Below are 111,730 nucleotides of genomic sequence, written 5' to 3' on the forward strand. Positions count from 1 at the left end.
CGAGGCATGCTGGGAGTTGCTAGTTTGGCACAACAGCTGAAGGCACCCTGGTAGAAAAACACTGAGTTAAGTAAAAGGACGCAGGGTGAAAAAAAAATTTAAAAACCCTTCTGCTCACCTACTCCCGGTCCCTGCAGATGCCGTTCCCCTCCATGCGCTCCGGTGTCTCCTCTCTTCACTATTCAGCTTGTAGGACCTTTCCCTTTTCAGCCAATCACTGGCTGCAGCAGTGTCACGTGTCAAGCCAGTGATTGGCTGATGGGGAAAGGTCTTTTTTGGCTGCAAACACACTAGGTTTCCCAGATCCAGTGGGAGGTTTGAAAACCGCCCGGGAAACCCAGTGTATTGCTGCAGTACAAAATGTGACGGGGGAAAGTGACAGGGGGGAGAATGTGACATGGGGGGGGGGGGGGGGGGGGGGGGAGAATGTGACATGGGGGGGGGGGGGGAGAATGTGACATGGGGGGGGGGAGAATGTGACAAGGGGGGGGGAAAGGGAGAATGTTACAAGTCGGGGGAATGGGACAAGGAGGGGAGAATGGGGCAGGGGGAGGGGAAGATTGTGACAGGGGGATATGTGATAGGGGGGGGAATGTGACATCGGGGGAAAATGTGACAAGGGGGGGAGAATGTGACAAGGGGGGGAATGTGACAAGGGGGGGGAGAATATGACAAGGGGGGGAGAATGTGACAAGGGGGGAGAATGTGACAAGGGGGGGGAGAATGTGACAAGGGGGGGGGAGAATGTGACAGGGGGGGAGAATGTGACAAGGCGGGGAGAATGTGACAGGGGGGGGGGAATGTGACAGGGGGGGAGAATGTGACAAGGGGGGGGAGAATGTGACAGGGGGGGGGGGGAATGTGACAGGGGGGGAGAATGTGACAAGGGGGGGGAGAATGTGACAAGGGGGGGAGAATGTGACAAGGGGGGGGAGAATGTGACAGGGGGGGGGGAATGTGACAGGGGGGGAGAATGTGACAAGGGGGGGAGAATGTGACAAGGGGGGGGGAGAATGTGACAAGGGGGGGGAGAATGTGACAGGGGGGGAGAATGTGACAAGGCGGGGAGAATGTGACAGGGGGGGGGAGAATGTGACAGGGGGGGAGAATGTGACAAGGGGGGGGAGAATGTGACAAGGGGGGAGGAATGTGATGGGGGGGGAGAATGTGACGGGGGGGGGAGAATGTGACAAGGGGGGGAGAATGTGTCGGGGATATGTGACAAGGGGGGGGGGAATGTGATGGGAGGAGAATGTGACAAGGGGGATATGTGGCAGGGTGGGAGGAATGTGACATGGAAGGAAGATTGTGACAGGGGGGATGTGATAGGGGGGGAGAATGTGACATCGGGGGAAAATGTGACAAGGGGGGGGAATGTGACAGGGGGGGAATGTGACAGGGGGGGGAGAATGTGACGGGGGGAGAATGTGACAGGGGGGAGGAGAATGTGACAAGGGGGGGAATGTGACATGGGGGGGTGGAATGTGATGGGGAAAATGTGACAAGGGGGGATATGTGGCAGGGTGGGGGGAATGTGACATGGAAGGAAGATTGTAACGGGGGGATGTGATGGGGGGGGGAGAATATGACATTGGGGGAAAATGTCACTGTATGGCACTATTATTTCGGTACCGTATGGCACTATTATTTGGCACTGTATGGCACTATTATGTGGCACCGTACGGCACTATTATTTCGGTACCGTATGGCACTATTATTTTGGCACTGTATGGCACTATTATTTTGGTACCGTATGGCACTATTATTTCGGTACCGTATGGCACTATTATTTGGCACCGTACGACACTATTATTTTGGCACTGTATGGCACTATTATTTTGGTACCGTATGGCACTATTATTTGGCACTGTATGGCACTATTATTTTGGCACTGTATGGCACTATTATTTTGGCACTGTATGGCACTATTTTGGCACTGTATGGCACTATTATTTTGGCACTGTATGGCACTATTATTTCGGTACCGTATGGCACTATTATTTGGCACTGTATGGCACTATTATTTGGCACCGTAAGGCACTATTATTTTGGCACTGTATGGCACTATTATTTTGGTACCGTATGGCACTATTATTTCGGTACCGTATGGCACTATTATTTGGCACCGTACGGCACTATTATTTTGGCACTGTATGGCACTATTATTTTGGTACCGTATGGCACTATTATTTTGGCACTGTGTGGCACTATTATTTTGGCACTGTATGGCACTATTATTTTGGCACTGTATGGCACTATTATTTGGCACTGTATGTTGGTACTACTCTGCCGTTTGGTTTAGATGCTGCCAGTATTGAAAGCATGTGTTTTTTTTCTGCAAACAAATGTTAGAAATATGAACTTATACATAGAGGGAGCTGAAAATTATACAAAATTCTTTTTCTTTTTTTTATATGCCCAGCACGGGGAAGGTGCCAGGCGTACCCCTTTAAGTTTTTTTGTTTTTTTTCACATCAACTAGTGCCAGAGAGTTATACAGATTTGCAAATCACTTCTATATAAAAATCTTAATCCTTCCAGTACTTATCAGCTGCTGTATACTACAGAGGAAGTTGTGTAGTTCTTTTCCGTCTGACCACAGTGCTCTCTGCTGACACCTATGTCCATGCCAGGAACTGTCCAGAGCAGGAGAGGTTTGCTATGGGGATTTGCTTCTACTCTGGACAGTTCCTGATATGGACAGAGGTGTCAGCAGAGAGCACTGTGGTCAGACTGGAAAGAACTACACAACTTCCTCTGAAGCATACAGCAGCTGATAAATACTGGAAAGAATTAGGATTTTTTTATAGAAGCAATTTAAAAATCTGTTTAACTTTCTGGAACCAGTTGATTTTGAAAAAAAATAAAGAAATAAAAAAATAGTTTTCCACCGGAGTACCCCTTTAAGTCGGCAGGTCCATCTTTCATTGGGCTTCCCATCCCGGGGACTGCCCGCATGAATTGATGTTTCCCATTCCTGGTCTCAAACTGTGGCCCTCTAGATACAGCCGTTGGCTTTCCGGGCATGCTGGGAGTTGAAGTTTTGCAACATCTGGAGGGCCACAGTTTGAGACCACTGGTCTACAACAAAGAAGCTGTAGATTACAGAAAGTTGCCGCTGCCTATGTATCCGTATACGATGCTGATCGATTCGAGTGTCTCATAGAGATACATAGGCGGAAGTGGCTTCTAGTCTACAGCAGAGAAAATGTTGATTAGGACCAGGTCACATGGGCATTCACCGGCACGGGAACGTCATCAAAACCGGCAAACAATGCGCCATTTTGAAAGATGGACCTGATATATATATAAAAAAAATGATTTATATATATATATATATATATATACATATATATATATATATATATATATATATATATATATATATATCAACTGGCTCCAGAAAGTTAAACAGATCTGTAAATTACTTCTATTAAAAAAAACTTAATCCTTCTAATAATTATCAGCTGCTGAAGTTGAGTTGTTGTTTTCTGTCTGACAACAGTGCTCTCTGCTGACATCTCTGCTTGTCTCGGGAACTGCACAGAGTAGAATAGGTTTGCTATGGGGATCTGCTTCTACTCTGGACAGTTCCTGAGACACGTGTCCTCAGAGAGCACTTAGACAGATAAACAACTCAAATTCAGCAGCTCATAAGTACTGAAAGGATTAAGATTTTTTTTTTATAGAAGTCCTTTACAAATCTGTTTAACTTTCTGGAGCCAGTTGATATATAAATAAAAAAATAAATAAAAAATCCTGGATAACCCCTTTAAGATATCTCTTCACAGTTTATTTTCCAACTGGTGTGTTTTTGGCCTTTTTTTATGCGCCTCAAAAAATAAATAAATAAAAAAGGCTCCAAAAACTACAGAAAAAAAAACAGACCAGAAGTAATTGGGTCCCTTTTTTTGCTTGTGCTCCATTTTTTTAGCAGGTTTTTTTTTTGTGTTTTTTGAGCTGAAAACTGCTCCAAATACTGTATTTAAACATAACTACGTGTTTGAAGAAAAGATTGGCTCCGAATCCATGCGGAGTTCCATGTGGAGATGTTGTATAGACGCTGCGGCTTTGTTGCATTTTTTTTTCCCAAATGGATTCTATTTATTTTTAACTCTTTTGCTGTTTTGGAGTTTGCAGCAAAATCGGCAACTTATGTTTTTTTAACATATTAATTAGAAAGAAAAAAAAATACATTTTACATTTTGCACAGTTAAAGGGGTATTCCAGGCAAAAACTTTTTTTTATATATCAACTGGCTCCGGAAAGTTAAACAGATTTGTAAATTACTTCTATTAAAAAAATCTTAATCCTTCCAATAGTTATTAGCTTCTGAAGTTTTCTGTCTAATTGCTCAATGATGATGTCACGTCCTGGGAGCTGTGCATGATGGGAAAATATCCCTTGCATGATGGGAGAATATCCCCATAGGAGCTGGACAGCTCCCGGGACGTGAGTCATCAGAAAGCAGTTAGACAGAAAACAGCAACTCAACTTCAGAAGCTAATAACTATTGGAAGAATTAAGATTTTTTAATAGAAGTAATTTACAAATCTGTTTAACTTTCCGGAGCCAGTTGATATATAAAAAAAAAGCTTTTGCCTGGAATACCCCTTTAAAATCTGGCCGAATTGCGGCTTCGGATTTAGCTGACGAAATTCAGTGAATTTTCAATTACATAGTTAGGATGTATGTATCTTTTTCTTTTAGATAGGGCAATAGATTAATGCTACTATCTCCTGTATTATAGGTGAGGGGATAAAAGATCGCTAACCACATATAGCCAGCACCATGTATAGCAAGGAAAGCAGTAGCTGATTAAATAAATTAGTAGCCTTATTCCATCTAAAGGCTACAGGGATAGATAGCACCATATGTAGATATTTAAAGGGGTACTCCGATGGAACACTTTTTTTTTTTTTTTTTTAAATCAACTGGTGCCAGAAAGTTAAACAGATTTGTAAATTACTTCTATTAAAAAAATCTTAATCCTTCCAGTATTTATTAGCTGCTGAATACTACAGAGGAAATTATTTACTTTTTGGAACACAGTGCTCTCTGCTGACATCACGAGCACAGTGCTCTCTGCTGACATCTCTGTCCATTTTAGGAACTGTCCAGAGCAGCATATATTTGCTATGGGGATTTTCTCCTACTCTGGACAGTTCTTAAATGGACAGAGATGTCCGCAGAGAGCACTGTACTCGTGATGTCAGCAGAGAGCACTGTACTTGTGATGTCAGCAGAGAGCACTGTGGTCATGATGTCAGCAGAGAGCTCTGTGTTCCAAAAAAGAAAATAATTTCCTTTGTAGTATTCAGCAGCTAATAAGTACTGGAAGGAATAAGATTTTTTAATAGAAGTAATTTACAAATCTGTTTAACTTTCTGGCACCAGTTGATAAAAAAAAAAAAAAAAGTTTTCCATCGGAGTATTGTTTAGTATTAAAAAAAAATATTATTTTCTTCCAAAATAACAAAACAGCGCCAAATATGCCTACAGGTTGCACATGGTATTGCAGTAAATCACAGTGGTGTAACTGCAATCCCAGACTCAACCCTGATTGACTGGGGCGGACTTGTTTCTTAAAGGAAAGAGCCATGTTTTTGTAATCTAGAACAATCCCATTAAAGGGGTATTCCAGGAAAAAAACTTTTTTTTATATATCAACTGGCACCAGAAAGTTAAACAGATTTGTAAATTACTTCAATTAAAAAATCTTAATCCTTTCAGTACTTATGAGCTTCTGAAGTTAAGGTTGTTCTTTTCTGTCTAAGTGCTCTCTGATGACACCTGTCTCGGGAAACACCCAGTTTAGAAGAGGTTTGCTATGGGGATTTGCTTCTAAACTGGGCGGTTCCCGAGACACGTGTCATCAGAGAGCACTTAGACAGAAAAGAACAACCTTAACTTCAGAAGCTCATAAGTACTGAAAGGATTAAGATTTTTTAATAGAAGTAATTTACAAATCTGTTTAACTTTATGGAGCCAGTTGATTATATATATATATATATATAAAAAAAAAAAAAAAGTTTTTTTCCTGGAATACCCCTTTAAAGGTGCGTTCACACGCTATTTATTCTTTCGGGTTTTCCGCTGCGTATTTGAAAGTGGGCGGGCTCTTCTCGGCTGTCCGTAGCAGATTTTCCGCGGCGGAATTTATGCTGCGGAAATTCCGCCGCAGTCCCTACTGACTTCAATGGGGCTTACGGCGTAAATTCCTCCGTGGAAAATCTGTTGCGGACAACCGAGAAGAGCCTGCACCCTTTCAAATACGCAGCGGAAAACCTGCAAAAACAAATAGCGTGTGAACGCACCCTAAATAAATGATCACCCCAAACCCCTCTTCATAGGGGGGGTGGGGGGGTCAGGCAGTGATGTTATGCAGTATGGGGGAGATTTATCAAAACCTGTCCTGAGGAAAAGTTGCCCAGTTGCCCATAGCAACCAAGGCCTCTGCAAAATGAAACAAGCGATCTGATTGGTTGCTATGGGCAACTGGGCAACTTTTCCTTTGCACAGGTTTTGATAAATCTCCCCCCATGTTATCCAGTGACAGGGCAGCAGCTGGCGTGTTGTGCGTCTCATTCTATACATTTTCGGTTACTTTAATCCTCTCATAATATGGATCCATTATTGTTTCCGGTTGTCAGGTGACGTCTGTCAGTTCAGGTCATCCGACCCCTGGCAAAGCCGGAACTTGTAACTTGCATCGTAATACGGATGCAAAAAAAAATGCACCAGGATTATCTAAGTGTCAAACTTGCTTTATATTAAGATAAACAAAAAAAATCAGGTCATTTTACAAAAATGTTCTATATATTTATTTATATATTTATTTCTTTTTTCTTTATCGGCCTCCCGTTGGAGCCGCAGTTATAGTAGAGCGAAGCAACGAGTTCTCTCCCATAGGAAATTGTATATTGTACAGAATTGGGATTAGAGGCGTTTTATCATGTGTAATTGTCATCTCCTTGTGGGAGGGAGAGAGAGAGAGAGGTCTCATTATGGTCTCACCCTACCCCACCCCCATTGGGAAGAACCCAATTAAAGGAAAATGCTAAATATCCAAGTTATATATAGCGTCTGTGATTTCCGCCTTAATTCAGATGATCGTCTGAGTTCTGCTTCCCCAATGATAATACTGGGGAGGCTGCGTCCGGCCACACATTTGGGAGGGTGAAGTAATACCTGGCCAGGCTGAGTTCTCCAGATGACGACTGTCTCTATTAAAGGGGTATTCCGGGCAAAAATATAACCCCCCGCGATCTCCCTGTGGGTGCTGAGTCTCCAGTTTCGGAAACCTCCAGGTTTCCGGGACTGGGGACGTGACGTCACGCCACGCCCCCTCCATTCATGTCTATGGGAGGGGGCGTGATGGCCATCACGCCCCCTCCCATAGACATGAATGGAGGGGGCGTGGCGTGACGCCACGTCCCCAGTCCCGGAAACCCAGGAAGTTTCCGAAACGAGAGACGTAGTCCCCGCATAGAATGCGGGTGCTGCAGGGAGATCGCCGGGGGGTCTCAGCAGCGGCCCCCCTCCCCGCGATCAGACACCTTATCCCCTATCTTTTGGATAGGGGATAAAATATTTTTGCCCGGAATACCCCTTTAAATCTATTTGCCCAAAGTCTATATTTACACGGCGGTTTCAGGCAGAAAAAATCCCCATGGAAATTCCTTTGGAGCATAGAACCATTGTTTTCAATGCGATTCTGCTGCACCGCGCACACGGCAGCGGAAATTCCCATTCCAGTCACCACAGAAAGAATTGACATGGCGTTGGTTGCTATGGAATCCGCTCGGAAATTCCTTGCCATCCTTTTGCCCGCTGTCTGTGGAATGTCTTTCCGAGCTTACATTCCGGCGTGTAAAGATACCCATAGACTGGGTTCATATATGTCCATCATCCGGCATTGGTGAACCCTGCCTATATCTCGACGCAACTGATGCCGCAACCGATGACAACATGCATCAGTTGTGTAGTATCCGGCGTCCATTGTTTCTGCATTCCCCCTGTCCGGTGCCATCCATCGCATCCAATCATCCGGCAGTCCAAATCGAGACGTTGGATGAATGTGAACATTCCCATTCAAATTAATGGGATCAGTTATAGCATCAGTTCCCCCATCCACCCCCACGCGCCCCCACCCCCACCCCCACTGGTGCTTTTTAACAAAGGCAAAGACACCAGTGATGTTCAGGGATTCAGGGCTGGTAGATCCTGTCGGGGTGGATTAAAGGGGTACTCCGGTGGAAAACAATTCTTTTCAAATCAACTGGTGCCAGAAAGTTAAACAGATTTGTAAATGACTTCTATTACATTTTTTTAATCCTTCTGGTACTTATCAGCTGCTGTATGATCCACAGGAAGTTGTGTAGTTCTTTCCAGTCTGACCACAGTGCTCTCTGCTGACACCTCTGTCCGTATCAGGAACTGTCCAGAACAGGAGAGGTTTACTATGGGGATTTGCTCCTGCTCTAGACAGTTCCTGACATGGACAGAGGTGTCAGCAGAGAGCACGTGGTCAGACTGGAGAGAACTACACAACTTCCCCTGGAGCATACAGCAGCTGATAAGTACTGGAAGGGTTAAGATTTTTTAATAGAAGTAATTTACAAATCTGTTTAACTTTCTGGAACCAGTTTATTTAAAGAAATGTTTATTTCCACTGGAGTACCCCTTTAATGTGAACCCCAATTTGGGAGGTTTGGCCATGTTGAGAGTCCAAAAGCTGTAGGAGCAATGAACTTGGCAGCGTGTACTTGAGAAGCAGTTTCTGCAATCTTTTAGCTGGGAGAGGTCATTTCTTAAAGGGAATGTGTGTTTGGAATATGTCCTATTCTTTAAATCGAGCTCCTATTTTAGACATCATTTCTTTAAGAATTTGTATTAATTTATGTTATATACTTTTGTTTTTCAAATTTTACATTTTATGTATAGTATAGAAAATCCACTAGGCCTAAAACTATGCTGTTCTGTCTGTGATAAGGAAGAGGCTGTGAAAGATGACACAAGTATATAGAGAAGGCAGTAGCGGCTCAGCCTCCCCTTCCCTTATAGCAGTGTTTCCCAACCAGTGTGCCTCCAGCTGTTGCAAAACTACACCTCTCAGCATACAGGTACAGTGCATAATACTGACCTGAGTCAACCTTCCAGTCATTCTGCTCTCTTTTAGTCACACTACTGGGAGGGCATAGTTGTAAATATTAATAAATTAAGTGGCACTTTGTCAGAGCCGTCAGCTTGTAGGAACTGTAGAAAAATATAATAATAGAATTCCATTAATTCTTTAAAATAGGTGTTATTGTCAGATATACAGGGTGGGCCATTTCTATGGATACACCTTAATAAAATAGAAATGGTTAGTGATATTACCTTCCTGTTTGTGGCACATTAGTATATGTGAGGGGGGAAACTTTTCAAGATGGGTGGTGACCATGGTGGCCATTTTTAAGTCGGCCATTTTGAATTCAACTTCTGTTTTTTCAATAGGAAGAGGGTCATGTGACACATCAAACTTATTGGGAATTTCACATGAAAAACAATGATGGGGTTTTGGTTTTAATGTAACTTTATTCTTTCATGAGTTATTTACAAGTTTCTGACCACTTATAAAATGTGTTCAATGTGCTGCCCATTGTGTTGGATTGTCAATGCAACCCTCTTCTCTATATACTGCTATAAACTACTATATACACCGCAGGAGAAATGTTAGCACAGGCTTCCAGTATCTGTATACACTGCTATATACTACTATATACACCGCAGGAGAAATGCTAGCACAGGCTTCCGGTATCCGTATACACTGCTATATACTACTATATACACCGCAGTAGAAATGCTAGCACAGGCTTCCAGTATCTGTATACACTGCTATATACTACTATATACACCGCAGGAGAAATGCTAGCACAGGCTTCCAGTATCCGTATACACTGCTATATACTACTATATACACCGCAGGAGAAATGCTAGCACAGGCTTTCAGTATCCGTATACACTGCTATATACTACTATATACACCACAGGAGAAATGCTAGCACAGGCTTCCAGTATCCGTATACACTGCTATATACTACTATATACACCGCAGGAGAAATGCTGGCACAGGCTTCCAGTATCCGTATACACTGCTATATACTACTATATACACCGCAGGAGAAATGCTAGCACAGGCTTCCAGTATCCGTATACACTGCTATATACTACTATATACACCGCAGGAGAAATGCTGGCACAGGCTTCCAGTATCCATATACACTGCTATATACTACTATATACACCGCAGGAGAAATGCTAGCTCAGGCTTCCAGTATCCGTATACACTGCTATATACTACTATATACACCGCAGGAGAAATGCTAGCACAGGCTTCCAGTATCCGTATACACTGCTATATACTACTATATACACCGCAGGAGAAATGCTAGCACAGGCTTCCAGTATCCGTATACACTGCTATATACTACTATATACACCGCAGGAGAAATGCTGGCACAGGCTTCCAGTATCCGTATACACTGCTATATACTACTATATACACCGCAGGAGAAATGGTAGCACAGGCTTCCAGTATCCGTATACACTGCTATATACTACTATATACACCGCAGTAGAAATGCTAGCACAGGCTTCCAGTATCCGTATATACTGCTATATACTACTATATACACCGCAGGAGAAATGCTAGCACAGGCTTCCAGTATCCGTATACACTGCTATATACTACTATATACACCGCAGGAGAAATGCTAGCACAGGCTTCCGGTATCCGTATACACTGCTATATACTACTATATACACCGCAGTAGAAATGCTAGCACAGGCTTCCAGTATCTGTATACACTGCTATATACTACTATATACACCGCAGGAGAAATGCTAGCACAGGCTTCCAGTATCCGTATACACTGCTATATACTACTATATACACCGCAGGAGAAATGCTAGCACAGGCTTTCAGTATCCGTATACACTGCTATATACTACTATATACACCGCAGGAGAAATGCTAGCACAGGCTTCCAGTATCCGTATACACTGCTATATACTACTATATACACCGCAGGAGAAATGCTGGCACAGGCTTCCAGTATCCGTATACACTGCTATATACTACTATATACACCGCAGGAGAAATGCTAGCACAGGCTTCCAGTATCCGTATACACTGCTATATACTACTATATACACCGCAGGAGAAATGCTGGCACAGGCTTCCAGTATCCATATACACTGCTATATACTACTATATACACCGCAGGAGAAATGCTAGCTCAGGCTTCCAGTATCCGTATACACTGCTATATACTACTATATACACCGCAGGAGAAATGCTAGCACAGGCTTCCAGTATCCGTATACACTGCTATATACTACTATATACACCGCAGGAGAAATGCTAGCACAGGCTTCCAGTATCCGTATACACTGCTATATACTACTATATACACCGCAGGAGAAATGCTGGCACAGGCTTCCAGTATCCGTATACACTGCTATATACTACTATATACACCGCAGGAGAAATGGTAGCACAGGCTTCCAGTATCCGTATACACTGCTATATACTACTATATACACCGCAGTAGAAATGCTAGCACAGGCTTCCAGTATCCGTATATACTGCTATATACTACTATATACACCGCAGGAGAAATGCTAGCACAGGCTTCCAGTATCCGTATACACTGCTATATACTACTATATACACCGCAGGAGAAATGCTAGCACAGGCTTCCAGTATCCGTATACACTGCTATATACTACTATATAAACCGCAGGAGAAATGCTAGCACAGGCTTCCAGTATCCGTATACACTGCTATATACTACTATATACACCGCAGGAGAAATGCTAGCACAGGCTTCCAGTATCCGTATACACTGCTATATACTACTATATACACCGCAGGAGAAATGCTAACACAGGCCTCCAGTATACGTATACACTGCTATATACTACTATATACACCGCAGGAGAAATGCTAGCACAGGCTTCCAGGATCCGTAGTTTCAGGTTCTGCACATCTCGTATCTTCACAGCATAGACAATTGCCTTCAGATGACCCCAAAGATAAAAGTCTAAGGGGGTCAGATCGGGAGACCTTGGGGGCCATTCAACTGGCCCACGACGACCAATCCACTGTCCAGGAAACTGTTCATCTAGGAATGCTCGGACCTGGCACGTTCCCTGAGTTTTTCCAGCAAGATGGTGACCACCACATTATGGGTGTCAGGTCCGAGTATTCCTAGATGAACAGTTTCCTGGAAAGTGGATTGGTCGTCGTATTTGTAGTTTTGCAACAGCTGGAGGCACCCTGGTTGGGAAACCTGCCTTAGATTACAGCCACACAAGCCTTCACACAGTCCTTTAGAGCATGTGTCCCCATGACAACACTGGCAGCTCCATGTTTTCTCATGGGAGCATTGGGTCGCATAGCATCCAATTATTCTTTTATTTAAATTTTTTATTTCATTTATTTTTTTTGCTTACCTAGGCAAGAGTGTTGGAAGCTAGATACAGGTTGCTATGAGGCTCACCGTCCCTATGAAAACATACAGGTTAAAAAAGCACAGAGAAGGAATGGTTGTCATAGGGACTAAACTCTTACAGGAGCTTTCTTAATTCAGTCACCAAAAATATGAAAAATTTACTTTTTTTTAGGTAACTTATTCAATAAGTTTTTATTTATTTATTTATTTACTTTTTTCATTAGGGTGCCCTGACATTTATGGGGTTGTCTGGGGTATAACACTATGGGGAAGATTTTATCCAGACCTGTACAAAAGAAAAGTTGCCCATAGCAACCGAGACGTGAAGTCATAGCCACGCCCCCTCCATTCATGTTTATGGGAGGAGCGTGACGTCTCGGGAGCAGCGCCCAGCACAGAATGCCAGGGGCTACAAGGAGATCGCGGGGTCCCAGCAATGGGACCCCCGCGATCAGACATCATATCCCCTATCCTTTTGGATAGTGGATAAGATGTCCATGGCCAGAATACCCCTTTAAAGGGGTACTCCGGTGGAAAACTTTTTTTTTTTTTAATCAACTGGTGCTAGAAAGTTAAACAGTTTTGTAAATTAAAAAATCTTAAGCCTGTCAGTACTTATTAGCTGCTGAATACTACAGAGTAAATAATTTTCTTTTTGGAACACAGTGCTCTCTGCTGACATCTCTATCCATTTTAGGAACTGTCCAGAGCAGCGTATGTTTTCTATGGGGATTTTCTCCTATTCTGGACAGTGATGTCAGCAGAGAGCTCTGTGTTCAAAAGAAAATCATTTCCTCTGTAGTATTCAGCAGCTTATATGTACTGGAAGGATTAAGATTTTTTAATAGAAGTAATTTACAAATCTGTTTAACTTTCTGGCACCAGTTGATTTAAAAAAAAAAAAAAGTTTTCCACCGGACTACCCCTTTAAGGCTTGGTTCACATTTGCGTCGGGGCTCCAATTTTTTTTCATTCATTTGGAAAGATTTAACCAGACAAAAAAAAACGCTGCAAGCTGTATTAATTAATTTAATTAATTATTATAATTTTTTTTTCCGGTCAAATCCTGCTAGATAAACAGAATCCTAATGGAGCCCAGCATGCTGGGAGTTGTAGTTTTGCAAGGTGTTTCTCAACCTGTGGGTCTTTGGAGACCACTGGGTTAAAGAACCTAAGGCCATGTTCAGACAGTAGAATTTCCACAATTATGCACAATTTCTATTCCGCAAAGGTTGCTAAATGAAATTGGGGAATTCTGCCGGAATTTCCGCAGAATTCTGTGTTCTGAAATCACAGAATTCCGCTATAATTCAAAGCCCCATTGACTTCAATGGGATTCCGCCAAATTAAAGACTGGTCTTTACATTTTCCAGAATATACATTGTGTGAATGGGACAGCAGAATCCTATTAAAGTCTATGGGCAGTAAATTTTGGCTGAATTCTCGCCGGAATTTTCTGGTGGAATTTTCCGCACGGATATTCCGTCGTGTGAACATCACCGAAGAGTGCACACCACTGAGGAAAATCGCCAACGGAAAACCCGCAGCGGCTCAAATCCTCAGCGGGAAATACACTCGCACCCCACCCGTGGGAACATAATCTAAGGTTACACTTACACGGGAAGGTTACCTATGAGTTTTCACAGGCGGAATTTCTGCAGCAGAAAATCCACAGCAGACCCCATTAAGGTCAACTTAAAGGGGTACTCCGGTGAAAACCTTTTTTCTTTTAAATCAACTGGTGGCAGAAAGTTAAACATATTTGTAAATTACTTCTATTAAAAAATCTTAATCCTTCCAGTACTTATTAGCTGCTGAATACTACAGAGGAAATTCTTTTCTTTTTTTGGAATGCTCTCTGATTACATCACGACCACAGTTCTCTCTGCTGACGTTATTATAATAATAATGCTTTATTTATTGTTGTCTTTAGTGGGATTTGAACCCAAGTCCCCAGCACTGCAAGGCAGTAGAGCTAACCACTGAGCCACCATGCTGCCCTTAGCATACATCTGCTATGCATGGTTGCTAAAATGGACAGAGATGTCAGCAGAGAGAACTGTGTTCGTGATGTTCCAAAAAGAAAAGAATTTCCTCTGTAGCATTCAGCAGCTAATAAGTACTGGAAGGATTAAGATTTTTTAATAGAAGTAATTTACAAATATGTTTAACTTTCTGCCACCAGTTGATTTAAAAGAAAAAAGGTTTTCACCGGAGTACCCCTTTAATTGGCCGCGGTAAACGCGCACTTTACCTTTACCCATATGAACATGCCCTAATCAAGACTGTAGGGCATCTCCTAGTTGGGTTTACGGGACACGATCGCCCCCAAAAATTCCCATTCTAAAGAACATTAAAACTTCAACACAAGAGAAAATTTAAAAGCTTCCAGTTTGATCAGTTCATCAATAATCAACAAGGTTATTGTTCAGACTTGATGGGTTTTTCTATCCGTTTAGTTAGCAATTATTGTTGTGGACACTCAGAATTACTCGGCACAGAACACATGGCTTTCTGTATACTGCATTAACCCTTGTCACTATTTATTCACTTACCTTAGGGCAGCGTTTCCCAACCAGTGTGCCTCCAGATGTTGCAAAACTACAACTCCCAGCATGCCCGGACAGCCAAAGGCTGTCCGGGCATGCTGGGAGTTGTAGTTTTCCAACAGCTGGAGGCACACTGGTTGGGAAACACTGCCTTAGGGAGTCATTTTGTTGCAGAATTTTTTATTAAGATCTGATTGCATGCTGTCCGGGCATGCTGGGAGTTGTAGTTTTGCAACAGCTGGAGGCACACTGGTTGGGAAACGCTGCCTTAGGGAGTCATTTTGTTGCAGTATTTTTTATTAAGATCTGATTGCATGCTGTCCGGGCATGCTGGGAGTTGTAGTTTTGCAACAGCTGGAGGCACACTGGTTGGGAAACACTGCCTTAGGGAGTCATTTTGTTGCAGTATTTTTTTTATTATTAAAATCCGATTGCACATCCCTTTAATAGAATATAGAGAAATTACAGATGGGGTCTCCTTCCTCCTCTGGAAAAGAGATCCTGACACATATTGAACCATCATGTATCATGTTTAGTGACAACCCCTCTGGCTACATTGTATGGTTTCCCTCCATGCACATTGAGAATTCTGCCAACGTCTGTCCGGGCATGCTGGGAGTTGTAGTTTTGCAACAGCTGGAGGCACACTGGTTGGGAAACACTGCCTTAGGGAGTCATTTTGTTGCAGTATTTTTTTTATTATTAAAATCCGATTGCACATCCCTTTAATAGTATATAGAGAAATTACAGATGGGGTCTCCTTCCTCCTCTGGAAGAGAGATCCTGACACATATTGAACCATCATGTATCATGTTTAGTGACAACCCCTCTGGCTACATTGTATGGTTTCCCTCCATGCACATTGAGAATTCTGCCAACGGCTGTCCGGGCATGCTGGGAGTTGTATTTTTGCAACAGCTGGAGGCACACTGGTTGGGAAACACTGCCTTAGGGAGTCATTTTGTTGCAGTATATTTTTTATTATTAAAATCTTATTGCACATCCCTTTAATAGTTTATAGAGAAATTACAGATGGGGTCTCCTTCCTCCTCTGGAAGAGAGATCCTGACACATATTGAACCATCATGTATCATGTTTAGTGACAACTCCTCTCGCTACATTGACTGGTTTCCCTCCATGCACATTGAGAATTCTGCCAACGTATGTCCGGGCATGCTGGGACTTGTAGTTTTGCAACAGCTGGAGGCACACTGGTTGGGAAACACTGCCTTAGGGAGTCATTTTGTTGCAGTATTTTTTTTATTATTAAAATCTGATTGCCTATCCCTTTAATAGTATATAGAGAAATTACAGATGGGGTCTCCTTCCTCCTCTGGAAGAGAGATCCTGATTACATATTGAACCATTATGTATCATTATTAGTTACAACTCCTCTCGCTACATTGTATCGTTCCCCTCCATGCACATTGAGAATTCTGCCGGTTGGGGCATTGAACCGCTGTGCAGACAGGCACACCCCTGACAGCTGAGCTGAGATACAGAATTGTCTTTTTTCAGCTCCCACAATGCACCGCCACCCGAGTGCACTACACCGTGGGAAACGTAGTTCCTTTCACCATCCGACTACTGCACGCTGCCCGCTGCAAGAACTACACTTCCCACAATGCTCCGTCACAGAGCATGCTCCATACAGACCCCGAACCACCAAGGGTTTGCAGTGAGATCTGGCAACCTGAGAGGTAACAAGAAACCCCCCCCCCAACAGAATTGTGAATGCAGCTCTGGATGGAGAAGACTCCAATGTAACTCGAGACAGGTAAAGGTGGTCCTTGTTGTTGTCTGCAAGACCGATAGGGCTGTCGTGGAGAGGTGTTGCTCTAAAGCTGCAGGTGCAGCATCCTTGGTGGGGTGGGGTGGGGTGGGGTGGGGTGGGGTGGGGGGGTCTTGCTATTCTGTATAGTGAGGACACATCCATCCTTAAAGTGACATGCACGCCTTCTGTGTGCTGCGTGATGTCAGCCAATAACCGGGGGGAGCTGCGGGTGATGTCAGCGCTCGGCACAGCAGAATATTTTTTCTATTTATTTTTTTATTTTTTTTTCCCGTTTTAGGTTTTGCAGAATAAAATAGCTCCAGATTTTTATTTATTTATATATTTATTTTATTTATTTACGTTTTACAATTCATAACACTCCTTCTACTTACGTTGCCGTGGCTGCAACTTCCCACAGTTCGCAATGTTCTGCATTCTTTTGCACACATATATATATATATATATATATATATATATATATATATATATGTGTGTATATATTTATATACATCATATAGAACACAACCGTTTTTTTGTGGCAAATTACAAAAAAAATCCAGTGTTTAAAAAAAAAAAAAAAAAAAAAATTCTTTTAAAAATTATTTTCCATTGTTTGTTAAAAAATATTTGTATTAATATTATTCAATAATATTTATTATTTAAATTTGAAATAGATAAAGAAAATGTCTAATTAAACAACCCCCCCCCCCTCCCCCATACTGTTCTTTGCAGTTTTTATTTATTTGCAGTATGTTTAGAGTAATGTTTCCTAACCAGGGTGCCTCCAGCTGTTGCAAAACTACGATTCCCAGCATGCCCGCACAGCCGTTGGCTGTGCGGGCATGTTGGGAATTGTAGTTTTGCAACAGCTGGAGGCACCCTGGTTAGGAAACACTACCCTTTTGCTGTCTGGGCATGCTGGGAGTGGTAGTTTTGCAACAGCTGGAAGCACCTTGGTTAGGAAACACTACCCTTTGGCTGTCCGGGCATGCTGGGAGTTGTAGTTTTGCAACAGCTGGAGGCACCCTGGTTAGGAATGACTACCCTTTGGCTGTCCGGGAATGCTGGGAGTTGTAGTTTTGCAGCAGCTGGAGGCACCCTGGTTAGGAATGACTACCCTTTGGCTGTCCGGGAATGCTGGGAGTTGTAGTTTTGCAGCAGCTGGAGGCACCCTGGTTAGGAAACACTACCCTTTGGCTGTCCAGGCATGCTGGGAGTTGTAGGTTCGCAACATCTGGAGGCACCCTGGTTAGGAAACATTACCCTTTGGCTGCCCGGGCATGCTAGGAGTTGTAGTTTTGCAACAGCTGGAGGCCCCCTGGTTAGGAAACACTACCCTTTGGCTGCCTGGGCATGCTAGGAGTTGTAGTTTTGCAACAGCTGGAGGCACCCTGGTTAGGAAACACTACCCTTTGGCTGTCCGGGCATGCTGGGAGTTATAGTTTTGCAACAGCTCGAAGCACACTGGTTGGGAAACTCTGGTTTAGACCTATGTTAAAAAAAATGTGATCCATTAAACTTTTTTGTTTAAATTCTTCTAGTGTATATATATTTATATTATTGTTTAATATATTAATATTTATTTAAAAAAAAAAATCATGCCCCCACCCCCCCTCATACTGCTCTTTGCACAGATTTTATTTATTACTATTTACTGTATGTTTAGACCATTTTTTTCCCAACCAGGGCGCCTCCAACTGTTGCAAAACTACAACTCCCAGCAAGCCCAGACACACTGGAAGTTGTAGTTCTACAACAGCTCGAGGCGCCCTGGTTAGGAAACAGAGTCCATTATCATTCCGGTACAGGCTCGTAAAACAGCGGTTGGAAAGGGAATTTTATGGCATTTTATTTATTTATTTTAGGTGAGCACTTTTCCTTTTTTAGCAGATGCTTTAATTTTTTTTTATTTATTATTATTTTTTTTTCTTACTTATTTTTACTGCTGCGTAAAATACACCGTCCCCTCTCTTGGCATTTTCACATGTTCACACTTTTTTTTTTTTTTTTCCTTTTCTATATATAATTATTTATTTATTTTTTTACATCTTCTGCTACTGAATTGCTAATGAAGATCTGAATTTAGCTGGAGACGTATTTGAGTGGTTCTGCTCTGTTACTGGCTGGGCGGCCGCTGACATCACATTATGGGCAGCTGTTGGCTGTGTGCTTACTCCGAGCCTCCTGTATTTTGCCTTAACAGACTGTTTGCCAGGTGCATGAAACATCGTCTAAGTGCAGGGTTGCAATAATCGCTCTCTCCAAGAGCAATTCAGAGTAATTGTGTAGATGCTATGGAAAGCACATCTTCTGTAATTTGTTGCAATGAAGCTAGAAGCCGGGATGGTGCAGGTATGTGACGACTTGCAGAGTAAGACCTTGACTTGCCAGCTACCGTGCTTTATATTTTGCATTTTATTCTACTTTATTTCTTGCGTTTTTTTTTTTTTTTTTTTTTTTTCTATATTGTACTTTTTTTGTGTTACTAATACAATCTTTTCTTTTCACCGGTATTTACAAAAAAGAAAAAACAAACAATTTTTAATTTTTTGGCAAATTTTTAGAAATTGAAGTGATGTTGCTTCTATGTTTTTTTATTTTATTTGTGTGGTTTTAAAAAAAAAATATTTTTCTGGATGGTTTTAAAGGATTTGATCGTCAGAGTTGTCATGTTTTTTGGAATGTAACAGATTATTGATGTACATTGTTTCTTTTAAGGGAATATAATGAAATGTTTAAAAAATGTTGTATCTTTTTTATATACGGTTCGTGTGTCCATCTATCTAATATTTATCTATCTTTCCATCTATTTCATATCTTTTTATTTATTTCATATCTATAACTTACATACCCTATCTATCTCATGTATCATCCATCTATCTATCTATCTCTCATATCTATCTATCTCATATCTCTCTCTCATATCTATCATTCATCTATCTATCTATCTATCTATCTCTCATATATCTATCTATCTATCATCTATCTATCTATCTCATATCTCTCTCTCATATCTATCATTCATCTATCTATCTATCTCTCATATATCTATCTATCTATCATCTATCTATCTATCCATCTCATATCTATCTATCTATCTATCTATCTATCTCTCATATCTATCTATCTATCTCTCTCATATCCATCATTCATCTATCTCTCTCATATCTCTCTCATATCTATCATTCATCTATCTATCTCTCATATATCTATCTCCTATCTATCATCTATCTATCTATCCATCTCATATCTATCTATCTATCTCTCTCATATCCATCATTCATCTATCTCTCTCTCATATCTATCTATCTATCATCTGTCTGTCTATCTTATATGTTTATATACATTTCTTTTCCTGCATTTTGTGATACTGTATGTATGTATCCAAAAAATGTTTTGGTGTGCTTTAAAACATCTTAAAGTAGTATTTAAACAAATTGTATATTTTTATTTATCAAAAATAACTAACATGTGTATTAGAAAATGAACATGTAACCAGAGGATTCCTCTACATTTGCCTTATACTGGAGTATTTAGTGAACTGCAGTGTATCAGAGAATATGGGGCATGTAAGGAATAGGTCACCACTTGGGTCCCGTCCGGCTCTTCAGTAGTATCCAAACTCTCACCAAGTCCAAATCCCTCCAATGTGTTACTAACCAGCTGTTACGCTGTCTGTGCGCCAACAATCTATCTTAGTTGCAAATAGGTTTTGCATTTTTATTTGTAATTATTGTTTTTGGAAGTTTTTTTTTATAATCAAAATCAAGTTTTGGATGAAATGTGTTTTAAAATATTCTTACTTGGCCAAAAAAGCACCATTTATAGCCATGCGTTACTCTATGCAAGACCTAAACATTGGTCAGGACGGTAACACTCCTAGAGGGAGGAAAAAATTCAGTTCCCAAAGATGGGGGGTCCAGCAGCACCTCATTATCATGTAATGTTCTCTTATGCTGTGTTGTCAGAGCTGTGAATAGGTTGCATGCTCAGTGTTGTGAACCTAAAGCCCCCCTGCCATGCGTAGCCCCTTTGATGGACCATACAGCAGATTATTGCACTTTCCTTCCCCCTCCGTGCTGCAGGTTTTTTCCCACCCCTCCAGAGATCACCTTGGCTTGTAACCAGGTGACTGCGATTGATTTAGTTTTAATAGGATAAAACGACACGGCTGGCCCTGTTGATGTGCTGTGAATCTCTCATCGTCTTTCCTTCTGGTTTTCCTCCCTTTTTTTTTTTTTTTTTTGAAGTTTAACATTCTGCATAATATTTAAGGAGGCGCTTAATACCGTGTCCTTCTAGGCAGAACGTTCCCACTGGTGATAATAAGCAGATGATGATGCAGGCTGCAATATATGTCGAGGTATCTCAGGTCTGCAAAGCCAGAATCGTGTTAACAGATGCTTAAAATTTTAAATTTTTTTTATTTAATTTAAAAAAAAATTAGATTTTTTTTTAAAGCAAAAATTTTTCTACCGTTCTAAAGTTTATTTTTTTTGTTCATTTTTTCTGTATTTATTTTATTTTATTTTTATTTATATATTTATTTTATACATGTTTTCTAGTTTAACATCCCGGTGTTTAGAATGATTAAATCTGTGCAAATGGCCAAATCCCAGCCTTGTTTTCCCATTAGGCTTCCAAATCTCTTGGCAGAATTTCTTGGCAGTGAAGTATTTTATGTCATAAATACATTGCATTATCTATGGTTACAGAGAAAAAGTATACCGAATAAGATTACTGTCCGGAACCTTGGATATTTTGGGGCAACTTTTTGTTAAAAAAAAATAAAAAATAAAAAAATTGTTCTACCTATGTGTTTTGTACATCTCTCTAGATATATCTGTGTGTTTTTTTCTTTTTTAGGTTGGTGCGAGAGATGCTGCACTTGACCTCCAGCCACATCGCCCAGCCCAGGACCTTCCACTGGTGACAGGGACATGGGACGGCTTCTATCACCTTCCAGATGGTTCATTACAACTGACATCCTGCTTAGTCTCGGTGGGAAGGAGTCTGAAAATATTTCTCTTTGTTACTCTGGGACATCACATACTCGTAGCAGTAGGATTTATCAGGTACATTTCCTACCCCCCTCCCCTGCAAACCTACAAACAAAATCCCAAAAAACTAAATGTGTGACCTTAAAACCCTCCCATACCCCCAAATCTTGGTTCTAAATGGGTATACATTTTTGTTTCATTGCATGTATGTTTTTATAGTGTGTGATGCCGCAGACTCTTTAAGTGGTGGGACTGAAAGTCTCCGCATGTCCATACAGCCAGAGGGTGATTGGGCATGCTGAGAGTTTCAAATCTGCACCAGATTGTTGGAAATCGCTTTGGAAATATCTATGGCTCCAGCTATCGGAACTTGACCATAATTGCCATAGCTATGTTTCTAAAGCTGCAGAATAATGGTATAAATGCCCTGCTGGAGTCTTGACCTTCTCGTCTGTCTATGGATCATTCTTGATGCGATTTGGAGAAGGGAGAAGTGGCCGGTAATTGCCCACCTCTCGAGGAGGTCACCCAAAAGGGCTTGCTAATTGGAGAGCAGATTTGATAAGAGCACGGACGAAGACAATGGGGTCTGATCTGTAATGAATCGCAACGGAATCTTCCAATATTGTCTTCCAATTTTTTAATCTTTCTTTATCTAATAGGGTCTTGGGTTACTCGGAGACAATTGTCCTCCATAGTTTTATCAGGATCGTATCATTCCATTCTGCTTTTGTAATTTTTTTGCAATGTTTATAAATCAAAAGCAAATCAGGAAAAATTCAAAAATAAACAAAATAGCCCCCTACAGTTGTAGTCCATTAACAGCTACATAGACGACGTCTTTAATCTCTCATCTCTCATCGGTAAGCCACCCCTGTCTATATTTGTTTGCGTTACACCCTAACATTGTCTTTTTTTATATAGCAAATACATAGTCCGTAGCGCCGTACGTTGAACAAATTACTTCCCTCTACTGAAAATTAGAGTTTGACTTCACAAGCCGGGGGTTATAGTGATGTTTGTGAGGCGACCCGGCACATGGGAACCTCTCCAAACTCCAAAGGATCCCGGCTTGTTGCAGCATCATGTCAACGTTTCGGTCTGTGCCGGGGTCAGATTATTTAGCATAATACTAAAAGCAGATGATGATAAATCTGCCCGTGCCTTTGTCTGGCATATTTCTGCGATAATATATTTATATGTATGCTGGGAATCTGCTCTTTTGTTCTTGCTACCTGTACAGCACTTTTTTTTTTTTTTTTTTTTGAAGCTGCAGCTAATGCTTCTCCTCTCTTGTTCCCATGGTAACAGGAACCGGTCTATTGTTAAAGTCTATGTTTAGAATCCTGGCTGACACTTCATGAAAACAATTAAAGCCAACCCCCTATTTTACTGAATTATAGCCCCTGAAAAATAAGGGGCTGGGGGTGGTGGGGGCACTTATTTGCATTTAATTTGGTGTCATTTCAGAAGTATTGGCACCCTGGGCTGATTTTCAGCATGCAAACAAGCAAATGACTGCAGTGAATGCAATGGAATATTCTATTGTCCTATAATAGGAAATGAATGAATGAATGAGCAGCTATAGAATCTTTTTACCATGTGGCTTAGAATAGTGGCCATGCACTTAACACCAAAAATATAAAATGAAAAAAATTCAGGGTTGCAAAGAAGTGTGTATTGTTGAAATTTAAATTTAGATAATATATATATATATATATATATATATATATATATATATAGAGCAAACATTACAAAAATGTCAGTTACATTTTTTTTCTTTTAACTTTCTCATTAAAGATTTTAAAAGTCCTTAAAGTTTTTTAATATAGACTTCTGGCGGTCCGTAGACTATAACATTTGTAATAGCATGCATTAGGATTGCAGGTAGTCGTGCTTCAAGACTTCAAGGGTTAAATAGGAATACTTCAGTCTGTGGACCACCTTGGATTGACTATATCGGGAATTAGATTAAGAATTTTAGGATTCCCTCATAGTTCATCGCTGAGTATTTATAGGTTAGGTGTGTGTGTGTGTGGGGGGAGGGGGGGGTGTTATGTTAATTGTGATGGAATGTGACACCTCAAGGGTTAAATAAGAATAGCAAAGTCCATAAAGAGCACTGGTTAAGATGCTGTTGCAGTATACAATGGGTGTACAATAAGAATATATAAGAATCGTTTTAACCCCTGATGTGCTGACCATGATTGTATTGACAACAGATAAGATAGAATTTGTGGCTGATTTCAATACACAATCTCACAAGAAGGCCAAACTTTCTAGCAATAACCAAGCAACCTATTATACTTTTTAAATATGTATGGACCTGTATATACTCTACTTTGTAAATACTAATGTAGCAGAGCCAAGTGTGTCCTTTGGTGCGATACAACTGGTAAAACCAAATCACATCTGTGCTGTAACCTAGGTCTATGCTACATCTGTACATAGGAAACAATTCCAAACTAGACTTGGATAATATGTTTAATTTTATTAATTTTTTTGTTCCCAGTTTTAAAAATCCCACTCTTTTTTGTTTTTGTTTTGTGCAATGTCTTCAGGTTTTGTATATCCTTTAAAGTTTTAAAGTGACCTTTTCCAATGAGGATGTCTGGTATTGTTGCTGTAAAAGACGACCCCGATGCAATGAAGGGATCCGAGATAGACCTGAGCCACTCCAGCTCCATCGAAAACCTTCTCCAATCCGCAGGGCACGAGAAAGGACCGACAGAAAAGGATGAGGGTTGTTGTGATAACAAGCAGGACCCTACGGTAAGACCATGTCACCACGGCCGAGGGTTAACCTTTCAATTATCAGTGTTCATCCCATATAGTGCTGCATTCTTTAAAACATGTAGCCCCTGATGTGTTACTGGTGTTTTTTTTATTTTTTTATTTTTTTCCCGCAAGTCCTGTATGAGCTTGTGTATTAACCTGTTTATAGTGCTAAATAGTTATAACAAAAGAGGAAAATCCTAAAAGATGGTGAAAAAATATGAGGTATGAGGTAAAGTGCTGCAGAATCTGTTGGTGCTGTATAAATAATAATATCTTTTATTATTGTTCTTATTATCATAAACCTAAAAAGCTGATATTTGTATATAAAAAAGGAGTTCCTTACGCTATACTACTTCAATTTATGGATTTTTTTTTAAGGCCATGGGTTAAGATGATAAATGCAAATTATGTAAAAGTGTGATTTTATTTGTAACGGTAAATGTACATTTTCCTCCCCAAAAATTTCTGCGCATACATTTTTTTTCCTATTATTTTTATAGATTTTGTAAAAATTTTTTTTTTTTTTTTTTTGTTTGTATGCTCGACCTTAACCTTTAACAATCTAGAAAGTTCCAATTTCCTTATGTAATTTATATTAACCCCCTCACTGGCGGAGCAGCTTCTCAGTGAGGGGGCGCTGGGATTCTGTTTCCATAACTAATGCGGTGTGTAGAAAGTCATTACTAATTTCATGGCAAGGCCTCATTGTTCACTTAATGCTGGATTTGCTTATTTATTTATTTTTTTACGTTATAACATAAATGTACTCCCTCCAGTGGCTTGTTGAAAAAAATAATTTTTAAAAAATGTGTGTGTATATATATATATATATATACATACTTTTTTGTGTGTGTGATTTAATATATATAAATAGTATAAAAAAATATATTATATTATATTTAATTTTTAATTTTATTATTTTTCAGCTAACTATTTTTAAAGCTAATTTTTATAAAGCCTCAGTTACGAGTAAAATCTGATTCTGTGGTTAAGAACGGATATAATGATATAAAACTAACATTTCCATCAGACTCAGATCCACATAAAAGAATCAAACACCAATACGACAATCTTAACTATTCTACCAGAGGTCCACAACTTTTTTGTGCTTTGTGAGCCTCATTCAACTTCATTGGTATGGTTGGGCCAAAATTATCTATATAAAATGTAGAGAAATAAGACCTAATTAATTTGCAAGCGTTCTTCTGAGCCTCGTTCAACTTGGTTTGGTATTGTTGGGCCAAGTTGAACTCCTTAATGCAGATCTATATGAAAAGCTGAGAAATTAGAAGTCATTCACCGATCGGAATTTGACACTAGTATTATAAAATCCAAATATAATAAGTGTGCAATGGTGTTTTTTGATGCTGATAACTCGGGACTCCTATGGCAAGTCTATGGTAAAGTCGTTGGCCATACGTGGCTCCTGAGCCACTGGTTGTTGGAGACTTTTGGCCTAAGGGTCTGTGGCGTCTCATGATGCTGGTTGATGTACTTGTAGGGTAGATCACACAGCCCCCCTTTTTGCCCTATAGCAGTGCCCTCCAAACTGCGGCCCTCCAGATTTTGAAAAACTACAACTCCTAGCATGCCCGGACAGCCAACGGCTTTCCGGGCATGCTAGGAGTTGTAGTTTTGCAACCTCTACAAGGCGGCAATTTGGAGACCACTCCCCTATAGAGACATCCTACTAGCACCCCCTTATCTCGTAATGGATTTCTGGCATTTTGTAGGTCACTCTGTACAGTGCAGTACCATCTATGACCTTGTTTTATATGTTCTGTGAATACAAACCAGGCATAACCAATCAATCCTGAGTATAAGAGCAAATCATATTGTTTCTTCTGCTTCTGTGCTTTGGAATATCTGCATTTCAAGGCCAAATCTTCAAAGAAAATATATTCGTAAATCAGAAAATTAGATGTCGGGACTCTATTGGCGTAATCCCGGAGAACCCCTTTAATCACATTCGATTCAATTACTGTTCTTCCAATTGACTGTGGATACAGAGAAGAGTGAGACGGGGGAGAAGAAGAAAAAGAAACTCTTGCTGTTTTCAATTTAGCTAGAGATGTTCCCAAGCTATATGCCATGAACGGTGACAGTGACACACTCAAACCTTCACTCCGCCGCCTCAATTTTCTGCGTAATTACAAAAACGTTCAACTGCACTGCAGTGCCGCGTTTGATTGACACCGAACCGTTTCCACTTCATTACTCCGCGAGAATCCGTAGACCCCAAAGCAGTTTTTCCAAGCTTGCAAGTGTGTTAGGGTGTTTCCTTTAGAGGAGCATGTAATTAAAAGATTTAATATATAGTGACCTAGCGTTGTAGGCTTCTTTAAGAAACAAACTAAAAACAGGGAATAATTACAGAAATGGCAACCTTTATGGCAATTTTTTAAATGATCATCTTTAACATAAATAATGCACCCCCCCACCACCACCACCACCACCAAAAAACTAATAAAATTCAAAAATTCAAAATAAAAACCATTCATTTGTCCAGTGCCATGTCATGTTTGATACAGTAATAAGGAAAATGCAAGTTCAACATCAGTTTTGGGCTATAGGGTGGGGGGTGCAATTGCAAGCTACCTTGAAGCCATCACAAAATGTACATCTAGGTTATTTGCCCTGGACACGTAGTCACTTGCCGCTTTTGCCCCCATAAAAAAAACATTCATGTTTATTATGGGACACCTACAAGTCAAGTGACAAACTCTTTGACCCCTAACGTAAAGGACTTCTACTGCTTAGAAAAACCCTTTTTGGATACTTTTTTTTAAAATTTTTTTAGGTAATTCAGGATCATCCTCTTTTAGTTAGATCGGGTACAATGACCATGTCTCACTGTGGAGGTCTCAGCATGTCCATTCGTTACATGGTCAGCCTTTTGATTTTAATGTGACTTGTGTAATTCTTCATCTCCCCTGTGGTGGCATTGCAGGGAAATTGAACGCTCACTGAGCATCGGGGGTTCCGGCAGTCTGGCTCTTATTACGCTCATTGGGATGGGCTGAAGGAAGTGATCTTGCCTGGTCCGTGTTTGTAAATTCTAGATGGGGGTGGATACACAGGCCTGCAATTGTTTGGAGCCCCTTAGGGCTTCTTTAGTATCTGCATCTTAATTATAATGCCATTTCATGAATGTTCTAGATGCTAGTGTACATGACTGTTTGTATCTTTCAAGCACTTGATAATGTAAATGTAAAACAAGTCAAGTGCCAAAAACATTCCCTATAAAGGTTATAAACACTTGAGCTGTTCTCTTCTATTGAGCTCTTTCAAATTCTGTCTAAAGCGAAGTTCACACTGCTGTTGTGCTCCAGCCCATTCTGGGTCCGTTAGGCTGTTTTTTGGGTTTTTATTTTGTTTTGTTTTTGTGCTTAGCCGACCCAGACCAGGTCAGAGCACAACTTACACCACCGGGTCCCGATAGATCCTATTGATTTGAATTGGGTCCATCTGGTATCCAGAATTTTACCGAAACTGGTTGGACAAAAAAGGACATTCACTATTATTTTTTTTTTCAAGCCGTTACGATGGACAAGCCTATGGAGCTCCATTTACCGGAGCACAACGGAAGTGTGATCAAGCTCTCGGTTGTCAAGTTTTCAATAACAATAGGAAATTATGGCCTTTACAGTTTCTTACAGAAGTTGTCACTATTTTTCCCCTTAGTCCCCATTCACATCTATCCAGCTATCTGACAAAGTTTCCCTCCAGCGCAGTAGAAATGTTTCGTAGGGAAAACTGATGATAAAACTGATCCCGGTCATTTAAATTGGACTGGTTGGATTTATCTGGCTACTTAATCATGATGCCGGATAGCTAGACATGCCAGGCAGGGGAACATGTCTTCCTCCGTCCAGCCTACACAAATTACACTGTGTCAGACTCATATACAACTAATGAACTTTGCTATCACCTTGTGGCATCAGTTGTCGCATTAGTTGTGGTCGGTTTCCTGAGCCGGATATTTGTGAACTCGGCTTTAGACATCTGAAAGGATAAATTGTCCTAAATAAGTGCTAATACCTTCCTTGACTCTTTAGGTGAAATCAGATTTAGGAGTAAGTGACAACCTCTGTGTTAGCTATACTAGCTGCATTTACTGTTGTGGCTATTGAGAAGCTGCGCAGAAGAGGAGGGGTGGGGGCTGGGAATAAATCAGAGTTTTAGTTTTCTTTTTGTTTTCTTATTTTTAGAACCTTACTGTCATTATAAAGAACTTTTGATAGGTCAACCAGAAATGTAAAAAGTTGCTGATCGCATCGGGTCTCACGCCTGAGACCCGCTGCAATCTTGAGTTATTGGCCAGGTAAGCGGTGGCATTGCCCAGAAATCTGTCCATTTCTCTGCATAGGAGTCTAATAATATCAGACATAACATAATCAGAGGGAGATTGTGTATATAAAGTAGAGTTCCATGGGAGCTGTGTTTTTTTTTTATTTATTTTTTTTTTTATTTTTTTTGGGAACTTCTGGATTACTATCCCATTGAATGACACAAAAGTTAGCTTGTATGGATCAAAACTGAGATCGCATTCCAATGCGTGTTAAATGGGAATTAATAGTAACCTAAACTTTAAAGGGGCTATCCAGGAATAGAAAAATAGAGCTAATTTCTTTCAGTAACAGCTGTACGTCTGTCCACAGGTTGTGTTTCGGGTATTACAACTTGGCTCCATTCACTTCAACGGAACTGAGCTGCAGAACCACACTCAACCTGGAGACAGACAGGGAGTGGTTTTTGAAAGAGATTAGCTTTGTTTTTCTGTTCCTGGATAACCCCTTTAAGCTTTCATTGAAAACCGTCCTATACTCCATTGAGGAGGTGGTTGGTTTTCAATATAGTTTTGCACTATAAAACCTTACATAAAAGAATTGAAAACAACCATATAGGAAATATATAAACTCAACGTGTGTGTGTATGTGTGTATGTTCCAGCATCACGTCCAAACGGCTAAAGATATTAACATGAAACTTGGCCACATGTTACTTATATGTCAACAACAAACATAGGATAGGTGATTTAACCCTTACTCACCCACATTTGCTAGGGTTTGGATTTTTGTTTAAAGTCCCATACAAATCTTTGGGAAATATATGTTACTGCATAACTTCCAAACAGCTGGAGATATTTCGATAAGACTTGGTCACATGTTACTTATATGTCCACTTAAAATATAGGATAGTTAATTTAACCCTTAACTACCCCCATTTGTGAGATTCAGGGTTTTTGTTTTAAGTCCCATGCAAATCAATGGGAAATGTATGTTCCCACATAACTTCCATACGGCTGGAGATATTTCAATACCTGGTACACGTATTACGGGACGGGATATGAGGACGGGATGGGAGGACTGGATGGGAAGTCGGGATATGACAACAATATATGATGACGGGATTTGAAGTCAAAAGCTTCCTCTGTGGCTTTTCCTCCACAACAAGGATTGGGAAGGAAAAACTGGTCAACGCCGGGTACTCGGCTATAGTATAAAAACACCAAGTAGTTAAAATGATCAAATCCACAAACCTGAATGCAGTGTCACATACAGGTTACATAATTCTGAACCAGGATCCAGGTGCCGGAGATATGGTTGGCTGGAACCCTGGTGTAGAATTTCCTAAAGCTTTGTAGTTTTTGGCTTTGCCGGATTCGTATATGATATCCCCAGAAAATGGAATCCTGGAAATGTTCCCTTCTTACTTTTTTGAGATTCTTGTAAAAATGGAAATTCTAAAAAAAAAAAAATATATAAAAATGTAAGCTTTCAGTCCTCAGTGTACCCCTAGGTGTAAAGATTGAGGGGTATACTGAGGACTGATAAAACTAAAAAATGTTCTAGAATTTCCATTTTATACTGGTGAGGTGCAAGATTTTTCTGTTAACCTCATACACTCTATTGTGAGCTCCATAATATCCAAAATTTCAGAATCTTATAAAAATGGTTGTGTGACTACAGTCTTATACAATGATACCACTGGTGCCAAGTGTCTACAGCTTGGGAGGGACACTAAGAGCTACCAAACCACTGGTTGTAAAACATCAATAACCAAACATTTTTAAATACGCTAGAGATTTGAGTCTGGTCTATATACATGACCAGTTACATTATTCATGTGCATTAGTCACTTGTCTTTCAGTCCAAGCTATTTTTTCAGAACTCCTGACAAATGTCTATGGGAGATGTTGAATCTTCAATCAACATCTGATGTCGGTGACGGAGGGTCGGATAAAACAAATTGGTTAGATTTTATCTCTTCGTCTTGGTTTCCTTAGTGTCAGAGGGCACCACCTATTATCAACTTCATATAATAAACCAATATATATATTCAGAACGTACATGCTAAAGCTGGAATTGTTCATTTTAACTGTTCGCCCAAGGATCAAACATGGCCCTTATAAAGGTTCTCCTTTGATGTCTTGACCAAAACGGAAGTAATACCTACAACCTACCTAGATACCCAGGACCCTTTAGTATACATGGCATGTTGTTTATTATTGTCTTTGGACATTATGAGATCTTTTGTCTATTCTGTACCACATAGGATATTGAGCGTAACTAAGAATTACTAGAATAAAAGAAAAAAAAATTATTAATTTTTTGGTTGACATTCTTAAAATGTTATCTTATTCTCATGTGTTTTTTTTTTTTTTTTTTTTTTTAGAGCAAATTGCTTAAAAAAAAAAAAAAAAAGTATAGTAGTATAAAAATAATAGTATTTTAAGAGCAAATTGGAGTCTAAAGAAATCACATAAATCAAACAGAACAGGTTACTACTGCAAGAATCTTGCGCTGTACAGCCTCGAGGAACGTGTCTGAAGACATCTCTTTCTTTGACATTTCATTTCTCACTGTAATATGGGAAAGGCTATACGGTATTTTTTCCTCAACACTGGCTTCGAAATTGAGACATCATGCTTCTGGAATTAGTTTAAGTTGGAGAGCGCACATCCGATGATCAGGGAGATTTATCGCACTAACCTCCCAATCTGGATGTATCACAGTTATGAAGAGACAAATCGAATAAATGCAATAAGTAAGAATAGAATTTATTTTTTTATAATAAGGCGCCAACTCGAGCCTGAAGTGGCTGTGTCATTATAATGTATTTTTGTAGTTACATATAGCTCGACGAAAACTAAAAATAAGCTTTAGTATAGGTCGTTGGGTTAGATCTCAAGGCTCTGGAGGGGAACAGAGTCAATATCTGAGATCAGTATTTTCTTAGAATCCATCAGTTTAATTTTATTTTTCATTATATTTGGATTTTATTCTATTATTTTTTTAATCTGTAGAGTTTATTTTTTATAGTAACTTGATTATTCACATAGCGTTTAAGACTTAAGACACAAATCAAGCATTTTCAATTTTTTCATTTGGTTGGAATATTTAAATATGCTAATTTAAACGAATAAATTTAATTGCTAAAAAAAATGTGTGTGTGTGTGTGTGTGTGTGTGTGTATATATATATATATATATATATATATGTATATGTGTTTTTTATTGCAAAAGAAAATTGGCATTGTAATTATTATTCATCAAAAACCTGCTTAATAATAAAACCATCAAAACATGTTATTAAGCTTTTGGCTTATTGCTTATTGCTATTGAAAAGTGCAAATAAATAGATTGGCTTCTTCTCTGCACATCCTGACTTATTAAAAAAGAAGTGTGGGGGTGGGGGGTGTAAGAACATTTTCTCATACTTAGCGGATGAACCGAGATGAAATAAGTGACACAGTCTTATCAATTTTCCAAGTAGAATACATCAAGAATTGTTTTTGTATTTTTAGTTGCCTTTTTTATTTGTCTATTATTTATTTTGTTGAAATTTTTTGCCTTGAAAGGAAACCTTGGAAAGGTTAATTTAGCCCGGCCTCGTAATTATGATTGATGATCTTGGCTTTTTCCTTGTCATGAATCCCAGTGGTATCTTCCTTGTTGTGTAGGGGAGGGAGTTGGGGAATTTTTTTTTCATTTTGTTGCTCAATAACTGGGCCCAGTTAAACACATCAATCTAACTGTAGTTGTGCGTCTCCTCTATGTGTTGTTGTGTTGTTACCTGCTTACTAATATTTGTTTTCTATCTTGTAGTTGTCCTTTTGTTAATTAGATCTGTTATTCTTGTACCTACTCTTTTTTAGCGCTCGGTTCAGCCTCTGGGGCAAACAGGAAAAAGGTCTAAGGTATAGTAGCGGGCTTGTTTCTAGCATGTTCCATGGCTCTTTTGCCTTATTTCTTGTGTGCGTTCTTGGCATTAATGCACATTTTGTTTCTGCCTTTATTTTGGCTGCTTTGTTTTTTGTAATTTTTATACCTATTTTTTTATTTTTTATTTATGTAATGTGTGATGTTTTTGTTTGCTCTTTTGAAAATGTATGCAGAAAATTCTTTATGAGCTCACTGAATGCAAAAATACGATAAAATAAAAGAAAATAGTTTTACTACTTTTCTTATGTAGTCATTTTGTAAATCACTTTCACTTTAGTCAAGTTCAAAGTTAAAGCTAGTGCGGAGTCTGGCTGTGTGTGAAGAGTCGCCTCCTCCTTCCACAGCTGATACCCCCTTGGACTTTCAGGTAATGGATATGTTTTCATGGATCTGAATTATTTATATATATATTTTATTACACACACATATATATATATATATATATATATATATATATATATATATATATATTTTTTTTTTTTTATCCCATTCCACCATAGTAATGTTTCCACCAACCTACCACAGGGCCGAGGCTTGTAAATCTATTATGTGTTGTCAGGCATTTAGGAATCCTGATGTATTTTGCAATATTGCAGCATGACTTTTAAGTTAATATGAGGGTGACCTTGCAGGTTGACCTACTGAAATGACTGTGTTGGTTATGAGCAATACATGACTGCTGTGGGAGAGAGGCGGAATATGACACGAAATGAGAAACCTTTTGGGTAGTCGCGCAATATATGCAGTATACAGTATTTTATTTACGTACCAAGAACGTAATGACTTTAGATCAGCCCTTATTTTAAGCCATATATTCAGATTTCGTAGACTATTATTTTGTAATTACAGAATTGTTCAAATTGGCAAACAAACTAGAAAAGGATCTGGAAATCCCCCCACCCCACCCCTTCATAATCTAAATTAAAATATTGCCTATCTAAGGGTTAATTTGTAAAATAAAATCTAGACTATTTTGGATTAGATTCATGCACATGAAATCAAAGTGACAACCTCCAAGAACAACATTACAGGTCTTCAATGGGTTGTTGCTCTGCTTTTTTTGGACTGTTAAAGGGGTATTCCAGGAAAAAACTTTTTTATATATCAACTAGCTTCAGCAATTTAAACAGATTTGTAAATTACTTATATTAAAAAAATCTTAATCCTTTCAGTAATTATGAGCTGCTTAAGTTGAGTTGTTCTTTTCTGTCTAAGTGCTCTCTGATGACACCTGTCTCGGGAACTTTCCAGAGTAGAAGCAAATCCCCATAGAAACCTCTTCTACTCTGTGCAGTTCCCGAGACAAGCAGAGGTGTCAGCAGAGAGCACTGTTGCCAGACAGAAAAGAACAACTCCACTTCAGCAGCTGATAATTATTGGATGGATTAAGATTTTTTAATAGTAATTTGCAAATCTGTTAAACATTTTTTTTTCCTGGAATACCCCTTTTAAGTACCAAATTTTCCTTTTCTCTTGAAAGTTTAGAATATCTGTTTAAAGGGGAACTCTGGTGGAAAACCATTATTATTATTATTATTATTATTATTATTAATAATAATAATAATAATAATAATAATAATAATAATAATAATATAATAATAATAATATTTTTATTTTATTTTTTAAATCAACTGTTACCAGAAAGTTAAAGGAGTACTCCGGTGAAAATATTTTTTCTTTTAAATCAACTGGTGCCAGAAAGTTAAACATATTTGTAAATTACTTCTATTAAAAAATCTTAATCCTTCCAGTACTAATCAGCTGCTGAATGCTACAGAGGAAATTCCTTTCTTTTTGGAACACTGATGACATCACGAGCACAGTGCTCTCTGCTGACATCTCTGTCCATTTTAGCAACCGTGCATAGCAGATGTATGCTAAGGGCAGCATGGTGGCTCAGTGGTTAGCACTGCTTCCTTGCAGTGCTGGGGAGTTGGGTTTAAATCCCACTAAGGACAACAATAAATAATGTGTTATTATTATTATTATTATTATTATAACGTCAGCAGAGAGAACTGTGGTCGTGATGTCATCAGAGAGCATTCCAAAAAGAAAAGAATTTCCTCTGTAGTATTCAGCAGCTAATAAGTACAGGAAGGATTAAGATTTTTTAATGGAAGTAATTTACAAATATGTTTAACTTTCTGCCACTAGTTGATTTAAAAGAAAAAAGGTTTTCACCGGAGTATCCCTTGAAACAGATTTATAAATACTTTTCAGCATCTGTATGCTACAGAGGAAATTATTTTTTCTTTTTGAATTTCTTTTTTGTCTTGTCCACAGTGCTCTCTGCTGACACCTGATGCCTGTATCAGGAACTCTCCAGAGCAGGAGAAAATCCCCATGGCAAACCTATGCTGCTCTGGACAGTTCCTGACACAGACAGAGGTGGCAGCAGAGAGCACTGTGGACAAGACAAAAAAAGAAATTCAAAAAGAAAATAATTTCCTCTGTAGCACACAGCTGCTGATAAGTACTGCAAGGATAAAGATTTTTTTAATAGAAGTCATTTACAAATCTGTTTAACTTTCTGGCACCAGTTGATTTAAAAAAAAAAAAAAAAAAATGTGTACCCCTTTAAGAAATAAGATGTCATTATTTTCTCCTGCTCTGGCAGAATTTCCAAGCGGAATCCGGAAGTAAAATTAAGTCCTATTGTTTTCAACTGGATTCTTCTGCACCGTGCACACGGTGGAGACATCTGCCGCTAAAATTCCGATTTAGGCCTCTGCAGATAGAATTGACATGTCAATTCTTTCTGCGGAATCTGCTCGGAAATGCATTGCTGTCTATGGAGACTGCACATAGCCGTGCGGTCCTAGTGCCGATATGTTCTGCTGGTGCCCCGTGTCTGCGGAATATCCACCCCTGTCTGTACAGGAAAATTTAGGACAATCTTTATGGGCAACATTATAGGTTTTGGGTGGTTGTCGCTTGGCTTTTGTAGCAACACATTTCTCTAGTCGAGAACTAATCCATCAGAATCGGTATTTTGATTGTCCTAGAGCAATATTTCCCAACCAGGGTGCCTCCAGCTGTTGCAAAACTACAACTCTCAGCATGCCCGGACAGCCGTTGGCTGTCCGGGCATGCAGGGAGTTGTAGCTTTGCAACAGCTGGAGGCACCCTGGTTGGGAAACGCTGTCCTAGCGACTGATATGGTTAAGATGACTCAAGCTTAACTCAAGGATTTCTGTATGTTTACATAAAGCCTTAATATCGGAGTTTAATTATTCACGTTCCGGTCTTGACCCGTATTTTACTTAACCGCGGCTTTCGAGACAAAATCACAGCAATGTGTCAATAAACAGGAGCGGTTGTTGTAAACATATGATCTATAATGACTCCGAAATTATATTTCTACATTTTTATTTTTATTTTTTTATTTCATGGAAATTAATATTTTTTTTCTAGTGTTCAGAACATATGTTGGTCGTATTACGTTGGGGCTTTTTGTGTTTGCAGCAAACAATAGGCTTTTTGTGGTACTAAGATTTAAACTTCTGCTTCCCCTGACTATCCCCCTGTGTATTGCCCAGGCTTTTAGGTAGGATGTGCTTTTAATATGTCATGTAGGTTTTACGGGCTGGTTAATGGATGTCTGCTTTGGATTGAATAGAGGCTGAACTGCAATTACTCAAAGTTTTCCGAGTGTTATCTTGACTTTTTTATTGTCGAACGCCAGTGACGTGATCTGCTTGGCTGAAGGTGGCTTCTTGTCGTAGATGTTCTTTTCGTTGCTTTAAAAATAAAAAATAAAATAAAATATTCGTCTGAGAGCTTTGCGAATCGGTGTGGTTGGGGAAATGAAGACTAAGAAGACCATAGGGCTTAGATAGACGTGTAGGGAATCGAGAGGCTTTACTAATACGGTGTTTGTTGGTGGATCCCAATGTTTTTGCCAAAATATTTGAAGAAAGCCCAACTTTCTCCAGGCAAGGGTTAGATAAATTTGATAAGATTTCGATTTTTAAACCATGTGGTCTTCTAAATTCTTAAGATATAAGAATCTTCTTTTTTTTTTTTTTTTTTTTTTTTAATCGAAAGAGGGTTCAGAACTTCAATACTACCCATTTATTTTCTTAATTTTTGTGCCTTATAAAATAATCATCGGAGAACAGCTTTTTGGAACCGGTCTATTTGGCCAGATCATATATTCTTTTTTTTGGGGGGGGGGAGAGTCAAGAATATGGTTCTTGGCTTTCTTGTACATTTGACCACAATATGGTAGGAGCTAGAGTGTGCCTTGGGGCATCTAGAGTACCTTAGGTGGCTGACCTTAAAATATTTAAGACTGTAGAAAAACATTGAGTTGCTAAAGCTGTAAGCCTTGAAACAAGTAGCCGCCATGTTGGCCAGATCATATATGCTTTTTTTTTTTGGGAGAGTCAAGAACGTGGTTTTTGGCTTTCTTGTACGTTTTGACCACAATATGGTAGTAGCTAGATGGTGCTTGGGGGCATCTAGAGTTCCTTGGCTGGCTGCCCTTACACAATATTTTGGACTGTAGAAATACATCGGGGGAAGATTTATCAAAAACCTGTGTGTAAAGGAAGAGTGGTGCAGTTGCCATGGCAACCAATCAGATTGCTTATTTCATTTTTCACAGGTCTCTTTAAAAATGAAAGAAGCTATCTGATTTGTTGCCATGGGCAACTGCACCACTTTTCCTCTGCACAGTTTTTTGATAAATCTTCCCCCATTGAGTTGCTTAAGTTGTAAACCTTTAAACAAAAAGTTGCCATGTTGGCTAGAATCCATATATGCTTTCTTTTGGGAGAGTTAAGGACCTGGTTCTTGGCTATTTTGTACGTTTGACCACAATATAGTAGGAACTGGATGGTGCCTGACTGCATGTATAGTTTCTTAGCTGGCTGACCTTAGAATATTTAGGACTGTCGGAATACATAAGATACCAAGGTTGTAAGCCTTGAAACAAGTAGCCGCCATGTTGGCACTATTTATAAGGCAACTGTAGCCCTCTATTGTCCAGATACATACAACCATATAGCTACTTTTTTATTGACTTACACTAAATAATGTGACTTCAGTGCATGGTAGCCTGTCCCTCTTCCATGTTCTAGAAAGTTTTTTTTATTTTTATTGACTTATCTGGAATATGACTCTTGTGATGACTAATGCAGTAGATAGTATGTTATCCAAAAAAAAAAAAAAATTCCCATTGGGGCTTCTCTACATTCTGGCAAGGTTTTGTGTTCTAAATACATCTCTTGATCTCTGCAGAAGTGATGGTAAAACCATCTTGGTGGAGACTCTCTCATCCACTTAAATTGATATCATGATTCATTTTGTACCAATGTAGAGTTCTATTTATTTTAAGGAGCCCATCCCAAACCTCCAGGAGACAATATCGATCCAGCTTGCACCTTCCCCTGGAAAAGAGGATAAACCTTCCAAAGATGAAGCTGAAAAGGAAAAAGGAAATGAAAAGTCCACGCGCAAAATGCTTTCTAGAGGTTTGTGGACGACTTTTTTTTTTCTTTTCTGCAGTTGGTTGCTCCCTAGTAGTAGAAGAGACTTAGTTCTTCTTAGTTGTAATTTCTTCCCTTTTTTTAGTAGCAAAAAGGACCTTTGTTTGGTTAATAAAACTGATCTTTAAGGGGTGGAATCTTATTGGATCCCCCATGGTAGCCCTTCTGAAGGCCTTTGATACCCAAATTGCAGCTTTGTAGCATATCCTAAATTATAGGGCTGACAGTGCAATTACTGTGCAAACTTATTAACCGTGAAGACTGTCACTTTATAAATAGTGCCGTCATTTGCATAAAACTCACAGAAGAAATTGCTCAAGAGACAGGTCTGCATGCACAGTGGGAACTCCCAAGCTAAAGATAGAAGCCATTATAATGGTAGGCTTGTGTCACCATGAAGTATTCTTTGAAATCCCTTGTAAATGGTTCTTACACTTTTTTATGGGTAATATTCTAAGTGCAGCAGACTGTGCCAGCTTAACGGTAGTGCCAATTGAAACTTTTGACATCTCCCTTATAGGAATTGAGTTATCACTAACAAGAAAAATATTTCAATAAAAAATAAATAAAAACCAATGTAGTTTTTCAGCCTAGAAAGTTGTCATGACTGCGAAAAAACTCGAATAAGTTTGGATTGTAGTTCCAGCCAGACAATGGAGAAAGTGATGAGTGCATCTAGGTGGTCAATCCTTGTGGGAGGAGAGCCTCCAAATGGTCAGTCCTTGTGAGAGTTAAGCCTTTAGTTATTCAGTGCCTCTAGATGGTCTGTCCTTGTGGGAAGGGAGCATCTAGATGGTCAGTGCTTGCGGTGGAAGCCTATAGATGGTCAGTGCTTGTGGTGGGAGCCCTTAGGTGGTCAGTGCTTGTGGTGGGAGCCCTTAGATGGTTAGTGCTTGTGGTGGGAGCCCCTTAGATGGTCAGTGCTTGTGGTGGGAGCCCCTTAGATGGTCAGTGCTTGTGGTGGGAGCCCTTAGATGGTCAGTGCTTGTGGTGGGAGCCCTTAGATGGTCAGTGCTTGTGGTGGGAGCCCTTAGATGGTCAGTGCTTGTGGTGGGAGCCCTTTTAGATGGTCAGTGCTTGTGGTGGGAGCCCTTAGATGGTTAGTGCTTGTGGTGGGAGCCCTTAGATGGTCAGTGCTTGTGGTGGGAGCCCTTTTAGATGGTCAGTGCTTGTGGTGGGAGCCCTTTTAGATGGTCAGTGCTTGTGGTGGGAGCCCTTTCTAGATGGTCAGTGCTTGTGGTGGGAGCCCTTTAGATGGATAATGCTTGTGGTGGGAGCCCTTTAGATGATCAGTGCTTGTGGTGGGAGCCCTTTTAGATGGTCAGTTCTTGTGGTGGGAGCCCTTTTTAGATGGTCAGTGCATATGGTGGGAGCCCTTTAGATGGTCAGTGCATATGGTGGGAGCCCTTTAGATGGTCAGTGCTTGTGGTGGGAGCCCTTTAGATGGTCAGTGCTTGTGGTGGGAGCCCTTTAGATGGTCAGTGCTTGTGGTGGGAGCCCTTTAGATGGTCAGTGCTTGTGGTGGGAGCCCTTTTTAGATGGTCAGTGCTTGGGAGCTCTTTTAGATGGTCTGTGCTTATGGTAGGAGCCCTTTAGATGGACAATGCTTGGAGGCATCCAAATGGTGAATGCTTGTGGGTATTTCATCTATACAGTAAGTGTGTATAGATGAAGAGAGCTCAGATCTGGGTGCATGGAGAGAAACATGGATAGTTATACTTTTTGCACCTGAAGCCCATTGACTTTGAGCCACAAAAACTAGTTCAGAAAAGATCCGTGTGTTACCGGGAGCAAGCCAAAAAGTTACCCCACCATATTCCTAAGGCAAATTCAAGAATGAATGCCTGTTCATTGCTTTGCTCCCATGACATCTTCGTTTCATCATCTTTCTCATTCATCCTACAGATTCCAGCCAAGAATACACAGATTCCACCGGCATAGACCTCCATGAGTTTCTGGTGAATACGCTGAAGAGTAACCCCAGGTAGGTGAAGTTGATCCTCTTTTATTGCTGGGAATATGTGACAGTCTTATGACATTGGTGACTTCTGCACTTTTATAAATTGAATAAATATTGAACCAAATCTCTTTAGGGAAATAAATTGTTTCTTCAAGTGACACGCGGAATAACCTTCACTGTCTCCCGCACTGCGTTTTTATTACTTCTGCCATCTAAACTCATTTAAAAAAAAAACAAGTCTGTGACACTAATATTACCGCTAGTCATCATGAACCGGCAGGAAACATCTGCTTATGGGGAGGGAAGCCGAGGATAAGCGTCTTCTCAGAAGGCTTTGTTCTCTTCTACATAAAACTTTTGTGTTTTCTAGCTCTCTATTGGGGTTTGCCTGTTTTGCTGTAGTCGTTGTGATGAAGCAAGGTACTTCCAAGGTGAATCTGGCCCCGCTTGTCATTGAGATGTTCCACAAAACCCAAGGGAGCTGTGCAGTAAGAAGGACAGTTAAAGATCGTATAGAAAATAAAGTGCTTTAGAATTAACCTTGGTGTAGGTGTGTGATGGAAGGTCACACAGGGATATCTTTAGGTGCCCTCTGGTATGAGGTCTTCAAGGCCATGGGTCCCCAATGGAGTTCTGTCTGGGTGAGAAGATTCATTTTTAAAAATTCTATTAAGGAATGCTAATTAATAAAGGATGGAGAGCTAGAAGGGTGACTAGAAGGAGAGTCTCCTGCTCCGGAGGACATGTCGTGTCCATGCATCCCACAGGCAACACTGTGGGGGAGATTTATCAAAACCTGTGCAGAGGAAGAGTGGTGCAGTTGCCCATAGCAACCAATCAGATTGCTTCTTTCATTTTCCACAGGCCTCTAAAGAGGCCTGTGGAAAATGTAAGAAGCAATCTGATTGGTTGATATGGGCAACTGCACCACTCTTCCTCTGCACGGGTTTTGATAAATCTCCCCCTGTGATCTTATGGGGAACTGTGTAATTCCTCATTTCACCTGTGGGGGCACTGCAGGGAAATAGAACACTTGTACTTGAATCCACCTATCTAGATTGCAGATAAATCACCAAGGGTCCCGACACCAGAGACTTTTAATATAAAATATTTATTAGAAAGGGAAGCTAAGGATCACTGCAAAACCATATGTACCAAGTGACGTTTGCCAGCAGATTGCTAAAAATGTATGTATGGTTAAAGGGGTTATCCAGGGATAGAGAAACAGAGCTAATTTTTTCTTCACCCCTGACTTTGGGTTATATGGGGTATAACAACTTGGCTCCATTCACTTCAAAGGAACTAAGCTGCAATGCCCCACTAAGGACAGAGGTGGTGCTGTGTTTGGAAGAAATTTGTTCTGTTTTTCTATTATGGAAGAGGCAAAACTGCTGCTAATACAGAAGCCTTTTCTGCTTTAGAGACTGAGGTAAAATGAGATCACCCTCCTGTACTCCGGTGGAAAACTATTTTTATTTTTTTCTAATTTATTTTATTTTTTAATTTTTTTTAAATCAACTGGTCCAAGAAGGATAAACAGATTTTTTAAATTACTTTTACTTTTAAAAATGTTTAATCCTTCCAGTACTCATCAGCTCCTGTATGCTCCAGAGGTCTTTTCTTTTGCAAATTACTTATATTAAAAAAGCTTAATCCTTCCAGTACTTCTCAGCTGCTGTATACTCCAGAGGAAATTGTGTAGTTCTTCCAGTCTGACCACAGTGCTCTCTGCTAACACCTGTCCATGTCTGGAACTATCCAGAGCAGGAGAGGTTTGCTATGGGGATTTGCTCCTACTCTCGACAGTTCCTGACATGGACAGGTGTTAGCAGAGAGCACTGTGGTCAGACTGGAAGAACTACACAATTTCCTCTGGAGTATACAGCAGCTGAGAAGTACTGGAAGGATTAAGCTTTTTTAATATAAGTCATTTGCAAATTTAACTTTCAGGCACCAGTTGATTTAAAGAAAATTGTTTTCCACCAGAGTTCCCCTTTTAAGTGTAATTCTGATTTAACAGATTTAAAGAAAAAGGGTTTGTCCAGAAATGGAAAACTATGGCTGCTTTTATATTCACTTTAATGTGACTGAGCCTAAATACCAGACACAACCCATGGACAGATGAAGTGTTATTTTTGGGGGGAAAAAGGTTAGATGGCTTGTCTAGACCAGAATTAAAGTGCATTTTTTTTAGATTTACGGTGTGCTGTTTACTACATTTATGCTGTGCTGTTTACTACACTGCTCAAAAAAAATAAAGGGAACACTTAAACAACACAATGTAACTCCAAGTCACAGACACTTCTGTGAAATCCCACTGTCCACTCAGGAAGAACACTGATTGACAATCAATTTCACATGCTGCTGTGCAAATGGAACAGACAACAGGTGGAAATTATAGGCAATTAGCAAGGCACCCCAATAAACAAGTGGTTCTGCAGGTGGTGACCACAGACCACTTCTCAGTTCCTATGCTTCCTGGCTGATGTTTTGGTCACTTTGGAATGCTGGCGGTGCTTTCACTCTAGTGGTAGCATGAGACGGAGTCTACAACCCACACAAGTGGCTCAGGTAGTGCAGCTCATCCAGGATGGCACATCAATGCAAACTGTGGCAAGAAGGTTTGCTGTGTCTGTCAGCGTAGTGTCCAGAGCATGGAGGCGCTACCAGGAGACAGGCCAGTGCATCAGGAGATGTGGTGGAGGCCGTAGGAGGGCAACAACCCAGCAGCAGGACCGCTACCTCTGATTTGTGCAAGGAGAAGCAGGATGAGCACTGCCAGAGCCCTGCAAAATGACCTCCAGCAGGCCACAAATGTGCATGTGTCCACTCAAATGGTCAGAAACAGACTCCATGAGGGTGGTATGATGGCCCGACGTCCACAGGTGGGGGTTGTGCTTACAGCCCAACATCGTGCAGGACGTTTGGCATTTGCCAGAGAAGACAAAGATTTGCAAATTCACCACTGGCGCCCTGTGCTCTTCACAGATGAAAGCAGGTTCACACTGAGCACATACTGTGACAGACGTGACAGTCTGGAGACGCTGTGGAGAACGGTCTGCTGCCTGCAACATCCTCCAGCATGACCGGTTTGGCGGGGGGTCAGTAATGGTGTGGGGTGCCATTTCTTTTGGGGGGCCGCACAGCCCTCCATGTGCTTGCCAGGGGTAGCCTGACTGCCATTAGGTACCGAGATGAGATCCTCAGACCCCTTGTGAGACCGTATGCTGGTGTGGTTGGCCCTGGGTTCCTCCTAATGCAAGACAATGCTAGACCTCATGTAGCTGGAGTGTGTCAGCAGTTCCTGCAGGAGGAAGGCATTGATGCTATGGACTGGCCGCTCGTTCCCCAGACCTGAATCCGATTGAGAACATCTGGGATGTCTCGCTCCATCCACCACAGACTGTCCAGGAGTTGGCGGATGCTTTAGTCCAGGTCTGGGAGGACATCCCTCAGGAGACCATCCTCCACCTCATCAGGAGCATGCCCAGGCATTGTAGGGAGGTCATACGGGCACATGGAGGCCACACACACTACTGAGCCTCATTGTGACTTGTTTTAAGGACATTACATAAAATTGGATCAGCCTGTAGTGTGGTTTTCCACTATGATTTTGAGTGTGACTCCATATCCAGACCTCCATGGGTTGATGATTTCCATTGATAATTTTTGTGTGATTTTGTTGTCAGCGAATAAAACTATGTAAAAACGAAAGTATTTCATACCATTAGTTCATTCATTGAGATTTAGGATGTGTTATCTTAGTGTTGCCTTTATTATTTTGAGCAGTGTAGTTTAAAACTGGAGTCTGGGGTAAAGTGCCATCTGGGCGGTGTTTCTCTTTAGCCCAGCTTGGGTTGATTGACAGGACTCTTGTCAGTTGCTTTTAGAATACTTCGCTGTTTGTTTGTTTTTTTGCCGTTTTACTTAATGTTGCTTTTTCAATTCATATGCGTATATGTTTAAACAATTTTGGTGATTGTCCTTGGAAACAAGTACTGTGCAAAATATTAAGTAAATCAAAGCAGAGGTGTAATGTTAATCTCCTAGACCGCAATGCAAAATCTGTAACACAGCCCAATTCTACCATGTGCCTCGTATTATACCAGTGTCAGAGGGTCAGCTTCCCCGTACCACCTATATTTACCTATATTTAATCCTAAAAGGAATGTGTAATCAGAAAATGACATATTTTTCCAATCAAGTTTTTATAAAAAAAGAAAATTTTTCCCCCCTAATTTTCCATTTTACTATTAATATTGTATTATGAAATCTTGCAGTTTCCATTCCAGCCACTAGGTCTAAAACTGAGGCTTCCTGTTCTGTTTGTGGTGATAAGGGGGATGCTGCTGGAAAGTGATCTCTACAGAATTACATTAAAGGGTGGCACCAGTAGATAGAGAAGACAATAGGACCTCAGCCTCCCCCTCCCTGTAGAATGACCTCTTGATAGGTCACAGAGTATGCCCAGTAACATTTCTTATTTATGTCAATGGGACAGCTGCTGTCTGTTGTTGCCTATGGGGCAGGTAGTACTTACCTCTATATATAAAGGATTCTACGGCTGTCCGGGCATGCTGTGAGTTGTAGTTTTGCAACAGCTGGTGGCACCCTGCTTGGGAAACACTGCACTAAATGCTGTTGAAAATATATGTAGCAAGTTGGCTGCCCCCATAATAATGTACAAAAAATAAATAAATAAATAAAAATGACAAATAGTAAATAGAAACAAACATGACACGTTCCCTTTTAAACCTATGTCTTTTTTTTCTTATTTTTTTTATATACAATAATCCGATTGCATTCTGCAAAACAGCACAACTTTTTAAATTGTCAATTTGATTTTTTATTTTTTTTTATGATTTGTTTTTGTCCGCAAGACAATATATATATTTTTTTTAAAGTCTTTTTTAGAATCCTCGTTTCGCTCCGATATTTTATCTCTCAATTATTGTTGCTCGGCAACCAACCTGTTGGCTCTTGGTATTTAAAGAAGCGTCAATAAAGCCTCTGCTTTTTCTCCTCTTCCATCTGCTCGTGGTTGGAGTCTGCTGCTTATATTATCGGAGATTAGCTGCCGAATGCTCGGGAACACGGCTGAATTTCACAGACGTTATCAACCTTCCTGAGTTATAGACTCTAAGATAAAGTTTGCTAGGAGCACATAATGTCATTTTTTTGTTGGTCCTTTTGGGTTTAGATTGGGCAGAATCAGATTTGTAGTTAGAAAACACTATTTAGACCATATTAAGAACCCCTCCCTTGAGGAACACAACAATCCCTAACTAATAGAAGTCCTTGAGTTGTCCCTCTCTGTCAAGTTATCAATTCCTACTTTGTGTTGGGCCATGTTTACACCACTGATTTGTAAACTCCTATAGCCCCAATGGATGTTAAAAGGGGCCTATGGACGATGTATGCCGCTGTACTTATAGGAGACTTTATGGGTGTAAAACATCCCCTAAAACAGTGGCGTACAGTACCTGGTCCTGTCCCTGTCTGGAGTCCCCTCAGCCAGAGTCCCTTCATTCTCATAGGGCTCTCCTACAGGGCTTACCCCTGGTCGCTTCATATAAATTGTATATTATTTAATGTATATACATAGGTATTATAACTGTATAGGACCTTAGCGGGTCATGTGACTATAATTATGGTTGTACTATTGTTCGGGGACCTTCCAGGGTCATGTGATGTACCCAGAGTTCACTGGGTTCAGGACTTACGGGTTTGCTGACCAATGAGCTTAGTCCAGCCCCTTATTATGTAAAGGACTGTAGCCACTAAATTTGTTCTCTTAGTTCCAGATTATCAAGCGAGCACAAGTATCTCAGCACTAAACTCAATTCATCTAGGCCAAAGCCTGAAAGAACCAGCAGCCACTAAACCAAGCTCAATCCACCAAATCCTGTGTGACTACTACCAGCTCAAATATTATAATTAGTAGCACAGTGGCCTGCATCAAAAAGCTCATTGCTTCAAAGTCCCAGCAAAACCTGTGGGGAACCTGCATTCCGGTTGCCTCTTAAGACACTGTTATGTATAGAGACTATTGCATAAAATCTTCAAGTAAAGTTCTTCAGTTTATTCATAAAGTCTGCTGTGGACATTCCGTTATTTTCCCTGCCGTTTCTGGGACGGTTGGTGGTAGGACCATTAACACTAAGAAAACCTCACCCTGGCGTCACGATATTTAAGGGTTAATACCACCAGACCCTGCACCTACATCACTGCAACACCCAAGGCCCCACAACTCTCCTGGTCCACCACACATAGAAGAAAGGGGGCCTCATAGCAAATATTAATATGGACCTACTATAATGGCGTCTGATTTTGCCTCAGAACAGAAAGGTCCAATGTTTTTTTTTTTTTCCTTTTTCCTTTCCATTACCCGTTGTCATGGAATAGGTAGGGTCGGGCCAACTTTTGGGAGACTTTGTGGGTGTAACATATCCCCTGAAACAGTGGCATACATAGAAGACAGGGGACCCCATAGAAAATATCGATATGGACCTCCTATAATATCTGATTTTGCCCCCAGGACAAAAGGGTCTGGGGTTTATTCCCTTTTGCTTTACATGACCCACAATCCTCCTCCATTAATTTGCTGACAATGCAGTTCCCTGGAGAGAGGAGTTCTTTATAGGTCCTTATCAATAGGGGCCAACCAGGACGGTGCCCCCTCTCTCGGGTCCTATAGCATCCTCATTGTCTGACACTATGGAACGTACGCCCCTGCCCTTAACATGATGTGAACAGAGCCTTTGTTGACTGGGTACGTTGGGTGGCAACCGGTATGTACTGGCCGTTTCTTTCCCTTTATTCCCATGTCTAGCTAGTCATTGTTCACCCAACATTTGAGGTGTGCAGACATTCAACCAATGTATAGCATGACGTATGTACCGTAACTGTGTTCTATAGATTTGCAATTTTTCGTTTTTCCTTATGATCCTATAGTTGGTCAGCAGTGCTTATCAATACAGTGGAAAAAATACTGCCTTAAAGGGGTATTCCGGGCAAATTTTTTTTATCCCTTATCCAAAGGATAGGGGATAAGATGTCTGATCGTGGGGGGGGGGGGGGGGGGGGGCGCTGCTGAGACCCTCCCATGATCTCCTTGCAGCACCCGCATTCTATGCGGGTGCTGAATCTCCAGTTTCGGAAACCTCTGGGTTTCCGGGACTAAGGACGTCACGCCATGCCCCCTCCATTCATGTCTATGGGAGGGGGCGTGGCGACATTAAAGGAATACCCCTTTAATGTACACCATATAGGGACATGAGGGGAGATTTATCAAAACCGGTCTAGAGGAAAAGTTGCTGAGTTGCCCATAGCAACCAATCAGATCACTTCTTTCTTTTCTCAGGGGCCTTTTCAAAAATGAAAGAAGCAATCTGATTGGTTGCTATGGGCAACTCAGCAACTTTTCCTCTGGACGGGTTTTATAAATCTCCCCCATGTTTTTTGTTACATACTAGAGGCATATCCTATGGACGTGCTCGGTGTGTACATTGGAAGCTTTAGCGTAACCTAATCAGTTAAAAATCTCCCTAATTTCCTTATGGCCAAACAGATGTTCACACCGTTCGGAAAATTATCTGACAAACCACTTGGGATTGGTAACTACGGTCATATTGGTTGTCATCAGATTTTATTTTTTTTAACTGTGCTTAAATTGTTGTTTCCTGTTTAAATGTATATGCATTGTGGGAAAGTTGGGTGACAGCCAGTATAGCTGAGATTAGTTTCTACTGTTGTTGTCAGCCATTTTTGCTTAAAGGCGAAAAAAGAAAAGGATGTCACTATGTCCATGGATGTTTTTGGTAAAAGCAGAGCTGCAATACCTGACACAGTCCATAAAGAGAAGTGGCACTGTTTCTTAAATAAAACAAATCCTTATTTTTTATAGTTAGTTTTTTTTTTTTTTTATGAAGAAAATATAATGAGGAGGGCTTTGTTATGACCTATCCAAGCTTTGGGGTTTAGCTAAGCGACAGTCCCTCTGGGAGCTGTAACTCCAGTCATAGTGATGGGCACCCAGCTTTCCAGCCAGCAGATGTTAGTAGTTTGGGCTTTATTCCTAAAATAACTCTGGATTGACGACCATTTGTGGTCCTTTAACTATGCAAAAGTTGTCTAAACCCCAAAGTGCCGCGATCCATGAATGAATGCAGTGCGGTCTATTTCCAGCACTCTTAAGAACTAGATGTCTTAATCCTTTGTTACGACTACAATTTGGCACCTGCTGTGCTCACTCAGTCCTTTCCGCTATTGTCTCCCTTCCCCACCCGATACATAACAATCTATGAGCGGACTGTTACGCTTCTTGTGAGAATGTAGCAGATAAGTGTTTATGATGTGCACGGATAAGTGTTTAGATATTGAGGGGTGAAAAAAAATACTACAAAGTAAACCTTTCTACCCTTAAAGTGGTTAGTTCAGTGTTTTCCAACCAGTGTGCCTCCAGCTGTTGCAAAACTACAACTGCTTTTTCGAGAGGAATCCCCTCTCGAAACGCGCTGTCTTGCCAACTCGGCTATCTGTTTAAACCAATTTGCCTCTGTATGACTTATACTCTGGTGTGTATATATATATAAAAAAAACATTTTTCACAGTAAACTGCCTGCAAAAAACTTCTTCAACATCCCGGTGATCCCGCAAGTCGGAATTTTGGGATCACCCCCGCCAGGGGTTCCTGCAACCTGCCTCCAGCTATATTCTGGAATTAGAACTTTCAGCTTGTTTTTTTGCTGCTGTAAAATTTCTCAGTAGAAAGGCAAAGTCAACTTAAATGCAGACACAGCGATGCCGATACTGAATTCATTTTATTAACCCCTTTCTGACCTAACGATGGATTAATAATATGCTGATCCTTACCCCCCACTGATCCTGAGAACAGGTACAAATTTGTCCCTGGAATGCATGGAGCACACCGCAAATGTTTGGCCACATGGAGAATCTATGGAGTTGGCGTGCTCTATTCATTTCGGGACAATGTTCTCCCTTTTCCCATTCTTTGCATTGTTGGGGATCCCATTGGTCGGACCCCCGCTGATCAGCTTGTTACCTTCTTACCTATGGCCCATAGCAACCAATTAGTTTTCTTTTCATTTTTAAAATGGCTCCTGAAAAATAAAAGGAGTAATGTTGGTCAACTGGTCAACTTTTTCTCTGCACAAGTTTTGATAACTCTCTTCCTAAGAGTATAAATATGGTGACATAATAGATATGGCAGCAGAACCAAGCTTACTGAATATATGGGGTAGCAGAACCTGGTTTATTGCATAGATGAATTTGCAAAATCATGTTTACTACATAGATGGGGTAACACAACCAAGCTTGCCTGAGAGATGGGGTAGCAGAACCTGGCTTGTTGCATAGATGAACTAGCAGAACTCTGCTTGTTTATTAGGTGGGGTAGCAAAACCATGCTCATTACATAGACTGGGGTATAGAACCTAGATTACTGCATATATAGGGTAGAACAACCAAGCTTATATAGAATGTGTCAGCAGATAAGAACCATTTGGCCCATCTAGTCTGCCCAATAATCTGAATCCTATCCATAGTCCCCGGCCCTATCTTATATGAAGGATAGCCTTATGCTTATCCCTATCTTATATGAAGGATAGCCTTATACCTATCCCTATCTTATATGAAGGATAGCCTTATGCCTATCCCTATCTTATATGAAGGATAGCCTTATACCTATCCCTATCTTATATGAAGAATAGCCTTATGCCTATCCCTATCTTATATGAAGAATAGCCTTATGTCTATCCCTATCTTATATGAAGGATAGCCTTATACCTATCCCTATCTTATATGAAGGATAGCCTTATGCTTATCCCTATCTTATATGAAGGATAGCCTTATACCTATCCCTATCTTATATGAAGGATAGCCTTATGCCTATCCCTATATTATATGAAGGATAGCCTTATACCTATCCCTATCTTATATGAAGAATAGCCTTATGCCTATCCCTATCTTATATGAAGAATATCCTTATGTCTATCCCTATCTTATATGAAGGATAGCCTTATACCTATCCCTATCTTATATGAAGGATAGCCTTATACCTATCCCTATCTTATATGAAGGATAGCCTTATGTCTATCCCTATCTTATATGAAGGATAGCCTTATACCTATCCCTATCTTATATGAAGGATAGCCTTATGCTTATCCCTATCTTATGTGAAGGATAGCCTTATACCTATCCCTATCTTATATGAAGGATAGCCTTATACCTATCCCTATCTTATATTAAGGATAGCCTTATGCTTATTCCTATCTTATATGAAGGATAGCCTTATACCTATCTCTATCTTATATGAAGGATAGCCTTATACCTATCCCTATCTTATATGAAGGATAGCCTTATACCTATCCCTATCTTATATGAAGGATAGCCTTATACCTATCCCTATCTTATATGAAGGATAGCCTTATACCTATCCCTATCTTATATGAAGGATAGCCTTATGCTTATCCCTATCTTATATGAAGGATAGCCTTATACCTATCTCTATCTTATATGAAGGATAGCCTTATACCTATCCCTATCTTATATGAAGGATAGCCTTATGCCTATCCCATGCATGTTTAAACTCCTTCACTGTATTTGCAGCGACCACTTCTGCAGGAAGGCTATTCCATGCATCCACTACTCTCTCAGTAAAGTAATACTTCCTCATATTACTGCAGAAACCTTTGTCCCTCTAATATAAAACTATGTCCTCTTGTGGTAGTTTTTCTCCTATATAAATCTCCTCTCCTCCTTTACCGTGTTGATTCCCTTTATGTATTTAAAAGTCTCTATCATATCCCCACTGTCTCTTCTTTCTTCCAAGCTATACATGTTAAAGCGTACCTGTCAGATCATCCAAAAAAACTGTTATGTTGCTCAGTATCCCACCCTGATCATGTGCCTGTGCCCAATATTTCTCTTAGAATTCACTTTATTTACTTGGAGTGATTGCAAAGTGAAAGTACTTTTCCTTTACAGCAGAAGGGCGGGTCCTCACTGTGACCACTCCCCCTCCCTCACTGCTCTGGGCACACTAACCCTTTCCTTTCTGGTTTTATGCTATACACACACACACACACACAAACTGTGTGCCTACAGCTTTTGCAAAACTACAGGTCCCAGCATGCCCACACATCCTATGAGTTGTAGTTTTGCAACAGCTGGAGGCATATGATTGTTAAACTGATTTTCAGCAGTGCTCACACATCATTTTTGCTGTGCAGGCATGTTGGGAGTTATAGTTTTGCAACAGCTGGAAGCATAGGATTGTAGGATTCACTTCATATATTCACAGATAAATACACATACATATATATCCATATATATATATATATATATATATATATATATATATATATATATATACATATACATGCAGGGACACTTACTTTTTAAATAAAGAAATCCTCCATTCAGTCTTCTGTCTCCTGCTCAGTCATGGCAGCAGTGTGCTTCTGCCCCTCCCTCCCCTTCTCTTCACACAGCAGACAGTGAGGGAGCCTTTGCTTCTACCCTTCCCCCCCTTCTCTTCACACAGCAGACAGTGAGGGAGCCTGTGCTTCTGCCCCTCCCTCCCCTTCTCTTCACACAGCAGACAGTGATGAAGCCTGTGCTTCTGCCCTTCCCCCTTCTCTTCACACAGCAGACAGTGAGGGAGCCTGTGCTTCTGCCCTTCCCCCTTCTCTTCACACAGCAGACAGTGAGGGAGCCTGTGCTTCTGCCCCCCCCTTCTCTCCACAGGAGCACGCAAGCAGCAGCTTTAGACCTGCAGCCCTGTCAGTCATGGTGTGTCCATGACGTAGGTGATGACAAGTGGACACAGCAGGACTAGTATGTGTCCCAGGAGGCAGGGGGTCAGTTGTTTAACTGGCTTTTTCAGTATGAAATACTGAAATTTTTTTAATGAAAGCAATTGCAAAACCTATTGTTTGCATGCTTTACAACATATCAAAAGTTTTTATGTCTGACCGTGCCCATTTAAGGTCCTTTTTTAACCTTTCCTGGTAAGTTTTATCCTGCAATCCATGAACTAGTTAAGTAGCTCTTTGAACTCTATAGAGTATCTATATTCTTTTGGAGATACGGCCTCCAGGACTGAGCACAATATTCCAAGTGAGGTCTCACCAGTGTTCTGTACAGCGGCATGAGCACTTCTCTCTTTCTACTGCTTATACCTCTCCCTATACATCCAAGCATTCTGCTAGCTTTCCTGCTGCTCTATTACATTGTCTTCCTACCTTTAAGTCTTCTGAAATAATTACTCCTAAATCCCTTTCCACAGATACGGAGGTCAGGACTGTGTCAAATATTCTATATTCTGCCCGAGGGTTTTTATTCCCCAGGTGCATTATCTTGCACTTATCCACATTAAATTTTAGTTCTGACCATTCTTCTAGTTTTCCTAAATCCTTTTCCATTTGGCGGATCCCTCCAGGAACATCAACCCTGTTACATATCTTTGTGTCATCAGCAAAAAGACCAATACCTTACCATCGAGACCTTCTGTAATATCACTAATGAAGATATTTAACAACATTGGTCCCAGTACAGATCCCTGAGGTCCCACTGGTAAAAAGACCTTGCTCTGAATATTCTCCATTGACTTCAACCCTCTGTTGTCTGTCACTCAGCCACTGCCTAATCCACTCAACAATATGGGAGTCCAAGCTCAATGACTGCAATTTATTAATAAGTCTTCTATGTGTGACAGTGTCAAAAGCCTTACTAAAATCTAGATATGCGATGTCTACTGCACCTCCGCCATCTATTATTTTAGTCACCCAGTCAAAAAAATCAATAAGATTTGTTTGACATGATCTCCCTGAAGTAAACCCCTGTTGTTTTTCATCTTGCAATCTATGGGATTTTAGATGTTCCACAATCCTATCCTTTAGTAGGGGTTCCATTAATTTCCCCACTATTGATGTCAGACTTACTGGCCTATAGTTGCTTGATTCCTCCCTACTCCCTTTCTTGTGAATGGGCACAACATTTGCTAATTTCCAATCTTCCGGGATGACTCCTGTTACAAGTGATTGGTTAAATAAATCTGTTAACGGTTTTCTAGCTCACCGCTGAGCTCTTTTAATAATTTTGGGTGTATACTGTCAGGCCCCTGTGACTTATTTGTCTTTCCTTTAGACAGCAAACTTAGAACTTCTGCCTCTGTAAAGACACACGCATCAAACGATTCATTAGTCTTCCTCCCTTTTTTTTTTCATCTGTAAAAACTGAACAGAAGTCATCATTAAGGCAGTCGGCTAGCCCGTTATTCTCTTCCACATACCTTCCTTCCTTTGTTTTTAATTTAGTTATTCCTTGTTTTAATTTTTTTTTCATTTCTATATCTGAAGAATGTCTTATCTCCTTTTTTCACAGACTGAGCTAGTTTTTTCTTCTGCCTGTGCTTTAGACGTTCTTATAACTTGCTTGGTCTCTTTCTGCCTAATCTTATAGATTTCCCTATCTTCATTGCTCTGTTTTTTTTTTTTGTATAATTAATAAATACTAGCTTTTAGTTTTATGATTTTGGCCACTTCTGCTGAGTACCACAGTGGTCTCTTCCTTTTTCGGATTTTACTGCCAAGTCTAATGCAATTTTCTGTTGCCTTCAATAATGCGTCTTTTAAGTAGTCCCATTACTGCATAGGTATATTAGCGGAACCTGTTCTACTACATAGATTGGGGTGTATAACCTGGATTACAGCAAATATAGGGTAACAGAACCAAGCTTAGGTCTGTTTGCAGAACCTGGCTTACTGCATAACTAAGCTTTAAAAAAACAAAAAAAAACTTGTTTGTTGCACAGTATGGACATACAAGTACATTGCATGACTATAGTTATACAACCAGGGTGTAGGTATAGATCCAGTAACAGGTTTAAAGGGGTACTCCGGTGGAAAACCAATCAATTGGTGCCAGAAAGTTAAACAGATTTGTAAATTACTTCTATTAAAAAATCTTAATCCTTCCAGTACTTATTAGCTGCTGAATACTGCAGAGGAAATTCTTTTCTTTTTGGAACACAGAGCTCTCTGCTGACATCATGAGCACAGTGCTCTCTGCTGACATCTCTATCTATTTTAAGAACTGTCCACAGTAGGAGAAAATCCCCATAGAAAACATATGCTGCTCAGGACAGTTCCTAGAACGGACAGAGGTGTCAGCAGAGAGCACTGTGTTCCAAAAAGAAAAGAATTTCCTCTGTAGTATTCAGCAGCTAAAAAGTACTGGAAGGATTAAGATTTGCAAATCTGTTTCACTTTCTGGCACCAATTGATTTAAGAAAAAATAAATAAATAAAATAAAAGGTTTTCCATCGGAGTACCCCTTTTAAGCTTTGTACATGGTTAAACATAAATAAGCTTACAGCATCCTTGCAGTATTACATGCAGTCTCCTATTGTTGCCTGTGAGCTTCTACCATATGGGTGCCTAATATGAACCCGATTCTTGTGCCCCCGCATCTTCCTGTCAGTGATGTTCCCTCCGGCTGGTGATCTGCTTGTTGCCGAAGCACAGATACGGGAGGGCAGGACTTGGCTGTGTGAACAGGCAGCGGCCTTCGGATGGTTTTCATAATTGATGTTCTTGCTCTGCCATTAACCAAACTAATTAATATTAATCTAAATGGTGATTAGGACTGAATTAGAGACAGAAGAGGCGAGCGGAGGATTAGGAGGCTGCACGGTGCCTGCGTCGCAATGTAAGAGAGGAACTCTGAACACTATTAGGAAGAAGTCGGTAACGGAGAACTTCTCTGCTCTATTATCTGCTCATTATAAATGGGATTTTTTTTTCTGTATTTCAGGGACAGAATGATGCTGCTCAAGTTGGAACAGGATATATTAGATTTTATTTCTACCAACGAGTAAGTAGAGAGGCTTCTGTGTGTATAGTTAATGTGTGCATGGAGTTCTATATTTTATATGTGTGTGTATATGTTTTTGTATGGTTTGCTCCCCCTAGTAGTGACTGTAACCAGTCATAAAAATGTTATTTAATTATTTAATTTGTACTCCACTGCCCCAGCGTTCGGAACATTTTTGTTCCGAACGCTTGGAGTGGGCAGAGGGCGTCGTGATGTCACACCCACACCCCTCATGACATCACGCTGCGGCGCCCCCTCAATGCAAGTCTATGGGAGGGGGCGTGGTGATAGCCACGCCCCCTTCCATCGCCTTGCATTGAGGGGGCATGGTGTGACATCACAAGGGGCATGGCCGTGACGTCACGATCCCCGCGGCCCGTACCCAGCGTGACGTCATGCCCACACTCTTCATGACCTCACGCCGCAGCACCCCCTCAATGCAAGTCTATGGGAGGGGGCATGGCGACACACTATACCGGAGGAAAAACTACTTATGTCTACCAAACTGGTGTTTAGTATTCCAATACAACCCAATGGGGCCTGATAGATATGGAATGATGATACATTCAGGATTATTATAGAGTAATGGAAAAGTTTTTTTGTGTCCGTTTTGCAGTATATACCTACAGACTCTAATGCGATCCACTCACCCGTTTGCTTATTTGTAGAATTCAACGTAAGAAATTCCCTCCAATGACCTCGTATCACAGGATGCTCCTTCACAGAGTCGCTGCATACTTTGGCCTTGATCACAATGTGGACCAGAGCGGCAAATCTGTTATTGTGAACAAAACGAGCAATACAAGAATGTAAGTAATAAAAAATGGCCTATTCCCAAGCAAATATGTTATATCTATCTATCTCATATATATCAATCTCGTGTCTATCCATCTCATATCTATCTCATATCTATCTATCTATCTATCTATCTCATATCTATCTATCTCATATCTATCTATCTATCTATCTATCTCATATCTATCTCATATCTATCTACGGTATCTCATATCTATCTCATATCTATCTATCTCATATCTAGCTATCTATCTCATATCTATCTCTCTCATATCTATCTCTCTCATATCTATCTATCTATCTATCTCATATCTATCTATCTCATATCTATCTATCTCATATCTAGCTATCTATCTCATATGTATCTCTCTCATATCTATCTATCTCATATCTATCTATCTCATATCTATCTATCTATCTCATATCTATCTATCTCATATCTATCTATCTCATATCTATCTATCTATCTCATATCTATCTATCTCATATCTATCTATCTCATATCTATCTATCTCATATCTATCTATCTCATATCTATCTATCTCATATCTATCTATCTCATATCTATCTATCTCATATCTATCTATCTCATATCTATCTATCTCATATCTATCTACCTCATATCTATCTACCTCATATCTATCTACCTCATATCTATCTACCTCATATCTATCTACCTCATATCTATCTACCTCATATCTATCTCATATCTCTCTATCTCATATCTATCTCATATCTCTCTCTCATATCTATCTCATATCTATCTCATATCTTTCTCTCTCTCTCATATCTTTCTCTCTCCTATCTCTCTATCTCATATCTCTCTATCTATCTCATATCTATCTACCTCATATCTATCTCATATCTATCTCATATCAATCTCATATCTCTCTATCTCTCATATCTATCTATTTATATAATATCTATCTATCTCATATCTATCTATCTATCTCATATCTCTCTATCTCATATCTATCTCATATCAATCTCATATCTTTCTCTCTCTCATATCTATCCCATATCTATCTATATCCTTGTCTATGGCTGTGTCTAGTATTGCAGCTTGAATCGCTTGTCTTTCCCATTGTGTAAGCTTTGTTCTTGTATCATTAGATTTGTTCCATGCCCAGGTTGACTTAAAAAACAACTATAAACAGTGAAGGAAATAAATAGCTGAAAGCAATAAATAACAAGGCCAAATATTATAAAGATTCACAACTCCAACGGGAATCTCATTGTAGATATATGTGATATAGGTTATCGGAGATAACATTTACGCTTTATGTGATATATCTAAGTTGTTGCTTAGCAACAGAAGATGCAGGCCGTGCGTGACAACTAGGGTTTTCCGTGCTCTTGAGGAGATCCAGCATTGGTAATCATGGGCTGGACGTGCTGGTGCCGGGGGAAGCAACATTACCTCCAATTACATCTTCTAGGCCAGTGTTTGCACACAAGGGTGCCTCCAGCTGTTGTAAAACTACAATTCCCAGCATGCCCGGACAGCCTTCAGCTCCTTGTGGAGATCCAGGTAATAGGGCAATGCTTCCTAGGGAAAAATAACATGTAAAGTAGCTCAATTCTACCTGCCTCTCTACTGCCACCTATAGGGGACTACCCTGTAATCTTTTAATACCTAGACCAGGAGTTATTTTCAACATTGGTCTTTGCAGCAGTTGCAGAAGTAGAACTCTAAGCATCCTGGGAATTTTATAAATACCATCTTTAATATTTACTCCATATTAAAAAGGATTCCACTGGAAAACATTTTTTTTTTTTAAATCAACTGTGGGCAAGTTGTGTTTCCCCGGACAACCACTTTAAAGGGGTACTCCACTGGCCAGGGTTCGGAACATTTAGTTCCGAACGCTGTGCGAGCGCTGCGGCGTGCGCACACAATGTTTGAGACTAAATGTTCTGAACGCTGGCCAGTGGAGTACCCCTTTAAAAACAACGCTTGTCCAAAACGCGCTGACTATACCAGCGATGTTTTAAAGGGGTACTCCACTGGAAAACATTGGTGTTTTTTTTTTGTTTTTTTTATAATCAACTGATGCCAGAAAGTTAAACAGATTTGTAAATCACTTCTATTTAAAAATCTTAACCTTTCCAGTACTTATCAGCTGCTGTATGCTTTAGAGGAAGTTGTGTAGTTCTTTTCTATCTGACCACAGTGCTCTCTGCTGACACCTCTGTCTGTATCAGGAACTGTCCAGAGTAGGAGTAAATCCCTATAGCAAACCTATGCTGCTCCGGACAGTTCCTGACATGGACAGAGGTGTCAGCAGAGAGCACTTGTGGTCAGACAGAAAGGAAGTTCAAAAAGAAAAGAACTTCCTCTGTAGTATACAGCAGCTTATAAGTACTGGAAGGATTAATAAATAGAAGTATATTACAAATCTGTTTAACTTTCTGGTATCAGTTGATTACAAAAAATTTTTTCCAGTAGAGTACCCCTGTTAAGGAGTTGTTCAGGGTGTATCGCTCCTCGCTGGTTGGCTCTGGTTAGGCCTCTAAATGCGAGTGACTGCCGCTGTCCAAATTAGATTAGAAATGGCTTCATAGGATCAGGAATTGTGCCGCTGAACCAGGCATGGAGATGCGAAAGTAAGTTGAACCAACTTCGATTTATTACCCACAATGCGACGCGTTTCGCTGCACACCTGCAGCTTCATCAGGCTGTCCAAATTAGAGATAAAATAGTCGTGCTGACAAGAGGAACTGACACCAGACACAGAGTTTCTATAAACCCCTCACTCAGCCGAGGTTGGAGCGCACAATGGCTGGCTTTATTTTGGGGAGACAACTGTTTTATATGGTTATCAAGGAGGAGGTTGTTTTCTCACATAAAAAATCATCGTGTTATTGTTTGATTGGTTGTTGAAATATATCTATACATGACATAACTTTTTATTAATCATGATTATATGCAGCCATATTATTCAGGGGCTTCCTGTTTATGCCGAAGATTCTTGCTGTGTCCGTCATTTTCCATCATCTGACTACTCCTCCATGTTCTTCAATTGGGTGTTTCTTCCCCTTTTGGAACACTGCAAATCTTTGTCTTGGTTCTTGGATGTTTTCCCAGGGAGCAGGTTCAATCTTGGTCACAAGCAATAGCGAGCTGATATATCTGATAAGGGTAATAATGTTTTTCTGCAGCAATTGATTAGCAATAGTATAAATTATAGATTAGTATATTGATAATCAATCAGAATCATCCTTAAAAGAAAACTGTCAGCTTTCTCCTCAAGCACTAACCAGTGGTAATGACTGGTAGTGCGGCGGACGCTGATCAGTTTGATGCTTACCGTGCCGGGATCCGCCGCGCCGTTCTGCCGTAATCTTCTATTTTCTGTATATGCTAATGAGTTGCCAACTGGCACTGGCTGGGCTAACTGGCACTCTGACGTCAGTGCCGCCTGCCGCAGCACCGCCCTGCTCATCAATATTCCTCCCCTCTTTCTTCGTTACAGAGTAGGGAGAAGAGGGAGAGGCGGAGGGAGGGGAGGAATATTGATGAGATGGGCGGCGCTGTGGCAGGCGGCACTGACGTCAGAGTGCCAGTTAGCCCGGCCAGTGCCAGTTAGCACCTCATTAGCATATACCGAAAATAGAAGATTACAGCAGAACGGCACGGCGGATCCGGGCACGGTAAGCATGAAACTGATCAGCGTCCCCCGCACAACCAGCCAGTACCGCTGGTTAGTGCGGGGGGAGAAAGCTGACAGTTTTCCTTTAACACCCCTTTAAATAATAAAGCTGGAAGTTTGTCTGCTTTCATGCCTGGCGTGTGCCTCAGGATCCAAAGTTTTCTTCACGTCCTCCTAACATAGAAGATCAGCACAACTCCCCGAAATCCAGGCAAATTGTTTTCGGGCCGTGTCCTAGTGTGAAGAAAATAATTATACCGCCATACCATGAGTGAAGCCACTCCCTTTATATAATCATACAGTAATATTGAGGGGCATTTATCAACCCTTTTACCCAAGTTTTTGTGTGTAAATTTGTCGCAAAAAAGTCGCTACCGTGACTTTTCATGCGACAATCATCTATGCGAGCAAGAAGAGCAAGTTTTGTTTTTTTGACTACGGTACGCGGGTTTGAAAACTTTACTTGGTTTAGTCAGGTATTTATTAACTGCGACAGTCGCAGCTGCGCAGTAAAATGTCACAACGGCCGTAAAAATTTACTATATTTACTCCAGCTCCAACATGGAGCAGGAAAAGCTACTGCCGCCCAGGCTCCGACATACTTTCTCCCCGCTACCCTCACTGCGCTACAGGGACACTGCAGTGATTTATATCCCCCCTCTCACCTGCCAGCGCCACACAACTCCCATCTGTCTGCTGTTGCAAGACTACAAGTCCCAGCATGCCCTTACAGTGAGGACACGCTGGGAGTTGTAGTCCTGTAGCAGCGGGAGCTGAGCGGCGCAAGCGGGAGACAAGGGGGGGATATCAGTGTCCCCGTGAGGGTAGCGGGGAGGCCATATGAGGAGCCCGGGCGGTTGCACTGTAATGTCAGCCCAGGCTCCTTATAAGCATAAGGAGCCCGGGCTGACATTACATAAGCAAAAAAATAGCAAGAAAAAAATGACTACAGAACTTGCTTACCAAAGCAACGATGATAAATGTCCCCGATTCTCTTTCCTTACACCCTTGTTTCTTGCTGACCTACCAAATCTAAGAAAGAAAGAAAGAAAGAAAGAAAGAAATAGAAGGCAAATGGGGAGGATGACTGCAGGATGAGACTACATAGGGTTTGTCTGTAGTCAGTGGCGTCACGTATGAGCGGTAGACACAACAGTACGGTCTTTTTAATGAAGACTGTTTCAGTGGGCATATTCTTAAGGTAGGCATACACATGGGTATTTTGCACACGTGTATTTTTTGGGGGGCTTCGACCCCTTTACTTGAAAATTATGTGATATCCAGGGCAAAAATATACACACCGTTCATTTAAAAAAAATTAAATTAATCCGCTCTGCAGCTTTGGATATTCCATATGTTAATATTTGTAGTATTTCTGCTACATGTTCATTTATCTTTAAAGGGGTACTCCGCTGCTCAACATTTGGAACAAACTGTTCCGAATGCTGGAGCCGATGCCGGGAGCTCGTGACTTCATAGCCACACCCCCTCATGACGTCACACCCCACCTCCTCAATGCAGGTTTATGGGAGGGGGTGTGACAGCAACTTGTCTCCATTCACTTTAATTGAACTGAGCTGCAATACCACACACAAGCTGAGGACGGGGGTGGTGCTGTTATTTGAAGAAATCAGCTCTGTTTTTCTTATCCTGGACAACCCTGTTAAAGGGGTATTCTGGCCTTATTTAAATAAACAATATGCTTCTGCAGCGGAGGGATAGAAAAATAACTACTGTTATCCTGCAGCTTCCCTGATTTCCTTCTGCCTACATCTGAGATGAGTGCTCAGTGCAGGACCTGCCAGCTCAGCCAATCACTTACCACTATGGTGTAATGTCTCCACCAGTGATTGGCTGAGCTGGCAGGTCCTATTCGAAGTTCTCATTTTTGAAGCATGAAGATGAAAGAAGAGGACCGGGTGAAGGCAAACGGATAGTGTAGGGGCCCGGGGATAGGCAAGTATGTTACTTTATTGCGCCCGCCCACTACTCAACAGAATATTATTTCTTTGTTTTTGTTTTATTATTTGCAAAACATTCTGCAGCATTCCTGTACACAGTATCTGAATTTGTCTTTCACAAACCTTAAAGTGGTACTCCCGGTGGAAAACTTTTTATTTTTTATTTTTTATCAACTGGTGCCAGAAAGTTAAACAGATTTGTAAATTACTTCTATTAAAAAATCTTAATCCTTCCAGTACTTATTAGCTGCTGAATACTACAGAGGATATTCTTTTCTTTTTGGAACACAGAGCTCTCTGCCGACATCATGACCACAGTGCTCTCTGCTGACACCTCTGTCCATTTTAAGAACTGTCCAGAGTAGGAGAAAATCCCCATAGAAAACATATATGCTGCTCTGGACAGTTCCTAAAATGGACAGAGATGTCAGCAGAGAGCACTGTGGTCATGATCTCAGTAGAGAACACTATGTTCCAAAAAGAAAAGAATTTCCTCTGTAGTATTCAGCAGCTAATAAGTACTGGAAGGATTAAGATATTTTTAATAGAAGTAATTTACAAATCTGTTTAACTTTCTGACACCAGTTGATTAAAAATAAAAAGTTTTCCACCGGAGTACCCCTTTTAAGGTTCACGTGCGTTGCATAGATTTCTGTCGCTGACCAAAGAAAATGCTACGTGTTAGTATATGAAGAGGGTGGTAAAACAGAATACAGATTCTGAAATCTCCGTAGCGGCCCCAGTGATAGTCTTTCTAGCGAGCTGCATAGAAAGGCTTCAATACTGTCCAATTATTTGTGTAATGGAAGGTGACATGTGTTTATTGCTTGCCATGTTAGCTGCTCGCTCTGAGAAATTAAATTGTTAATGAAAGGGCCTGGAATGTTGACGTGTCAGGTGCACTGTTGTGCTTCTTGCTCCCTGTTTTTTTTAAAGGTGCCCGCTCCATCTAATTCGCAGTCACTGCCTCGTCTTCAGTCATTAGAAGTCACGTCTTATCATGAATATTACTAAGCTTCCCGTATTTGCTTTTCAGCCCTGATCAGAAATTTGAAGAACATATCAAGGATGAAAAGAGCATGGACTTCCAGAAGCGGTACATTCTCAAAAGGGATAACTCCAGCCTAGACAAAGACGATAATCAGGTGGGGGCGCCGCTCTGGATCTCCTAGTTGACAGATACCCCGGCTTATGCGCCAATCCTGCAGCTAATCCCTTTTTCTCCACAGATGAGGATGAGGTTAAAGGATGACAGGAGAAGCAAGTCCATTGAAGAACGGGAAGAGGAATACCAGAGGGCTAGAGAGCGAATATTTGCGCAAGAAGTAGGTGGAATGTTTTATGCCTTGATTTGTCTTATTTATTTTTCCTTTTAACTTTCTGTCACATATTAGAAATGTCGGCTCACCCAAAGGTTCACAATACCCACTAAAGCCTCCCAAGCACACGTGTCCGTACAGTATGTCAGTAAGGGTATGTTCACATCTGAAATGTTCCAAATGCGTAAAAAAAGGTATTCTGACCCATAATGCACTGTGCCTGTTGGGTTCAGTTAAAGGGGTACTCTACTGACCAGTGTCCAGAAGTAAATGTTCCGAGCGCTGTTTTTGCGCTACAGGGGTCAGCCATGCCCCTCGTGACACTGTGACCACGCCCCCTCAATGCAAGTCTATGGGAGGGTGCGTGACGCCCCCCCCCCCCCATAGACTTGCATTGAGGGGGTGTGGCCGTTATATCACGAGGGGCGTGGCCGACCCCCGCAGCGCGAAAATAGCGTTCGGAACATTTACTTCTGAACACTGAACATTTACTTCCGAACGCTGGCCAGTGGAGTAGCCCATTAACCGCACGCAATCCATTCGTGACTGTTTTGGCTGCGTCATTGCGGGATGCGTTTTATTTGCGAGCATGCACTAGGTACGCTGTTGTATACATTGAAATATTGCTGTTATATATGTGGCATATGCAAGATGACTGATGTGAGCATTTACTCTATCACTACCGGGAGTTGTTTGTTAGTTTGTGCTGTGGTGTTATTGTATTTTTGGACTATACCCAAGATTAGACAGCCAAAATTAGGAAAAAACTATTTCAGATTGGGTAAGATATACCTGGAGGTCCAAGGTTTTAGAGAGGTTAAAGGGGTACTCTGGTGGAAACTTTTTTTTTTTTTTTTTTTTTTTTTTTTAAATCAACTGGTGCCAGAAAGTTAAACAGATTTGTAAATTACATCTATGAAAAGAAATCTTAATCCTTCCAGTACTTATTAGATGCTGAATACTACATAGGGAATTCTTTTCTTTTTGGAACACAGAGCTCTCTGCTGATATCATGACCACAGTGCTCTCTGCTGACATCTCTGTCCATTTTAAGAACTGTCCAGAGTAGGAGAAAATCCCCATAGCAAACATATGCTGCTCTGGACAGTTCCTAAAATGGTCATGATGTCAACAGAGAGCACTGTGTTCCAAAAAGAAAATAATTTCCTCTGTAGTATTCAGCAAAACTTTCACTCATTGATTGTTAAAGGGGTACACATTTTTTTTTTTTTGTGCCAGAAACATTACTTCTATTAAAAATTCTTAATCCTTCCAGTACTTTTTAGGTGCTGTATACTACAGGGGAAATGCTGTTCTTTTTGGATTTCTATTATGTCACGACCACAGTGCTCTCTGCTGACACCTCTGTCCATGTCAGGAACTGTCCAGAGCAGGAGAAAATCCCCATAGCAAACCTCTCCTGCTCTGGACAGTTCCTAAAATGGACAGCAGAGGTCAGCAGAGAGCACTGTGGTCGTGACATATTAGAAATCCAAAAAGAAAACCATTTCCTCTGTAGTATACATCCACTAAAAAGTACTGGAAGGATTAAGATTTTTTTAATAGAAGTAATTTACAAATCAGTTTTAACTTTCTGGCACCAGTTGGAAAAAAAAAAAAAAAAAAAGGCTTCCACCGGAGTACCCCTTTAACCATGGTCATCTAGGATAGTACAGGGGATTTCTGTTGTCGGTATTATTTGACTTCATGTTGGTTTACAGTAGATGCAGAGTTAGGATAAGATTCCCAGGTGGTCTAGGGTATATTCTCCTTCCTTGTTGACTAAGGGGAGGATAAGTCTGGTTAAGGGGTTAAAGGGGTTCTCTCCTGGAAAACTTTTTTTTTTTTTTTTTTTTTTTTTTTTTTTATCAACCGGTGTCAGAAAGTTAAACAGATTTGTAAATTACTTCTATTAAAAAATCTTAATTCTTCTAGTACTTATCAGCTGCTGTATGCTCCACAGGAAGTTATTTTCTTTTTTGAATTTCCTTTTCAATCTGACCACAGTGCTCTCTACCGGCACCTCTGTCCATTTAAGGAACTGTCTGGAGCAGGAGAGATTTGCTATGGGGATTTTCTCCTACTCTGGACAGTTCCTAAAATGAACAGAGATGTCAGCAGAGAGCACTGTGGTCAGACAGAAAGGAAATTCAAAAAGAAACAAACTTTCTGTGGAGCAAATAGAAGCTAATAAGTTCTGCAAGGATTAAGATTTTTTTAATAGAAGTAATTTACAAATCTGTTTTACTTTCTGGCACCAGTTGATTAAATTTTTTTTTAACTAAGCTGATTGATCGGGGTCTGACTTCTGGGCCCACCGAAACAAAACACAATGGAAAATAATCAGCTAACGCTCTGCTGCCTTTCTATTCTAAATGGTACCAATGAATTGGCTATGGTTGGAATTCCCGAATACAGTAGGTGGTAGAGCATGTGTGTTGCCACCCCATTCACTCCCAAGACAATTGCCATCAGTTCTCATGACCGCAGGAGGTCCCATCAGTTGGACCCCTACCAATCAGCTAGTTATCCCCTATACCAGTGGTCTTCAACCTGCGGACCTCCAGATGTTGCAAAACTACAACTCCCAGCATGCCCGGACAGCCAACGGCTGTCCGGGCATGCTGGGAGTTGTAGTTTTGCAACATCTGGAGGTCCGCAGGTTGGAGACCACTGCCCTATACTGTGTATATATGTGTATATATGTGTGTGTGTGTATATATATATATATATATATATATATATATATAAATATATCAACTGGCTCCAGAAAGTGAAACAGATTTGTAAATTACTTCTATTAAAAAATCTTAATCCTTTCCGTACTTATGAGCTTCTGAAGTTAAGGTTGTTCTTTTCTGTCTAAGTGACACGTGTCTCAGGAAACGCCCAGTTTAGAAGAGGTTTGCTATGGGGATTTGCTTCTAAACTGGGCGTTTCCCGAGACACGTGTCATCAGAGAGCACTTAGAAAAGAATAACCTTAACTTCAGAAGCTCATAAGTACTGAAAGGATTAAGATTTTTTAATAGAAGTAATTTAGAAATCTGTTTCACTTTCTGGAGCCAGTTGATTTAAAAAAAAAAAAAAAAAAAAAAAAAACACATTTTACCGGAGTACCCCTTTTAACCTGTTTTATGATCCTTTGTATTCCTGGAGAAAAGCTATCCTTTTATCTAGCCTCTGTTTTGTGTCTGAGGTCAAATATTTTATTATAAATTCTATTTCAAGTCCTTCTTCTGTCTTTTATTCTCAGTCCCTGTGTTCTCAGGAGAATTTTCTCACGGATAAAAGGTAAGCGTAGGTTCTTCTACATGGATCTCTATGTAAGAATACAAAGAATGTTTCTCGCATCCCATTAACTCTTCTGTTAAAAAAAAACCCCACAGAATGCAAGAGGAAGAGTGTAACCTCACACAGCAAAGGCGCCAGATATTTAGGTATTTAGCCCCCGTCCCCCTCTCTGTCTGCATGTGTGCGTTCCGCTTTTCTTTTTTTCCTTGCAATTTCTTTTTTTCCATATATCTTTACAGTCCAGTTGTATAAATTTTCAGGATCAATAAAGACGCTTCAGGTAGATCAGGAAACAGCCTCTTCAGCAGTACTGAGAATGATGTCAAGTATAATGAGCCTCGCCCGTGGAGCAGTACGGACTCCGACAGCTCCATCCGAAACCTGAAGCCCGCTGTCACCAAAGCTAGCAGCTTCAGTGGGATTTCGGTTTTGACACGAGGGGATAGCTCTGGAAGCAACAAAAGCACAGGCAGGCTTTCCAAAACAGGTATCACCGGTGTGCACCAGAGAGCCGGCTGCCAAGGCATTTTTCATTTATTTGTTTGATTTTTCCATCTTTTATTCTTTTTACATGCTTGAGTTTTTTTGTGTGCTTGTGGTCAACATGGCAACGTGTGTAGATTTGTTGGAGGTTCTAGCTTTGGGATGGGAATAAAGTTAAGATGGCGGTCAGACCTGGTGAACCCCCAGCATGCATGTAGGCACCTGGGGAGGTGAGGGTGGGGGGTCCGACTCTGGCATCAGATAATCTCAGGGGAAGCAATAGTGATTGTCCATAGATACAAGACCGTACATTGTGACTTCTAGCAGTACCGTTCATAGAAGAAAGGTGGCCCTCTTAGCAAATATTATTATGGGCCTCCAATTATGGTGTCTGATTTTGCCTGCAGAACAGAAAGATCCATAACCCATTGGTCCATACCCCCTCCATTAATTTGCTGACAATGCAGTTCCCTGAAGAGAGGAGTTCTGCTCAGTTTGAATGGGACCAACCCGGATGTGGCTCCTCTTTGTCCAAGGGCCCCATAGCAGCCGTATGATGCCACTATGGTACATACCCCCTTGACTGCAAGATTTGATCAAACTTTCACTCATTGATTGTTAAAGGGGTACTCCCGTGGAAAACTTTTTTTTTTTTTTAAATCAATTGGTGCCAGAAAGTTAAACGGATTTGTGAATTAATAGGTATAGAAATGAAGACGGCACTCACCCAGGTACGTTGTGCTGGCAGTTTCTTTATTTCATTTCATCCGTAAATTCGTGCAGGGAGGTGCAGTGTCAGGCAGGTGTTAGCGGCAGGAACGCTGGAGCTCACAGCGTGATGGCAACAGCTGTGTCTGAAGAAGTGCGGAAGAACGACACAACTGTTGCCATCACGCTATGAGCTCCAGCGTTCCTGCCGCTAACACCTGCCTGACACTGCACCTCCCTGCACGAATTTACGGATGAAATGAAATAAAGAAACTGCCAGCACAACGTACCTGGGTGAGTGCCGTCTTCATTTCTATACCTATTGGTTCCTGGATGGTCTGTGCTACTTAGATTGAGCACCCCCGGTATTGTTTGGTTCGCTTTCACACCTGCGCCCACAATCAGCCAGCTTCCACCATAGCAGTGCCGGACTCTGTTTCTACCACACAAGGATTTGTAAATTACTTCTATTAAAAATTCTTAATCCTTCCAGTACTTTTTAGGGGCTGTATACTACAGGGGAAATGCTGTTCTTTTTGGATTTCTATTATGTCACGACCACAGTGCTCTCTGCTGACACCTCTGTCCATGTCAGGAACTGTCCAGAGCAGGAGAAAATCCCCATAGCAAACCTCTCCTGCTCTGGACAGTTCCTAAAATGTACAGCAGAGGTCAGCAGAGAGCACTGTGGTCGTGACATAATAGAAATCCAAAAAGAAAACCATTTCCTCTGTAGTATACAGCCACTAAAAAGTACTGGAAGGATTAAGATTTTTTTAATAGAAGTAATTTACAAATCTGTGTAACTTTCTGGCACCAGTTGATTTAAAAATAAAAAGTTTTCCATGGGAGTACCCCTTTAATTAATCTTGTAGCACTACAGAATGTTGCATTGTACACAGTTCCCAGTCTGGCGGTGAAGGTTATCTGTATGTTACTGCACAGGCTTTTTGATGACCGCCATTCAGTAATTGTAAAGTCATAATCGCATAAGTCTAAGCTCAGGGCTCTGTCTGGTATTTCAGCTCATTTTAATTTTTATAATGGGGCTACGCTGCAATACCTAAATAATATTAAAGAGGTACTCCACTGCACAGCGTTTGAAACTAACTGTTTCGAACGCTGGAGCCGGCTCCGGGAGCTCGTGATGTCATAGTCCTGCCCCCTCATTAAGCTACGCCCCGCCCCCTCATGACGTCACACCCCACCCCATCAATGCAAGTCTATGGGAGGGGGGCGTGACAGCCTCCTATAGACTTGCATTGAGGGGGCGGGGTGTGACGTCATGAGGAGGCGGGGCTATGATGTCACGAGCACCCAGGGGCGGCTCCAGCGTTCGGAACAGTTTGTGCCAAACGCTGAGCAGAGGAGTACCCCTTTAAGTTAAGGGTGGTGCTTTTTCTCAAAGGCAACAAGAGCCCTTCACAAGATTAGACCCTTGTAAATGTGATACCCTAGGAGAAGGAAGGTAGTAAATGTTTTTTTTATTTTCTTTATTTTTTAGAGGCTGCCCGCGAGACTCCGGTCCCGGGTCGGCACGCCTCGTTCCCCGGGCCGCTCCCCTTTGCCACGGGTGTCGGAAGTGCGCGAACGGGACCGCGCCGGGCCTTCCCTCGGCCCCCCTGTTTAAAAAGGGTGGGGTTATTGGTCATTCAAAAACACAGAGGACCCTTGTAGGAAATGGGAGGCAGGGGGCTCTATTTTAATGGTAGAGTTTGCCCCCTCCTCCCCAGCTGGTACATTAAACCTCTTCAAAAGACCACCTTTGTAGGAAGACCACCCCCTTATCCAGACCAGAGTTCATGTGACCGATTTTTAGTTCACCATACATTATGCATAGTGGTCATTTTCTTTAAAAAGACCACCCCTATAGAAGACCGCTTTTACGTGCAATTTTGGTGGACTCACTATCTCCACAGTCCCCTGATTTACAGGTAATGTCTTCTCTAACAGGAGTTGTTTACTTTTCTTTTCTTCACTATCTGGCCTAGACCGCCATTAAGATTTCTCCCATACTAGACTTCTCCACAGAACCAGCCAAACAAACATTTTAGGTTCCTTTCTGCAGTACAATACAATACCCACCTATTTACAAACTCCCCATGTTTATTGTCACACACAGTAATAGTACCCGCTTTGCGTCCCCATAAAGTTGTTAGGCCTCCTCTGTGCCCCCAAATATAGCTGTAGGCCCCCAAACTGCCCCCATATATAGTTGTAGGCCACCATACTGTCCTGCTTTGGTGCTCCACTGCTCCTTTGGTCTGGGGACCTCTTGTTATGGCTCATAGCAGTAGGTCCCCGGTCTACAGGGGCAGTGGAGCAACAAAGCTGATGGTAGTTACTGCCCACAGCAGCCCAGTGCCCGCGCTTCTCCTTTGCTGTCCTCCTGTTATGCTCCTCGGTGCAGTGATATCAACCTACCATTTCTTTCAAAGTGGTCCAGACCAGTAACCAGTAGCTGTGGCTGCCATTACTGATTCTTTTTTTATTTTTTTCCAAGTACCCCTAAGTACCCCTGGGGGTACTTGTACCCCCGGTTGAGAACCACTGCTCAAACATAACTGCTTATTTCCAGAAAGAGCACCACTCATATCCTTAGGTTGTGTGTAGTATTGCAGCTAAGTTCTATTAACGTGAATGGAGCCAAGTTGTAATACCACAACACAGCGTGGTGCTTTTTTTGGAAGAAAGAAGCTGTGTTTTTTTTGTTTTTGTTTTTTATCCTGGATAAGCCCTTAATACAAGCAATATGTTAAAAAACCCTCTGTGTTCTTCACCACTCATTGTAGACAGAATACTCAGCCGACACACGTATGTATAAGGCCTTCCATTCATTAACAATACAGATTCATATGCCCTTTAGGGTCTCTGAAAAGCTGGGGTGTCGGCAGCATCTGGCATAATTAGAGAGGTCTTCTCATTAAAGACAACCCCTTTGTAGGTCGGAGGCACCCTATCGGTCGGCTGCAGGGGCGTCAGTTTGATAGAAGCTGTTGACTCCCCCAGCGGGAAGCAGCAGCCATCCTGACCTTTTCTCTGCAGTGACTCCTACAGGGGAGATAAAGTATTACATGGCGGCCACTCTGATGAAAATATAGAAGCATTCCCATCACATATTAGTTACCCTCTGCACATTAAAGGAGTACTCCACTGCCCCAGTGTTCGGAACATGGGTGCGGGGTGTGGGGCTCGTTACATCATGGTCACGCCCATAGTGACGTCACACCACGCCCCCTCAATGCAAGTCTATGGGAGGGGCGTGGCAGCTGCCACGCCCCTCCCATAGACTTGCATTGAGGGAGCGTGGTGTGACGTCACTATGGGCGTGGCAGCGATATCACGAGTCCCACAGCCCGCACCCAGCGTTCGTAACAAAATTTTCCGAACTCTGGGGCAGTGGAGAACCCTTTTAAGTTATAGGACACTGTATTTCTCTTTTACTTTTTATTTTCCCTGTATACTACTCCTGGTTATTCTCTTTTACATCTTTCCAGCTCCTGTTTTTAGGTCATTTTACTATAGACAAACCACTAATATGCTGGTAACTGTACAGTTGAGTATCGCTGTAGGAATACACACACGTTACATGGCCTCCTGTAGAGTTCACATTGTTAGTAGTGGTTTGAGTATTGGGGTGATGTATATTTGGGGAGCTCTGGGTCTCTTCTGCATTGATTTGCTTCTTCTCATGGGGGGCTGTAGATAGACTTAGAGCACAAGAGTTACTAACCTGGTGTTGGGTCATAATGCTACTTTGCATGGTTGTACCTGCTTGCATTTTTGCTCCATCAATGGTTAAAGGGGACCTCTTACCTCCTCCACATTGTGGGACCAAACATAACTCCGTTCCTCCTTAGGGAGGGTTGACACCATTGACCCATGTCATACTGGTTTAAAGTAATCAGTTGAGCAACGGCTTAAAGGGGTACTCTGCCCCTAGACATCTTATCCCTTATGCCATGGATAGGGGATAAGATTTCTGATCGCGGGGGTCCCGCCGCTGGGGACCCCCACAATCTCGGCTGCGGCGCACCCCAGACATCCGCTGCACGGAGCGAACTTCGCTTCGTGCCGGATGACTGACTGATGCGGGGCGGAGACTCGTGACGACCACGCCCCGCTCATGACATTACAACCACACCCCCTCAATGCAAGTCTATGGGAGGGGCGTAACAGCCATCACGCCCCCTCCCATAGCCTTGCATTGAGGGGGCATGGCCGTGATGTCACAAGCCTCCAGCGCTGCACCAGACGCTCTAAACGAACGCCGAGTGTAGGAGGGAGATCCCGGGGGTCCCCAGCAGCGGGCCTCCTAGCGATTAGACATCTTATACCTTATGCTTTGGATAGGGGATAAGATGTCTAGGGGCGAAGTACCCCTTTAAATGAATTGCCTATCCTCAAAAATTATACAGGGCAATTCAAAAAGGATGGTGCAAAATTGTCACTTCTGTATTAATAACTGGGAGAAGATAACACAGATTTATTAACGTGAAACTATGCATCCAACTTTTATCTATACACTACAGATGTTCAGAGCAATTTCTATTGGCGACTCATCTGGTTCTGTCCGGACGCGGCCAACATAATCTTAGATATGGACAACACTGTTTCAGTGATGCGCTGTCTCTGGTCAGATACTATGACTGGGGGTGGGGTGGGGCAGATACACTGAGTCCTTGTTGTAGCCCCCACAGAAAAGTCCCAGAACGTTAGATTTGGCCATAATGGAGGCTGGCGTAACATTGGTGAATCGTTATTTCTGGCACGACCAATCCGGTGTTCCGGTAGAGCTTAATTTAGGTATTGGAGGTGACCATTCTGCTGATAGACCACATTTGGCAGATCTTCCTCTGTCTGTTACATAAGCCATTGATTATTGTCGTGGCCCGTTTTGCTTTTGATATTTTTAGCCACCGGCCATTGAACCCTGATGTTACCGTAACTACAGGCCTTTATTTTTGCACCATTCTTTCTGACCCACCCTGTATTAGTCGATCGACATTTTCTGATGATTTATTATTTCATAGTATATTTTCATAGCGTTTGGAGCTCCATTTTGCTGATACAAAATGTTCCCCATACTAACAGGATGGAAGTCAACCTATCTGATCCTATTGTTTTTCCCTGGGATGAGTGGTGCCAGTGGTGTCTGGCAGCTCCTCATCTCCCTTTAAAAAAAAAAAAAAAAACACTTTTGTCCATAGGTATTATGGTTTATAAAATCTACTGTGCATGTGAGGGGGTCCACCCTTATCCCTTTGCTACTTGCATGTTGTTTTTGCTTGATGTGCTTTAGCTACTTATTCTTGCCTCCTTTGGTTGTCTCAAGCATGAACTGACCATTGGTGCTTCTGCTATCTTGGCAGCTGAGGGGTTAACATTTTTGCATATGTCAATGTGCATGTTGTATTTTGATCTTTAGGTAAAAATACAGTATTTTTTTTTTTTTTTCATTGCTCCTTTCCCATAGGTTCAGAGTCTTCTAGTAGTGTAGGGTCGTCCAGAGGGTCTCTGTCTCACTCCCAGCAGGCTCTTCCAGTTCCGGCTGTAAGCCAACCTTCCCATGACTCTGCTCCCGTCTATCCACCTGTCAGCACTAGTAATACTCTTTCCTTTGATGGTGGCTTAAGTGGGCAAGTGGCTCCATCTAGTACTAGCTTCTTTTTGCTTCCCTTGGAAGCCACTGGCATTCCTCCCGGCAGCATTCTGATCAACCCACAAACAGGTTTGTACTTGGCAAAATCTTCTGTCTATCTGAAGGGCATCAATGTGCGTAGAGCTTCTGTCATGATGTTTTATTATTGGTTCCTGATTTTATTATGTTTTATCTTTTCTTCTAGATTGTATTATGTTTTTGATTGTTGATTATATAATTATAGACTCTATGTTAAAGGGGTACTCTGGCCCCAAGACAAGGATAGGGGATAAGATGTCTGATCACGGGGGTCCCGCCGCTGGGGACCCCCGCAATCTAGCATGCAGCACCCACCTGTAAGCACTGCAGGAAGCGCGGTAGGCTCTCCCGACCACGGGGACGGAGTATCGTGATGTCGCGCCCCACCCCCCTCAATGCAAGTCTATGGGAGGGGGCGTGACGGCCGTCACGCCCCCTCCCATAGACTTGCATTGAAGGGGTCGGGCGTGACATCACACGGGGCGGAGTTGTGACGTCACGATACTCCGTCCAACGCTTCCTGCAGTGTTTACAGATGGGCACTGCATGCTAGATTGCGGGGGTCCCCAGCGGCGGGACCCCCGTGATCAGACATCTTATCCCCTATCCTTTGGATAGGGGATAAGATGTCTTTGGGCCGGAGTACACCTTTAATGGGGTACTCCACCCCTAGACATAGGAGGTAAGATGTCTGATCTCTGTGCAGCACCCGGCATTGGTTTATGGCCATGCCCCCTCACATCACTCCACGCCCCTTCAGTGCAAATCTATGGGAGGGGGCGTAGTGGGCACCAAGGCCCCTCCCATAGACTTGCATTGAGGAGGCGTGGCATTACATCACAAGGGACGTGGTGGTGACGTCATGATCCCTGCCGCCCGCTCTAAACTTTTGGGCAGCGGAGTACCCCTTTAAGTCTCACGCAATCTTCATGCAATGAAGCAATGCAAGATCTGTCAACTTACACCTAAAGTATGAAACTTAGAGCAATGAAGTCCAGCACAGAATCGTGCATTTTAAACTTTAATTTTGACTTCATTCTTCTACAGTATAATAGCAGACATGGTGATGGTGACACGTTTCGGGTGTAACACCCTTACTCATACTAAAATACAATGGTCTGTTCCATAAGAAAAATATACAAATTTTTATTTAAATTCTTCAATTAAAAAAAAAATATATATATATATATATATATATATATATATATATATATATATATAATATTTATTATCATAATTTTTCTTTTTTTATCGCTACATAAATTTCTTCTGTTACTCAAGTGTTTTTTTGAATTTAAACGATCATGCGACCCCTATTTAGGTACCACTGTACAGACCACTGTATTTTAGTATGACTAAGGCCCAAATTTATCAGTCTGCCTGAAACCCAAACTGTTGGGTCAATCCTACAAGAACCAATCACAGCTCATGTTTTATATCGTAATGAACTCGGTTAAAATGAAAGCTAAACTGTGATTGGTTGCTGTGGAAAAAGCCAGACAGTTTAGTTTTCAGGCAGATTGGTTACTCTAAGCCTGTGTTACCCATATGAATTAAGAAAAAATATTTTAGTAACAAAAGGAATACACCCATCTATAAGAAAACATTTATAATTTTTAAAATGTATGTGTTTTTCTGACCATTTTAATTTAGTATGACTTGGGGTCTATTCACACGGCAGAATTTCCGCTTGCAGAATTCAATCTCAAATTAAAACCCATAGACTTCTATGGAATGTGAAGTGTGGAGCCCCATAGTAGTCTATGGACTTTAATTTGGGAGGGAATTCTGTAAGCAGAAATTCTGCCGTGTGAATTGACCCTTTAAAGAAAATAATAAAATAAAAATGATGTTATGGTACAGACCTGTTATATTTTAGTAGTAATTATACACCCAAAACACGTAACTTTATTACCATTTCTCGTGTCTGGAATAAAGTCTATGAATTGCACGATTCTGTGGTGGACTTCTGTGGTGACTGGGTGTGAGGAGGGCAGATGTTGTTACCCTAGGGGCAGATGGCATTAACCCATTGTATTCGTGACGCCAGGGTGTGGTTTATCCTCGATACCACCCGAAGGTATACAGCTGGATCCTGGGCTAGGCACGGGGCAATAATGACTCCGACACCAAGTTACAGATAACGGTAGCTTTACTGAGGGTAAACAGATGGTAAAGTCTATACAGTTCATCCAGGGCCCAAGGAGGTGACCAGTGACTCAGAGACCTTAATGGCTTGCTGGGACTTGTAGTAGGACTGGACAGCTTAATGCAGGCCACGCTGACTTGACAGTTGCTGACAGGGACTGACTTGACTGATGACTAACAAAGCTATGACTGTAGCTTACTTGCAATTGACTGTGGCTGCAGACTGGACTTGAGGCCTCCTATGACTCTGGACTCTCTAGGACTCGTCTTGACCTCAGCAAAGACTTGTAAGGAATGAGAGAAGCTCCACCCAGGGCTTATATGGGGGAGACTAACAGGGAGCCCATAGGTCACCGCTGGGATCACCTGGTCACTGGTACCTCCTGGATCTTAAAGTGACAACACTTTCTGAACGCATTACATGGTATAATACATTAGAAACATATTTACATGGGGGGACAGATGCAAGGGGGCCCAGGGGACACTGTAGGGAGGCTGCCTGACAGGGCAGCAAGGGTACAGGGTAACACCTCCAGTACTGGGCCACCACACTTCGTTGTTCTAATTCATTGTTTGATGCTGCCCTGCATTGTCCATGACCTGAACGGGCTGCTTGGGAGAGCTGGATGCTATAACTATTTTCATGAAACTTGTTACTTTATATACAATCCTATTAACCATTTTTAGGGGTTTCAGATATAGTTTCAGAAATCTCAAATATTCGTAAAGCTCAAAATAATTTTTTTTATTTTTTATTAATAAGGACCAATCAAATCTCATTTGCTTCTGTTCAGGTTTTGTGGGATTTCCCAATGAGGCGGTCTGGTAGCAGCTTGGTTCCTTTTCCACATTGAAATAAACATGCATACCCAACCAGGCTTTGAGTGTGCATGTCGATGAAACCGGACAATTGCTGCCAGCCATTTTGCAACACACTTTGTCATTCCTTTTGATTTAATTTGATATGTCATCTACCAATGGTTGTATGAACCATAGAGGTGGCCATGACAGTTCCCAGACCTTCTCTTAGATGGGAACTAGATACCATTGAACCATTGTAGGCAATGTACAAATCTCTCTGGTAGTTTGTTTAGCTCATAGGCTGTTTAAGTGACATTATTTCCTGGTAGATCATTTCGGCCCACTAACTTGTGTTGACTACAAATTTGGCTTATCCCAAAATTGTTTTAAGGCAATGTCACTGCGACAGAAGTCAACTGGGCGGAGGCAATTGTATTATTTACCGCATTCTCTCTGCTTCTCCGCTCAATTGACTGCTCTAAAGTCATCAATTAGACCTGGGGATTAAGGGGGGTTTCCAGCATAGAAATATAATATTTGGCAACACATTAGTTTTATTAAGTTTTTATATTTTTATTACAAAGTTTTTTATTTTATGCAAATTAGCTGTCGATTGATTTTAATAAATATATAAAATTGTTTGTTCACACTAGCATCATGGCCTAAACTTGTATTGACACTACAGGTTTATGTTTAAACAGATCCCAACTGAGGCCGACGCCACGATTAGTGCCCCCGAGACACAGATACGTCAGGAAGCTTTCAAAACTACATGTGCAGAGGCCCCATTCTTTTTAGTTGCCCGAGTGTTTAAGACTGTCTGATAGTGCCTACTATGTTCAGGTAATTTTTCAAATATCTCAAAGTTTTGCCTCGAACTGAAAAGTCCTTCAAACCAAGCTTCTTAATTCGAGTCAAAAGTGACCCGAACCTAGTCACTATCTGAATTTACTGGGGCCATTAAAATGAATGGGGCCTGTGCTTCTCTGAGCACAGATACATTGGCATATCCTTTTGACAATTTCCCAACGTATTCTTGCCTTCGAAGGCACAAATCGTGGTGTGGACAAACCCTAAGGCTAGGTTCAGTCCACTGCATTTCCGTGGGTAATTCCAGCAGAGTGCCATTTTCATCAATAGATTTCCTCTGCACTATCGCACTCTGCTAAAATTCAGAGGCCATAAAAATGATCTTTTAGTGGAATACCGTGAGAAATATATTTCGGACCCGCAATGTTTTTGCGCAGTCCTAAGCGCTGACTGATTCAGTTGACTTGGAATCTGTCTGAACCTAGCCTTAGATGTCTCCATATTACTTGGTCTTTTTTTTTTCATCTCTGCAAATACAATTATGTAGATTTAAAGGTGTGTGTTTGGGGGGGGGGGGGGGGGTTTGAGGCAAATTTCCTTTGTGTAAGGTATAAAAAAAAAGAACTTTTACTTGCCTCCCGACATCACAAACCCCCCCACCCCCAGTGCCTCCGTTGTCCTACTGCGGTCCCTGGTGTGCTCCACTTCCAGTTCCCAGTGGTCAATACGATGTCCCACCATGGTCCGCCTCACAATTTAGCCCCAGCACCAAGAAGAATACTGGTGCCAGGGCTTTATATTTTTTTTTATACCTGACAGAATGGGAATTTTGCTAACCCGCCCTATCCCGGAGTACTCCTTCAAAGGGATACTCCGCTGAACAACATCTTATCCCCAAGGATAGGGGATAAATTGTCTGATCGCAGGGATCGCATCTGGCATGGAGCGGAGTTCGCACTGTGCATGGATGCCGCACCGGAGATTTCAGGGGTCCCCAGCGGTTGAACCCCCAGCGATCAGACATCTTATGCATTATCCTTTGGATAGAGGATAAGATGTTTTTCGGTGGAGTACCTCTTTAATGACAACCTGATAATTAGCGGAGAGCACAAAACACTCTCCCTAGTGTGAACATAGCCCTCTGTGGTGACCTAGGGCAGCTTAGAATTGGTGTCTGTTATTATTTATATTATGGTGGTGGATCTAGTTGCTCACACTGTATCATTGACTTCCTGAGGAAATCCCAGCATTGACTCTTATGTTTCCACAGGTCAGCCATTTATAAACCCAGACGGCACTCCAGTTGTGTATAATCCTCCTGTGACTCAACAACCAGTTAGGACCCAAGTGCCTCCCCCAGCGCCCCCTCCTCCACCCCCACCCCCTCCCCAGCAAGCACCCAACCACCTCATATCACAGGTATGTACAACGCCAGAATGTAACTGGAGATACTGGGCACAGGAAGTCACTTAACAGATAACTATTCACATTACCACTTTGAGTCATATATTATTAGGTGCCAGCCCGTCCTGCAAAAAATTGGACTAACACCAGTAAACAGGGGCTATACTGCAATGTGGTTGTTTTTTTTATGCATATGGGAAATTGTCTATATATATATATATATATATATATATATATATATTTATTGCCATGTAAAGCCTTTGGGTGCACCTGGATATGGTGCTACATTGTACTATCTGGTCTACACTATGTAACATTGCATGTTGTGATCATTGTCAATTTCGCAATCTGATGCCGCTGTTGTTCAAATGGCTTCCGGTCCCCACTGCTCACTGCTTCTTCCGAGTTCCTTTGACGTGTGGTCCCCGCAGGGAATGCCCACTCATTGACCGACTGCGCATGGAGTTCCTGCAGTAATGACGCCTCACAGGAACAAGAAACTGACTAGAACAGCAGGGACCAGGAACCGTCAGCAGCTGCAGGGGGATTGGGGCAGGGGAGTATGGCTTCTTGACTCGATTACATATTTTTTTGGCCACCAGAGTAACCCTTTAAAGTGCTGGGAGCCAGAATTGCAGAAGTATACACTGTATTTTTATACATGACGACTTAGATAGAACCCCAAAACAGTTTTGTGCAGGGTACTGTACGTTTTCAGATAGCAACAAACTTGTTCACGGATTATGCCTGTTTTTTGCATCACAGCTGCATTGAAGGGAATGGGGCTGAGCTGCAGTACCACATACAGCCTGTGGATAGGTGTGGCGCTGTTTTTTTTTTGGGGGGGGGGGGGGGGGAAACAGCCATGTTTCTCTAATCACATTCGCCAGCTTTGGTTGGTCATGTTGTTGACTAATAATTTTCTTCAGTGTTTTGGATTGTAAGTTTCACAGCTCAGCCTCCTCCCTCACAGCCATCGGATTTTGTCATTTTTGTAGTAGTGTGTTATGCGTACACGAGAATGAATATTGAGTATTAGCCAAAAGACGTGGAGTATCCTATCACCACCCTCAGCATCGAAATCTAAATACAGTCATGGGCTGTAGGCTAGAACTCAAATAGTTGGCCGAGGAGTCTCTTACACAACTTTTATTTTTTTTTATTTTTTAATGCTGTCCAGTCTTGCTAAGCTGTAGTTTTGCAAAGTTGCAAAGTCATGTTCTTAAAATCCTGGTGTATCCTATCGGTTGACCTCTCCTTTTGCAATTATACACTTATTCTTTATTCTGTGGATAAGTGTTGATAGCGGGACAACCTCTTTATTGAAAAAAATATATAAAAAAAAATAGTAGATATTTTAAAAAAATATAAAAAAAACAAAACATAACCACATTTTTTTTTATATAATAAAAAGGCGAATTCCAGAGAAAACTTACTTAAGTAACTAAACGCGGGGGGTCCGACCACTAGGACCCCCCGTGATCTCCGGGACGGGACGACCGTGGCTCTCTTAGTGAGGAGTGTGTATCGTCTACCATTGGACGGCACGGGATCCATTCATTTCTATGGGAGCTCTGATGATGGCCTAGAGCTGTACTCCTGGAGATCGTGGGGGCCCCAGCAGTCAGACCCCCCGTGCTTAGCTACTTATGAGGATATCCTGTGGGTAGGGGATGAGTTACTTTTTGCTTGAGTTCTCCTTTAATATATGTATATTTTTGTAAGACCCGGTAAATCTGCTTTGGCAGAAAACCACAGTCCGTGTAATGTTATGAGGACGGCTCAGGCAGGCGTGGAATGTTTTTCTTGTCGGATTGGTTTTGAGTGACAGTATATAGAAAATGAATGGAGCATCAGTATAGATAGACGTAATGCGGCACCGAAGAAAGGAATTCACTGCACTCAGCAGCTCCATATTTTAATACTTTACATGTCACCCAATACACTGGGGGAATTCTGAAGAGCGCATTAACCTTGGAACAAGGGTAAGATGGGGGATGCCATGAATTTACTTATGATGCTATAGTAGGTGCTGTGTATACAAGTGGGGAGTAACTGTGGCAAAATAAATAAAAATAATACAATTTTAATTTAAAAATAAATATATATTTAAAAATAATAATATCCCCCCCCCCCCCCCCCCAAAAAAAAAGAAAGAAATTCATGGCAATTTTGGGGTGTCTAGTTATGTCTTTTTTTCTTAAATATTGGCTAATAGTCATAAACTTCCAGCTGTGTATGATGCGTCCTCTCGTGTTTATCTCTCTCCGTCTTGTTTTTAAGTGTTTCCATCTCTGTTTTTTATTGTCTTTATTAACCAAGTCTGTTTAACTGTTACTCCTTCAGCCTATCCGGTCTCTGCCGTCCTCTTCGCAACCTGTTCAGTACCCAGCCGTCTCTTATCCGCCCCCGCTCCTGCAAGTCTCACCCACTCAGCAGTACACTGTGGTACTATCTTCTGTTCTATTCTCTCTGTGCTGCGTGATCTCTGTACATGTGATGTGTTTTTGTGTCTACAGTGAAATTGTTATGTTGTATAATATAAAAAATATTATCTTTTTTTCACACGTGATCCCTAACCTTTTTTTATTTTATTTTTTATTTTTTGTGTGTGTGAGAGAGTGCTTTGTAAAAGTCATTGCAGACTTTAACCACCCATAGGGGGTACAAACTACATGTCTCCATACAGTGGTTTCTCAAATTACAATGGCCTCTGGTTACAATATTTTCGGTCTTTTCTGGGCCATTGTAACTTGAAACCAGACTCAGCATACAATGTACAGACAGTCCAGATCTGTGAAACATGCCAATGGCTGAAAGAACCAACCAATCAAAAGTGGCATTCACTGGTAAAACCCCTGTATTACTGAAGTGTATGCACTGACTGGTGTCTGGTAGCGCCCCCCTACAGTACAGGGAGGTATTACATGTTATTTACTACTCTTTACCTGTATTACTGAAGTGTATGCACTGACTGGTGTCTGGTAGTGCCCCCTACAGTACAAGGAGGTATTACATGTTCTGTACTCTTTACCTGTATTACTGAAGTGCATGCACTGACTGGTGTCTGGTAGCGCCCCCTACAGTACAGGGAGGTATTACATGTTCTGTACTACTCTTTACCTGTATTACTGAAGTGTATGCACTCACTGGGGTCTGGTAGCGCCCCCTACAGTACAGGGAGGTATTACTTGTTCTGAACTCTTTACCTGTATTACTGAAGTGTATGCACTGACTGGTGCCTGGTAGCGCCCCCTACAGTACAGGGAGGTATTACATGTGCTGTACTCTTTACCTGTACCAGGGTTAGCTGCTCCTTTGGACACCAGGTGAGGGCGGCTCCATGTTAATTTTTTAGGACACTGTGTTTACTGTACAGGACCCTGAAGAAGCTCCTGTCCTCTACATAGACAGTGATTACAGCTCCCAGCAGATCTTTATTACTTTTATATGTAAGGATTTGCTTTATCTATATTAGTTATCTACTTATTTTTCTTAAATCCTAACTTTTTCCTATTTTATGACATTTTGGTGGCTTCAGAACCAATTACCAGGTTTCCATAGAATTATAGCCTCAACGTCCAATAGTTTCACCATACAATGGTTGTCCTGGAACCAATTAATATTGTAACTTGAGGGGCCCTTGTATAGCCGTCTCCATATGGCTCCTAGGGGGCTACCAAAAATTACAACCTACAGGAAGGTGGTGGGTGTGACCACTTTTACCCCCCCCCCCAATATGGCCACATTTTTGATTATATGGGAGGCGGCAGATCCCAGCGGTTAGACCCCCAGCAGTTTTCCTCCTAATCCATCATATAGTTAGATCCCCCACCCTTTCCCATTTAAATTGAACAACAGTTGTGCATGTACCCTGGAACTCCATTCACCCACTATGGGACTAAAGAAGACAGCCCAAGGTTTGTACTTAGCTGTCTCCATTAATCCCATAGAGAATGAGCATAGAAGCAATATGCATGCTTGAATGGAACACAAGATCCCCAATCTCATGATTTAGGGGGGGGGGGGTCCAAGTGGTATTAACCCTTGAATGTCGTGACGCCAGGGTGAGGTTTCCTCAATAGTAATGTTCCTACCGCCAACCGTCCCACAAACGGCAGGGAAAAATAACAGAATGTCCACAGCAGATTTCAGGAATAAACTAAAGAAACTTAACTTGCGGAATTTATTAAACAGACTTTAACATAACAGTCTTTTCAAGAGTGAACCGGGATACAGGTTCCTCACAGGTTTTGCTAGGACTTTTATGCAGTCCACTGTGCTTCTAATTTAGAAGATTTGAGCTGGTAGTAGTCACACAGGATTTGATAGATGGAGCTTTGTAACTCACGGTTTAGTGGCTGCTGGTTCTTAGGCTTTGGGCCTAGATGAATTGAGATTTCTGCTGAGATGTTTGTGCTTCTCTTGATGATCCGGAACTAAGAGAGCTGCTTGCTTTGTAGCCAGGAAAATAAGAGATAAGAGAGAATTTAGCAGCTACAGCGCTTTATATATTAGGGGGCTGGACAAAGCTCATTGGTCAGGAAACCTGTAAGTTATGAACCCAGTGAACTCTGGGTACATCACATGACCTATAAGTTCCTTGTACATCTTACACATCACAACCGTACATCATGTGACCACTAAGGTCCTGTACATATAGTTTCTATACATTAAATAAATATAAACACATTTTACATGAGGCGACCAAGGGCAAGCCCTGCAGGAGAGCCCTATATCAATGGAGGAACTCTAGCCGAGGGGACCCCAGACAAGGGACAGGACAAAGTCCTGTATCGGGTCACCACAGAACCATGTACAGCATGGTATCTGATGAGTGCAATATGGCCACATTTTTGCCTCCCAGACCCGACCGGAGGTCTTTTGTGGCCTTCCAGATAATGCAAAACTACAACCCCCAGCATGCCCGGACAGCCACCGGCTGTCCGGGCGTGCTGGGAGTTGTAGTTTTGCAACGGTTGGAGACCATGCTCTAGTAGCATTGCTTTGTATAAACTGGAGGTGCAATGAGCTACAGTAGACCCACATCTCTGTGCGTGCCCTATTAAGGACCCCATCTCTGTGCGTGCCCTATTAAGGACCCCATCTCTGTGCTTGCCCTATTAAGGACCCCATCTCTGTGCTTGCCCTATTAAGGATCCCATCTCTGTGCGTGCCCTATTAAGGATCCCATCTCTGTGCGTGCCCTATTAAGGACCCCATCTCTGTGCGTGCCTTATTAAGGACCCCATCTCTGTGCGTGCCCTATTAAGGACCCCATCTCTGTGCGTGCCTTATTAAGGACCCCATCTCTGTGCGTGCCTTATTAAGGACCCCATCTCTGTGCGTGCCTTATTAAGGACCCCATCTCTGTGCGTGCCCTATTAAGGATCCCATCTCTGTGCGTGCCCTATTAAGGACCCCATCTCTGTGCGTGCCCTATTAAGGACCCCATCTCTGTGCGTGCCCTATTAAGGATCCCATCTCTGTGCGTGCCCTATTAAGGACCCCATCTCTGTGCGTGCCCTATTAAGGACCCCATCTCTGTGCGTGCCCTATTAAGGACCCCATCTCTGTGCGTGCCCTATTAAGGACCCCATCTCTGTGCCTGCCCTATTAAGGACCCCATCTCTGTGCGTGCCCTATTAAGGCTCCCATCTCTGTGCGTGCCCTATTAAGGCTCCCATCTCTGTGCGTGCCCTATTAAGGACCCCATCTCTGTGCGTGCCCTATTAAGGACCCCATCTCTGTGCGTGCCCTATTAAGGACCCCATCTCTGTGCGTGCCCTATTAAGGACCCCATCTCTGTGCGTGCCCTATTAAGGACCCCATCTCTGTGCGTGCCCTATTAAGGACCCCATCTCTGTGCGTGCCCTTTTAAGGACCCCATCTCTGTGCGTGCCCTATTAAGGACCCCATCTCTGTGCGTGCCCTATTAAGGACCCCATCTCTGTCCGTGCCCTATTAAGCCTCTGTACAAAATGGACTCAAATCTAAACTCCTATATAATGTAGGACTCCTCACTGTACCCTCCGCACTAAACGGAAGATGATTGATGATCGATTCATCACCTGAGGCGTCCACTATACCTCCTGTCTGGCAGATGGAGGAGACCGCCTTCACCTTTTGTTGTTTTTAATTAAGTGAAATTGTTCCGCTGCGATGGGATTCTTCTTCATATTATGTATACAGGTTTCCTGGGATTTTTCCTTTTTTTTATTTTATTTTATTTATTTTTTTAACTTGTTTTTTTAAGTAGCTTTTGACAATAACCTCAGGAGCGAATATTTAATGAAAAAAGTTTGTGTAGATTAGTTTGGCTTAGGGATAAATTTGTGTGTGTTTTTGTAAGGCTGGATTGACATGTAGTATTTGGGCCAACAGTATTGGGTCAGGATTTAGTCAGGATTTTTAGAACAAAAAAAAAAATATATATATATATATATAAGGAAAGACTTGCAACGTTTTCTAGGTTTTGAACCCACTCCTGGTTTTTGCTAAAAATACTGACCAAAATATTATGGGGGCGATTTATTAAAACCTGAAAAGTTGCTGAGTTGCCCATAGCAACCAATCAGATTGCTTCTTTCATTTTGCACAGAGGCCTTGTCAAAAATGAAAGAAGTGATCTGATTGGTTGCTGTGGGCAACTGGGCAACTTTTCCTCAGGACAGGTTTAGATAAATTTCCCCCTATGTGTGAACCCAGCGCATTTTACCATCTGTATTATGATGCAAGTCACGGCCTGATCACAGGTCTGATGACCCATGGTGAGGCCAGGAGGGCAAAATGCGCTTGAAATACACTAGTCTATGGAGAGCCTTGGGCTATGGTCACACAGCGAAATGTGCGCCTTGAAAATGTGCCATCTCCATAGATGGCAATGCATTTCTGACTGGATTCTGCAGAGAGAATTGGCAGGTCATTTGTTCCTGGGAGGCGGATTGAATTTTTGTGACAGATGTTTCTGCTGTTGAAATTCCGCTATTTGCATGGTGCAGCAGAATCCCATTGGAAACAGGACTCCGCCACATTCAGCCATGTAAAGCATAGCCTTAGGCCATGTTCACACGGCCAAAAATTTTTGGAATATTTGGCCAGAAAACATAGGCGGACATTCCGCACTTTTGACTGTTCCGGTGGGCGCTAGGACCGAACGGAAATGCACTGTCTTATAGACGCCAATACATTTTCGATCAGAATCCGCAGCAGAATAGACATGTCTATTCTTTCTGCGGACACCGGAATCAGGATTCTGCTGCAGAAATTCCGTCGTGTGCACAGTGCAGCAGAGTCCCATTGAATGCAATGGGACTCTGCTGCAGCGGAATTTCCAAGCAGAATATTCCCACTGAATTCTGCTCATAAATTCCATGGTGGGAACATTGCCTTAAAGGAGATCTGCAGCCATAGACACTTATCCCTTATCCGCAGGGTAGGGGATAAGTGTCTGATCGCGGGGGCTCCAACCGCTGGGACCCCCTCGCGATCTCCTGTACAGAGCACCAGCTCTGCGGCCGACATCCACCCTCCATGTACCTCTATGGGAGAGGCGGAGATGCAGCATTTTTGCTTCCTTGCCTCTTCCATAGAGCTGTATGGAGGGGGCGTGTTGACTACACACCCATTAGCCAAACAGAGCTGCTGTAATGCCGGGTCCCTGTATGAGAGGTAGATGGGGGGGGGGGGGGGGTCCCAGGGATTGGACCCCCCACCATCAGACACTTATCCCCTATCATGCAAAAACATAGAAGGAAAAAAGAAGGGAAGAAAAAAAAAACATTCCAACAACAGCATACGAATTCGAATGCACTATAACGTTTTAACAATCCTCAATTTTCCCCCAAAAATATTTTTTTTCCCAGAAATAATTTCCCCGTGTATATTTCATATTTATTCACTAATAATAAATCTTAATATAAAGTCGTAAGATTCCAGAATAATGCTCCAATCTTATTGTTTTTAAGCCCAGTTTTTGTAAGATAACCGTACGACACGTAAGCCAAAAGTCTTCTCCTTCCCGTCAGGATCCATTTTCCAGATTGATTGTAATATCTTGTGACTTGCTAATTGCATCCACATTACCGCGTCTTCGAGAGTCTGCCGTAATATGAGCCTAATAACTGCAGATGAGGTGAATTCGGGAAGACATCAGGACAACACATACCGTAATTCCTTATATAACCAGTATATCCAAATCAGAATTTATTTTAATTTTTTATTTTTTTTTGCTATATATACCGTAAATTTTTTTTCTACTTCATGGTATCTATAATTATCCTAAATCGCCATAACTACCCTCCAGGCTCCTCTAATCACTTTTTCTTCTTTTTTTTTTTCGAGATTGTCATTTTTATAGATTGTCCGCGATTTTGCTAACGCAGTCCAAAGACGTTCCGGCAGCGTTATGTATTTCCTTAATTATTTTTGAACTCCTGGGATGTGTTCTGCATTGTTCTAGGATACTGTACGAACAATGCTACTCTAAGCTGTTTTCGCCTTCCTCGGGGATGGCAGATAAAACAAATTATGATGAATCAACGTTACTTTAATTGTCAAGGTGTTAATTAAGTTGGAGGAGGAGGAATGGAGGCCTTTTTATTTTTTTATTTATATTTTTTCCTTTTTTTTTTTTTTTTTCATACTGTGCCAAAGTTTTTTGTTTTCTTCTTTCCCTTGAAAAATTTTACAAACTTATTTTATTATTTTAATAATGTACAAAAAGATGGAATCATAAGCACTCACCCATAATAAAGCGTAGCTTTTATTGGGCCATTAAAATTGACCGTTGGCTTGTGAAGGTAAAAACGACCTCAGCCGACGCTGAGGACAGGATAGGCGACAGTCTGTTTCACGGGATCTCCCGCTTCATCTGGCCGAAAGGCCAGATGAAGCGGGAGATCCCGTGAAACAGACTGTCGCCCATCCTGTCATTTAGCTTCGGCTGAGGTCGTTTTTACAGACTGTCGCCTATCCTGTCCTCAACTTCGGGTGAAGTCATTTTTACTTTAACAGCCGGCGGGCAATTTTAATGGTCCAATAAAACTTAAATAAATTCAGGGCAGGCTTGATTATTCAGGGCTAAAATTGCTAAAATGCAGGGCAGGCTTGATTTATATTTTTGCACATTTTTTGCAGCAATAAGAGCAGTGGTGCCGCCCGGAACTCTTCTGCGCCTAGTATTTTATTATTTTTATGTTAATTTGTGATGTTTCTATACAGATTAGGTTTTTATATTTTTAATTCTTTTAACAATTTTTTTTTATTTTTAAGATTTAACCTTCTTTAGGCAATTTTACCCTGTGCCTTTGTGGTTTTAAATCAAAATTACAAACTTTTTATATATTTTTTTCTTTTTGGCTTGATAGTTTGTATGGAATTATTTTATTAATTTTATGTGTTAATATGTGCCGGTGAATGGTAATTTTTAATCTGCATGGAAAAGTATCATAAAAACACACTTCTCTAAACTGCCTTGCGCTATAGATGTAACAGTAATGAGTCAATGTTCTCCATAGACTTTAGTGGGCCAAACAAAATGACAAACTTTATTTAATTATTGGGGGGAGGAAGAAGTTGCCATGCTGTTCTTCTCTTCTGTTATAATACGAAACCTTTGATTTAGCTACCTTCTGTATTGCTAAAGTAGTTGTATGATAGCTTAGCCCGGTGTTTCCCAAAGTGAATATTAAAAAAAAAAAAAAAAAAAAAAAAAAAAAAAGTTAAGCTGCAGATTTTATTGCAGAAATCTGCAGCATATATGCTTCATGTGATCATACCGTAAAATAAAATAAAATAAATTCCATATTATACATCCGTATTTAATCTAAATTCTCATACTGAAGTGTGAATGAGGCCTCACTATGAACAGGGCTTTAGGGTCATAGGGGGAGATTTATCAAAACCTGTCCAGAGGAAAAGTTGCTGAGTTGCCCATAGCAACCAATCAGATCACTGCTTTCAATTTTCAGAGTCCTGAAAAGAAGAAGAAGCAATCTGATTGGGGGCAACTTGGCAACTTTTCCTCTGGACAGGTTTTGATAAATATCCCCCATACTGAATTCGTTAGGCTAGGCTCTCATGTAGTATTTTGGGCTGTATTTTAAGCCAAAATCAGGAGTGGAACTGACAGAGGAAACTATAATGGGGAAAAATGTCACCTTTTTCTGTGTTTTTGACCCACTCCTAGATTTGGTTTAAAATATTGACCAAATACTAGGTGTGAACCAAGCCAAAGGAAGCTAATACATTTGTGGTGAGGGTGTGATGAAGGTAGATCGAATTACCCTGGGGGCAGATGGCATTAACACCTTGTGTTCGTGACGCCAGGGCATGGTTTAACCGCTTCACCATTCGAAGGTATACCGCTGGATCCTGGACTAGGCACGGGGGCAAATAATGACTCCGATGCCAAGTGACAGAACAACGGCAGCTTTACTGAGATAGACAGGTGTAACAGTCTTAAAGGGGTACTCCCGTAGAAAACTTTTTTTTTTTTTTTAATCAACTGGTGCCAGAAAGTTAAACAGATTTGTAAATCACTTCTATTAAAAAATCTTAATCCTTCCAGTACTTTTTAGGGGCTGTATACTAAAGCGAAATCCAAAAAAGAAATGCATTTCCTCTGATGTCATGACCACAGTGCTCTCTGCTGACCTCTGCTGTCCATTTTAAGAACTGTCCATAGCAGGAGAAAATCCCCATAGCAAACATATGCTGCTCTGGACAGTTCCTAAAATGGACAGCAGAGGTCAGCAGAGAGCACAGAGAGTGGTCATGACATCAGAGGAAATGCATTCCTTTTTTGGATATATCTTTAGTATACAGCCCCTAAAAAGTACTGGAAGGATTAAGATTTTTTTTAATAGAAGTGATTTACAAATCTGAATAACTTTCTGGCACCAGTTGATTTAAAAAGAAAAGTTTTCCATAGGAATACCCCTTTAACAGCTTAGACAGGCCCAAGGAGGTGACCAGTGACTTCAGAGACCTTAGGGCTCGTTGCGACTTGTAGTGGATTTGGTCAATTTGATGCAGGGCCTCGCTGACTGGACACAGTTTGATTGTGACTGACTAGACAGACTTCACCCCGTTTGTAGCTTACCAGATTTTGACTTTCACCTGTGGGGCAGTGGATTTGTGGCTGCGCGGCTGCGTGGTCGGCTTCAGGCCTCCTCAGGACACCAGACATTCTCTCTGGACTTCACTGCACTCAGCACTCAAGAGACAAGAGACTGAGCTAGCTCCTCCCAGGGTTTATATGGGGGAGACTCTGGAGGGATCCCGTAGGTCACTCTATAGGTCACATGGTCACTGGTACCTTCCTTGGTTACAACACTTAACAACATTACTTAAAGGTATATGACAAGTTATATACATTACAATAGATAACACAGGTGGTAGTTAACTACTTAGGGACACAGACAAAAGGGGGGCCCAGAAGTCGATGAATAGAGTCCGCCTGACAGGGCAGCAATGGTACAGGGGAGCAACTCCTCTACTGGGCCACCACACATTTTTTAAGGCATTTTCTGAGAGTTTTATTTGATGTATTAATAAAGATTTAGATGAATAAATGTATGCTGGAAACGTAATTTCCATATTTCAGATTTGTCTTTTTTTATTATAATTTTCTATTTTTGTTGGTGTGTATACTATTATATCTTTTTTTTTCTTCTTTTCTTTGTATAGCCAGACAACCTGGGCTCTCAGTTTAGCCATATGAGTCTTGCCAGACAGCCATCGGCAGAGTCTTCAGATGCTCATTCGACCATGTTCCAATCCACTGTGGTGCTTCAACCTTCCGCACAGTCTGGCTACATCATGGCGCTCCCCCCTCCCCCTCCTCCTCCACCACCATTTGGACAGTCTGTGCCACCCCCTAACTATTCTGCCTCCAGCCAGCCTGTCAATCCCACAGTGCTGCAGCCGCAGGGATACATCCAGCCCCCCTCTCTCCAGCAGGTACGGGGCTCCCCCGGGAATAGCTCAGGTGCTAATGAGGAAGATGTCAGTAAAGGACACCAGAAGCTTCTAGCGTCTGCTAATGGTGAAGTCGCATTCATTAGCGGAATCCGATTTTGGGCTTGAAGGTTTATAATGTGACAACAGACTCATTTGCGGGTGTCTGTATTTTATTGGCGAATTCTCTCAGTGCAGAGATGGGAGTTATTAAAAAAAAAATTTGCCTTATTTTGCATAAGTTAACATTTTCCCGTCGTGAAATAACACTAGAGGCAGCTGTACTAAAAAATGTAATGTTTTCATATTAACATTATTTTGGCTCATTATCAATATCACAATTAGATTGGATAGGTGGGAGGAATTAAATGAATCAAAATAAAAATTATAACTTTTTTAAATATTAGAAACACAAATGTCATTAGAGACAATTGACTTGATAACTGATCTGACTTGGTTATAAATTGTTGCGTTAAATGTCAACCCAATTTACTTACTTTTTTGTCTAGATGCCAACCTGCTACTGTGCTCCAAACCAGTATCCTCACTCCAACCAACAATATCGACCCGTCTCATCGGTGCAGTTCGCTTCTCAACCAAACCAAACACTGCCACAAGCTGCCCACCAAACAGGTTTGTATGTCCCTCTGCCTGTAACCTTCCCCCCCTCTACTGCCCTTATATCTGCTACGTTTTAGACGTGGAGCGGCGGGATGCGGGCCCGGGGCGCTGTATGAGAGGGTTTAAGTTTCTCACAGTGAACCGGTCTCTTTTCCAGCCACTTTCTCTTCTTCGGTTTAATTTCTTGGTCTCTCACTACATGTTTCTCCCTGGTTGCAATGACAAAATATTTGATGTTTTCTAAATTTTGATCACAGTCCCGCCATGAGGATGCTGTCAAGACAATTGACTGGTGAAGGATAATACTATCGGGCTACATTATACAATTTTGTTTCAATCTCCCATGGTATTATATGCAGCTAATATGGCTCTCTAATTGAAGATGTGCCTGGTGGCATTTTTTTCAGAATTTCGTATAAATTTTAAACGTGGGAACAATATTGTAAAAAACAAAAGCAAAACAGCACACAACGTTTTGTCCTCCATCTGCTGTTACGATCCCCATTGGGTTCCACTGATCTCGACTTCCTGGTCCTCATCTTGACACACAAAAAAAGCCCAATCACCAGCTGAGGCGAGGCTCTGCCAAGGCCAATGAGTAGACATTCGTTATATGTCAAGACGGAACCAGGAAGTGAAGATCAACCAGACCTGGTGAGGATCAGAACAGCAATGAAGAGACATCAGGAGGGTGAGTAAAATTTTTATTTATTTTTATTTTTAGCCAGAAAATAATTTTCTCACTGGAGAGCCTCTTTTAAAGTGTAATTTAAAGAAACTTTTGACGTGTTGGATGTTTTTTTTATTGGTGGGGGTCCAGGTGATGAGATGCCAAAAAAGTGCTGTCTATGAGCCGGTCTTCAACGAGCAAAGAGAGAAAGCTCTCATATGCTCCTGTTTATATTGGTGATTGGTGGGATTTCAGCACCTAGACCCCCCCACCATACTTGTTACATATCATCAAGACATGTCAAGTTCTTTTCATACCAAAGTTGCACTTTATATTTAATGAGCCCTACTGTACCACAGGTGACTCGTCAGGATTTTTGGGGTAAAGACTCCCACCCCATCCCTTTTTGATTCTTTTATATATATGAGCACACCCCAGCATTATCAACACATAAGCAATATGGTGCCCTGAGTTTGAGTGTAACCTTGGGTAATATCATCAAGGACGTTAGGGGAGATTTATCAAAACCTGTGCAGAGGAAATGCATAGCATTGGCCATAGCAACCAATCAGCTCGCTTCTTTCATTTTTAACAAGGCCTTTTCAAAATGAAAGGAGCGATCTGATTGGTTGCTATGGGCAACTTTTCGTTTGCACAGGTTTTGATAAATCTCCCCCTTTGTCTTTGGGACCTTTTGACTTTGACTATGTTCTCCCTGTGTTGATTTCCGCTGGGTTCTCCATTTTCCTCCCACACACCTAAAACATACGGATAGGTTAACTGGCTTCTAATGAAATTGGCCGTAGCAAGCTTAGCTGTATGTGAGACAGAGAGATCTGTAAGCCCTAGTGATATTTGGTATAGTATATCCTATAGGATGACTGTCAGCCCCACCAACTTCTACTGCACCTTGACTGTACATGTTGATTAGCCCTTCATATGTTATTGAGCGACTACAGGAAAATATGGGCCCTTTTGTAGCTCCCCGACTTCAGACATCAGTTTTCGTAGGGACAGACAACCCACTGGTAGCTGTGGGCCCTGTAATTCATCAGCTTGGGTCCCTTATATGCAACCAGTAATCAGCAGAAAGCAGCAGTGGCCGTGGTCCCCCTTATCTGCTGGCTCCTTGAACCTATGGTAGGTCTGACCTTGTGGAATGTTCAAGGCGAATCATTTGGTCCCACCCCAAGAGAACTGAGGGGGTCACATGACTGTCAGCCCGACGTGGTTCTACTGCACCTTGACTATGTATGTTGATTAGCCCGTTCATGAGCAAGTACAGGAAAATATGGGCCCTTATTTAACCCCCGACTTGGGACATCAGTTTTGATAGGAACAGACATAGACTGCTAGGGTAATTACTATGAAAACAGCATCTGGGCCCCGTTTTTCAAATCTTTCAGCATGATAATCCACTAGTTGCTGTGGGCCCTGTAATTCATCAACTTGGGTCCCTTACATGCAGGGCTCAAGTCCTGCAGGAACTCATGGGAACTGAGTTCCTGCACTTTTTCCACAGCAGGAATGCAGTTCCCATTAGTAGGAGTCCTGCAGGACATGCCCTTAAAGGGGTACTCCACCCCTAGCCATCTTATCCCCTATCCAAAGTATAGGGGTTAAGATGTCTGATCATGGGAGTCCTACTGCTGGGAACCCCCGCGATCCCGGCTGCAGCACCCCAGACATCCGGTGCATGGAGCGAGCTTTGCTCTGTGCCGGATGAATGGTGAGACGGGGCATAGGCTTGTGATGTCCCAGTAATGCCCCCTCCCATAGACTTGCATTGAGGGGCTGCGACGTCACCATCCGGCGCTGCACCCAATGTTCTAGGGTATAAGATATCTAGTACCCCTTTAAGTGGAAATCTTTGGTGAGTTCCCACACTTTTTTTCCCAGGACTTGACCCCCGGCTACATGCAACCAGTAAACAGCAGAAAGCAGCAATGGCTGGAGTCAAGGTGGTGTTCAAGGTGACATCATTTAGACTGGAGGGGGGGGGGGGGAGGGTGTCACCTGACTGTCAGCCCGACCGGCTTCAACTGCACCCGGTCTATACATGTTGATTAGCCCTTCATATGTAAATGGGCGACTACAGGAAAAATATGGGCCCTTTTCTAACCCCCGACCATTACAGAAATGATTGCATGTTATTTTTGCCCACTTTTAATAGGAAATTTGCAGTCACCTTACGAGCACTGCTCTGCATTTAGCGGATAAATCTTTAAATACGTCGGGAAATGTTTGGGCCCATTGTTAAGGCTGGAGCGGCCCTATTATTGCAGATCTTTTTTGTGCCATTGTTGAAATGTAAATTAAATTCTCTGGCATTATGGAGCTGAAAGCGCGGTGCCATGTGCCGGCGTACGGGGAGGTGTTACTTGGAGCGAGCGGGCTATTGATGAGCGGCGGGGGGCGTTTGTTCTTGGAAAGGGCTCAGGCTGAGAATTAAACTTAACAGGAGACTTTATACTGATCTGTTTTTTCGCCTGGCACAAAGATCTTAGAGAGAATTGTACAGGCTTGGAGTCTTTTGGCCTTCAGCAGACGGATGTTTTGTCTACACACACAGGCTGTGAGATGTGGCCTATATATATATCAGTGTTTTCCAAACCACGTTCCTCCAGCTGTTGCAAAACTACAACTCCTAGTCATCCTCCAGCACACAAATGGGGAAAAACGCCCTCTAAGGCAGTGGATTCCAACTAGGGTGCCTCCACCCCTTTAAAGCAGTGTTTCTCATCAACCAGGGTGCTTCCAGCTGTAGCAAAACTACTACTCCCAGCATGTCCGGACAGCCGTTGGCTGTCCGGACATGCTGGGAGTTGTAGTTTTGCAACAGCTGGAGGCACCCTGATTGGAAAACGCTGCCCTAGAGGTTTCCTCTACAGGGTGTTTTTCCCCATTTGTGTGCTGGAGGATGACTCTTTGTGAGTTAAGGATTTGCCATTGCACGGGCATGGTGGGAGTTGTAGTTTTGCAACAGCTGGAGGCACACAGTTTGGGAAATGCAGTAGGTAGAAGAAGTCCCGGCACACACGGGTTGGATGCAAAATCACCAAGTGTTTATTCATATGCATAGCAATACAGCGGCTCACGGCGCGTTTCGGCCACCTTGTGGCCTTCATCAACTGATTTCACGAGGTGTCCGAAACGCGTCCTGTGAGCCGCTGTATTGCTATTCATATGAATAAACACTTGAGGTGATTTTGCATCCAACTCGTATGTGCCGGGACTTCTTCTACCTACTGCATATGTCTACTGGTCCACGTGCACCACACTACAGACGAGTGCCGACTCCTTCTACTTCTATCTACCACAATTTGGGAAATGCTGCTCTATATTCAGAGCTGAAGCGCAGCGGCTGAAGCTATGGACCCCAATGTAACTGTCGGGCAAACCGCGGTGCAGACTTTCTCCCTTTTAACCCATTAGTGCACATTGACATTCATGGATGTCATGGGAGGTGATACGTTTACATTGTGGTGATAACATGGACGCAGCTGTACACCTTGGGGGGGGGGGGGGGGAAGATTTATCAAAACCTGTCCAGAGAAAAAGTTGCTGAGTTGCCCATAGCAACCGATCAGATCGCTTCTTTCATTTGGACAGGTTTTGATAAATCTTCCCCCCCGCCATCCATATGTTTAATCATTTAAGCACCACAATCAATCCTGATCACATAATGGGGGAGATTTATCAAAACCTGTGCAAAGGAAAAGTTGCCCAGTTGCCCATAGCAACCAATCAGATCGCTTCTTTCATTTAAAAAAAATAAATGGCCTCTGAAAAATTATAGAAGCCATCTGATTGGTTGCTATGGGCAACTGGTCAACTTTTCCTTTGCACAGGTTTTGATAAATCTCCCCCATTATGTGATCAGGATTGATTGTGGTGCTTAAATGATTAAACATATGGATGGCGGGGGGGGGGTGAGATTTATCAAAATCTGTCCAGAGGAAAGGTTGCTGAGTTACCCATAGCAACCAATCAGATCGCTTCTTTCATTATGTAACAAGGTATACCATTATAGTTACCATTATAATCCTGGGTCATTTAAAGGGTTATTCCTACAAGATATGCCATAAATGTCTAATACATGCGGGTCTCAGTGGTGGGACCAGAGTATATCTCATGATTGAGTGTCCCTTGGCTCCCTTAGCCTGGTTGCAGCTTTCAGAGGTAATTGGAAAGCCGAAAACTGCAGAAGAGGCTGTTTATGTAACTCCTATTAACCTCTATGGGAGTTACATAAACAGTTTTGCACTGCTAGTTAAGCTGTTTCTATAATTCGGGAATAATGGCAACTGTGTACTTCATGGTGCTACAATGTGTGCGCAACCCCTATTACAGGGCTTAAGTCCTGCAGGAACGCATGGGAACGGAGTTCCTGCTCTTTTTCCACAGTGGAAACACTGTTCCCATCAATAGAACTCCCATTGGATCAGCCCTTGAGTGGAAATGTTGGGTGAGTTCCCACAATTTTTTTTCCCCAGGACTTGACCACTGCCCTATTAATGTCAATGTTAGTTACATCGGACAGGCCCAGGGAGGGTTGGTGAGCACTCAAGATAGGTGCGGGTCCCAGAGGTAGGACCAGCGACTTTTTGACATTCATATCGTATCCTGCAATACAAAACCCTTGCCTATGTGGTTTGCCTTTCTTATTTTGCCTTTGCAACCTCCCTTGTCTGTCCTGCCATTGCAATAGTCAGGGTGGACTGTTTTATGCTAGTGGTCTAGGAATGGATTAAAAAAAACCTTGCCAAAACAGTACCACTTTTATCCACAAGTTGTGTGTAGTACTTTCACCTCAGTCCAATTCACTGCAATACCAGATGCAACCTGTGGACAGGAGTGGTGCTGTTTTTGCAAAAATGAAGCAGCATTTTAATCTTGGACAACCCCTTTAAAGGGGTACTCCGGTGAAAACCTTTTTTCTTTTAAATCAACTGGTGGCAGAAATTTAAACATATTTGTAAATTACTTCTATTAAAAAATCTTAATCCTTCCTGTACTTATTAGCTGATGAATACTACAGAGGAAATTCTTTTCTTTTTGGAATGCTCTCTGATGACATCACAAGCACAGTTCTCTCTGCTGATATTATAATAATAATAACACTTTATTTATTGTTGTCCTTAGTGGGATTTGAACCCAAGTCCCCAGCACTGCAAAGCAGCAGTGCTAACCACTGAGCCACCATACTGCCCTTAGCATACACCTGCTATGCATGGTTGCTAAAATGGACAGAGATGTCAGCAGAGAGCACTGTGCTCATGATATCATCAGTGTTCCAAAAAGAAAGGAATTTCCTCTGTAGCATTCAGCAGCTAATAAGTACTGGAAGGATTAAGATTTTTTAATAGAAGTAATTTACAAATATGTTTTAACTTTCTGCCACCAGTTGATTTAAAAGAAAAAAGGTTTTCACCGGAGTACCCCTTTAATGTCTGTCTGGTCCTACTTCTAGACTGCAGGCTCTGTGCACATTGCGTCTTAATACTACATTGAGTATATGGACCAGGAATGCTCCTTTACATTATATCTACCACTTGTCCTGCAATCTACAAGGCCCTAAATACATAGCTTTAAAAATAAAAATAAAAAAAAAGGGGGGGGGGGGGGGGGGGAGAGTTATAGCTGATGGGACTCTAATGGGGTAAAAAGTAAATTGAAACTTTTAAGTCCTTACATTGACTGTTTTGTTTTTTTACTGATTATAGCCAGGTACAGAAACCTGTTCTTTTTTTCGAATGTTTGTCTTTTTTTTTTTTTTTTTTGTACATTATCATGGGAGCATCCATGTTGCCTGAGCTGTTTTTAACAGCATTACAGCAGACTCCGTGGATATCGGCAACAAAAGACAGGAGCTGTCCTATTGCCACTAATGGGAAATGTTTCTAGACATGCTCTGTGACCTTTTAAAGAGGTCATTTCACAGGGAGGGGGAGACCGAGCTCCAACTGTCTTCTCTATATACAGATGTCACTTCTCACTGTAATGCTGTACAAATTGCATTCAAGCAGTCTCCTCCAGAATAGGAAATTACTATGGGCTTAGTTTTAGGTCTAGTGGCCAGAATGAGAACTGCAAGATTGTAGGATTATTTAAAATTTTATATATAATGTATTAAAATGGAAAATTGGAAAAAAATATATTTCCAAAAATTAGAATTAAATATCTTTTTAGCTTTAAAACTTGATTTGACCAACTAATGATTTTCTGATGACACATTTCCTTGTCTTGTCTCGAATATTAACCCTTAAATAGGATGTCCATGTTAGTGATCTGTTCCTCTTAGGCTGTATTTCTTGTATACAGATTTTATTTTCTCGTATATTTTTTCTTTGTACGTTCCAGTTTATCCTGCAGTAATGCCCAGCCAGCAGCCAACCTACCAAGGCATGGTCAACGTACAGCAGCCTCAGCACCAGACGTTGGTCAGCGGCCAACATGGTAACATTGCCAATCCCATCCACGGTGTAATGGTGCAGCACTCCTCAGTGCCCTCATACCAGGTAATACCAGTTGTGATAAGGCATTTTATACAAGTATTGTACTGGCAGCTGCCCAGATACATTGCCGTTGGGTTATTTTCACCTTATAAAATACAGTGATCCCTCAACTTACAATGGCCTCAACATACAATAGTTTCAACATACAATGATCTTTTCTGGACCATTGTAACTTGAAACCAGACTCAACATACAATGCTATGGAATCTGCAAAATGGGTCAAGGGCTGGAAGAACCGACCAATCAGAATGTACATTTCACTGGTAAAACCCCTGTAAAGTGCATGCACTGACTGTTATCTGGTAGTGCCCCTACAGTACAGGGAGGTATTACATGTTCTGTACTCTTTACCTGCATTACTGAAGTGCATGCACTGACTGGTGTCTGGTAGCGCCCCCTACAGTACAGGGAGGTATTACATGTTCTGTACTCTTTACCTGTATTACTGAAGTGCATGCACTGACTGGTGTCTGGTAGTGCCCCCTACACTACAGGAAGGTATTACATGTTCTGTACTCTTTACCTGTATTACTGAAGTGTATACACTGACTGGTGTCTGGTAGCGCCCCCTACAGTACAGGGAGGTATTACATGTTCTGTACTCTTTACCTGTATTACTGAAGTGTATGCACTGACTGGTGTCTGGTAGCGCCCCCTACAGTACAGGAAGGTATTACATGTTCTGTACTCTTTACCTGTATTACTGAAGTGTATACACTGACTGGTGTCTGGTAGTGCCCCCTACAGTACAGGGAGGTATTACATGTTCTGTACTCTTTACCTGTATTACTGAAGTGTATGCACTGACTGGTGTCTGGTAGCGCCCCCTACAGTACAGGGAGGTATTACATGTTCTGTACTCTTTACCTGTATTACTGAAGTGCATACACTGACTGGTGTCTGGTAGCGCCCCCTACAGTGCAGGGAGGTATTACATGTTCTTTACTCTTTACCTGTATTACTGAAGTGCATAAACTGACTGGTGTCTGGTAGCGCCCCCTACAGTACAGGGAGGTATTACATGTTCTGTACTCTTTTCCTGTGCCAGGGTTAGCTGCTCCTTTTGGACATCAGGTGAGGGCGGCTCCATTTGACTTTTTTTTTTTAGGACAGTGCGTGTTCTGTACAGGACCTTGAAGAAGCTTCTGTCCTCTACATAGACCAGGGTTTCCCATAGGGGGTGTCTCCAGCTGTTGCAAAACTACAACTCCCAGCATGCCTGGACAGCCGAAGGCTGTCCGGGCATGCTGGGAGTTGTAGTTTTGCAACAGCTGGAGGCACCCTCTTTAGGAAACACTGAAATAGACAATGATTTACAGCTCCCAGCAGATCGTTCTAACTTTTATATGTAAGGACTTGCTTTATCTATATTAGTTATCTACTTGTTTTTGTTTAATACTCACTTTTTTCCTATTTTTGGATGACATTTTGGTGGCTTCGGAACCAATTACCAGGTTTCCATAGAGTTATGGACTCAACATACAATGGTTTCAACATACAATGGTCGTCCTGGAACCAATTAATATTGTAACTTGAGGGACCACTGTAATCTATTGATGGATTTGTTTTATTAGGTTCCCGTTCGGCAAGGCTCCCAGTCTGTGCCACAACAGCCATATCACCAACAGGTGCTCATTCCTAACCAGTCCCACCACCAGGGACAGTTACCGATCACAGGGATGCCAGTTTACTACAGCGTCATCTCGCCAGGACAGCATAATAACCTGAGGTATGGACAGTCTATCACATATATACAGTCCTCTATAATAGTGGTCTCCTACCTATTGGACCTCCAGATGTTGCAAAACTACAACTCCCAGCATGCCCGGACAGCCAATGGCTGTCCGGGCATGCTGAGAGTTGTAGTTTTGCAACATCTGGAGGTCCGCAGGTTGAAGACCACTGCTCTATAATATAAGGACATTTTACAACAATACCACTTGTATTTCACAGCTCCTCAGTGGGGTATATGCAGCATCCAGGATCTGACCAGATGCAATTTCCAAGGACGACATCTCCTTGTAGCTCTCTGCCAGGTCCTCAGTGTGCAGGTATCTATACGTTTCATGTGTGTGGTACATATAGAGATATATGGGATAGATAGAAGCATGCCTGCTTTTGCAAAAAATAAAATAAAACACAAAATCAAAACAAAAGAACGCCACCACACCTGTCCACTGGCTGCCTCTCATTTTCAGCACTCACTTGTTGTCATTAGCTGCAATACCAGACAAGGCCTCTGAACAGACGGGGCGCTGTTTCCAAAGCATTTTTTCTAATGCTGTTTTTTTTTTTATTATCTCCAAATATTTCAACAGTACCAGCACCGCCCCCTCCTGGTGGAATGTTAATGATGCAGTTTAATGTTCCTAACAACCACCCACCACCTCAAACACATTCACCGCCTCAGTGGAAGCCAAATAAATATTATTGTGACCATCAGAGGGCTCATAAAACGGCAGAGTATGGGAGCTTGGATCTGTCTACACAGGTAAATGAGGGGGAGTTTTTTTTTTTTTTTAGAGATTTATCTGGTTGTAAATGGCTGTTGAATATTTCTTGTGACTCTGGATTCTGCATAGATAAATGATGGGAATATCTCATGTTTGGCCATGTAGAATGTTGTTTCATCTAACTGCTAGCTGTATGGGTATTGTAACAAAGCAGTATAGTTTATGGACATCTGTCCGTCCAGTTAAGCCTATTACCTGCAGGGTTGATCCAGAAGAAGGCGAAAACCCTAGAGGTTAGAAGCCAGTTCTCCCTGATTGACCCTTCTTCAAAATCGAAGACAGGGTTTCCCAACTAGGGTGTCTCCAGCTGTTACAAAACTACAACTCCCAGCATGCCCGGACAGCCAAAGGCGGTCCAGGCATGCTGGGAGTTGTAGTTTTGCAACAGCTGGAGGCACCCTGGTTGGGAAACACTGAACTAGATAGATAGATAGATATCTATCCATCATCAATGTAATTTAATAGATGTGGGATGGATGGATGTGGGATGGATGGATGTGGGATGGATGGATGGATATGGGATGGATGGATGGATGGATATAGTATGGGATTGGATGGATCCATAGATATGGGATGGATCCATAGATATGGGATGGATGGATGGATAGATATGAAATGGATGGATGGATAGATATGAAATGGATGGATATGAGATGGATGGATGCATATGAGATGAGAGAGATTTGAGATAGATATGTGGTAGAGGGTGTGATGCAGGGCAGATGGCATTAACCCCTTGTATTCGTGACTCCAGGGCATGATTTATCTTCAATACCACCAGAAGGTATCCTGGGCTAGGCACGGGGGCAATAATGACTCCAACGCCAAGTTACGGAAAATGGTAGCTTTACTGAGTGACAGATGGTGCAGCCTATACAATGTAGCGGGGCCCACAGCGGTGACCAGTGACTTGAGAGACCTTAAGGGCTTGCTGGGACTTGCAGTGATCAGTGACTGACTTGACTTGACTGGAGACAGACTAAGCTGTCTCTTTAGTTTACTTGCAGACTTGTAGCTTGTGGCTGTAGACTTGACTTGAGGCTCCTATGACTCCAGACTCTTAGGCTCGACTGCACCTCTGCAAAGACTCAGGAACTAAGAGAGAGAAGAGACTCCTCCTGGGGCTTTTATTGGGGAGACTCCGGTGGGGTCCCATTGGTCACCCTTAAGTCACCTGGTCACTGATACCTCCTGGGTAACAATCACATGACAAGTCACATGACAACTGGTGATCACATGTTAACCTTTCTTAAATTTATTACACTTCTTTACACAATTTACAGCATAATACATGACAAAACATACAGTATGTACATAAGGGGATGGGTGTAAGGGGGGCCCAGGGGACACTGCAGGGAGGCTGCCTGACAGGGGTAACAACTCCCATACTGGGCCAACATAGATAGATAGAGAGATAGATATGAGATGGATAGATATGAGATAGAGGGATAGATATGAGATAGATGGATAGATATGAGACGGATAGATAGATATGAGATGGATGGATTGACAGCTATGGAATAGTCAATCTCCTGCCTGTCAAAAATTGTATGGGACATCTTATCTTCCCTGTACTGAGCACAGGAGGGGAGGTGTAGCATGCAAGTACTGTGTGCAGCACCTAAAACATTCCCTCAGAGAATTGGTAGAAATCGTCTCTGCTCCAATCAGGACAATAAGAGAGGAAGCAATTACATCTTCCTGTCACATAAGAATACACAGGGAGCAGGAGAAGCCATCACACCTGTCATGTAAGGAGCATTTTTCGGGGGTTGCCCCCCCCCCCTCCGCCCCTTCGGATGCACATGCTTGTACCACACAAGCATTGATCTGTTGGGGTCTAGTTGTCTTCTCTCACCAGCTCACTACTATGCCTGACTTGTGTAGGTAATCGGGGAGAGAAGCTCTCAGCTGTGCACTTCGCTCACCTCTAACTAGCAGTCAGTGGTGGTCTGAACACCCAGACCCAACCAATCAACATTTTTGTGACTTGTTAAAAAATGTTATCTATTATTTTTTAACACAAAAATGCTTCTTTCTATTTGGATGTAGACCGGTAAAGTATTGTATGTGTCCTTTGTTCTCTTTTGCAGCATAGTTCACATCTAAGCAGTCCAATAACTTCGCCCAATCAGTCACCGGTTCCTGTCCAAATAACCAACATGAAAAATATCCGCCCTGGTTTAACACCTCTCCCTCTAGTTCCGCACTTTTCTAGACCATTTGCTCCAGGACAAGGTAAGTGTTGATAGATTTGTCTAAGAAAATATAGCATTGCATCCTGTTTGATGTGGGCAGTTTTCAAGCCTTAAAGGGGTACTCTGCCCCTAGACATCTTATCACCTATCCTAAGGATAGGGGATAAAATATCTGATTGCGAGGGTCCGGCCGATGGGACCTCCACAATCTTTTTCAGGCACCCGCTGTTCTGAACATTATGTTCAGAACGCTGGGTTCAAGTACACAGTGACCCCACCAGCAGAATAGTAAGTGCAGCTCTGGAGTATAATACAGGATATAACTCAGGATCAGTACAGGATAAGTAATGTAATGTATGTACACAGTGACCTCACCAGCAGAATAGTGAGTATAGGTCTGGAGTATAATACAGGATATAACTCAAGATTAGTACAGGATAAGTAATGTATGTACACAGTGACCTCACCAGCAGAATAGTGAGTACAGCTCTGGAGTATAATACAGGATATAAATCAAGATTTTCCTAGCTAACGTGACGGAAAATAAGTTATATGAAGACAGGAGGCGAGTATCTTGCATTAAACTTTTTTAATGCCCATAGCAGAAAATTACAGACAATTCATTTACTTCAGTATAAGAAAATTTCATTAAAACCACAACTTCCAGCAGCCCCTGGATCCCCCCCCCCCCCCCCCCCCCCCAATGGGTCGGCAACCCTAAATAAGGGGCTGTCTGGCTCTCCTCCTCCTCTTTCTTTCGTGCGAACTCCGGAACAGCGCACGGAATATGTCACACCGGAAGCACTCCGACGTTAATCGAAACTCCGACTCCTGGTAACCGGATGTCAAGGCCAACCGGGCCTCAACCAACTGTGTTCTAACTGGAACAGAAAAACATAACGACTGTAATTCAGGGACGCCTCAGTCTCTGCCGTGTAGAAGAAAGTTCCGTTCTTCAATAGCCTGAAATGATAAAGAAACACCATAACAGGGTTGGGTAGGGAGGGAAGATACTCGCCTCCTGTTCATATAACTTTTATTTTCCGTCACGTTAGCTAGGAAAATCTCGATTTATATATCAGACAGGAGGCTCATATCTTGCAAGTTTAAAGCTAACTGTGCTTAACATAAAGATATAAGAACAGACATGTCATAGTACGGACACAGAAACGTGTGTTTGTGGCCTAAAATAAAACTGCCTAAAAGTAGTCTCGGACAACCAATCGGCGGCCAATAATAGGTCCGAAAGCGAACCTCCTGAAGTAACCACCTTGGTGGCCATAGCCCCTCTAGAAGAGTGGGCACCAAAAAGAGAGATATCAATCCCAGCCATTTCCATGGCTGACCTCACCCACCTGGCCAAAGTAGCCGAGGATACCTGAAGATGAGGTTTGACATACGATATCAATAATTGATTGCGAGACTCGTACGTATGTAGACAGCGTACTACACACAGACGTGGGTTATCCGGAAAAAAGGGGTAGAAGACGGATTGAAGTCCCTTCTTGGTTCTGCGAACCACAAAAAACCGTACCCCTTCCGGCGAAAACTGTCGCCTGGAAATATCCAACGCTTTAACATCCGACACCCGCTTTATGGACACTAAACATAACAGGGTAGTAAGTTTGAGGGATAAAAACTTTAAAGCGAGTGCGTCCTTATCCTCCCAGGAGGAAAATAATTCCAACACACGGAAGACATCCCAAGTACACTGGTATCTAGGACGGGGAGGACGTTTAAATCTTGCTCCCTGTAAGAGCCTACATACAAAAGGATGTTTGCCTACCGGTAACGCGTCCACCGGGCAATGATATGCCGATATGGCGGATCTGTACACGTTCAGTGAACTATAAGATTTACCAGACTCAAAAGAATCCGCTAAATAATTCACTATTACTGAAACAGGTGCTTGAACGGCATCAATTTGCCGTTCACCACACCAACGAACCCACAAAGCCCAGGCTGATCGATACGCCGATCTAGTCCCTGGGGCCCAGGCCAAGGCAAGGAGGTCTCTAGCCGATTGTGAAAGGTCACTACCAGGGTCCGGGACCCCGAAACCAACCACGCAAGCAGTGGAAGGTTGCCCTCCAATACCAAGGGGTGAGGACCCATGGTAGGGTTCGTGAGAAGGCGAGGCGAGTGAGGAATCAACCGAGGATAGTAGATCGTCATCCCTAGTAGAAGGGGAAACCACGGTTGTGTCGGCCTCCAAGGGGTGACCAACACCACCGTCGCCTTCTGACTCAGTACTTGGAGAAGGACTCTGGTAATCATATTGAATGGGGGAAAAACATAGTGCGTCCCCCGCGCCCATATCTGGCGGAATGCGTCCACTGCGGACGCTTGCGGGTCCGGCCTCCAGCTGTAAAAAGCGAGGCAATTGTCGATTGAGGCGGGATGCGAAGAGGTCCATGTGTAACGGACCCCAAAGATCCCCCAAAGCTCGAAAGATCTAAGCGGTCTAACGTCCAATTGCTGGAATCCTTCAAAAAGCGAGAATTCCAGTCCGCCACGATGTTGGACACACCGGGAAGGTATTCCGCAATCGGAATGATGTCCCGGGACAGACAAAAGTGCCAGAACTCGGACGCGATGTCCGCCAGCACTCTGGCTCTCGTACCCCCAAGGCGGTTGACATATTGAACCGCAGCCACGTTGTCCTTGCATAAAAGTACACAACAATTGGCATTGTGAGGGAGAAAACTCCTGATAGTGAAGAACGCTGCCAATGCCAGGGCATTGATGTGGAGGAGTGACTCCTCTGCGGACCATCTCCCTCCTGTAGTGTCCTGCCCGCAACGAGCTCCCCAACCTTGGCGACTCGCATCGGACTCTATTATGACGTCCGGGCAGGAATTGAAGATAGTTCTGCCGTTCCATTCGACGGCATGACGCAGCCACCACTGCAATTCCTCTATTGCCTCCGGACAAAGGGCAACTTCGTCCGCATAGCGGAGACCCTGGCGAAGGTGGAGGGCTTTGAGCCGCATAAGGGCCGATAATGAAGTGGGGCCGGGAAGAGCGCTTGGATGGAGGCCGATAATAGGCCGACTATGCGTGCGATCATCCTCAGAGACACTCGACCTTTGCGTAAGGTCGCCCTGATTTCCTTCCGAATCAGAGTCAACTTGGATTTTGGTAACAGAAGGATGACACGTTTGGTATCCAATAGGAAACCTAGGAATTCCATCTCCTGCGAGGGGGTCAGCACAGACTTCTTGTGATTGATGAGGAATCCTAAGTCCTCTATTAAAGAAACTGCCCATGGACTGTGCAGCAGGGCTTGCGTGCCATGATCAGCAGATCGTCCAGGTATATGATAAGTCGTACCCCCCTGCTCCGGAGAGCAGCCACCACTGGTTTCAGCAATTTGGTGAAACACCAAGGGGCCGAGGATAATCCGAATGGTAGGCAGGTGAACTGACACATTCGGTCCCTCCATAGAAACCTTAGAAAAGGTTGGGAGGATTGGTGAATGGGGACGGTAAGATATGCGTCCTTCAAGTCGATCTTCACTAACCAGTCTCCTGGCCAGAGAAGGTCGCGTAGTAGATGGATACCCTCCATCTTAAAGTGACGATATATCATATCATGTGTTGGTTTAAATCTTAGATTTATCACCGGGCGATAACCGCCATCCTTCTTCTTTATCAAGAAGATGTTGCTTACAAATCCGGGTGACAAAGGGTCTACCTCTATTACCGCCTGTTTGGACAGGAGCTCTTGGAGCTCGTTGTCTATGAGTTCTATGTTTTGTGCTGAGAACCGAATTGGTCGAGGTATAATATTCAGCACGGGAAGAGATTGGAACTCTATCAGGTAGCCTGCTACCGTATTGAGGATCCACACGTCTTCCGTAATCATGGACCAGGCGTGCGTAAAATACATCAGTCTGCCCCCACTACTGTGTGTGGAATGGAAATTGGGCGTGTACTCACCGGTCGGTGGTCGAGATCTCGGAAATCCGCGACCGCCATGTCCCCTCCAGGGGTGTCCTCGAGGGGGAAAGAAAGGGGCTGGCTGGGCCATGGGCAGGGTATATTGTTGTTGAGCGGGAGCAAACTGTTGGTGCGCAGCTCTAACATAGGGCCTATAGGGGGCTGAGTGGCCGGCAGATCGGCCTCTGCCTCTACCGGCCTTACCGAAAACCTTTGTAGGATGGCCCGCTTTCTTCAGTGATGTCTGCGCCTTATCCAGGCTGGAAAATAAGCTGACCACTTTATTAATGTTTTTTATGAGATCGTCTCCAAAGAGGAGACCTTCAGCGGAGGGGCCGAGTTGGGGCTCTAGCTTCATTAAAATCGAACGGCGATGTTCGATTGAACACGCCGTGTTCGCGCTGCCCAGCATGCAGATCGCACGCTGGGCCCAACCTCTCAGTTGTGTGAGATCCACTGGCTGGGCAGCCGAGGCTGCTTGCTCAGATAGATGGATTTAAAATCTTCGTGAGCGGCCCAAGCAAATCTAGTATGCGGTCTTGGATCAGCTTGAAGGATCTTTCGATTCCTTTCTTGGAGTACTTGCCGGCCCGGGTCAAGTATTTAAGGAGGACCGGATCTATCTCCGGGGTGACCGCCACCTTCCTGGCCACATAGGGCCTAGGGCATTCCGCCCTCAGCTTGTTTCGGTTCGTGTGATCCAATGATCGTCTGGTCCAATGCATGTATTGTGCCACGTGTGGCAGTGGTGTCCAGTCACCTGAGCAAGGGTGTGTGATCTCATCAGGGTTGAACAGAGGTTGTCCTTGAGCATCTAAAATTGCCTCACTGGGCATTTCTGGTTCGGCATCAGTATAATCAGCCTGAAACCCCGCATCTTCATCCTCAGAGTCAGTCTGTGGCTTGAGCAGGGTCAGACTCGCCGGACAACTCGTCGTTAGACATGTCGAATGAGTCCGGCTTCGTCCGCCTGGCGAACTTCAGCCCTTTTTTGTTGTTCTCCTTGGGGCCCAAGGGTCGAGAGTGGTCACTGATATGCGGGGTGTGGCAGACTGGGTCAGGTTCTGCCTGGGGCATATTATAAACTTCCCCTGCCGGGGAGTCGGAGTGTACGTTCACATGCTTCCGTTTGTGTGTTACTTTACCCTTAACTGGAGACTCAGTAGAGGTAGAGGGTAAAGAGGGGTCAGAACGTACATTAGCAGCTAGAGCTGCCTGAATGGACTTAGTAATCAAGTCCTGAATTTGGGAAGCAGACATTATCTGTGAGGCTTCAATGTCAATAGCCTCATTAACATGAGTAGAGAACGGGGTGGAATTATCTCCAGCCATCTTACAGCCTAGATGTTAGCAGAAGAAGGGCTACAAGTAGCCCAACTGATTTATGACAGTTGCAAAAAGTTTTATCAATACAGAAAGGCACAGTGCACTCATTAGAGTCCACGAATGCCCTGAACTCCCTAGTATACCTAAAGTGTATGAATACACAAGGGTACAGTGCACTCAATATAGTCCACTGATGCCCGACACTATCTAATAGAAGTTACAAGTAGCCAAGGGACCTCCAAGAGCTCCGGAAGGGCTACAAGTAATATATATATAGATTTTTTGGCAAAACTGGGATCTGTACCTAAAGATGCTGGTGCTCCTCTCACCGCTCGCACAACACTGGCGAGAGGAGGAGGATCCCAGCAAGCAGAGCCCACAGCCGTAGTCTCGCGAGACTACGGCTGTAACTCCTGTGCTAGGATGTGCGGACCCAGCGGAGGCGCGTCACAAGGGGTGCGTCACTCAGACACTCGCCCCGAACGCTGCAGAGCCCGCGAAGAGGACGAGAGCGGAGGGAAGAAGCCGAAGAGGACGTCTCGAAAACAAGGTAAGATGGCGCCTGACAGTAGATAGGAACTATACACCGGAGTGCCAGAACCGGGAAACACAAAGAAAACTCAGAGGAAAAACGCTGTGGAAAGACAGTGCAGGGGACAGAAAGGGCACCAATATATGAATTAAGCAAAAATAATAAATGGAATATAAGAAATACAATAAAATACAATAAAGTATATAATTATATAAAATATGAAAAATATGGAAATACAAACAAAACCAGGATAGCTGGGGAATAGAGGGACACTTGAAAAGGGTCCCCACACACCAGCAAACCTGGTACAATCAAATAACAATCCAGAGAAAAATCAATACTTAACTAGCTGCCATGAGCAGAAAGACAGAGGAGGAGGAGAGCCAGACAGCCCCTTATATAGGGTCGCCGACCCATGGGAGGGAGGATCCATGGGCTGCTGGGAGTTGTAGTTTTAATGAAATTTTCTTATACTGAAGTAAATGAATTGTCTGTAATTTTCTGCTATGGGCACTAAAAAGAAAGTTTAATGCAAGATATGAGCCTCCTGTCTAATATATAACTCAGGATCAGTACAGGATAAGTAATGTAATGTATGTACACAGTGACCTCACCAGCAGAATAGTGAGTACAGCTCTGGGGTATAATACAGGATATAACTCAGGATCAGTACAGGATAAGTAATGTAATGTATGTACACAGTGACCTCACCAGCAGAATAGTGAGTACAGCTCTTGAGGATAATACAGGATATAACTCAGGATCAGTACAGGATAAGTAATGTAATGTATGTACACAGTGACCTCACCAGCAGAATAGTGAGTACAGCTCTGGAGTATAATACAGGATATAACTCAGGATCAGTATATGTAGATTTAGACCGGGTGCCCTAGTAATCCTCTCTGGTTTGGCTTGTGAATATGTTTAGTAACACATAACATTTTCCGATTCTGAGCACTCAGCTGATCACCATCTTTCTTGTCTCTCTCCTTTTTCCCAGCAGGTGATACAAGATATCCGTTACTTGGTCAGCCATTACAATACAATGCTCCTCAATTAGTACATGGACATATAACAAGTCAACAGGTTTATAATCGTGTTCTTGATCCTACATTTCACATCTAGAATATAATGAAGACGTCTCAGGGGATAAAGTTCTCTTTATTATAGATACATAGGCTTTTCTCCAGGGATCCAAGTCACTGGGGGTAAAAGAATGAATGTTTTCATATTTCTTATATGCCAGATAATATGCAATCACATGGGCACATAGCTATAGAAACAGATGTAGACATTTTTTTCACTGTAAATATGATCATAGTAGGCCCAATAACTTCTGCTAGTTAAAAAAAAAAAAAATCTAAAAAAAAAAAAAAAAAAAAAAAAAAACATAAACAAATCTGATCTGTGCATATTCCAGGGTCAGTCTGGACACAGACATGGAAATAGAGGCAAAAAATCCGCCAAGAAAGCTGCTTCCACAGACCTCTCTGCAGGTGAACCTGGTATGTGTGCGTGTGTGTACATACCATTTCATTTTTTCATTTCCTTTCCAGTGCAACGTTTTATTGTGATTTATTAAAATAATAATATCTATTTATTTTTTTTTTTTTTTATTAGGCTACTTACTGGGTTTTCCTACTAACATTATGCACTGATTGGGTTCACTGGACATACAGTATATAAAACATTTATAAAATAAAATATGTATATATTGACAAAACATGGCAAAACAGACATTCACGGAACATCACTTTTTTTCAGGGCTATATTTGCCATTAAGTAGCCATAGGCCTGTGCCTAGGGTGGCAGTGTTGAGGGGGGCAGCACTTCATATTGTCACCTGAATTAAAGAAATACAAATCATAATAATTTCCTACTTTGGTTAAATCCATATTGGTCAGAACTGCTGCTAAACTTACGTTGTGTTGTGTAGTTGTACGGTGTTTATGTATGTAACAATTCTGTTATAGCAGATAAAATTTTTTGAAAATATGTCTACATATCTAGATTTATACACTAGAATTCTATATGTCCTGATCTGTGAGCGGTGTCCAGCCTGTTTAACCCAAATGGTTTCATGTTTCCCTATCCGCAGTTGTTGGGAAGGTCCTAGAAATCACAGAACTGCCTGACGGAATTAGTCGCAAGGATGCAGAAATGCTTTTTGGTGAACTCTTTAAAGTAGGTGCTAAAATTCGGTGGCTCCGGGACCCTCGATCGCAGCAGAACCCGCATCAGCATCATCAGCACTATTGCGGTAGTGGGGAGAGCCATACGAGTACTGAACAAGCCAGCCCCTCTTCAGACTTGGCCTCCACCTACACCATCGTCGCGACGTTCCCCACCGTATCGGCTGCTAAGAATGCACTGAAAGAACACAATAATTTAATGAACAAGTTTAGACTGAGAACAAGCAGAAAACCCTACGACCTTCACATCCTCGAAAGAGCGAGCTCTCAGTAGGAAAAAAAAAAAAGGCGGGGAGATGGCGTCCTGCGATGTCCGCCTTCATCCCACCATCATGATTGGCCTTCGGAAGGGTTTGTGTGTACGCAGAGGCACGGTGTAACTGAAGAACATCCTACAGTGCCGGCAGAGAGTCACCCGTGACTAGGACAGACCTACCCCACCCTTCCCCTTTTATAGCCTGTTTGTTTTATATTTATATTTCTGTATCGGACCCAAAGTTCTCTTGTACAGAAAAAATATGTTGTTCATAATGAATGCCCATGTTGAAAAGAAAAAAGAAAAAAAAAGATGATTTAGAAAAAAATGTCTGTTTTCTAATTTTTTTTTTCCAAAGCCAGCACTTTGTCATCCACTTTAATAGAGCAGGGTGAGGAAATTATTGCTGCACTTAAAGAAAAGTCTATATACATAGATATATATTATAATAATAATAATAGACCTATTACTGTTTTGAAGAGAAGTCTAGATCTTTCCCCCGTCTTCCAAGGGGATGCTGTTAAAAACGACGGACCCTCTTCACTGTGCCCTTCCTAAGTTATATACATTAAGGCTTTGTGAAAGTTCATTGTAAATAAATGGTTTCTCACGAAAGTCATTTTTCTTTAATTGTGGTTCCATTTTTTTGATCCCCATTCTAGTTAGCGTTTGAGCAGCAGGGCAGGTGTTAAAAGCAAATGAGCCGTCAAGTGCTGCATGAAAGGGCCATATTCTGTACGGAATATATTTGACAGCCAACATTCAACTTA

At 42.0% G+C, this 111,730-nt stretch overlaps 1 protein-coding gene across 18 annotated transcripts; it reads left to right on the forward strand.

Moving 5' to 3' along the window:
* Nucleotides 1-6,559: 6,559 nt before the first annotated feature.
* R3HDM1 (R3H domain containing 1) lies at nt 6,560-111,276 on the forward strand. Of its 18 annotated transcripts, none has more exons than XM_056536307.1 (27): nt 6,560-6,577; nt 21,690-21,898; nt 24,385-24,595; nt 32,761-32,802; nt 33,105-33,194; nt 38,169-38,304; nt 40,225-40,303; nt 55,118-55,177; nt 55,846-55,986; nt 62,623-62,731; nt 62,816-62,911; nt 66,161-66,198; nt 66,294-66,344; nt 66,459-66,685; nt 72,866-73,120; nt 78,099-78,247; nt 80,579-80,680; nt 89,924-90,196; nt 90,703-90,826; nt 97,848-98,005; nt 99,577-99,731; nt 99,956-100,053; nt 100,321-100,493; nt 102,609-102,753; nt 109,513-109,598; nt 109,933-110,017; nt 110,611-111,276. In XM_056536307.1, the coding sequence occupies exons 3-27, from the start codon at nt 24,425-24,427 to the stop codon at nt 110,976-110,978; spliced, it is 3,411 nt and encodes a 1,136-aa protein (XP_056392282.1). In that variant the 5' UTR covers nt 6,560-6,577; nt 21,690-21,898; nt 24,385-24,424; the 3' UTR covers nt 110,979-111,276. The 18 variants fall into 18 exon arrangements, 15 of the variants coding, with proteins under 15 accessions (XP_056392282.1, XP_056392281.1, XP_056392279.1 ...); XM_056536306.1 differs by lacking the exon at nt 6,560-6,577 and adding an exon at nt 16,686-16,826; XR_008847253.1 differs by lacking the exon at nt 6,560-6,577 and adding an exon at nt 19,019-19,175 and having other exon boundaries at nt 109,513-109,720; nt 110,611-110,649.
* Nucleotides 111,277-111,730: the final 454 nt, after the last annotated feature.

The sequence above is a fragment of the Hyla sarda genome, chromosome 8 (assembly GCF_029499605.1).
Source record: "Hyla sarda isolate aHylSar1 chromosome 8, aHylSar1.hap1, whole genome shotgun sequence".
NCBI classification, from domain to species: Eukaryota; Metazoa; Chordata; class Amphibia; order Anura; family Hylidae; genus Hyla; species Hyla sarda.

Coding starts and splice junctions, on each gene's coding strand:
- R3HDM1 (XM_056536307.1), top strand. CDS start 24,425: ATGAGGATGTCTGGTATTGTTGCTGTAAAAGACGACCCCGATGCAATG. Junction 33,195..38,168: donor ATACCCCCTTGGACTTTCAG/GTAATGGATATG, acceptor ATTTATTTTAAG/GAGCCCATCCCAAACCTCCA. Junction 62,732..62,815: donor TAGACAAAGACGATAATCAG/GTGGGGGCGCCG, acceptor TTTTCTCCACAG/ATGAGGATGAGGTTAAAGGA.